Below are 126,177 nucleotides of genomic sequence, written 5' to 3'. Positions count from 1 at the left end.
AGGAAGACAGACTTGGCTGAGACCTTCTGATGCAGATGCCACAAAGGGAGGAGACACAAGTATGGAGCCAGTATAATAGAAATGTCAAACTAAAAAGCTGGAGGCACCCACCAATTATTTCCAATTGTATAACTTGTGAGGCTCAATGCACAAAGCTCATAATTAGCCAATTGATCCATGTTGTCCCAATCTCTGAGGACTTGATAATGTTCTTTTCATTTTTAAAAAAAGATTTTATCTATTTATTTATTTATTTATTTAGAGAATGCAGTGGGAGGGGCTAATGAAGGGAGAGAGAGAATCTCAAGCAGACTCCACACTGAAAGTGGATCCTGACATGGTGCTCCATCCATGACCCTGAGATCACAACCCAAGACGAAACCAGGAGTCAAACACCCAACCAACTGAACTACCCAAATGTTCCAGGACTTGCTAATGTCAATAGAAGAGGAAAGGGAAACAGGTGAATGTTTTTAGAAGGATCTGGCTCCTTCCGCTCCTCAGGAAGCTCAGCTGTACTCCTTACTTTTTCCAAGTTGTAGGATCCTAACATGAAATTCAGACTTTTTTTTCAATTGAATCACTCAATGTGTGATTTTGATATCTGTAAATCCATTGTATGAATCATAAAATTGAGGCAGAATTAGGTCTTCTATACAAAGAATGTGATACTATTTCCATTTTCTCAGTTAATATGTGCTCTAAGGATAACTTCTTATTTTCATTTCCATAGGTCTTGCTTGGATTGGCACTTTATATGTTAGAGATTCACAGGGTTATTGTTATTTATTTTTATTTTTTTCAATATTTTATTTAATTTCAAGTTAGTTAACTTATAGTATAGTATTAGTTCCAGGGTTAGAATTTAGCGATTCATCACCTGCATATAACACCCAGTACTCATTATATCACTTGCCTGCTTAATGCTTATCACCCAATTACCCATCCCTCAACCCACGTCCCCTCCAGTAGTCCTCAGTTTGTTCCCTATAATTAAGAGTCTCTTATAGCTTGCCTCCCTCTTTGTCTTATCTTATTTTATTTTTCTTCTCTTCCCCATGTTCACCTGTTTTGTTTACTTTTGGCTAATTTGAATGACTTTAGTTCTGTTTTTTCTCTAATTGAATTACATTGGCATATTAGAAAACTATTGATTTTTACATATTTTTTGGTAACTGATACTTCACTTAAATGCTTCAGAGAGCCTCTCATAATATTACAATGAAGATGTTTGCCAGAACTGTAATCATCTCAAGGCTTGACTGGCAGAAGTCCACTTAAAAGCTCACCCATAGGGCTGTTGGTAGGATTCATGCATTTGTAGACTATTGGCCCGAGGATTCCCAGATACATGGGCCTCTTTTTTTTTTTTTATACATGGGCCTCGTAATGGGGCAGCTTGTAACATGGAAATTGGGTTCCGTCAACAGGAGCAACCAAGAGAGCAAGGCAGAGGTAGCAGGAAGAAAGCCAGATTTTTTTTCCCACTCTATTCCTGGAAGTGACTTCTCAACATTTCTTTCACATTCTCATTGTTGGAAGCAAGTCACTATGTCTATTTCACACTCAATGGGAGGGACATATGCAAGAGCAAGAAAATCAGCAGTTGGGGATCATAGGGAGCATCTCAGGCACAGTCCACCACATAAGTCTCATCCTCTACAAGAACTTTGTGCTCCAAGCACTTCAAGACTCATGTCATATCTATCTGCCTTCCAGTATAGTCCCAAATTTGTCACACAACAAAAATTCCCAGGAGACAAATTGGCAAATGGGTAGAACTTCCTCTCCATTGGGTATTTCTGCAGACCCCGCTTTACTATTTCTCAAGTAGACTCCCTGATTTCTGCTATCCCAGGAGAGCCCCTCCACCAATAAGCCAGTTTGCAGCCATTCCATGGCCAAATTTAACAAAAATCCCCAGTGGTTCTGATTTATGCTAGTTAGAAAGGAGTCAACTGGCTCCAAAGTATATTTTCTTTAGATTTCTGTGGGTTCTCAGCCCTTGAAAACATAAATAAACTATGGTTTTGGTTAATCTGCTTTTTCTAGTGGATAAACTGAGATGTGTATGGATAGTAGTATATTGTAACCTTCTAAATTCTATCTATGCATCTTTCCTGACTCAGAGATTTCTTTGCTGAGGAACATGGAGATTGGTTTGTCATTAAGTGATATGAAGAAAACTTCAATGAATATCTAATCAAATTGGGTATGGAGGGAAGGATGCTATTTACTTGTGTGTGTGTGTGTAAATGTATGACAGAGGGTGTTTCTAGGGGAGAACACATGGTAGATATGTAGAGATAGATATAAGAGGGAGGGATGGGGTGTTAAGGCACTTAGAATACTTAATCCATAGCAAAAATGTGGTATTAGACTGAAGTTATTTCATAGTACAGTGTATAAAGACATTAATAGGGGCGATAGGATACTAGGGTAATGGTAAAGATGAATTTACAGGACACAGAATAGGAAAACCAAAGATATTTATTTTTGTGCAATAAAATGTGATATATGCTTTATTCTTTTCCAGTTTCCAATTCCTTCTCCCACGATGAGTATCCATGATGAAAGAGCAAATGAGTAGGAGTGTACTGGAGAGGGAGGAGATGAGTATTGGAGCCTTGTAAAATATTTGGACAATAGCAAAAAATGTTATTAAACTGAAATCAACATAGTGAGTGAGGAGATGAGATATTAGAATTACTGTCAAAGATGAGTGTAGAGAACATTTACCCCATATCCAATAAGGGGTAAGTACCCAAAATACGTAAAGAATTTATACAACTGGGGATCCCTGGATGGCTCAGTAGTTTGGCACCTGCCTTCAGCCCAGGGCGTGATCCTGAAGACCCAGGATCAAGTCCCGCATCAGGCTCCCTGCGTGGAGCCTGCTTCTCCCTCTGCCTGTGTCTCTGCCTCTGTGTGTGTGTGTGTGTGTGTGTGTGTCTCATGAATAAATAAATAAAATCTTAAAGAAAAGAACTTATACAACTTAACACCAAAACCCCCAAAAAATTTCAACTAAAAATAGGCATTTTTCCAAATAAAACATACAGATAGCCAACAAATACATGAAAAGATGCACAACATCACTAATCTTCAGAGAAATACCAATTACCTTATGCCTGTCAGATGGCTAAAATCAAAAACATAAGAAATAACAAGTATAGTTGAGGATGTAGAGAAAATGAAATCTGGGCAGCCCAGGTGGCTCAGCCGTTTAGCACCCCCTTCGGCCCAGGGTGTGATCCTGGAGACCTGGAGCGAATCCCGTGTCGGGCTCCCTGCATGGAGCCTGCTTTGCCTTCTGCCTGTGTCTCTGCCTCTCTGCCTCTCTCTCTCTCTCTCTCAATCTCTCTCTCATTAATAAATAAATAAAATATTTTTTAAGAAAAGAAAGAAAAGAAAATGAAACTCTCATGCACCATTGGTGGGAATGCAATTTGATGCAACCACTGTGGAAAACAGTATAGAGGTTCCTCAAAAAATTAAAAATAGTATTATCATATAATCCAGTAACTCCACTGTTAGGTATTTACCCAAAGAAAATGAAAACACTAATTCAAAAAGATATTTACACTCCCGTATTTATTGCAGTATTATTTACAATAGCCAAGATATGGAAGCAACCCACGTGTCCATCGACAGATAAATGGATAAAGAAGAAAAGAAAATGTGCTATGTGTATATATGAAATGTATTATTAGTCAACCATAAAAAAAAAAACAATGAAATCTTGCCATTTGCAACAAAAGAGTTGGACCTATGGGGTATAACAATAAATTAAATAAGTCAGTCAGAGAAAAACAAATACTATATACTTTCACTCATATGTGGAATTTAAGAAACAAAACAAATGAACAAAGAAAACAGAGACAAACAAAAAAAAACAGACCTTTAAATACAGAGAACAAACTAGTGACTCCCAGAGGAGACGTGGGTAGAGGGATAGGTGAAAAAGATAAAGAGGATTAAGATTAAGGATTACTTATTTTAGAGTGCCAGCCTGGCTCAGTTGATGAAGTGTCTGCCTTTGGCTCAGGTAATGATCTTGGGGTCCTAGGATCAAGCCTTGGGTTGGGTTCCCCCTGAGCAGGAAGTCTACTTCTCCCTTTCCCTCTGCCCCTACCACCCCACTCCTCACTTATGCTCTCTCTCTTTCAAATAAATAAATAAATAAAAATTTTTAAAGAAGAGTACAGTTATCTTGATGAGCACTAAGAAATGTATAGAATTGTTGAATCATAGTATTGTACACCTAAAACTAATATAACACTGTATGTTAATTATACTTGAAAATACATACATACATGCATACCAAGTTTGAGAACTAGTAACATGCATCCTCCCACATAACCTGCATAAACCAATTGGATAGATAAGAAATATGTATGGAAAATACACAAGAATTATGGAAAAATATGAATTTAAAATATATAAAAAGAGAACTTCTCATCTTTCTGGGATGCTTGGGTCACCAATGATAAAGCACAGAGTCTCCATAGATCTAATAAGATTCAGTCAGGGGCACCTGGGTGGCTCTGTGGTTGAACATCTGCCTTTGGCTCAGGTCATGATCCCGGGGTCCTAGGGTGGAGTCCCACATTAGGCTCCCCACAGGGAGCCTGCTTCTCCCTCTGCCTATGTCTCGGTCTCTCTCTCTGTGTCTTTCATGAATAGATAAATAAAATATTTTTTAAAGTAAGGTTCAGTCATGCAGTGACTGTCATATACAAAGGACCCCAGAATACTCCCTCAGTCCCATTTAAGACATGAAAAAAGCAATTTCCAAATGTTAAGCAAGGAAAAGGATGAAAGCCACGACAACTATAAAAATGATGTGGTGAGAGCCTTAGAATTTGCAGGTCTACATGTTTAGTTTTTTGTTTGTTTTTAAAATGTTTTGTTTATTTGAGGGGTGGGGGAAAGAGAGAGAATGAGGGGGAAGGGACAGAGGGAGATGGAGAGGAAGAAACAGGCTCCCCACTGAGCAGAGAGCCCAACTCAGGGCTCAGCCTTGGGATCGAGATCATGACTTGAGCCAAAGGCAGACGCTTAATGGATTGAGCCACCCAGGCACTCCTAGGTGTTTAGTTTTGCTGCATTCCAACCTACACCTCAAATGGATGGCAGAGGTACTGCGATTAGATTGTTTTACTGAAGAGCCTCCACATGGCCCTTTTGATGTCCCTGTTCCTCAGGCTGTAGATGAAAGGGTTCAGCATGGGGGTGACCACAGTATACACCACTGAGGCCACTGCATCCTTCCTGGGAGAAAGTGAGACAGCTGAACTAAGGTACACCCCAAGGCCTGTTCCATAAAATAAGCAAACAACTGACAGGTGGGAGCCACAGGTGGAGAAGGCTTTGTATCTCCCACCTGTGGATGGGACTCTCAGAATGGAGGAAACAATTTTATAGTAAGAGAAAAAGATCCCTGAAATAGGAAGAAAGCCAGAGATGGCACCAACAAAATACATGACTATGTTATTGATAAAAGTGTCAGAACAGGCAAGGTTGAGGAGTTGAGAAGGATCACAGAAGAAATGAGAAATTTCCACATCCTTGAAGTAAGTAAGTTGTAACACAATTGAATTGTGCATCTGGGAGACCAACAGGCTGATTAAAAATGACGCCAAAACCAACAAGCCACAGAGGCGGGGGTTCATGATGATCAAGTAGTGCAGGGGGTGACAGATGGCCACAAACCGGTCATACGCCATCACAGCCAGGAGGAGACTATCCAAACATCCAAAAAGCATAAAAAAAGACATTTGAGTCAGGCAACCCACATAGGAGATGACTCTGCTCTGAGTTTGGATGTCCATGATCATCTTGGGGACTGTGGTGGAGGTGAAACCAATGTCAGCCAAGGACAGGTTGGAGAGGAGGAAGTACATGGGGATGTGGAGGTGGGAGTCAGAGCTGACGGCCAAGATGATGAGCAGATTCCCAAGCACAGTGACCAGGTACATGGACAGGAACAGCCCAAAGAGGAGGGGCTGCAGTTCTGGATCATCTGAGAGGCCCATGAGGAAGAACTCTGATACACTTGTTAGATTTTGTGGTTCTATGTAGCTTGGACACCTTTTAAAAAAGAAAAGAGGGTTGGAAAAGTGAAACAAGTAAATGAGCATCCAGCTCTGTGTCCATATTGTGTATTCAAGCAATTAACAAGTAAAATATTCACACTTGGAGCCATACATTCCAGTACATTTAGCAATAGTTCTGTGTCTCAAATCCAATTTTCTTGAACTGTTTCCTCATTGGTTTCTGTGTTATTCACCTCTCTATATACATACTTTAAAGACACAGAACTGAAGAATGTTAGAGGAGCAAGAACAGTTAGAGCTAAATGATAAATCCATGATCACCATAAAATACTCTTTTAAGAAACATGCCAAATAAGAAATATTCTTTTCCCTTTAGGAAAAAAAAAAAAAAAAATCAGTCTAATTGAAGGACACTAAGCAGCCTGATTTTATTCAAATAAATGCAAGAAATTCCCTTTAGAATATTGATAAACTGTGTAATTGCTAGAACTACATCATTGACATTCTAAATTAAAACCGAATGTTTATAATCAGAAAGCTTTTTTTAATAGTTAATTATCTTTATGAGTTTTCATCATTCTCCGGTTTTCTGACATCTCTCCTCTGTAGAAATACATGCTCATTCAAATATGTGGGTTGTCTTTTTAAAGTTTTTTCAAATATAGGGGCAGCCCCGGTGGCTCAGCGGTTTAGCGACGCCTTCAACCTGAGGCTTAATCCTGGAGACCCGGGATCGGATCAGGTCCCACATTGGACTCCCTGCAGGGAGCCTGCTTCTCCCTCTGCCTGTGTCTGCCTCTCTGTGTGTCTCATGAATTAATAAAATCTTTTAAAAAAAAGTTTTTTTCAAATATAATTGTTAACTGTGGCCTGATAGACTTCAAATTTTGTAAATACATTTTGGTTAAATGCACAAAATCATGCAGCATCGGTGACACCATAGATGGCATTTGTACACAATGCAGCTCTGGGTCATTAAACAATAATTAACTTAAAAAAATACCTTTTTCCTATCTCTCATCTTATACAGGATTAAATACCAACCCTACACAGTCTCAGGGAAATTGACACTGGTGTTTGACACTGGTGTTTGACACTGCTCTTTGGGGTTTTGTTTTGTTTTGTTTTGGTCTCTATCTTGAAGTGGTTTGGTATTGCTGAAAGTGCTTACATGTATTTCTAATCCTAAATATTTGGAAGTTCTGGGTCCACATGAAATCCAACTCTCTTGGGACGCCTGGGTGGCTCAGCAGTTCCGCATCTGCCTTCAGCTCAGAGCATGATCCTGGAGCCATGGGATCGAATCCCACATCAGGCTCCCTGCATGGAGCCTGCTTCTCCCTCCTCCTATGTCTCTGCCTCTCTTTCTCTGTGTCTCTCATGAATAAATAAATAAAATCCTAAAAAAAAAAAAGAAAAGAAATCTAACTCTCTTATTTATAATCAAGGAATTTAGGATCATATAAAGCCCCCCAAACCAGGTCTGAAATCTAGCCTTCTTATGCTTCCTTAACTTTAATCTTTACTGAAACAAAAATTCTCCTTAATTAATTCCTTTTAAAATTAATTCCCCTTAATAGTCGGGGTTTTTGTTTGTTTGTCTGTTTGTCTTTTTTTGTTTGTTCATTTCTTTAGTTTCTTAAGTTCCACATATGAGTGAAATCATATGGTGTTTGTCTTTCTTTGACTTCTTTTGCTTAGCATAATACCCTCTAGGTCCATCCATGTTGTTGAAAATAAATAAATAAATACATAAATAATAAAATAAATTCTCCTTATATACAATTTTTTTAAGATTTTATTTTTAAGCAATCTCCACACCCAACTGAATCCACAACCCCAAGATCAAGAGTCCCACGCTCCAACGACTGAACCAGCAAGGCACTCCTAAATACAATTATTTTTAAATCAATTCCCTGAAGACAACTCTGCTATTCATTTCTCCTGATAGGTCACACTATGATTTAATTTAGAGAAAAATGCAAAAGGGAAAAGTACAAAGACTAACATAACAAGTACATGGGGAGTTTCCACATTGGTAAAATGGAGCTAATGATTGAACTTACCTTATTGGGTTGTTTGAAGAAATTAAGCATAAAGAAACATAAAGTGGTCAGCCCCGTAGTTCTCAACCCCGTTGATTATTATACTTACCCATTAATACTGCAAAATGTACTAATGTCCTGTCCACTGCCTAGAGCTAATTAAATAATAATCTCTACATGCATGATTTTTAGTGGTACTAATGTACACCCAGGGTCAAGAACAATGCCTTAAAATATTGCCAGGCACTTAGAATATGTACAAAGAATATTGCCTATTATTGCTATAATGAATACCTAATAGCTGTATATTTTTTAGAGATTTAATTTATTTATTCATGAGAGACACAGAGAAAGAGAGGCAGAGATATAGGTAGAGAGAGAAGCAGGCTCCATGCAGGGAGCCCGATGTGGGACTAGATCCCAGGACTCCAGGATCACGCCCTGGGCTGAAGGCAGGTGTTCAACCACTGAGCCACCCAGGCATCCCACCCAATAGCTAAATTAAAAATATAGCCATTTACTAATGTTTTCTTCCAAACTCATATTTTATAGAGATCTGAAATATCACTGATAAAATTTTAGCTTTCTTTAAATCCCTGCATGATCTTATTGCCCTGCACACTTGTTCCCCAAAGCAACCACAATTATTAATTAGGTGAGTATATTTTCTTTCAGTGTTTCCATAACATTATTATTTATTTATAATCTACAAAACCTTACAAAATATTTTCTTAAAGATTTACCTAAATAGTATATTACTACACATAATGCATCTAAAGTGTTCCTGTTTACTACAACACTGCGTTTAAATCTAGATATAACACTTTTCGTGATATATAGTATTAACTATATACTATGAGTTAATGAGGAATTAACTTTATTTTGTTTATCAATTCCTTATTTCAACAACCCTATGAAAATCCTTTTACCTTTCTGCATATCATGCAAATGAGAATTTCTATATGACATCTGCATGGAGGATGGTTGTTAATATCAACCTTCCATCACAAGGTTGTTTGTGTTGTAAAAATCAGTGCAAGTTCAATTTCACCATTTATTTCCTACATCTGTTTTCCCAGTAGAAAAATTAGTTGCTATCAGCTATATGCTATTATTAAAGTATAGAATCAGAAATATTTCTCAGGTATCTAATAATCATCATTCTGTGATACCTTCACATAAAAATTCATATTTTACATAGGGGATATTTCCATATCTCAGATTTTCAAACTGGGCTGTAAAGTGCATTACTACTCATAGGAGATCCTATAATTCACCATATTACTGCCATAAGTGTTCCTGAAAACCAGTAGTCCAACGCCCTAATTCACGGAATACATGTAAATCCCTCAACTTGTCTGTGTTGGTATCCCTTCTCTGGAAATTGAAAGGTTAACAGCCATCTCCAGAGATGTGTGGCATCTAAAGGAAGTGGAACTTAATAAATATCTAGTCATTGTTTTGTAACCAGAATTTGAATCATTAAAAAAATAAAAATAAAAAAATAAAAAAATAAAAAGAATTTGAATCATTATTGTAATTGTGGGTTTATGGATGAAATGCAATCCTAAGAAAGCTTTAATAACCTTTCATTGGATTGTATGGGAGAGAATCTGAAGGCTCTCTCGTCTCAGGGCTCTAGAAATCCTAAAATATATCTAAGACCACACAGTAAAATTTATCTTCTCCTTCTCATTTTTCATACTTACAAAAATCACTGTGATAGTTTTCAATAACTGAATGTTGTAAATGCTATTAAATAGAAAATAATAGAGTAGAAAGGAGTGCCTGGTGGCTTAGTTGCTTGTGTCAAATTCTTGATCCCAGGCTCAGGTCTTGGTCTTAGAGTTGTGAGTTCAAGCCTTATGTTGGGCAACACATTGGGTGTGGAGCCTACTTGAAAAAATAGATCCTATTGAATGACATAGATACAAACAAGTGCTATTTTATCTTATTTCTTGTTCTATGAGACATCCCTAAAATGGATGAAGGCACGGGCAGGAAAGCACCAGTGTGTGCAAGCCATATTAACTATTCTTTGTTCTTGTGACTCAAAGAAGGGTCTATTCAACATTTCACATATTTGGGAGTTTTATTGTTATTGTTGCCTACTCTGTGCCAAAGATGATATATGCTCTGAGGAATCAGAAATGAATTTGATTCAGTCATTTCCTTCCAAGCACCCAGTATTTAATTTGTACACGGATAAAAATTAAATTTTTGTCAGATATCCATTGAAAACCAAATGATCAGATCACAGGACACTTTGGTTGAAAGGTATAAAGATCGGTATTAAAAAAAATAAAAATAAAGATCGGTATTAACAATATTAATCAATATCATCAATAATAATACTTAAATTTTTGCCTTTCCCATATGCATCCATCACATATTTAACCACATTGGTAGTATTCATATCTATTTAGTCCTTACTCAGTGGAGTGGTATCAACTAGGGGTCAATTCAGATGATAATTCTGAGGCTCAGATATACTAAGAACTTGCTCCAGGTCACTAGATAATAAGTAGAGAAGATAGGACTTAAAATTATATTGTGGATCTGAGGCACATGCAGTTAACTTCTTTACTCTTAAAATTCAGAAATTTTAAAACAGAGATCCATAGATCTTAAGCAATAGCACATGTATTGTACATGTTTTAATATTTTCTAGTTTCCTGAGTGTGGATGGAACCTGAGACATTGACATTGTGTCTCCGTTTGAAATGGAGGAACTTATAAGAATGGAGAAGGAAGTAGACATCTGAGGCAAAATGCAGGAGCAGAGGCATGCAAGAGAAATCTACTATAAACTGTCATGAGCCGGCTCTTTCTATGATCTCTGCCAGCCAATCTTCAGCCGTCCTTCTTATAGTTGAGGCACCAATGGCTCTTTACTCTGGTTTACTAGTAACCTCCAAAGAGAAGAGCACAGTGAGTGGAGAATGTATGGGTGGAATGACCAGAGAAGTTAAATGCTTGGTTGCATTGGCAAGAGGAGAATACTGGCCAGGTGCTCTGTGTCTGGAGTCAGACTGTTTGATTCAAACCTGGTTTCATCCCATTCCATCCCATGACCTGGGACAAGTTACACTAACAGGCTATAATCCTCTCCCCATCCATAAAAGAACAATAATGTGTACATATACATTTTAGGGGTGACTAGGCAGGAGAAAAGAAACAGTCTACATAAAGTACTTATTTCAGAGCCTGACACTTGGGAATCCTTAATAAAGGTTCATGGTATCATGTATATGGTCATCTAGCATCATTCCCCTGCTCCTCTTCATCATCACTTTCATGACCATTTTGGAATGCTTATGGGACTGCTTAGAGGGACTTAATTCCTGCTCTGGTGAGGGAGGTTCCTACAGGAGCTAAAACCAATGAGGGAGGAAAGCAGAACTCTGAATGACAATTCTCAGATTTCCACCAGAACCAAGAATATAAACATCACAGGCCTCAGAGCTGAAACTGCATATTGGTGCCCTTCCATCTGGCTACTCCAACTGTCATGCTTATCCTGATGATGAAGAAATAATGCTCCCCCCATTGTTCCTGTATCCTGTATCTCCAATATCACTCACTGGACTGTGCTGCCTCTGTGCTGGGGTATGACAAGGGAATGACGATCCATCATCCTTCTTATGCCTGTGAATGATGAAGGCTCAGGCTCTGTTCTCAGGATCTGCAGGAAGACAGGTATGCACCCCGTGATGCATACAATGACTCTGAGAAGAGAAGACACAACATACAGATCCGATTGTGCTGGGACTGGCCAACTGAAAGTTTGCAGGGCACAGGCCGATTATTTACAGTTGTGTGGGCTTGAAAGCTCAATGCACAGAGCTCATAATTACCCAAATTGATCCGGGTTCTCCCAATCTCTGAGGGCTTGTTAATATTAATGGGCCAGGATCATAGGAAAAGTAAATGTCCTTTGTTGGGTCTGAGGTCTTCCACTTCTCAGGAGGAACAGCACTTGTACTCCCTCTGACTTTCAAGTTTCATACATCTTAATTAAAAAAAAAACTCAGACTTAATTTTTAAATTAACAGACAAAAGCGTGTGAGTTTATCAGTCATCAAACGCATTCAAATGACTGGACAATTTAGGGAGAATTAGGACTTTCATATCAAGATTCTGGTAGTATCTCCATTCTCTCAGTTAATGTTTTTGGCTCTAAGAACACTTAACACAACCTCTACCCTTTTAACAAATTTGCAAGTGTTGATTTTAGGTACAATACTGTATATCTCTAGAGCTATTGTTGATTTTAGGTACAATACTGTATATCTCTAGAGCTTATTCATCTTGCTTGACTGAAACTCTATGCCCTTTGATTAGGAACTCTCCATTTCCCCCTCCTGCCACCATTCTGTTCTGACTCTATGAATTTGACTATTTTAGATACATAAATGAAATCGTGCAGTATTTATCATTCTGTGCTTGGCTTGTTTCACTTAGCATAATATCCTTAAGGTTCACCTGTGTTGCTTCAAATGACAGAATTTCCTGCTTTCTTCAGGCTGAATAGTATATATAGCATATATACTATTGCATATATATAATATATTATTATATTGAAATATTAAATAACATTATATATTTATTTATTATATTATATAGTATATAATAGTATACTATTGTATATACATGATTTGCATTTCTTTGATGAATAGTGATATTGAACACCTTTTCATATACTTGTTAGCTATTTGTATATCTCCCTTGGAGAAATGTCTAATAAAATCCTTAACCCGGTTTTTAAATCAACTTGTTAGTTGTTTGTTTGTTTACCATTAAGTTGTAGGAGTTCCTTATATATTTTGGAGATGAACCAATGATCAGACATAGGGTTTGCAAATGTTTTCTCCCATTCCATAGGTTGCCTTTTCACTGATAAGGAATCTGAAGAGCACTGATTTGTCACAAGTCTTAAATTGTTCCTGAGATTGGATGGAATTGTGTCTTTAAATCCCATGCCCTTTCTATTATCTGTGATGCCACTCTTCTATCAAGGATATTAGCACCACTCCTAGATAGTTACTGTATAGCAACTGTGGACCTTCCTGGCACACTTCTGTCCAGGCTTTCCCCTCCATGCATAATGTTAATCGATTAGTTGCACTCATTCATATTTTGAAGTTTGATGAGGAAAAAGAAACTGTCACCTGTGGAGAGAATGTTAAATGAGATATCAAAAGCAATATTACTATATTAGTCAGGATTCTCTAGAGAAACAGACCTAACAGGAAATGTGTATATTTATATAGAGATTTAAGAAATTGGTTCACATGATTATGGAGGCTTGCTAAGTCTAAATTTTGCAGGGTAGGCAAGAAACACAGGAAGAATTGCAATTCAAGTTCAAAGACAGTCTGCTGGTGGGATTTCTGCTTCCTCCAGGAGGTCAGTCTTTGTTCTTAACTGATTGGATAAGGCTCACCTACATTATACAGGATAATCTACTTTATTCAAAGTCCACTGATCTAAAAGTTAAACTAAGCCAAAAAATACTTTTGCAGAAACATCCAGAATAAAGTTCAATCAAATATCTGGGCACTATGGCTCAGCTAAGTTGACACATAAAATTAACCATCATAATTACCTTGGCCAATTGCAAGCATTTTTGCCAATCATTTAGGTTTTCAGAAATAGAGACACACCCTATATATTGTTCCAGAGTAGATCAGACCCAAAGTGTTTCATTTCAATTCATAAAAACCAAGAAATCAAAATGATAATTTTGTCATTTTTATTGGGATGTATCTTTTCATTGGCCAATATGGCTTTCTCCTCAGTAAAGGAATACCCTTTTCCATTATTGAAGTTCCTGATCAGTAATGATGGTAGATGATTTAACTTAGTGGCCAAAGGTCAAATATATTAAACTATCTATGAGGCAGGTTTTCAGAGAGCCCCAGATTATTGTCTCACAAACTGTAGGCGACATCTCTAAAGGAAGTATCCTTTACTATGTCGTATATAGTGGACACAGAGCAGAGCCCAAAGACAGATATGCCAAGACAAGACACAGGGAGGGATGGTTTTAAAGTGAAGCCCTAAAGATATTTTTACTAGTGAAAGGAAAGAGTTTTGCTGAGGTAAAGTATAAAAAGGTGAGTTTGGATTTATCCCAAAGATACAGATGCAGTGAAACGCTGGAACACCTGCACCCCGATGTTTCTAGCAGCAATGTCCACAATAGCCAAACTGTGGAAGGAGCCTCAGTGTCCATCAAAAGATGAATGGATAAAGAAGATGTGGTATATGTATACAATGGAATATTCCTCAGCCATTAGAAACGACCAATACCCACCATTTGCTTCGGCATGGATGGACCTGGAGGGTATTATGCTGAGTGATATATGTCAGTTGGAGAAGGACAAACATTATATGGTCTCATTCATTTGGGGAATATAAAAATTAGTGAAAAGGGATAAAGGGAAAGGAGAGAAAATGAGTGAAAATATCAGTGAGGGTGACAAAACATGAGAGACACCTAACTCTGGGAAATGAACAAGGGGTAGTAAAAGGGGAGGTGGGTGGGGGGGTGGGGTGACTGGGTGATGGGCACTGAGGGGGGCACTTGGCAGGATGAGCACTGGGTGTTATGCTATATGTTGGCAAATTGAACTCCAATACAAAAAAATTTTAAAGGTGAGTTTGGAGCAAGGTGACAGTATCTTATTAACCAGGACAAATGACTGGTTGTATGGCATGGAAGAATGTATGTAAACAAATATCAGGAATTTTAGGAAAGTCACATTGCCTATTACTAGTGTTAACTTTTTTATATCATCCTTTGATGAGCTCAGATCATTTTAAGAACTTCAGCATCTGCTCATGAGCAGTTAAAGACCCAAACATACTGTTATCTCTGAACAAAACATGTAATTAGATCAGTAGTTCCCAACCTTGCTTATACATGAGTACCAAGTGGGATAATTTTTAAGCCCCCATGCTAAGGCTATACTTCAGTCCAATTAAATCATAATCTGTGGTGAGAAGCAGTTACCAATATTTTTAGTGTCCTAGGTGACTCCAATTTGAAGCCAAATCTGAAGACCAGTTACATGCATCCTTACCTATAACATGCGTAAACAGATGTAAAGAACACAAAAATTGTGTGAATGATAGACATGAATTTTGGAAAGTTTTGAGAATTTTTTTACAATTTTACAATTGGATTGTAATTATTAAAACCAACAACAACAACAAAAAAGGGTGTGTATTGCTTCAGAATGCCTGGGTCATAGATGAGGAATAAAGAAAGCTCTATAGCTATAATATGATTCAATCATGCAGTGATTGTAATGTAGATAGGATGCCTCCCTCAATCACAACTCCCTCAATCCCATTTAAAATGTATCAAAAAATCAATATTCAGATATGAAGGATTCAATCCCTCAATCCCATTTAAAATGTATCAAAATAATCAATATTCAGATATGAAGGATTGAAAGGCATAAGAATCACAAACATTATGGGACCAATTAGACAGAATTTCCAGTTCCAAGTGTTTGGATTTACTGACTTTTCCAATTCACACAGTGAATAAAAGGGGACAGGTATTGAGATTAGGCTGTTCTTAGGTACCTCTGCATGGCTCTCTTGGTTGCTTTGTTCCTCAGACTATAAAGGAAGGGATTAAGCATGTGGGTGACCACGGTATACACTGCCGAGATCACCTCACCTTTCTTGGCAGAATATGGGATAGCCAACCTGAGGTACACTCCAAGACCTGTTCCAAAAACAAGCAAACAACTGACAGGCAAGAGCCACAAGTAGGAAGAGGTTCGTACTTCCCACCTATGGATGTGACTCTCAGGATGGAGGAAATAATTTGAACGTAAGAGAAAAGGATTCTTGAGAGTAGAACACCACCAAAAATGGCACCAATAAAATAAAACTGGCAGGGATTTCCAAGGAGGCAAGGTCGAGTTGCTGAGAAGGGCCATGAAAGAGATGAGGTATTTCTGCATCTATGAAGAAGGTAAGCTGTGACATCAAACTGTGCAGCTAGGAGTCCAAAATACTGATGGAAAAAAAAGACACCAAAACCAGCCCGACACAGAGGTGGAGATTCATGATCACCAGGTAGTGCAAGGGGTGACAGGTGGCTACAAACTGGTCATAGGCCTTTGCAGTCTCTAGATTGTCCAAACATCCAAAGAGAATAAAAATAGACATCTGAGCCCACACAGGAGATGATTCTGTGAGTTTGGATGTCCGACATCATCTTCGGGACAGTGGTGGATATGAAACAGATGTCAATCAAGGACAGATTGTAGAAGTATATGGGGGTGTACAGATGGCAGTCAGAGCTGACAGCCAGGATGATTAGCAGGTTCCCGAGCATGGTGACCAGGTACATGGATAGGAACAGCCCAAGGTGGAGGGACTGCAGTTCTGAATCATCTAGAAGCCTAGGAGGAGGGATTCTGAGACAAGTGTTAGATTTTTTAATCCCTGAGGCTAAGACACCTCCTAGGAAAGAAGAGTATCTTGGAATAAATAAAACAAGTAAACAGGCAGTGGGCACTGTTCCACTGTCCCCCCCCCCCTTTTTATTTCTTCATTATGACTCATTTTTTTATCAGGTTAAAAATTTCCAATATTTTTTCTGTTTTACCACCTTAACTACAATATTTTACCAAATCTTCGTTTTTAAGTTTTTTCCTTTTTCACTTTCATATTTCTACAATTATATGTCTTAGATATATATTTCACTTCTGGACTCCCTTCAACGTATTCAATTTAATTTTGGTAGATATATGAGATATGGGTATTTGTTATTTGTTTTTTCTGTCTCATTTTGTTTTACAATGGTGGAAGTTAGTACCTTCTAACACACAACCAAAATACACCCAGAACCAAGTGGAACACTGTGTTGGTTCATTCTGTGAGATTATATTCTCTTTTCCTTCCCATTCTGCCCTCCTCTTTTATCTTGCTTATGTTTCTGTGGTCAATGTTGGGTCTTTATATCAGTATTGCTGGTTTATATAAATTTGGGATTGAGCATCTTCTACATACAGAACAAAATACACTCAGAACCAAGAGGATCATCCTCTAGGACCCCTCAGGGAGACTACATTCTCTCTACACTATCACTTCCTCACCACCACCATCCCCCCTTTTTTCTCTTTTCTTTTTTTTCTTCTTTGTTTTTGGTTTTGGTTTTTTATATTTACTACTTTGTTTTAAAATTTTTCACTTTAGTGGTCCTTTGTTTTATTTTATTCTGTTCTTCTTCCTTTATTTTCTGGTCTCTGACCTCTTCGGAATCATCTAGGGTGTATTTTACTTAGGTCGTGGTTGATATTTTTGACTCAGCTCACTCATACAGCCACTCTGCACTGGACAAAATGACTAGAAAGAAGAATTCACCACAAAAGAAAGAACCGGAAGCAATACTCTCTGCCACAGAGTTAAAGAATTTGGATTTATTTATTTTTTTTTTATTTTTTTTAAGAATTTGGATTTAAATACGATGTCAGAAATTCAATTCAGAAGTACAATTATAAAGCTACGCATGGCTCTGGAAAAAAGCGTAAAGGACTCTAGAGACTTTGTCACTGCAGAATTGAGATCTAATGAGGCCGAAATTAAAAATAGTTTAACTAAAATGCAATCCAAATTTGATACTCTAACTACTAGGGTTAATGAGGTGGAAGAGAGAGTGAGTGACTTAGAAGACAAGTTGATGGAAAGGAAGGAAGCTAAGGAAAAAAGAGAAAAACAAGAGCCCACGAAGAAAGGCTTAAAAATTTTTTTAAAGATTTTATTTATTTATTCATGATAGACATAGACATAGAGAGAGAGAGAGAGAGAGAGAGAGAGTGAGGTGCAGAGACACAGGCAGAGGGAGAAGCCGGCTCCATGCCGGTAGCCTGACATGGGACTCGATCCCGGGACCCCAGGATCCCGCCCTGGGTCAAAGGCAGGCGCCAAACCGCTGAGCCACCCAGGGATCCCAAGGCTTAAAAAATTTTTAATGTGAACATTCAGTAATATTTTCTTCAGAATTTTTAATTTATAGAGATTTGAAATATTACCAATAAAATTTCATTTTTCTTGCTTACTCCTTCATGATCTCATTTCCCTGCATACTTATCCCACAAAGGCAACCTCTGTTATGAATTTGACAGAGTATTTTCCTGCCGATGTTTCCATGGTGTTAGGATTGATTTTGTATCCATAAACAGTCTTCCCGAAAACATAGCTGAAAAGTACCATACTAGATATGTCCCTGGAATATTCTCATTAAAACTTTAAGCCTTTCTGTGAAGTACATATATCTAGATCAAATACTTTAGTGATGCATAGTAGTGCCAGAGGAATAGTTCATTTATTTTCCAATTCCTTATTATGACAATTCTAATTATTGAAATGGAGGACTTGAGTTCTTTAGTCACTTGAATCAGATTTACTTTTGTAAGTGACACTTTTCTGTTACCTGGATAGATTTTGTACCCACTATATTCTAGCCTGTAATTTGTATCAACTTACCATCTGCTGTCATTAAAAAAAGTGTTCATAATGCCAAAAAATTTTTTTACTTCTCCATATCACACAACTGAGAATATCTATAAAATATATATATGGGGGATCCCTGGGTGGCTCGAGATTTGGTGCCTGCCTTTGGCCCAGGGCGCGATCCTGGTGTCCCGGGATTGAGTCCCACATCGGGCTCCCGGCATGGAGCCTGCTTCTCCCTCCTCCTGTGTCTCTGCCTCTCTCTCTCTCTCTCTCTCTCTATGTCTATCATAAATAAATAAATAAATCTTTAAAAAATATATATATATGTATTGTATATGTATGAAGTATAATTGCATTGTACAAATCAGTGCACACTTTACTATTAGTTGCTCAGGTTTTTACTGATATATATATATATATATATATATATATATATATATCAACTGTATATATATATACATATCGACCTCAGGACCTCAGGATCATGACCTAAGTGGAAGGCAGATGCTCAAACACTGAGCCACCTAGGTGCCCCCTAAGGGACTATTTAATGTTTAATAGAGATTTTTTTGTTGCCTACTCTGTACCAAAGATTGCATAGGCTCTGAGAAGTCAGAAATGAGTGAGATTCAGTATTCCCCTCCACTCAGTATTTATGTGTGTAAGGACAAAATGTCCCATCAGAGATTCAGGGAAATCCGTACCTTCAGAGCATGGGGTATTTTAATCAAATAGTATGAAACCAGATTATTAATAATATCTGAAATCTATTTTGCCCTTTCTATACATATTCATCACATATATAGTTTCCACTATACTGTTTAATCCTTGCAACCAGAATGAACAAGAGGACAGTTTAAGGACCAAAGCCAAGGGATCCCTGGGTGGCGCAGCGGTTCGGCGCCTGCCTTTGGCCCAGGGCGCGATCCTGGAGACCCGGGATCGAATCCCACGTCGGGCTCCCGGTGCATGGAGCCTGCTTCTCCCTCTGCCTGTGTCTCTGCCTCTCTCTCTCTCTGTGACTATCATAAATAAATAAAAATAAAAAAAAAAAGACTGAAAAAAAAAAAAAGGACCAAAGACAAGAGAGAGATCTGCCCTAAACTATAATCAGCTGATGCTTCTATGATTCCCTACCTTGATATCAGCTGTCCATCTGACAGTCTATTACTATAGTCTAGCCCATGCAAGGGGTGCCCATTACTCCCCGCTGTGGTCTACTGGAAAGCTCCAAAGGGAAAAGTACAGTGAACAGAGGGATTCCTCCTGAAGTGACCTGGCAGGTAAAATGAGAGACTGGGTTGGTAGGAGAGAATAATAGCTAGGTGTCCTGGGTCTGGAGTCTGGATGTGAGGATTCAAATCTGAATTCATACTCACTTTACCCTATAGCTTAATACAAGTTATATTTAAATGCTGTGCTCTCGTTCATCTGTAAAATGACGATAAAGTGCATTCCTCTTCCTTGGGAGGTGGTTATGCAGATGAAATGAAACAAGCTACACAGAACACTTAGCTCAGCCTGCCATGTAGGAAGCCAATGAAGGTTAATGATATCATGCTTAATCGTCTTCATCCTCATCACTCCATAGAGCATTCAGGGGACAGGTCAGAGAGACTAGTTTCCTGCCATTGTGGAACTAGAACCAGTGTGGGAGGAAAGCAGACATCTGAATGAAAGTTCTTGGACTCTCTCTAGAACCAAGAACATAAACTTTGTAGTGCTTGGAGCGAAAACTTTGCATGTTGGTGCCCTACCATCTGCCCAACCCAAATGCCCTGCTTGTCCTGACAATAATGAAACAATGCTCCCCTAGTCCCTCCTCCATCCACTGTCTCCCATGGCTCTCTCTGGCTGCACCGTGACTTTGCTGATGCTGACCAAGGAGGAAGTGTGCTGCCTGTCACCTGCCTGGTGAACCATAATGGCTGAGGCTCTGTCCTCAGGACTGGCAGGCAGACTCAGGCCTCCTGATGGAGAGTACTACTCTGGGAGGAGGCATTGGTATGAAGCCCACTAGACAGAGACTGGCAGTCTGAAAGGCTGGAGACACAGGCTGATTATGGTACTGTGGCCTTGAGAGCCGGATGTAGAAGTCTCCAAGACTGTGAAAATTTCACAGTCTTGGAGAACCATCAGAGGAAATAGTGTCCTTGGTCCAGCTCAACGACTTGAGTTGTTGAGCCCACCTCTTCCCAGAAAGAAGTTCATTTAGACCCCTCTAGGCACATACCCACAAGGAAGGCTCTTTCTGTAAAGATTATTTCCACTTTAAAAACTCTATTGCGAGACTCCTAACTCTGGGAAATGAACAAGGGGTGGTAGAAAGGGAGGTGGGGGAGGTGGGGGTGACTGGGTGACGGGCACTGAGGGGGGCACTTGATGGGATGAGCACTGGGTGTTACACTATATGTTGGCAAATTGAACACCAATAAAAAATTAAAAAATAAAAAAACCCTCTATTGCAATTTTGATTTATTGAAATAGCATTGATGATGAAATAATATCAGGAATATTGGCATCCTAATTAACATTTCCCATGCTAGAACTGGAAAATATCTCCATATTTGTACATTTATATGTCTTGTCTGCAAGGACAGCTTCAAACTTTTCTAGTCCATCTAGGGACGCCTGGGTGGCTCAGTAGTTGAGCATCTCTCTCTGGCCGAGGGCCTGATCCTGGAGTTCCAGGATCAAGTCCCACATCAGGTTCCCTGCATGGAGCCTGCTTTTCCCTCTGCCTATGTCTCTGCCTCTTTATTTTCTGTCTCTCATGAATAATAAATAAATATCTTTAAAAAGTCCTTCTAATTCCTTATGACTTTACTCCTTGATAACTTTGTTAATTTGGATGACACCATTGGTTTTATCTGTTGCTAATTGATTTCTATTGCCATATTAGAAAACAATTAGGTTGTATACTTCCATTATCTACCACTCTTCTTTATTGAGAGCTTCTCATTTTTCTTGAGAATTATTTCATATGAAATTACTCGTCATTGTGAAGAGTAAACACACTGCAGTTGCAAAGTGTTTCAAATAGTGCCTGACATAATCATTCAATAAATCTTTTGGTCAAATCAAGCTATCAATATCTATATAATGCTCACAACGTGCCCTATGTTTTCAAAGACAAAGCAATCTTGGTCTTTCATACTTTATTGATGGAGTTTTCTCCTTCCCTGTAATTCCTTCCATAACATAGGGAACTCATATGATATGCATGGTTGAGAAGATACTTGGTGCTTGCCTAAAAGATGACAAGTGATGGTTACACTAGTATACTGTTCACAGCCCCTATCCAACTCTAGTAGTTCCCCATTCAACCATACCCAATCCTGCCTGTCCTGACTCTTCAGAATTCTTTGGTCCCTGGAGGCAGTAGTGTGTAGTATTAAAAAGCCTGGGTTCTGGACTTAGTTCCACCACATAATATGTAACTTAGGGAAATTACTTGAGTTCATTTGTGACTCTATTTCACCATGTGTATTATGTTGATAAGTATCTGCTTCATAAAATTCTTGTGATCAAATAAGTTAACACATTTAAGTTAAAACAGTGAATGACAGAAAAGCTCATTATGTTAAATATATATATATATATATATATATTTTTTTTTTTTTTTACCTCTTCTCTTTTCATAAAATCAAGCCAGTCCCCTTCTTTTCAAATCATCTCTGAATCAAATCTTCATCTTCTACAGTCTAAAAATTTGGGGCAGTGAAGTGTTTCTGATCCCACAGAAAGGATGTGATCCCTGTCCCCACTCCAGCCACTCTAATAGCACCTCCAATATACATCTGATGGTACTGAATGGCTTTGATTTATGGTCAATGTTGATAATATACCTGCCTTAGACTAAAAACAAAATCGTGTTTCTTGTTTGTCTATTTTTAACACCTTAGAGATTTTTAAAAATGTATTAGCCTTAAAATATATTTTATAATTGATGAAAGTAACAGAAAAGCAACTATTAGTAAACTGAATCCAGAACTGTATAAAAGGAATTACACACCATGACTAGAGATGTATTACAGATGTGCAAAGCAGGTCCATTATCTGAAAATCAGTGTGATCCGCCATCTCAAAATGCTATGATCATAACAATTGATGCAGAAAAGGCATTTGACAAAATCCAAAACCTACACTTATGACTTTTTTTTAACTCTGCAAACTAGGAAAAGGGGAACTTGATGAAAAGCACAAGAAAACCCACTGTTAACATCTTAGCAATAAATAAAAAGGACACAACTTCACGCAACCTGGATGGATCTCAAGGGGATTATGCTGAGTGTAAAAAAAAAAAAAAATGGTATCTCCAGGTTACATAATATATGGCTTCATTTACATAACATTTTTTTAAAAAATTATACAGATGGAGAACATATTGGTAATTGTTGGGGCTAAGTACGGAGAGGTTTGGGTCTGAATACAAAGTAGCTTAAAAGAGTTCTTTTGTGCTGATGAAACAATTCTGTATCTTGATTGTGTGGTAGGTCCATTCACCTACATGTGCTCAAACTGCAAAGAAACACACACACACATATGCATCTCAAACTGGCAAAATCTGAATAAGCTCTTGGATTTCCACTGGGTAAAACTGGGTGATGGGTACATGGAATTTCCTCATACATATTTTTTCACAGGTTACTGTGAATCTATAACTATTTCATAAAAAAGAATTTACAGGGACGCCTGGGTGGCTCAGCGGTTAAGCGGCTGCCTTTGGCTAAGAGCATGATCCTGGGGCCCTGGATGGAGTCCTCCATCGGACTCCTTAGGGGAAGGCTGCTTCTCCCTCTGCCTATGTCTCTGCCTCTCTCTCTCTCTCTCTCTCTGTCTCTCATGAATATATACATAAAATCTTTTTAAAAAAAATTTACACACACACACACACACAACTCAGGACCAGAAAGCTTAAGTGACTTTTCTAAAGTCATAGAGGTAGAGCTGAAAAGTGAATACCATCTAGTGTCTTGACTACCAATCCAGTTTTCTTTCCACTCCATCAAGGAATCCCCATGACCTTAACATAATAGAGAGATAAACAATATTCTTCTGAATTATCTCAAGCACATTGTTACTGACAATGCTAACGGTAGAAAGTTCTGATTGGGTAGGTTTATAAGCAGACTGGCATATCAGAAAAGAGGCACTGATAGAAGTATCTATCTCAAATAGCTAGAATTAAGTGAAACCCAAATATAATAGAAGGGAATAACACGAGAAATTAAAGAATCAGAAAGAATAAAGTTGGTTCTTTAAAAAAATTAATATATCTAAATCCCTAACAGGATGAAGAAAAAGGAAGAGAACATATATATCACCAATATCAGAAATGAAAAGGGGATATATTACAGTTTTCAAACATTGAAAAGGAATCATAGGATATTATGAACAAAATTTATGCCAACACATTTGAAAAGTTCTGGAATAGACAAATACAATTCAGCAAAAGTAACACAAAAACAAATAAAAAACCTGAATAACCTTTGTCTGTTTATATTTGGTGTAATGCACCAGTTAAACTATCTTACAAAAGCTTTCTGTGAAGAAAACACAAAAGACAGATTCATGGGTGAATTGTTCTAAACATATATGGACTAACTGGTTCAAATTTTATATAAAATCTTTCAGAATAGTTTACAACTCCTTTTATGAGCTAATATAAACCTGATACAAAACACAGACAAGTGGGATCCCTGGGTGGCGCAGCGGTTTGGCGCCTGCCTTTGGCCCAGGGCGCGATCCTGGAGACCCGGGATCGAATCCCACATCGGGCTCCCGGTGCATGGAGCCTGCTTCTCCCTCTGCCTATGTCTCTGCCTCTCTCTCTCTCTCTCTGTGACTAATAAATAAATTAAAAAAAAAATTAAAAAAAAAATAAATAAATAAAACAAAACACAGACAAGTATATTAAAAGAAATTATAGGACAAAACTCTATTTAACAGACACAGAAATAATTTTTAAGTAGCATATTGAATCTAGCAAAATGAAAAGGCCAATAAGCCAATATATACCATGTCCAAATGTGGTTTATTCCAGGAATACACGTTGTTTTACTATCTGAAAATCAAGGAATGTAGCAATTTACATTAATAAACTGAAAGGTTTTTTTCTTTTTTTTTTTTTTAAGACCATGATACATGCAGAGAAGGCACTGGATAAAATATTCACTCACAATTAAAAAAAAACTTGGCAAATTGGGAATAAAACAATTCTCTTCATTATTAAAAGTAATCCATGAAAAACTTACAGCTATTATTAGACTTATGAAATAGGGAATATTTTCCCCTAAAATCAGGAACAAGGCAAAGATGTTCATAATCATTTCTATTCAACACTGTAAAGCAATGAGGCAAAAAATATATATATAAGATAAAGTTCAGAAATCAAGTAAGTCTTTCTTTTGTTATTGACAGGATTGTACATAGAAAATCCAAAATAATCCACAAACTATTTGAATAATAATTCAAGTAATAATAAATTAATTTATAAATGTCACTGGAGAAAAAGATCAATGTACAAAAAGAAAATTGCAATTTGTGCTAGCTGAAAATAAAAAAGGAAATAAATAAAAATACTTACAAAGCAAAACATACCACATACCTAGAAATAAATTAAAGATATTCAAGACCTCTACTATTAAACTACAAAACACTGTTAAGACAAATTAAAAACAACGTAGGTAAATGGATGATTATGTTTAATTCAATATTATAAAGATGCCAATTTCATTCAGTTTACCACATCAAGTCAATGCCATTCCAAGCATACTCTCAGCATACTTATGAAAATCAGTAAGGAAATTCTAAAAATAATATAGAAACAAATGAGGAGTAGAGAAGGCAAGACAATTTTAAAGAATAAAAAAGTTCTAAGTCTACCAGATTTCCAAATGTACTGCAAAACAGCATAAAAGTTGAGAAGCCATCTCTAGCAATCTAAAAAAAGATATGTTAACAGACGGCACTTAACCTTTCTGAAGGGATTTCTAGAACTACTTAGCCCCTGCTGTGTTAGCAGACTTCAGTTTCCTCCTATTGCTAAGACCCTAGTAAGCACAACATGCTAGCTGACAATATTTCCTCTATTCCCATTATATCCACTTGCCCACAGCTGCCACCTTCCCTCTCTGTACACATCACAATGGTCAGGACTCTGGTTCAGTTGGTGCAAACTCTACTTTGGTTTCTGGATGAGCACAGGAGCCAGTCCTAAACAATTCAGAGCATTACATTCCTCTGGCCACAGTGATTGGCTAACTATTGTCAAGTAAGACAATCAGATTCTATTATAATGATCATATTGGAGTTGCTCCAAAAGACCACCGCTCTTTTCTCTCTGAGACTTCAATCTAAAAAGAAAGCAGCCTGGATCTTCTGGGACCCACAGTAGAGAGAAACAGCCTGCCAGGAATAATTGCTAATACAAGGCGATGCACAGCCAAGACACAGACACAGAACTCACCCAGATAATAGCTTTTTAGCCTCAGGATCCCAGCCATCTCTGAAGCTAGTTATGCCCAAGGACTTCTCAATAATCAAACCAATAAATTCCCTTTATAGCTTACAAAAAATGAGAAGAGTAAAAAGACAAGCCAGTGAAAGGTTAAAGGTATCTGCAATGTATGTATATATAATATACACAAGCTATATATATATATATATATGATATATAACACATGGTTTTATATATGTATGTGTACATAACTAGACATAGAGATACACATACATACAATTAAGGACAAGTAACTAGAAGGAAACCCTTCAAATAAAAAAGGAACCAAAAATGGGTGCCCTCATAAAAGATATCCAAATAGCCAATAAGCACATAAAAAAAAAATATTTACCATCATTACATATCAGGAAACTGAAAAGTAAAACCAAAGCAGGATAGTACCATGTCCTCTACTGTAGGGCTAAGATTAGAAAGGGCTGGTCAGCTATGTGGAACAATTAGAATTTTCATGCATTGCTTTTAGGATGAGCTTTTAGTCCATCTTTTTGAAAAACTGGAATACTCAAAACTAAAGCTAAAGTCTACCCTATGAGTCAGTGATCTCATTCCTAAATACAAAACATATACCAAGAGAAATAAGTGTAAGTCAGCAGAAAAGAGCAATTAAAAGGCAAGCTAGACATCATGCTGAGAAAAGAAGCCAAGCACATAATTGTACATATTGTACTTGAGCACTTAGATAAAGATCAAGAGGATCAAGAAGCAAACCTAATGAACTGAATAAAAGTCAAGATTGTGGTTTCCTCAGTGGAGCACTATTGAGAAAATATAAATAAACTTCCTGGAATCCTAGAAATGTTGTTTAACAGAGTGTGTATGTATGTAAGTGAAATTTCATCAAGCTATATGCCTAAGATCAGCACACTTCGTGCACATTAGTGTACATTAGTGCACATTAGTGAAAGCGGCATAGGTCTACTTTCAGAAATGATGGGGAAACATAACAGAAGGGAAAAGTGCAGCTAGATCTATCTGAAGAAGCACAAACCAAGTAACTTTCATCTTTCCCAAATAAAAAAAGCAGAAAAATCTGTTTGAAGGTATCAAATATAAATCTTCCTCCACTAAAATAGGACACCCTGTCTGATGTTTACCTCCCTTATACCTAATTTTCTTTACTGTCCACAACCCTTCTTGCTGGAGATCCCAATGGACTTGCATAGATGTCTCCTTGAGCAAAGTGGTGTGATGGGATTGTACTATGCAGATAACAATCCTACTCCAAACTTGGGCCACCTCTATACAGTCAGTTGATGTGCCAGGGACTATAATATCAGCAAAATGACAATGCTGGACCCTGCCAGAAAATCTTTTTTTTTAAAGATTATTTATTAATTTATTCATGAGAGACACCCAGAGAGAGAGGGGGGGGGGCAGAGACATAGGCAGAGAGAGAAGCAGGCTCCATGCAGGGAACCTGATGTGGGACTTGATCCCAGGGCTCCAGGATCATGCCCTGGGCTGAAGGCAGGCGCCAAACCATTGAGCCACCCAGGGATTCCCCAAGAACTTGCCAGAAAACCTAAGAAACTGTGTAGGACCATGATGGAGGAATTGATGGAGAGGTCTAGGGAGCTGCTGGCTCTGAGGTTAGTAGGCAGGACACACAAAAGCTTGTCTTCGAAAGTAGGCAGGACACACAAAAGCTTTCACTCATGTAAAAGCATTTACTGCTCTGTTTCAAGCTAGTATTGATTAGTAGGTCCTAACATCAGGAAAATGAGCAGGAAACTGAAGCCCACCATGCACCCCTATGCCTCTTTCTCCATATTATGGCCCCACTAAACAAAAAGTAATAGCTCTTCCATCTGCCTTCCAATTCTCATGCAAAGGCTCTTCTAGACAATTCTAACCTGGAACTGGATATAAGGAAATGATTCTGAGAAACACAGTCCAAAATATGTCCAAATTAACACATGCATACCAGCTCAACTACCTTTACTTCCAGCTTTCTTTTTTTTTTTTTTTTAAGATTTTATTTATTTATTCATGAGAGAGAGAGAGAGAGAGAGGCAGAGATGCAGGCAGAGGGAGGAGCAGGTTCCATGCAGGGAGCCTGATGTGGGACTTGATCCCGGGTCTCCAGGATCACGCCCTGGACTGAAGGCGGCGCTAAACCACTGAGCCACCAGGGCTGCCCTACTTCCAGCTTTCTTATTGCAAGATCCCCCTTTCCCCCCAACCTTTTTAAATTCAAAACATTGGGTCCAGTTCCCAGCCATGAGCAAGGACCAACAACAAAATACTAAAACAACGTATCAGATGTGACTCTTTTTTTGGAGACTTTTGCACTTATTAATTTCTGTTAAAATTACTTATTAGACAGGAAAAGCTTTTAATAGTAAAAAGTGATAGCCTCAAAAACTTTAGGTTCTCTTAGTAAATAAAAAGGAAAAAAATGGGTAGGCAATTTCCAGTACGTTCCATACTAGATCAAAATGAAACTACCAATCACAAGGAAAAAATTACAAAAGAAATTACAAATACCAAAGTATTGATACCATAATGACTACATACCTGGAGAATGATGAGCATTAATTAGAAACTAACTGAACAAACCAAAAAAAGAAGATCACTCTTGCCTGCTTATGAAAAACACCTTGAATCCCCTATGGGTCCAAAAGGTTTTATAATGTAAAAACATTTACATCTCAGGCAAAATGAAAGTACCTATAATAAATCGTGGTTAGAAAATAAATACATAAATAAATAGATAAATAAAAAGTGGTTAGAGCTGAAAAGGTATTAGAGGGAAATTTATCACCGTAACTATGAATTCATATCAGAAAACAGAAACTGAAAAATCAATGAGCCAGCAGTCCACTTTACAGGTGAGGTGCTGATTTGTGCTTCTTGTATGAATTTTCTTCCACACAGGAAGCAATGTTCACGAAGGCGTTACCACCAGGTATACATAAACAGGTCTCTCTCAGCTGTGAGTTCTCAAGACTTCAAACAGATAAGCAACAATTTCTTGCTTTCTTACATTCACGGAGCATTTCCACAATGTTCCATCTATGATTTGAAAACACCTTGCAGACATCCCCACATTTTTTATATTTATACACTTTCTCTAGTGTGAGTTTTCACATGTCTTCGAAAGTAGGCAGGACACACAAAAGCTTTCCCACATTCCTTACATTCATAGGGTTTCTCTCCAGTGTGGCTTCTTACATGTCTTCGAAAGGATGAGGGACAACTGAAGGCTTTCCCACATTCCAGACATTCAAAGGGTTTCTCTCCAGTGTGCATTCTTGCATGGACAGTAAGGTATGAAGAATGGCGAAAGGCTTTTCCACATTCCTTACATTCATAGGGTTTCTCTCCAGTATGTGTTCTCATGTGGATCCTAAGAGCTGAGGGATAAATAAAGGCTTTTCCACATTTCTTACATTCATAAGGTTTCTCTCCAGTGTGAGTTCTTATATGTACTGTAAGGTGGGAGGAACTAATGAAGGCCTTCCCACATTCTTTACATTCATAAGGCTTCTCTCCGCTGTGAGTTCTTAAGTGTTCAGTGAGGGATGAGGAACGGCTAAAGGCTTTCCCACATTCCTTACATTCATATTGTATCTTTCCAGTGTGATCTCTCACATGTGCTCTGAAGGATGAGGGACAACTAAAGGCTTTTCCACATTCTTTACATTCATAGGGTTTCTCTCTACTTTGATTTTTCACATGCGTGTTAAGGGAAGTGGGAAGATAGAAGGCCTTTCCACATTCCAGACATTCATAGGGTTTCTCTCCAGTGTGTTTTCTCATATGGATACTTAAGGAGGAGGGACAATTGTAGGCTTTCCCACATTCCTTACATTTATAGGGTTTCTGTCCTGTGTGTGTTCTGACATGTACAGTGAGTTTTGAGGACTCACTGAATGCTTTCCCACACTCTTTACATTCGTAAGGCTTCTCTCCAGTATGAATTCTTATATGTATTATAAGGTGAGAAGAAGAACTAAAGGCCTTCCCACATTCCTTACATTCATATGGCTTATCTCCACTGTGAATCCTTTTGTGTTTGGAGAGTGAAGAGGAACAACTAAATGCCTTCCCACATTCCCTACACTCATAAGGCTTATCGCCACTGTGAATCCTTTTATGTTCTGTCAGGGATGAAGAACAGCTAAAGGTTTTCCCACATTCCTTACATTCATAGCTCGTCTTTCCAGTGTGAATCTTCATATGTGCCCTAAAGAAGGAAGAACAACCAAAGGCTTTTGTACATTCTTTACATTCATAGGGTTTCCCTTCAGTGGGATTTTTCACATGCTTCTTAAAACAAGCAAGAAAATGGAAAGCTTTCCCACATTCTTTACACTGATAGGGTTTGCTGCCAGTGTGAGACCTGATGTGATTCTTAAGGGATAAATGATCCGTGAAGGCCTTTTGACACTCATGGCATTCATAGGACTTTACTTCAGTAGTTCCCTTGTCTATGTTAAGACGTGAAATTTGGCCAAAGGCTTGTTCACACTGATTTTCTTCGTTACATTCAAAGATGTGCTCCACTGGACTTCTTTTAAAAATAAAAAACACGTTATTAGCAATAAATAAATTTTTACCACTTTCAGTGACTATGTACACTTTCTGCCCTGTCAAGTTACAAGTGCAAAGTTCTCAACAAGGGGTCTACAAAAGCCAGTATTACCACTGAAGTTTGTTTTGACATACAATTTTTCTGATAACTGCTTACAGCTGAACTGTGTGTCAAACAGTAAAGATCTCAATGTCATTTTTGAAATCTTGAAAAACTCTTTATGAAATCACAATTTTTGACTAAATTCTACGTACATGTTTTTTAAGTTTTGTCACATTTTTAAGATTCTTTCCTGAGGCATTACATTTTCTTTTATGAATGGCACTCACCTCAAATGTCTCTCATGGCTTTTGTTCTGATAATAAGTATCATGGTATTCCCAGTTTTGGTGTAAAATGGATGACCAAGAATCATTCCTTTTGAATCTTACTATTTTCTGTTCACTGGATATTTTTTGTTCATAAATATCTTGTGCTGATTCATTAGTTTTAAGTTGAATCTTAAAACCTGAAACAAAAAAGTAAAGGTACCTATAAGGAAAGGACTTCTGGCAGTGTTGCCGTTTCAGGACTTTGGCAATATACACAAGGGTCAAGATAGCAACTAAGAAATGATTCTATGAAGACTGAGACTGATAGTAACACATATAAGGAATTATTAGGAGAACAAGGGGCACCTGCCTGGCTCAGTTGGAAGACCATGTGACTTGATCTTGGGCTCATGAGTTCGAGCCCCATATGGAATGCAGAGATTACTTAAATATATAAAACTTAAAAAGGAAAACAAAACAAAAAAGAACCAGTTCCTTCCTAAAGTACACATGATACTAACAAGAGGAATTCGGACAATCTTTCCCAAGAACTAGGAAAGTAAGAATACTGATAAAATGTCAAAATAGTAATGCAAGGTATCTGGAAGATCAGACTCCTCAAACAAAACAAAGTTTTGTTTTGCTCTTATTTGATGTTTCCAAATGTCATATCCCCCAACCAGGGCAGTTTCTCCCCAGGACTCTTGCCTTCCTGGTGCTTCCCCTGGATAAGTCCTTGTTCTACTGTCTCCAGGTCCTCCTCTTGTTTCCATTGGGAGATCAGATATGGTGTGTGCAGTGGATATCCTGTTAATGCAGAAAGGCAAAAAAAAAAAAAAAAAAAAAAATGCAAAAAGGCTTATCAGAGGGAAAATGATGAGGAACCATAAGCATTTCCATGAAGACAGGGTCAAAATTTTGCTCTTCTAATACTCTAATTATGGGCAAGAGTAAACTGAATTTCAACAAAATGTTTGTGAAAAACTTTTTTAAAGCAGGGTCAGTATGGGGGAGTAGACAATGACAAAGACAACAACACAGCCTCTGATTTCTAGAATTGATGTGACATTCATTGTCTAAACTTCCAATATTAGAAGCTAAGCCAGGACATTTTGTTCTCCTCTTGCACATAAATAATCTCTCAGAATACCAGTCTTAAACAAGGTTACTCTGAGATCATGATAAAATAAAACAAAACAAGGCCACCACATAATTTAATCTAAGGTTGACAAAAAAAAAAAAAAAAAAGTCATTACGCCACCCACAAAATACTCAGTAACAAAATTTCTACTTCTTTTTGTCAGCATCCAATCTAAAGTGATCATCTATGGACTGGGTTGAACAAAGTTCCTTGAAAATGTATGTCTAAACACATCAATGAGACAAAATCGCTCAGAAATAGAACTACATAAACAGTCAGCTGATCTTTGACAGAGGAGCAAAGGCAATACATGGAGAAGATAGTCTTTTCAAAAGAGACTAAACAACGAGCCATCAACATTCAAGAAAATATAGACACAGACATTTACACCCTTCACAAAAAGCAACTCAAAATGGATCACGGGGATGAAAAACCTAAATGTAAAGTGCAAAACTATGAAACTCTTTGAAGAAAACACCATATGAAAAGATAGTCCAATATGTCCTGAGGAAAATACAAATTAAAACAATGAGAGGGATCCCTGGGTGGCGCAGCGGTTTGGCGCCTGCCTTTGGCCCAGGGTGTGATCCTAGAGACCCGGGATCGAATCCCACATCGGGCTCCCGGTGCATGGAGTCTGCTTCTACCTCTGCCTATGTCTCTGCCTCTCTCTCTCTCTCTCTCTCTCTGACTATCATAAATAATAAAATAAAAAAAAAGAAAAAAAAAAAACAATGAGAAACCACTGCACACCTATGAGAACAGTAAAATCCAAAACACTGACACCAAAAATGCTGGCAAGGATGTAGGACAGGAATTCTTTCACTGCTAGTGGGAATGCAAAATGGTACAGCACTTTGGAAGAGTTTGGCAGCTTCTTACAAAACTAATCTTAACATATGATCAGGCAATCACACTGCTTAGAATTTACCTAAAGGAGCTGAAAACATGTCCACACAAAAACCTACACATGCATGTTAACTGCAACTTTATTCACAACTGCCCAAACTTAGAAACAATTAAGATGTCCTTTTTTTTTTTTTTTAATTTATTTATTTATGATAGTCAGAGAGAGAGAGAGAGAGGCAGAGACACAGGCAGAGGGAGAAGCAGGCTCCATGCACCGGGAGCCCGACGTGGGATTCGATCCCGGGTCTCCAGGATCGCGCCCTGGGCCAAAGACAGGCGCTAAACCACTGCGCCACCCAGGGATCCCTTAAGATGTCCTTTAGTGGGTAAATGGGTGAATCAAACTATGGTACAGCTAGACAATGAAACATTATTCAGAATTAAAAAGATATGAATTATCAAGCCACAAAAAGCCATGAAAGAACCATAAATGCATATGACTATGTGAAAGAAGGCATTGAAAAAATCTATACACCTTACCACATGACTCCAACTACAACATTCTAGAAAAGCCAAAACTATGGAGGCAGTAAAAAGATCAATGGTTGCCACAGCTTAGCAGGAAAGGAGAGAAGAACTGACAAGGCAAAGAGGATTTTTAGGGCAATGAAATTACTCTGTATGATACTATAATGATGAATATATATCATTACATATTTGTCCAAACCATAGGATGTATTCTATGTTGAATGAATTCACCAAGAGTGAATCCTAATGTATAAATTATGGACTCAAGTGATGATGATGTGTCAATTCAGGTTCATCAACTGTAACAAATGTATCATTCTGGTAGAAGATGTTGATACTACCTGTACAGAGGTAGGGCACCCATGAGAAATCTTTGTATCTGCCACTCACTCATTCTGCTATGAATCTACAACTGCTCTAAAAAAAAAAAAGTAAGTGTATTAAAACAAAATGTCATGTACACCTGAAACCTCAGAATGTCACTTTATTGGAAATAGGGTCTTTGTAGATTAATCAAGTAAAGATGAAATTATACTGGATTTGAATGGGTCTTAAATCCACTGACTAGTGTCCTTATAAGGAGGGGCATAAAACAGAGGGAAGAAGACCAGGTGAAGATAAAGGCAAAGATCAGAAAGATCACCCTAGTTGCACGGGGTGCCCAGATGACTCGGTAGAGTGTGCAACTCTTGATCTCGGGGTTCTGGGTTCGAGCCTTATGCTGGGTATAGAAATCACTTCAAAATAAAATTTAAAGAAAACAAAAAACTAACAAACAAACAAAACCCCCAATATCATCGCAAACCAAAAAACACCAGGGATTGGTGGCCAACTACCAGAAGCTAGGAAGAAACAAGGAGAGATTGCTGCCGTAGAGCCTTCAGGAGGAGCATGGTCCTACTGACACCTCGATTTTGTACTTCCAGTCTCCAGAAATGTGAAAGAATAAGTTTCTGCTGTTTTCAGCCAGTTTGTAGTACTTTGTTATGAAAAGCCTAGGAAACCAATACAGCCTGCTTCCACAGACCCACCCTTAAGTCACTCAACCAAAGTACAAACCCTGTAGTATAACTTTTTAACACCTCTTTTCGGAGATATACCACAGCTCCCCATGTCATCTGTTCTCCCTCCCTGCACTAATAATCTCCCCTTGTTTACAGGTGTGTTTCTGAGTAAAGAGCATTAACATCAGTAAAATTCTCACAATGACCCAAACCACAAACTTCCCTAAGGCTCAAAGTGACTCCTGAAGTCTATGCCAACACTTTCAACACTTAATAAACTTCAAGGCTTTTAACCACAAGAAAAAGAAAAAGGCAGTTCACCACACAGATGTTTATTTTCATGGTGAAGCCACTAGATTCTAAGTTCCTTGGGGTCGGTGACCACGTCTGTCTTATTTACCAATTTATTCTAATTCCTCAGTCTAAATTCTAGAACAAGGTCAATTAGTAAACTTGTTTTCTAAACAACTAAATAAAGAAATGTTGCCATTCTTACCTAGTGAGGCCAGGTTCTGAAAGTTTTCCAGCATCACATCTCTGTAGAGGCTTCTCTGAGCAAGATCCAGCAAAGCCCACTCCTCCTGGGTGAAGTCCACAGCCACATCCTCAAAGACCACAGAGTCCTAAAAAATCCCACATACATTCTTTTCAGAAAGGTACCAACTCTCCCCACGTGTGCAGGAAGATGGATGAGGTTGCTAATACCGGGGAACTGAAAATCATAGGAAATTCTGAAGATTTTATGATCTCCCAAAATCTACCTAAGAATTCAGACATCAGATCTTTCTCCTTGTATCCATTACATCCTTCCTAATCTCATCCTGTTTCATGGATCTAACTACACTTCTAAAACACTAAATTGATCTCTTGCACAGTTTGATGGTGACCAATTCCAATCTTATAATGACCCAGAACAGTCCAGAGCCTATAGCAGAAATGACAGAAATGCTCTAGAGATGAAATAATTTCCACAGACACTAGCAATTCCTTGTTCCACAAATAATTTTACCTGCTTCCTTCTTTCCTACCATAGCAATCAGCATAACATGAAAAGACCAAGTCAAAGCCAAATGAGGTTTAAATGCATAAAATCACACTGAGGGATGGGGAACTTTCTTTGTTGGTTTCTTTTTTTTCCCCACAAACCTGAGGCCCAGAAGCCTGCAGAAATATAACTTTCCACTCAGGCCCACAGCTGGCCATATTGTCTTTTACTTTAGCCAGGGGGTCAGCAAACTACAGCACATGGGCTAAATCCAGCCTCCAACTTGTTTGTGTAAAGTTGTATTGGAACACAATAAAGCATTTGTTTATCAACTGTCTGTGGCTGGTTTCATACTAAATTGACAGTTTAACTGTAATAGAAACTCTATAGCCTCAATGCCTAAAATACTATGTGATCCAACAGAGAAACAGATTGCTGACCACTGCTCTAAACAATTAGGAGGTCAATGACCTGGTGGAATGGAAAATTCTTTTGGAGAATTATTAGCTCCTACCTACCTGTGTCATATTTTTCTGTAATTCAGCAGCATTTCTTTCTTCTTCCATGTTCCCTTCATGAAGAAAGTCAGAGCACTGAGAAGTTAGTTAGAGCTGAAGCAGGAGAAAGAAAACACAAGAATCCAGGTCTCCCCACAATTTCCACAACTCATGAGCCTGGATGCTACAGCACATCTGTTATGAGGGACCACTCCCCTCAAAACACACACACACACACACACACACACACACACACACACACACGTATAAAGCATACCCCTAAGACACCCAACCAAACACACACTGAGTAAGAAGGTAATCTTATCTCCTGCAGAGCTAGAAAAAAAACATTGCTGTGGTCCTTGCTGACCATTAAAAAGAGGAGGGAGAAAAACGTTAAAAGTCCCATTTTGTAAATTAAGCAAAATCTAAAACAGTTTAGCTGTCAACTTCCCATAATAATGAAAAACAAAAAATATCAGACAATGCTTTCAACCATAAAAATACACTCTGTGTCAAATCCCAAAAAGGACTTACATATCCAATTTCTGGGGGCTCCACTCCCAGTATTTCTTACTTCTGCACCACTGGCAGGCTAACAAGAATTACTGCTCAGCCCCTGACCATTGAATCCACCCCTGCAGGGCCTCTGAAACTCAGTTTCTGAGAAAGAGTATCAACTGACTGAATACTACATGTAGGAGGCAGAGAAGATTGCCATGCTGTGATTCCCATGTTAAAGTTTGCCTATGCAATACAGCAGCACAGAACAAGAACATCCAAAGTGAAGTCAGCAACATGTCATATCCGATAGCAGCTCTATTACATAAATTTAAAGTAATGAAAACTAACAGCTTTTTTCATGCAGTGGATCAAGCAGCATATTTTAATATCAATAAAAATTGCAACATTCTTTACTGTATTAATAACATGTGCCATTTGAGCAACCATGATGGGAGAATGACCCCACAGAGAGCTTTCTTCTCATAGAAGTTCTGCAAATCAGGTATTATTACAGTTTTTATAGTTGAGAATTCTTAGAATCGATTAACCATATACTCAATGCTACCAAGTCAGAAAGCGGCCGAGGTGTACGTAACACAGGGTGTACTACACATACAAGTGTGTGAATGCAGGCCTGTTTGTCTTCAAAGCCTAAATTCCCAATGAGTGTATTTCTGAACATACACCTTATAATTTAGTTGTTAGTGAGGCATTACAAGCAGTACCAGAGTCTAGCCTAGAATCCTGCTGTGCACTATGGAGAGTAGACAAACGAAGTATTCTATTTACATGTTTTATCTTTGAACACCTCTTGACTAAGACCCATGTTCTGAGCAAGAGCGCTTCCCTTAAGGCCCCTACCTCTTGTTCCTTCATTTCATATTTACTTAGGTAATATTTACCCCAATCCCACTACATACAGTCACAAAGGATATAGCACTGAACAAAACAGAAAAATCCTGAAGGACAGGGATGTCATGATCTTCTGAGGGAGGGGAGTAAATGAACAAACTGTATCAGGTAGTGGTATAGGATACATAATAATACACACACACATTTACCTTTAACCAGTTAGGACTACTTTTGTAGCTGAGAAGAAGCAGAAAATGAAACAAAGTGTTTCAGATAACACTAGGAATCCATAGCTGATGTGGGACATATACTTACATAGTTCTATGAATATCATCAACTCCCAGAGAAAATAAAATCAGAATGAGTGGGGTAACCATTAACTTAAAGGTTGGAAAAAGGACAGCATAAAGGTTTAGAAAAATGAAAATAGAACAAAATTAATGATGTTTTTTTTAAAAAAAGGAATCATAAAAAGGAATAATGTGCTCCTTGAAAACTAATAAAATCAACAAAGCTTGAACAATTTTAACAATAGAGCATAGACAAAGAGTTATGAATGAGTCATAATCACAGATTTTGAAGGGAGAATACAACAAAAAAGCTAAGATAATACACATGAAAATGTACAGATAATGAATGAATTCCTACAGAGAAGTACAACTTTCTGGCAATGATCTAAAATAAATACAAAACCTGATTACATCCAATCCTGAAAGAAAAAACAACAACAAAAAACAGTAGTTTAAAACAGGCCCACAAAATAAATATAAATTACAATTTTTTTCACAGGCAAGTACACCAAATAAAGGATTCATAATTCCATTGTAAGAGTGGAAAAATACTGTTTTCCTAGTGTTTCCAAGCCAAAAAAGTACAACTCAAGACAAAATAGGAAAGATCTCAAACACACAAATGCAAAACACTATAAAAGTATTAGTATAGTCAAGAATTGAATAATGAGGGATGCCTGGGTGGCTCAGCAGTTGGGCGTCTGCCTTCCGCTCAGGACATGATCCCAGGATCCTGGGATCGAGTCCCACATCAGGCTTCCTGCATGGAGCCTGCTTCTCCCTCTGCCTGTGTCTCTGCCTCTCTCTCTCTCTTTGTCTCTCATGAATAAATAAATAAAATCTTAAAAATAAAAAAAAGCGACCAATCTATATCAATATCCATTGATGGCCATTTAACACACTAGGATTAGAGAACAGCTCTAATTTGGAAAAAAATAATTAGTATCTATGACCCTACAGCAAATATATGTTTATATTTATATTTATATATATTTTTAAAGAGGCCAGTATGGAGCCTAGGGGAGCTTGAAATCACGACTCTGAGATCAAGACCTGAACTGAGACCAAGAGTCTGAGGCTGGGGTCACCTGGTCGGCTCAGTCCATTAAGAGCCAGACTCTTGATTTTGGTTCAGGTCTTGATCTCAGGGTTGTGAAATCCAGTTGTAATAGAAGCAGGACTCCCCCTGATGATGAGTGAGGAGTCTGCTTAAGATTCTCTCTCCCTCTCTAAAAAAATAAATAAATAAATCAGACCCTAAACCAACTGAACTATCCAGGTGCCCCACAAACATCCTATTTAAATTCTGAAATGATAGGGGCGCCTGGGTGGCGCAGTGGCTGAGAGTCTACCTTTGGGTCAGGTCATGATCCCGGAGTCCTGGGATCCAATCCTGCATCGGGCTCCCCGCAGGGTGCCTGCTTCTCTCTCTCTGTCTCTCATGAGTAAATAAATAAAAATCATAAAAAATAAGTAAATCCTGAAATGATAGAATAATTCCCCCCTGGGATCAGGAACAAGGCAAGGATGCAAATTATATGCTCTCATTTAGTACTGTCTGTCCACTTAAATGTAGGTCCTAGCAAACACACTCAAGAAATTAAGAACGCAAGGTACGGGAATTTAAGAGAAAACGCTGAAAACGGCCCATGATCTCACTCTCGGTGTGAAATTCAAAACAATCTACAGATAAATGGTTAAAATTTACAGCCGCATTGGAGGGAGAAGGGGGTTACAGAGATATTAAGTAATCAGTTCGCGTTTCTGTACCTGAATATAATGTATCAAACTGTTGCCCACAGGCAGGGTAAAATTCAATGATGAAGTATCTCCTGCACCAGGAGGGGAGCCGGGAACCGAGCTGAGGCCAACGTCACCCGGTGCTCACCCAACACACCGAAATCCCCTGACCAGCGGACGGACGAGGTGGAGGCGCCTGCCCGGCCACGGAATGGCGGGGATGCTTTACTTTCTGAAAAGGCGGCCTGGGATGCTTTGGAAGGCCCAGTACATAGGAGGGTGGGTGTCTAACTCTAGCCGGCAGCCGACTCACCCCGGCTGCTGCACGCAGCCCAGAGCTCCTGATTCGGGGAGTTTGGGCCGAGCCGCGGCCGCGGGAGGCCCCCCGCGCTGGGTTCCGGCGGGGGCGGGAGGCACGGCCCGAGCGGCCGTCCTCCGAATGACGACCTATCCCCCTCCCGCACGCCAGACCCGGGGCTAGAGGGTCTGAGCCGGGAAGGACGCCGACTGAGGCAGAAAATCTGCCCCAGCGGCGAGTGGGGGACCGAGGCGCTATGGCCGTCAGCTCGCGCAGGCGCAGGAGCACACTTCTACTTCCGGTTTCTGAGCCGCGCACAACGTAAAGGGCGGGGCCTAGGGATCAGGGGGTGTGGTGAGACGGCAGGTGGGGGCTTCCAGCCGCCGGTGGAAGAGCAATGCTAGTTCGTGCTGCCGTGAGTCGCGGTTGGGCCCTGGGGCCGGAACCGCGCAGGACTTGGTGTTGGACGGGGCTCAGAGGGGCCTCAGGTGGTTGGCGGGGTTTTGGTTGTCTAGGCCTGTGGGGCGGAGCTGGGGCGAGACACCGCCTGGGGGCGTGGTTTAGGGTGGGACCACTCCGAGGGGCGGGGCTTGGTTGAAAATTGTTGGGGAGGGCACCTGGGTGGCTCTGGGGCTGAGCATCTGCCCTTGGCTCAGGTCGTGATCCTGGAGGCTGAGGATCGAGTCCCACGTCGGGCTCCCTGCGTGGAGCCTGCTTCTCCCTCTGCCTGGGTCTCTGCCTCTCTCCGTGTGTCTGTCATGAATAAATAAATAAATTCTTAACAACAACAAAAAACAATGGCATTCCAGCTCCTCCTCAGAGGAGCATCAAGACCCCCAATTCTTGGGCCCAGTCAGCTAAAACAATACTTACAGTAACTGAAGTCAAAGGAGTTTACAACCCTGCCCTCCCCAGGAGTCCAAAGAAGGTGGCTACTTTAATGAAGGAATGTTCTAAACCATGAGATAGGTGTGGAGTCCTGTTTACCACAGCTTCTCACCAGGATGCCCCCCCTCAAGAGGAGGAAAGAGCCCAAACTCCTGCAGGTGATGAGCCACGACAGAGTGCAGGATTCTGGAAAAAATGGGCTGTGTCATCACTGTAACAACAGAGATGTCTTATCCTCCCCTTGGCCAGTGACCTTCCAAAAAGTGGTAAAAGACAAAAAGACAAAGGGGGAAGGCAAAAAAAGGAAGAGCTGACTCTTTCTTGGAGGAGGAAATATACATTGTCTATACCATAAAGGGCCTAACTCAAGAAAGCAGTCTCTCTCTCCGACCCCAGGAAGTGAATACCTTGGGAGGAGGATTAATGAAAAGGGAAATTACCAGCTTAACCAATAAAATGGGCCCACTTTTGCTATAAGATGATACTGTCCTGGTTGTTCTTTCCAGACAGTCCCTTTTCCCATTATTGGAATGGGACCTTCTGAGCCGACCTTGTGAAATAAGCTGAAATCTTGTGCCATTGGTGGGCGCCAGTTGCTGAGAACAAGTTAACCTTCTGTTACTAGTGGAGGTGGTCAATATGCCACAGTATCTACTGGCTGAGGAAAGGCACTGACTTAGTGAAAAAAGCAACACTGATTCCTGCCATTTCATCTTTAGTTCCTGGTGCACCCTGTGATTAAAGCCACTAAGCATAAATAAGGCTGACCATAGACTATAGTTAAATGTGATTATTCCCTTCACCACAGCACCCATACCACATACCACTGCCTTATTGGATGATGTTTGAGCTGAAATTGTGAATTTGGCTAATATGTTCTATTCAATAAAAGTCTCACAGATGAGAAAGGCATCCTCACCCACTGCCCACGTGATGTACTCTCTCTTAAAAAAAAAGAAAGATTTTATTTATTTATTTGAGAGAAAGAGAGCATGAGCCGGGGCTGGGCGGGTAGGGAGAAGCAGACTCCAAGCTGAGCCCGGAGCCTGATGCAGGGCTCTGGATCCCAAGACCCCGGGATCTAAAGGCAGATGCTTAACCTCTGAAGCCACCCAGATGCCACCATGTTGTGCTCTCTTAAAGGCCTGGAACAAACTTGGGCCTGCTCCCAATACCCAGAAAATAGAATGAATAGAATTAATCCTTTCAGATGAAATAGATACCACCATTTTGGCAATACCCCGGGAGAGGTTTGGGCAGATTCCCCTACTGCCTCCCACAAATGACCATCAACTTTAACCTATGCTCTGTGGCTGTGCCTCTTTGGCTATACTCTGCACTTCTGTTCTGAATGGGGCAGAGCAAAAAGCCCCTTACCTCATCAGAACCTAGGAGTCAATGAGAAACTGTCTTCTGACCATTTCCCAAGAGAGGTGAGTGGGAGATGACACCATAACAGCTCCTTACAGGCCTCCCATCCTATCATGTTCTGGGAGAATCACAGGGCAATCTGCCAAAACTCAGATTTCCCCACAGGTCAAGCTTTTGCCTGCATGGTCTATGTGGATAGATACAAAGTCTCAATGGCACCACAGCTGAGTCATTTCTCTACAACTCTGGCCCCCAATTTTTCATGTATCTAGCTAAAAATTCTTTTTAGATGCTTTTGTGCTGGGCAGAATAATGCCCCTACCAAAGATGTCCATGTTCTAATCCACAGAACCCATGAATGTATTACTTAGTGTGCCAAAGGGGACTATGCAGATGTGGCTAAATTAAGGTTCTTGAGATGGGAGGGATTATGGAGGTGGGCCTAATGGGCCAGGGATCTTTATAAGTGAAAGAGGGAGGCAGTAGGGTCAGAGCCAGAAGAGATTTGAGAATGGAAGTGGTGATAAGAGTAATTTATGGTCATGAGCCAAGGAATGGAGACAGCTTCCAGAAGCTGGAAAGGCAAGGAAATGAATTCTCCTCTACAGTCTCCAGAGGAATGTGGACACCTTGTGGTGCCCTGTGGACACCCTGAATTTCACCCAGTGAGACCCATCAGATGCCTGACCTTCACAACTATTAGATAATAAATTTGCTTAAGCTACTAAGTTTCTGGTAACTTGTTACAGAAGCAATAGGAAGCTAACACAGATACTGTAATTAATTGTACCTATAGGGGCTTATGCCAAAATAGATTGTTTTTTTTAAAGATTGTATTTATTTATTAGAGAGAGAGAGAGCAGAGGGAGAGTGAGGGAGAGGGAGAGAATTTGAAGCTGACTCTATGCTGAGTGCAGAGCCCAATATGGGGCTCGATCCCACAACCTTGAGATTGTGCCCTGAGCTGAAACCAAGAGTCATACACTTAACCAGCTGAGCTATTCACGGACCCATGATTCTGTTCTTTTAGGGAACTTCAGACAAGAATGACCAGGACCATGACTCCCAGTAGAGTAATGAGGGGTACATACTTTAGCCAGGCTCCCCATGCAGAGCCAAGCTAATTAAATCATTAAACTGGGTGCAGCAAGAGGTGTTGGCAGCTGTCTTCTGACCATTTCCCAAGAGAGGTGTAACACAGGGTAACACAATTGTTCATTACCACTCATGCTAAAGTATTTAGAACACTGTCATCATCTGTGGGAAATATACAAAATAGAACAATAATAATAGGATGAGACCAAAAGGAATCATATTAGTATCCAGAAAGTTCATTTTGTTCTGTTAATTCAAGTTCAGTATCAAGGGAGGCTGCTCCTCCCTGAAGGTTCTTTGAAGTGTCTAAATGTGAACATCCATTTTAGAGGTTACCTTGGTGCACAGAGAGAAATTTTATAGACTGAGACCTTCTTAGAGTTTTAATGTGTCATAACAAATTCAGCATCCTCATTTTACTGCAATTAAACTCACATTTTCCCATTTCAAGAGATCCTGGAGACCAAAACATTGACCAGATCTCATAAAAATATTTGTTTCCCTAGAGTTTCTGCTTGGGATGATGAAAAAGTTTTGGTAATTGATAGTGGGGTAGTTGGGAAACTTTGTAAATATACTGAATGCCACTGAGTTAGTTATACACTTAAAAATGACTAAAGTGGTAAGTTTTAATTTTATTGCAGTTTTTAAAATCATTTGTGTCCTTCACTATATTATCTCATTGGGTGCATTTTTCTCTGACCAGTGTGTAAGCTACACACTTTCTGATCTCCCAGGAGGAGCAACAGAAGGATCTAGGGAAAGTGTACAAAGGTTTATTTGGGAATAGCAGAGAACTGCAATTTGGGGCAAGCAACCTACAGCAAAGACCATACACTAGTCCAACAAACAAAGGAGAAGAACATTATTTTATAGAGAAGGAGAAAGTTGGGAGGGGTTGTTTGAACAAGAGTCCTTTGGAGAAAAAGAAGTCAGGGTGATGATAGTTTCTCATTGACTGAGTTGCTGAAGTAGTCTATATCTTGTAGGAGATGCAATGTGCATCTTCTGTTGGGGGCTGTAATTTCCTGTTGAGGATTCTTCCATAGGGAAATTTATAATTGATCATTCTTACAGTGACTAAGGAGTGGTACCCCGTGAGAGTGTCCCTTCTGGCCTCCTGACTGCATTTTAGTAAAGTTTTTCTTCCCACAAGAGAATAAATTACAATTCTATTAGATAAGCAGGTTCACTACCTAGTCCATGACATATCCCTGGGAGGCAAATCCCTCAAGCCAAGGCAAATTACAGCAATTCAAAATTCTCTCCCTTTGCACTAAAAGACAATTTAGAGGATTCCTAAGACTTATTATAGGCTGTCCGTTTCCAATGTAATGTCATATCTGTCTCCTTCTATGACATGACTGATGACATCCCTTAAGCTTTGCCATGGCTAATATTGAGAACTTTTCCACTCTGGGTCTCCCAAATTATAATATGTGTGTGTGTGTGTTGTTGTTGTTTTTCTTGTTACCTGAAAGGGATGGTCAAGCTCTTGGGCTTTTTTTTTTTAAGATTTTATTTATTTATTCATGAAAGACACACAGAGATAGCGCGAAAGACAGGCAGAGGGAGAAGCAGGCTCCTGCAGGGAGGGAGCCTGATGGAGGACTCAGTCCCAGGACCCCGGGGATCATGACCTGAGCTGAAGGCAGGCGCTCAACCACTGAGCCACTCGGGAGTCCCAAACTCTTGACCTTTTAACTCAAAATCATAATAGAAATAAGAGGTCCATTAGGCATAACAGTTGCTTTTCTAACCCAGTAAAGAAGACAGTAGACTCAGCCACACATCTAGACAAGCCATCTTATTTAAAATTAGGGTCACCTCTTTACCTCCAGTGTAGTATCAGAGACTCCAGACTGAGGTGCCTCTTACCTCAAGTGCAGTCGGCAGCTCCCTTCCCAGTTAAGAGGAATCACAGGCAGGAGGCTGAACTATGTTGAAAAAAAAAAAAAAAAAAGAGTCACGAGGGAGCACCTGGGTGGCTCAGTGGTAGAAAACCTGCCTTTGGCTCAGGTCGTGAACCACAGGTCCTGGGATTGAGTCCCCAGTCTGGCGTAGGACTCCCTGCGGGAGCCTGCTTCTCCCTCTGCCTACATCTCTGCCTCTCTCTGTGTTTCTCGTGAATAAATAAAATCTTTTTTTAAAGAAAGAGAGAATCATGAATAGTGGATTTATGTTGCTATAGGAAAAGCTCAATTGCAGCTATGCAGCGACTGTATTCATTGTCTCCGCGGGAAACATTCAGCAACAGTCGTGCAATGAAGAGTATGATGCATTCATGCCTGCACCAAGATTTGTTGTTTTTAAGATTTTATTTATTTATTCATGAGAGACACAGAGAGAGAGGGGGGCAGACACACAGGCAGAAGGAGAAGCAGGCTCCATGCAGGGAGCCCGATATGGGATTCGATCCCGGGATTTGAAAGCAACTGTTATTCAACTAAGATGTCTAAGAGAACCGGGCTGGGGAGGAAAGTAAAGCGGTTCCCACTCAGAGTCCTCCAGCCATTGGCAGAACAGGTGGCCGCGCACCCCGCCTCTCCCCTGAGGCCCCTCCCCTCCCCCCGAGGCCCCGCCCCTTGCGCCGTTCGCGGAGACCAGAAAGGCGCGTGCGCAGGGCGGCGGCCATCTTGGCCGCGCGCCACTCTCGCGTTTGGGGGGGCGGTTCTCGCTTCTCAGCGCCCGGCCTCGGAGAGGCGCCGCGGGAAGGAAGGCGCCCAAGAGGGAGGCGCGGGGTCAAAGGTGCCTTCCTCGAGAGCCCCGGCGGATTGGGCCCTCGGGGCGGCGTCCGTAGCCGGCCAGGCCCTTTCTGGTCGCGGTGACTCGGGCTGTAGCGTCCCCCGCCCCCGGTAGCCTGGCGGTTGTGTCCCTTGTGGGGCGGGCACGCGGTGCTCTTGGGAATGTCGGTTATTGAAGTTGGGTAAGTTCTCCGGTGGAGAGGGGGGCCCTGGCGGGTCTTTAGGGGGCACCTGTGTGTGACATAAATAAATGCAGGAGTGCAGGGATTCGCCTGAGTAGGAAGCCGAGCGCGGCGGAGTCCTGTCAACGCCGGGAGCTTCGAGCGTGGGAGTCCCTGAGGGGAAGGACGCGGCGGGCCGGCTGCCCTTAGCTGGAACGGAATCGACCCAGAGTAGGAGGAGTTTGGACAGGTGGGTGTTTCTTGCGGGTATTCGTCTGGAAATACCTCCTTAAAATCTGTAGCGGCAATCAAATGAACATCCGTGGAACCATATCCCTGTTCCCTAATTGTTAAGATTTTGTCTCCTTATATGTATTGTTACGATGAACCTTTTTAATTTTTTTTTAAGATTTTATTTATTTATTCATGAGAGACACAGAGACAGAGAGGCAGAGACACAGGTAGAGGGAGAAGCAGGCTCCATGCAGGGAGCCCGATGTGGGACTCGATCCCGGGTCTGCAGGATCACACCCTGGGCCAAAGGCAGCGCTAAACTGCTGAGCCCCCCGGGCTGCCCCGATGAACCTTTTTTTTTTTTTTAAATTATTTATTCAGGAGAGACAGAGAGAGGCAGAGACATAGGCAGAGGGAGAAGCAGGCTCCATGCGGGGATCCCATCCCAGGACCCCAGGACCAGGACCTGAGCCAAAAGCAGGTATCTGCTCAACCGCTGAGCCCCCCAGGCGTCCCATTTTTAGTATGTTTTATTTAATCCAACTTACCTAGGTAACAAAATAAAATTACTCGTGAAATTAACAATAGAGAATTATTATTTTTTTATTTTTATTTATTTATGATAGTCACACAGAGAGAGAGAGAGGCAGAGACACAGGCAGAGGGAGAAGCAGGCTCCATGCACCGGGAGCCCGATGTGGGATTCGATCCCGGGTCTCCAGGATCGCGCCCTGGGCCAAAGGCAGGCGCTAAACCGCTGCGCCACCCAGGGATCCCAACAATAGAGAATTATTAATGAGGAATTTTATATTTGTTTCCTTTTGTAATAAGTTGCTGGAACCCAGTGTAGACGCTGGATCTCAGTGCGGATGCTAAGTTTTCATTGGAAATTCTTGATCTGTATTTAGCTCTTACTGATTTGCTGTTGAAAAGGATCTCCGGGGGATCCCTGGGTGGCTCATAGCGGTTTAGCTTCGCCTTCAACCCAGGGTGTGATCCTGGAGACCCGGGATGGAGCCCCCCATCGAGCTCCCTGCATGGAGCCTGCTTCTCCCTCTGCCTGTGTCTCTGCCTTTCTCTCTCTCTGTGTCATGGATAAATAAATAAAATCTTAAAAAAAAAGAAAAGAAAAGAAAGAAAAGGATCTCCAAGCCTAGATTGTTCAAACATACTGAAAAGCTTTTTTTAATAACCGAATCAATTTTATTTCTAAATTCTAATTAGTTAAAAGTAGATAAGGTTAAGAATCTAGTCCCTCAGTCACACTAGACACATTTCTGCCAGAGAACCAGCCAGTGGCTGCCCGGTTAAGACTGCAAGTTTAGCCACTTGAATGTTTCTATGTACTTTGTAACATACCCCATCGGGAATCAGGTGAGTTCAAGTTGTCCCATGGTTTATTAGGGATGAGAAGCATTTAGTCAAGGTGCACTTCTCTCATAGTCTCATACTTTCGTTGCAGTTATCCTTGGGTGATACTTGGCAGCAGGGAAGTCTGTTCCCTATCTTTCATCGGAGGGTTTCATATCACTTGTCAGTCTTTGCCTCAGTCTCTTTTTACATGGTGGGAGGAGAGGTTTCAAAATAATGTTTTTCCTAATTCTGTCATTCTTTTTCCATTCTTTAGCTATGCAGCTTTCTTTTCCCACCTCCCCGTCCTCTACACTTTTTTCTTTTTGGAGGATCACAGTGTATTCTTGGACTTTTTTTTAATTCACTATGTTATAATCAATTGCAGTCATTTATTTTGATGCTCAAACTGTCCCATATTTGCCCAAGGGTAGTCCTTAAATCCCATGTCCCTTTAACATAACTATTAGTCTTTAAGTGTAATATAAATCCCCAGTTCACTTTGTACTTTCTTGTTACAGACTTGTCATCAGTGATTTCTCCAAAAAGCCTATTTTCTTTTAGATACCAAAATCTGTGATAAATGGGCTCGGTGCTACTCGGGTATAATCATGTCTAGGCCTTTTTTTTTTTTTTTTTTAATTTTTATTTATTTATGATAGTCACACAGGGGGAGAGAGAGAGAGAGGCAGAGACACAGGTAGAGGGAGAAGCAGGCTCCATGCACCGGGAGCCCGACGTGGGATTTGATCCCAGGTCTCCAGGATCGCGCCCTGGGCCAAAGGCAGGCGCCAAACCGCTGCGCCACCCAGGGATCCCCCCCCCCCTTTTTTTTTTTAAATTTTTAAAGGCCTTTCAATGGATGTCTAAAATACGTATTTCCTTACATCTTAAGTTCATACTCCTATTCCCAGTAAAAATTTAATATTACATGGGGGTTTTTGCCTTTTATTTTATACTTGTGTCTCTTTTCTGTTAAGAAATCTTGGTTCCTAATAGCATTAATGTATCATTTTATACTATAGTGTGTGTATAGTAGTTTTAAAAATTGTAATACCAAGACACCTGGTTGAGTGTCAGCCTTTGGCTCAGGGCATGATCTCAGGTTCTGGGATCGAGTCCCTCATCAAGGGAGCCTGCTTCTTCCTCTGCCTATGTCTCTCTCTCTCTCTCTCAATGAATGAATGAATGAATGAATAAAAATTATAATACCAATATTACTATCAACTGTAGACTTACTCAGTAAACTGTTTAGTTTCTTTGCATTTCTTTTTGTCCTTATAGATTTATATTAAGGATGTAAAGTTCAGAGTACCATGCCCAAATATGTGCATGAACTTTGAGTCTTTTCTCTGCATGGTTATCAGTTTGATACACTTCAGAAGTAAAGACAAATTGCAGCTGAGAGGCTATTTAAATAGACACTGGGGACGCCTGGGTGGCTCAGTGGTTGAGCATCTGCCTTTGGCTCAGGTCATGATCCCAGGGTTCTGGGATGCAGTCATTATCTGGCTTCCTGCAGGGAGCCTGCTTCTCCCTTTGCCTATGTCTCTGCCTCTCTCTATGTCTCCCATGAATAAATAAGTTAAAAAAAAAAAAAGGACACTGAACAGAATATGTTAGCCCAATCTGTAAGAGCAAAATATTTACTGGTTATTGATTAGATGAATCCAGTAATTTGAATAATATTGAATGTTGAGTACAAGGGCCCTAATAGGTGGACCACAGTGTTACCGTTATATTAATACACCATAAGACACCTTTAGTTTTTTCCAGGTTTAAGAAGAAGCAAAATTGGGCTGTTAAATGGAGAAGCAGTTGGAAATAATCACTCCTTTATTAATTAGATTTTATATAATAAGTTTGCATCCTTGAAGGCCATGTTTTAAATTAATTGGGCCTATTAACTATTTTACCTGGGGAATCTATGGGGTTACATTTTAATAAGCCTACCTGTGTGTGCTAAAGATTGAATTTTAAATTATCATTCTTATGTTAGAGCGTCTATGTCCAATATGGGATGTTTCAGGGCACTGGGTACTGTGGCTAAGGGAGATTTAGGCAAGGTGTTAAAATATTCAGGGACATTTGTTGAAGATGGTAAGGCAAACTTTTCTCAGGACCATGGAAATAGGTATAGGCATCCCTGTGATGGGATTTTATAGTGTAGGAGAGATACTGAGCTCAATTCCAAATGAATACAGCATGGGCAAGTAGAAATCTATAGCCAGGGATCAGAGTAGGGGTTAATGAATAGAAAATTATTAAGAGGAAGGAGGAGGTAAGGAGGATTCTGGCTAAAACAGCCTAACAAGATTCTTACTAAAGACAGATCAGGGCAGCTTGGGTGGCTCAGCGGTTTAGCGCCCCTTCAGCCCAGGATGTGATCCTGGAAACCCAGGATTGAGTCCCGCGTCAGGCTCCTTGCAGGGAGCCTTCTTCTCCCTCTGCCTGTGTCTCTGCCTCTCTCTGTGTGTCTTCCATGAATAAGTAAATAAAATCTTTAAAAAAAAAAAAAAAAAAAAAAAGCTCAGAGTGATCAGACATCACCTGGGAAATGGGTAGAGGATGAGGAATCTGATCAGATATTGAGGGTGATCATGTATTCAGAGTTCTAGGCAAACTGACTTAGCATTTTTGCTAAAACTGATTTTATAAGGAGGGGCACAGATAGGCCTAGATGTTGGATGGAAGATGCTAGACACAAATTAATGCATAACATGACTTGATATGTTCAAAAACAGACAAAATTACAGTGTTAGAAGTCAGAATAGTGCCTCCATTTGAATAAGAGAAAGAAGTAATTTAGATGAGGCATATGAGTGCTTCTGAGCTGGAAAAATTCATGATAATGTACTGTACACTTGATGTTCTACACTTGTTTGAATGTATAATTCAATACAATGTTTGAAAAATGAACTCAAGTCTAATTTCCAAGTGTTTCAAAGGACCAATAAAAGGAACATAAAGCATAAATAATAAAAATGAAAGTATAAGGAAGGAAGGAAGGAATTTTAAAAAGGCAAATTTTAATGAAAAAAAGAACTAAGAGGGACGCCTGAGTGGTTGAGTGGTTTAGCACCACCTTCAGCCCAGGGTGTGATCCTGGAGCCCTGGGATCAGGTCCCATATCAGGCTCCCTGCCTGGAGCCTGCTTCTCCCTCTGCCTGTATCTCCTCTGCCTCTCTCTCTCTCTCTCTCTCTGTCTGTCTCTCTCGAATATATAAGTAAAGTCTTTTTTTTTTTTAGTTTTTTTAAGAAAAAAATAAATTTTGGGCAAAATCTGGTTTAGCACTCCACCTGCTCGCAACATTTTATACTCTTTGGTTAAGACCTAGGGGATTGGTCAGATCTCTTAAATGAATGTTTCTAAGCTGATAGGCCACTGAAGTAGAGCAATATTTGAAATGAATTCTGAGTTTATTTTGTTTATAATGGAATTCTGCTTTGGAACAAAAGTTGAATATTACTTTTTAGGCTAGTCAGATGTCAGTTTTTCAAGAGTCTTCTGAAATTGTTGTTTTTCTATTGTCTTTATCTTTTATAGAGCTAGTCCTGCATTTGCTAAGAAAAATCCTTGGGTATGTGTGTATATATGTTGAAGGCAGAGGATAATGTTCCTTATCTGTTCATATTTTTTCCCTAACACTTATCACCAACTAATAGAAGACATGTATTGTTTATATCTGTTTAGCTCTTTGGGATGTGAAAAATCTAAGTATAGGACATTTTCTGTCAGTTCACTGTGCTGTCCTCAGTAGCTAGTGTATTATGTAGCAAAGGGAAGAACTTTAATAAATATTTGCATAACGAATGAAGGCATAAGCTGATATAAGGACTAGGAGGAAGGCAACTGGGTCTATATGGTTTTGCCAATTGGAGGAGCTCAGAGATGTCTGAATTAAATAAGCCGTTTATGCTTGGGATCCCAAGACCACCTTCATGCTCAGCAATGCGGTGGGACTCCCAAGACTCATGCTGTTAAACCCACCATTATAGTTTATTAAAACCAAAGGATACATATCAGAATCAGCAAAGGGATAAGACACATGGGATTAATTCCAGAACAAACTAGGCACAAGCATCCAGGTGTCTTTTCCCAGTACAGTCAAATGGGCATTGCTTAATATTTCTAGTAATAATGTGTAACATCCCATATGAAATATTGCCAACCAAGGAAAGTCACCTGACATATTAGCTATTCAGCTGGATTGCTGTAACAAAAATACTACAGATTGGGGGGCTTATAAACAACAGAAATTTCTCATAGTTCTGGAGGCTGGCAGAATCAAGATCAAAATGCCTGCAGATCTGGTGTCAGGCGAGGACCTACTTGTTAATGGAAGGCAGTCTTCTCACACGGCAGAAGGGGTCTCTTATAAAAGCACTAATCCCATAATTAAAAGGCCCCATCTCCAGACACCATCACATTGGGGATTAGGTTTCAATATGCAAAGAGGCAGGGAGGTACAGACATTCAGTCTGTAGTCCCTGAGCTTTGGTGTCCAAGTTTTTTTTTTTTTTTTTTTTTTTTTTTAATTTTTATTTATTTATGATAGTCACAGAGAGAGAGAGAGAAAGGCAGAGACATAGGCAGAGGGAGAAGCAGGCTCCATGCACCGGGAGCCCGATGTGGGATTCGATCCCGGGTCTCCAGGATCCTTTGGTCTCCAAAGGCAGGCGCCAAACCGCTGCGCCACCCAGGGATCCCGGTGTCCAAGTTTTTATTGTGGGTCAGTCGCATAGGCATGCACCACCTGCATGGCTGACTTAGACACGATCCAACCTGAGTTCCAACTGTTAGAACATTGCCCAAAGTCTCAGGTGTATAAAAACAGATGTTCACCATAAATCACATTGTTAGCCTAAACTATCCGGTCAAACTGTTACTGTGTGGTCCAAGGCTTCAGGTGTACAAAAACATTATCAGGCCGGGTATTCCATGGTTTTGGGTCATCTTGCAGATGTCCTGGCAAGAGTAGGTCTCAGACAGGCCTTTCTCAGGGAAGTGCAGGACTTGAGCAACCCACACCTGCTGAGTTAATCATTTTTGCACATAACTTTATGATCATTGTCCAGGTGTGTTAGAGAATAACAATAACTTTAGGAATTCAAGCTTTTGAGATAGAGTAACCTGTATCCAGACTCTGGCTCTTCCTAATTGATGATCTTGGGTCAGTGACTATTTTTGTCTAGTGTAAAGTGCCTTAACTGAAGAATGACAGTAATAATAATTATGTTGATAATCATATGAGTTACTATTGCTTCTGGTACCTAGTAGGCATTCAGTAAATGATGATTGTTATTTATATTCATGTGGTATACTACTCTACAATTTTTAATGGCTTTCACTAACATAACTTCATCTTCTACAGAGAGCTAATGAATGATGCTTCATGACAGCTGAGTAATGCCTGTTGCTTAAAGGCTGATAGTACGTGGTAAGATTCCACTGCTACTTAAGAGGAATTGAGATTGACCTATCCACGAAGTTCAGACACTGTCTTGAAGGACTTTGGAAAAAAGAAAAGTTCAGGCAGATTCTGCTGTCATACCCACGGGATGCCAGCCATTGATCTTTTCTCTTGTGGTAAGCCCTTGTTGATGCTCCTGTCAGAGATTGCTTTACCTGGCCTGTGAACAGCCTGTCTTGTGGTCAGGGTCTAAACAGTTTCTATGCTGTCTAGGAGGGGGCCTAAAGAGATAAGAACATTCTGATTTCTACATCCTGGAATTTGGGAAGGAGAATTGAGGATGGGCATTTTTGTGGGAGACGGTCTGCTTGATCACATGATGAGATTCATTATTTTTGGCCAAAGAAAACAACAACTTTACCTCCCTAGACTACCAAGTTTCTTTTTCTGAAAAATGGGATTATTAAACTTTTCCTCCCAAAGCTCTAAACCCTTCTTCTAAAAAAAACAAAAAAAAAAAAAAAAAAAAAAAAAATAAACCCTTCTTCTGATTTCAAATAAGGCAGTTTGCTTGGGTATTTTATGGCAACAGCATGTGTGTCAATTCAGAATTAGTGTGGAGTAGCTTCTAGCCTGAGTGGAAACTGCACGACCTGGGTTCTCAGGTTTTTTTTCTTCTCCCCAAGGTCATCTTTCTCAAGATTTTTTCTGTCTTCATGAGGAAAAGTCAGAAGGGGAAAGGATAGTGACCAAGTGTCTTATAAATTATTCTCAGGTAAGTAGGAACTTTATTCTTTTATAAAAGTACATGCTTCTGGAGTGCCTGGCTAACTCAGCCAGTTAAGTTTCTGCCTTCATCTCAGCTCCTGATTCCAGGGTCCTGGGATTGAGTCCCACATCAAGCTCCCAGTCCAGCAGAGAGTCTGCGTCTCCCTCTACCCCACCCCTAACCAGCCAGCTTATGCTCTCTCACTTGTTCACTCTCAAATAAATAAAATATTTTTTTTTAAAGCACATATTTCTTCCTATTAAGTAGATATGTTTTCTTCTAGTGGAATGGAATTCCTTTAGATATATATAAGGCCTGCTTAAGGACTTGAGTAGCCAGTTAAATCTCCTTATGTTTTAGGATTTTTTAATGAGGTTGACAAATGACATAGGGAAATGATATTATTATCCCAGTATTTACTAATTCAGTCCAGCTCACATCTATGCTGATTGTGTGCTCTCATTGTGCTATAATACACTGTGACAGAGTGGACATATGTTTCTAAGAATTTGTGCTATCACTGGAGTAATCATTCACCACCATTTATTGTGTCTATAATGTGTTCAGACTATGGTAAGCCCTGTCAATAGAGGAGAATAAGACTAGAAAAGGGTATAATATAGTTGTGATGAGATACATTCAATTGGGTGAAAGAGGTACTCTTAAAGCTATATGACTGGATGATGTCACCAGTGAATATGTCCAGATAGGAGAATGGGCATGAGGACTACCAAGCCCTGGGAGAGATGATAGGAGAACATGGAATGCTGTCTAAGCTTTAGGTCTCCCATTTTCTTCATTGAACATGGATTTAGATGGTGACTGCCTGATGCTGGGATGTTTGTGGTGATTTAGGACCCAGTGACCTTTGACGATGTGGCTGTGGAATTCACCCAGGAAGAGTGGACTTTGCCGGATCAAATTCAGAGAAGGCCATACAGAGATGTGGTGCTGGAGAACTACAAGAATCTAGCTTCAATAGGTAAGGCCGGTACCATGTCTTCATTTAGCTTTTTCTGCAACAAATCTTTAAGTGACTGTGTTCTAGACTCTTCTGACTAATGGCAATGCAGCAGTGAAAGATAAGAGAGACATTGTTTTTGTTTTTGTAGATCTTACATTGAAGTGGCTTCCTCTTGAAAATGAAGATGTTTTTATTTTCTCTATGGAATGAAAGACTTAGGACTTCAAAAATGTTTTAAATTACGAATTTGAGCCTGGGTTTCAGGGGGAAAGATGGGAATCCCTTTTGATGAACAATGAGAGAGTATATGTTTGCATTTTAGTTTCATTTGGAAGTTTACTGGTTTGATAAAGTTGTCACAAACATTTTATTGTTTCTCAAGTTATAACTGACAGTATTTGGTATTCCTGAAGGGCAGAATCTTGGTCCTGATTTATGGAATTATTTGTCATCCCTTTAGTGTTCTTGTATCAACCTTCTTTCTCTGCTAGCCAAGCACCAGGTGTGCAGACCAGGTCTGATCTTTCAGGTGGAACAAAAAGGAGAGTGGAGGATGGTAGGAAGAGTTCTGCAAAGTAAGGGAGAGAGGAGAGGTTATTAAAAGACAAACAAACAAAAACACACAGCAGGAATCCATAAGAGTTGCAGTCTATTTGGAAATGTGAAATAAGAAGCTTTTGAAGGTGAATTTTTCCTGAGAATGCTAGTACCTTTGGTTTCTATGGTTCCTTGGGTACTTCAGACTTCTCTTTAACTTCTTACCTACTTTTCTGAAATTTCCTTTTGGCCTGACAGTAAGATCTATTTCTTCTTTAAATTTTGCGTTTAGCTCTTTATCCATTTCCTTTCAGCTTGCTTTCCTGGTTCTGCTGCTTTTTGTTCACGATCAGTCTCAATATTTATAGAGTCATTTCTTAAAACACCTACCAATTTGATCAGGACTTTATCATTGCCAATTTCTTAATATAGTCAGATTTCTCAGTCTCTGTATATTCATTTCTTTTTATTTTGTAATCTGTTTTAAGTCAGACTTTGAAAGTAAGTACACATCAGTCTTTATTTTTAACACTTTCCTTCCATCATTTATTTTTCCAAGACCTTAATGTTTTTTTTAATCTTATTTCAGATTGGGAGATTTGTCTTAATTCCAAATGGTCAGCACCTCAGCAGAATATTTTGCAGGGGAAAACACCCAGTGTGGTAGAAATGGTAAGATTCACAGTGTGTAATACTTTGCCTTCCACATCAATGGAAGATTGGAAATTCCATAAAATAGAAAAACAGCATGATAACCATAACAGACATTTGGGGCTAGTGTTATTGATCCCAAACAAAACTGTTTCTCATAGAGTCTGAGCATTATGAATTTGACAAACACTTTAAATACTCCCTAAGGTATATTCCACAGTATTCACTTAGTATTTCCATATATATAATTCAGATAAAATTTTGGATAATTTCATCTCAGTCAGTTATCAGCTAAGCTCTCTAAGAATCCCGGCGAAAGTAAAGACTACTAGAGAACTTTTGAGCAGAATGGTCATTTTATTCTGTTTGAAAGCACTCAGGTCTGGAACCCTGCACTGCATGCAGTGAAAATGGAAGAAAAAACTTCAGTCATACTGGTGTGTTTCATGTATAGTATAACAATTCAAGATAGAGGGGAGGATCTCTGAATATAATAAAGCTGGAAAACTTTTATAAGTCATCACTAATTTCTTCATCAACAGGAAAGAAGCCATATTGGAGAGGAAATTGTTTAATTTTAACCATTGGGAAAAGGCCTTCAGTGAACATTCCTGCTTTAAGATTTACAGATTACTCACATTAGAAAATTTGTGAGTGCAGGGTGTAAAAGCCTTCACAACTCTGCTCTTAATGTACACAACAAAACCCATAATAGAAGCCTTATAAGTGTAATCAGTGTGAAACCATCTTCAGCCAAAATCCACATCTGGTTCACAAGAAAACTTAGAAGAAACTGACTATGGGAAAAGCATTCCTTCATCCTCACACCGTAATGTAAGAATTCATAGAATTCTATGAATTCATAGAATTCATAGAGGCTGTATGCCTTTGAGGAATGTAGGAAAGCCTTTTCTCATTCTGCAGGCTTTTTTGTACGTATGCAAGTTAACAGAAAAAATCCTACACATTCTTTAGATGTGGGAATACCTTTATTTGATCTTCATGTCTTAATTCAACATTTAAGAACTCAAAGTGGAAAAAAAAAAAAAGAACTCAAAGTGAACTGATGCCTGTGGAATGTAAGAAATTTGAGAAAGCTTTTCCTTATTCCCCAAATCTTGCTAAATGTATACAATTTCATAGAGAAACATTGTTTGCAAGGAGCGTAGTAAAGAGTTTACTTGCTTCCCAAAACTCAATATTCACATGTGAGTTCACACTGGAGAAAAACCCTCTGAGTGCAGTAAATGTCAGAAAATCTTCAATGATTATTCAAGTCTTTTATTTATTTATTTATTTATTTATTTATTTATTTATTTATTTATTTATTTATGATTATTCAAGTCTTAGAAAACACAGAAGAACTCACACTGGAGAGAAGCCTTATAAATGTAAGGAATGTGGAAACGCCTCACTATATAGTTCCTCACACCTTACTATACATATAAGAACTCACACTGGCAAGTAACCTTAACAATATAAGGAATATGGGAAATCCTCTAGTAACTCATCTTGCTTTAAAAGTCACATGCAAACCCACCTTGAGTAAAACCCTATAATTATAATCAGTGTGGGAAAGCCTTTATTTGATCCTCATTTCTTACTCAATATTGAGTAGAACTGAGTGTAGAAAGACCTTTTGAGTGTAAGGAATATAGGAAATCATTTAGATATTCCACACACTTTAGTCAACATAAAAGAACACCTACTGGAAAGAAGTCATATCAATGTAAAAAGTGTGGGAGAGCCTTCACTGTTTCATCAGGCCTTATAGTACACATGAGAACTCACACTGGTAGATGACCTTTTGAATGTAAGGACTGTGGGAACGCCTTTACCGTCCACATACCTTATTCAACATTTAAGAATTCACAGTTCACAGGAAAGAAAAATGTAATAAAAACATAAAAAAAAAAGAAGTGGGGGAGAGGGACCGCCTGGGTGGCTCAGTGGGTTAAACATCTGCCATCCCCCCAAGTCGTGATCCCAGCGTCCTGGGATCAATCCCTGCATCAGGCTCCCTGCTTAGGAGAGAGCCTGCTTTTCTCTCTCCTGTTTCTCCCTGTGCTTGTGTGCACACACACACACACACACTCTCTCTCTCAAATAAATAAAATCTTAAAAACTCAATAGAGAGAAGCCACATAGAGATGAGGGATGTGGGAAAACCTTTTAGTACTTCTTCATTCCTTACTGAATGTATAAGATTGCACACTTGAGAAAAGTTTATGCTTACAAAGAATATGGGAAAGCCTTTAATACTTTATCTTATAAAACATACTAATTCACAGTGAAGGTAACCTTATTAATAAGGAATATAGAAATCCTTTAGCTCTGCCTTATACTTTACTATTCAGCTGTGATTTCATAGATATGAAAAATCTTGCAAATGTAAAAAGTGTAGGATTTAAAAAAAAAATTTATCCTCCACTTTTGGAAAAATAAAGCACACATTAGGAAAGATCCCATAAGAGAAAGGGATATAGGAAGACCTTTAATTGTTCTTTGTTATTAGGAAACATAATTCACACTGGGGAGGAACTGTAAATTATAAATGTAGGGAATGTGGAAGACTTTATATTACACAGAATAAGTCACTTAGTCTGTGAACGTAAAAACTTCTTTCAGTAAATATCTTACGTATATTTTTTACAAAAATTGAAATCCTAAAAGAGTTTTTATTTTATTTTTTTATTAATTTTTTGTTGGAGTTCAATTTGCCAACATAAAGCATATCACCCAGTGCTCATCCTATCAAGTGCCCCCATCAGTGCCCATCACCCAGTCACCCCAACCCCTGACCACCTCCCTTTCCACTACCCCAAAAGGGTTTTTTAAATGAAAAATCTAAAAAGGAAAGAGAGAAAAATCTTTGTTACAAAAGATGTTTTGTTTTGTTACAAAAGGTTTTAAAATAAAACCTAAAAGTGTAAAAATTTGGTAAAGTTTTAGAGTACAAATTTTTACTTACTACATACAAGAAAATTGATACCAGAAAAGAAAACCATTTTTATTTAAATGAGTTGATTCTCTGCATATGTGTCTCTTCTCAAAGTAGACCTGTAGATTTAAAGACCGATAATGTTGAACATCTTTTCACGTATTTGTCATCCATTTATCTCTGGTGAAATGTATGTTCAAATATCTTTTTTCTTGTTAAGAATCTTTGGTTTGTTATTATTATTATAATTATTATGTTATTATAATTATATTGTTATTATAATTATTTTATTCATTTATTCATGAGAGACACACAGAGAGAGGCAGAGACACAGGCAGAGGGAGAAGCAGGCTTCACGCAGGGAGCCCAATGTGGGACTCAATCCTGGGACTCCAGGACCATGCCCCAGGCTGAAGGCAGGCGCTAAACTGCTGAGTCACCCAGGGATTCCCTGGTTTATTATTGAGTTTGGTTTTCTTAATGAACAGGTTTATTGAGGTATAATTGCTATGCAATAAACTATACGTATTTTAAGTGTATGACTTAAGTTTTGATGCATACATACGTCCATGAAACTATCAATTGGGATCCCTGGGTGGCGCAGCGGTTTGGCACCTGCCTTTGGCCCGGGCACAATCCTGGAGACCCAGGATCGAATCCCACGTCGGCCTCCCTGCGTGGAGCCTGCTTCTCCCTCTGCCTGTGTCTCTGCCTCTCTGTCTCTCTCTGTGTGACTATCATGAATAAATAAATCTTTAAAAAAAAAAAAAGAAACTATCAATTGTTTTCCTGTACACTAGCAATGAATAAACAGAATTTGATATTTCAAACACAATATACAAAACTGATAAACAAAACCAAAGAAGAACTAAATAAATAGGTATTTAACGTTCATGGATAGACTTTATATTGTCAAGATGTTAGTTCTTCCCAGCCTGACCAATAGATTCAATCAAATCAAAATTGTAGCTACTTATTTTGTGGGTATTGACAAACTGATTCTGATGTTTATATGGAGATGCAAAAGACCCAAATTGACAACACAGTATTGAAGGAGTAGAACAAAGTTGGAGGACTGAAACTACCTGGCTTCAAGATTTAATATAAAGCTACAGTAAGCCAGCCTGGTATTTGGTAAGAGAATAGACAGATTGATGGAACCGAACACAGCTGAGAAATAGGTCCACATAAGTAGTCAGCTGATCTTTTGACAGAAGAGCAAAAGCAATGGAATGGAATAAAGATAATTCTTTCCAACAGATGATGCTGGAACAACTAGTCATCCACATGCAAAAGAATGACTCTAGATCTTGAACACTCTTCATAAAAATTAACTCAAAATGCATCGTAAACCTAAGTGGAAAATATGCAACTATAAACCCCTAGAAGATAATATAGGAGAAAACCTAAATGTCGTTGGGTATAGCAATACCTTTTTTTTTTTTTTTAAGATTTTATTTATTTATTCATGAGAGACAACAGAGAGAGACATAGGCAGAGGGAGAAGCAGGCTCCATGCAGGGAGCCCGACATGGGACTTGATCCCCTGTCTCCAGGATCACGCCCTGGGCCGAAGGTGGCACTAAACCACTGAGCTATCCGGGCTGCCCATCCTTTTTAAGTATAAGACTGAAAACTCGATCTATAAAAGAAATAATTGGTAAACTGGACTTTATTAAAATTAAAAACTTACGTTCTGTTAAAGACGTCAGGAGTGTGACAAGATAAGCATGGATTTGGAGAAAATACTTGCAAAAGACACATTTGGATAAAGGACTGTTACTCAAAATACATAAGGAACTCTTAAAACTCAACATTAACAATTGCCTTTCAAAAATGGGCCAAAAACCTTAACACACTTTTCCACAGATATACAAATGGCAAGTAAGCATTTGTGAAAAAATATTCCATATCATGTCATCAGAAAAATACAAATTAAAATGGGATATCCCCACACATCTATGGGAATGGTCGAAATCTGGAACACTAATAGCACCAAATGCTTCTTTGCTGGTGGGAATACAAAATTGTACAAGTGCTTTGGAATAGTTTGGTCGTTTCTTTTTTTTTTTTTTTTAAGTTTGGTTGTTTCTTATAAAATTAAACATACTCCTATAAAATTATCCAGTAGACAGGGTCCTTGGTATTTACCCAAAGAAGTTGAAAACTTATGTTCATTAAAAAACCAGCACATGGTATTGCAGGGTTTTGTTTTTTTGGTTTTTTGTTGTTGTTTCCACATGAATGTTTGTAGCAGGTTTTTTGTTTGTTTGTTTGTTTGTTTTCCTAATTGCCAAAACTTCAGTAGGTGAATGAATGTCTTCAGCAGGTAACTGAATAAACTGGTGCATCCAGACAATGGAATATCCAGCACTTAAAAGGAATGAGCTATCAGGCCTTGAAAAGACCTGGAAGCACCTTAAATGCCTATTACTAAATGAAAGAAGCCAACCTGGAAGGGTTACATTATTGTATGATTCTAACTCTATGACATCCTGGAAAGGCAAGACTGTGGAGATCAGTGGTTGTTGCAGGGAGGAGTGGATGGAGATATGAATAGGCAAAGCACAAGCATTTTGAAGGCAGTGAAGTACCTTGTATGACGCTAAAGTGGTGAAAATGCCATGCTGTATTTGTCCAGACTTTAGAGTGCACAACAGAGAAAGTGAACCCTAAGGGCTATGGGTGATGTTAATGTGTCAGTGTTGGTTTATCAGTTGTAACAAATTTACCACCCTGGTGTGAGATGTTAGTAGTGGTGGAAGTCATTCATATGTAGAGGCAGGAGTATATGGGAACTCTACCTTGTTCAGTTTCATTTTGAACCTAAAACTGTTGTTTAAAAAAGTTTTAAAACTAATAGAGACCTTTGCATCCCCAAACTGTGGGCAGGAAACAAGATGAAATTTGCCTTTAAAAGTACTCCATTAAAAATATGGTCCTATGGGAAAGCAGGTGTGATTCAGGTAGCTGAACCTCACAGAGAATCATTCCTATGATACATTACTGATCTTTAAGCAAGAAATAGACAAGATGTTCCAGTCTTTCAGAATTGCTATGGATCATTGGCTACAGTAGGCCTCTCATTCCTCCTACTCCTTCCTTCCTTTATGAATGATAAGCAGCCAGCATTTTATTTTTTTAAAGGTTATTTAATTTTTTTAGTAATCTCTGCACCCAGTGTGGGTTTTGAACTCACAACCCTGAGGTCAATAGTCACATGGTCTTCTGGCTGAGCCAGTCAGACGCTCCCAATCCCTTTCTTAAAACAAATGTCTATTCTGATTATCCTTTCCTCCTCTCACAACTATATACTGAGTGTGTGAGGAGTAAATAACTTGTCTCTTCACAAATCTTCAAGAGTAACACTCAAAGCAAACCCAAGCAGTCTTTTCCAGATTGGACCTGATTTAGTTGTCAAGATTCTGGACATAGAACTTGAGTCCGATACTGTGGGCACAAGGTTCAGGCATGTTTTTATAGGCAGTGACTATTTGTGTATGTGGAAAGTATATAAGTAATTTGTGACAGACTGTGATGATTTTCAAACGTGGCCCCCAAATTCTTTGACCTCCCCTTGAATCTGGGCATACTTTCAACCTTTTCCTAGAGGAGTACAATATAAATAAATGGTGCCATATGATTTCCCAGTCTAGGCCATAAGAGACCGTTTCCCTCCTGGTTATCTTGGCATCTTTTCTGTTGGTATATTTCCTGTTGGTATGCAAACAGTTCTGCTGTGACATGGTGGGGCTACATGGAGGTCAGCCATAACCATGTTCTCAGCCTTCTAACTATTTCAAGGAAGGCAACCAGATGCATGTGTGAGTCTCCAGATGATGACTCCAGTCTCATGTCTTTTGAGTCACCTTGAGCTGTGTGAGTCTTCCCAAATAAGGCCCCTGGTCTTTGTAGGGCAAAGACAAGCCATCCATTCCCTTTGTGTCTTGTCCAAATTCTTGACTCGTGGTCTGTGAAAGTAACAAAATGGTGGTGGGTCCATACCAGCAGTTTTCAAACTTTTTGACCTCTGGACTCCTTTATACTCTTCAAAATCGAGTACCCAAAATGCTTCATTTTATGGGCATGGTATCTATGAATATTTGACATTAGAAGTTAAGACAGATGTTTCACATATTTATGATTCATTTCATAATGTACATATTTGTGAAAAATAACTTTCCTAAAATGAAAACAAAAAATGTGAGAAGTGAGAATCTCCTCTTGACCAAACTTTAGTTAAGTCTGCTAGACCTTTTTCTGGATTCGTCTGTGCATTTCCTTAAAATACTTATTTTAGGAAGAACCCTGCTAAGTCAGTTTAGCAAGAGTTCCGCATCCTCCATTAGTGATCCTTCTGTGTGTCTGACTGGGTTCCTTATCCTCTACCATCTTTGAAGTGATTTCTGATCACCCTGGCCCATCTTCAGCAAAGATTCTGTTAGGTCACTTCATTCAGAAACCCCCTAATCCTTGTTTCCTCTTAGTAATTTTCTATCCACTGATTCCTATCCTGCTCCTTTGCTCTAATTTCCCACTTACATGCTGTATTAGAACTTGTGCCCATTCTCTTTCCCACTGTAAAGTCTTGTTGCAGTGGTCCCTGTACCTATCTTAATGGCTAAAAAAAGTCTGCCTCACTGTCTTTAATGAATGTCATTAAGTATTTTTTCCCCTTAACCAAATGAGTGACAAGCTTTACAAAAAAGATTTTATAAATCATTTTGTCTAGTGTAATTAATGACAGCTAGACTCTTATACCTGCTTCTGCATTCAATTTTTTGCCATAAGTTTTAGATAAAGCATATATAGAAAATTTGGCTTTATTGAGACACATAGTTGGAAAAGAGAAGTATTTTCATAGAATTTTGGCTCTTTGATACTTTGCCAAAACTCAACTAACGGTAGTTTCTTAAGGATTTAGCTGCACCATGGCGTATGAAGTTCTATCAGGAAACCCTTGCTGTTCTTTTACATTGAAGTCTATTGATTTTTCTTACATTTTGTATATTTTTCCCATATGTGATTTTTTTTTAAGATTTTATTTATTTATTCATGAGAGACAGAGAGAGGCAGAGACACAGGCAGAGGGAGAAGCAGACTCCATGCAGGGAGCCCGATGTGGGACTTGATCCTGGGACTCCAGGATCACACCCTGAGCCAAAGGCAAACACTCAACCACTGAGCCACCCAGATGTCCCCTCAGATGTGATTTTGTGTCATCATGTGTTACTTGGATAGGGAATAGTTCACTATGGTATGCATATTTTTCAAATGTTGACCTATTTTATTATCCAGCATCTAACATCATCATGGACTAATGCAACTATTGATCATAGCAGAAAGGTTTGTAAATGTTGAGAAACTTCCAGCATCATGGTTGCAGTTATATACGTTTTCTAGATTTTTCTGTTGCCTCAAGGACATTTTTAAGGAAAACTGGAATTTTTTTTTTTTTTTTTTTTTTTTTTTTTTTTTTTATCATGAGTCTGTGGCAGTGAAGAATACAATGATTGTGGCATGTGGTGCCACTACCTTGATTTCTGCTAAGGTGTCAGCACTTATACCAACCATTGCTTTTATAATTAGTATAAATGTTAGCATGATAAAATGGTAAATAACAGAACTATTCTAACAATAGTTTTGACCTCACAGACTGCTTCAAAGTGTCTTGGGGTCCTTCAGCAGTCTGGCAACCACATTTTGAGAATTGCTATTATGTATCACTATATTTGAGTGGTTTGTTACACAGCAGTAATGACCATAACAGACTTACTCTCTTTTTCTTCTTATGATTAGTCTCTTCAGTGGTCTAGACAGTTAACTGGGAAAATCCCAGGGACCCAGTGTGCTTCAGAATGTGGCTTGCTTTTTGCCCAAGTACATACTGGATGTTAAGGGCTCAGACTGGAGCCAGACCGTTGAAGTCTAGGCTCTGCTGTTTTGCTTTTGAGCTATGTGTTTGGGGTACTTCCCTTAGCCTCTTCTAAGCTTCATTTCCATTTGCTAAATGAGATCTAATAAGGCAAGTTATTTCTTACCAAATGTCAGTGGAAAGTTTCTAACAGTCATGACTCAGAAGGGCTGGTGAGAGCTCCCAGTTACTTTGCACTTTATGCCATGAAATGCCCTGAGCTTTCCATGGATTGAATCACTTGGTTTTCATTACAACTCTCTGAGGGAGCCACTGTTCCTATTCTGCTTATGTGATTTATGTGACATGAAATATTCACAATCATTTCTGGTGGATTCTAGCTCAGCATTTCACTTTAAACTATCCTCCCCCCCCCCCTTTTTTTTTAAATTCATGAGAGACATAGAGAGGCAGAGACACAGGTAGAGGGAGAAGCAGGCTCCATGCAGGGAGCCTGATGCGGGACTCGATCCCGGGACTCCAGGATCATGCCCGGAGCCAAAGGCAGGCGCTAAACTGCTGAGCCATCCAGGGATCCCCAAGTATTTCAGGATATTAACGTGACAGTAATTAAGCACATGATTTTATTAGTAAGCCACTTACTCTGCAGATCCCAAAATGAACCTGAAAAACCCCTATGGCTGGCACCACAGACCTATTAAATCACAGTAAAATCATATCAGAATAAGACTGTACTTTTTGCTTATTTTGCTTTTTAATAATCTTCAAATTTAGACCACAAATAGAAGGGGTGTTTATTTTTCTCCACTGTTTTGGCACCTGTAACAGTACAAATGATTTCATTTCAGGTTATCACAGTTACATGTTTTGGTTTTCAGGAATCTCAAGAAAATGAAAAGTTTGTTACTGTCATCAAAATAAGAGAAACTAAATCTTCATTTGCCTATTGTAAAAAAAAACTTAGCATTTGACAAAGGCAGGTAATTTTTTAAAAGTATACGTGACCATTTAATGAAGCTAGAGTTTTTAATTTTGGAACCCTGGAATCCCCCAGATTTAGCTTCTGGAAATTTGTATTGAAAAGTGTCTCAGCTCTTAACCTGTATGTGGTACAATTTTGCCAGGTTTTGATCTTGGTATAAATGGCCAGAGGGACTTTTGTTTTTTCAAAAGAAAAAAAAAAAAATCTCAAGTAGTCATTTTTAAAATCTAAAAATTTGGTCAATCAATAATACACAAACTAGAAATACAAATGCACACGTTTCTAATGGAAGAAGAGCTAACCATTGAGATTGAAAGTCTGTGTTCTTCTTTTTAAAGAGAAAAAATTTGTTTTAATTGTATTTATTTGACACAGAGCATGCAAACACAAGCAGGGGGAGCTGCTGCAGGAGAGGAAGAAACAGGGTCCCCACTGAGAAAGGAGCTGGGTTCAGGGCTTGATCCCAGGATCCTGGGATCATGACCTGAGCCACCCAGGTGCTCCAAAAGCCTGTTTTCAACTTGAGGTCCTTTTTGCATTAAGAGTAAGGATTTTAGGCAAAAGCATCACAAAGTGTTCTTGGATTGTATGAGCCTATGGTGGGTTGGTATAAATGCAGTTATCCTAACATGGCTTTTTACAAATGCTTTTGAGGAAATCTCCAGCATTTCTACGCTGCCTACCCCAAATCTGACTGGACTGTCCAAGCCCATAGGGGCCCGGTTAAGAGAATCTGTGTCATTAGTTTTCAAATGAGATTCATACAAATGGAAAATTCACATCTGGTGCAGTAGTTTTTATGCCAAACCCATTCATGTCCCCAGGTTCTGCTCGCCACCTTGAAGCCATCTCTGTGGGTTCCCTCCCCCACTCCATACCACTCCTCTGCCCCAAATGTTTGCAACCCTGAGAGGTAGGATTAGGATCTGCCCTCGTTAGTCCTTTGAGTAGAAGTGCTTTGAGGCGAGGGCCCAGGGTTGTTCACTGTAGTAGCAGGGAGCAGAGCTAGTTGTGAAGAGACATTCCACTGTGAATTTCTGGACCATTTGACTTTGGAATTTCTCTTTTCCTCCATTTCCCCAAAAAAACTGTTAAACGATGGAATCAAATTTCATTAGTGAACTCTTCTAGGGTGTGTTCCTAAGAATAAGCAGCCTAACCTGTGCATCTGCATGTGCAGCTGTGTCATTTCCTCTAGGAACAGGAAGCTCTGGGTTTGCACAGTGCAAAAACAAAGATGGCCAGGGCAGTTATTGGCCAAGGCTGTGTGTGTACAGTGGAGCTCAGGACGGGTAGTGGGTGTTTTACTTCTGTCTCAGAGTGTCCTGCTTTGTGCCCCAAGTAAAGCAAAGAGTCCTTGGTCAATAAAAGTGTGTAAACACCCTTACAGTTCACCTAGCAGTACCTTGTAAGGCTGTGCTCATTATGTGGTAAAAACAGATGCGAGCCTCCTTGAAATCTTTTTTTGGGGAAATGTAAATTGAAGAATTTACATTAAAAAATTTTTTTGTTGTGCCCAAGATTGTGAATCCGAGAAACCACCATGGAGCCGACATCGATGCAAGTACATGAGGGTTTATTTACAAGCTCGAGCTGGAGTCCAAGTATACTTCACACAGCAGAGGGGCTTGGACCCCGAAGTGGGTTACAGCTGGGTTTATTATGGACTGGTCTAGGGGATTTTCAGAAGGGGTGGAGGAATTTTTTCCATTCCAATATGGGGGACAGGGTGGAGGAGTTTCTTAAGATCTGATAAGGGATTCTCTGCCCAGGGCATTCTGAGCTCTGTTGTCTTTCTGATATGGGATTCCCTGTCTTACTCACAGGGGCCTACGCTGTACTTGTGCTAATGCTAAACTTGAGGTGGAATGGCCTTAATTTTCTTGGCCTCCACATTTTAAATTTAAGTAATCCCTACACCCAACATGGGCTGGAAATTAAAACTCCGAGATTAAGAGCTGCATGCTCCACCCGAGCCAGCCAGGTGCTGGAAAATTTTCCAGTTTAAACACATGGTTCTAGGGCCTTCTGTTTACTGGCAGGTATTTTATGGAGTCGGTCTGCCTGAGCAGCACAGCCCACCAGGAAGGGATTGAGATTTCTTTTAACCACAGATCTCCACTTCTGAGTAGCTCCATTAAATAATAATATGGTTCTCTTAATTCTTAAATCTGTGTCTAGGCAGATGTTTTATTCATCGAGGTATCAGGAAGAGTCAGAGAGGAGGTTCTGGAGATTTTTTAAATGCTGAATTTGGAGTGTCTAAATGTAGTAACAACACCCCCAGAGTACCTAAAATCTACCCTTTTCTCTACCAGATTGGGATTTTCACTTAAAAGTGCACTCATGGACTCCATTTAGGCAGATCTTAGTCAGTCTTCAGGGTCCTTATAAAGTACCATTTCTTGGTGGGTAGTCTTAAACCTCTGACACCCAACGTTTTGATTTTTCGTTTTTGCTTTTTGTTTTTAAGTACCAGAATATAATTCTTTAAATCAAGTACAACCTCGGTGGGGACTTAGGAAGATAGGAGGGGCAGTGACCTCACAAGTGAATCCATAGTGGCTTAGAGGTGAGGTTTAAGCCCCTTTTTCGAAGTCTTGGAGAACTGCCTTTTCCCCTTGGGGAGATCGTATAGCGTCAAAGAGCTCTGCGGTCAGGAGCAAGTTGCTCCACTCTTCAGGTTTCCCCGGTTTTGTCTACACCTTAAGTCCGGGCTTGAATTCACCACCTGAGGTCAAGTGTCATTCCCTACGGACTGAGCCAGCCAGGAGCCCTCGCTTCCTCTTTGAGGGAATAGAAAGCCTTGACTTTTACCAGCAGCCCCTCCTCGGCCACGCCGCGCAGCACCTACCCGCACCTCAGGGCCCGGGGCAGATCCGCTCGAGGCCTCACGCGGCCGGAGGCCGGAAGCGGAAGTGCGCCGGGCGGGTTCTCCCTTCCGGGTCCTGCGGAAGCTGAGGCCTGTGCCTTCTCCCACTGGCCGGCCGCCTCGCCCCGCGCTGACCCGGGTTGGGCCCGCGGTTGCAGAGGGCTGTGTGGGATTAGGGAGAGATCAAGGTTAGGGTTTCCGGCGCTACCGGGCCCGGCCGTCCCTGCCGTTGCTTCCGGAGCCCCGACCGCCTTCCCTCCGCGGTCACTCGTGACTTCGGCCCCGAGAGGAGGCGGGCGCGGAGGTGCGGTCGGGCGCGGAGGTGAGGCCTTCAGCCCGTCCCTGAAATTCTCCCCCAAATATTCTTACTTAGTTATTTTCCCACAAGGAAATGCCATTTTCTGTGTCTCATTTCCTGCGTTAACGGCATTATTTTGAGATACGAGTTCACAAAGATCTTGCTCCCCCCCCCGCCCCGGCCTGAGTTACGTGGAACCGTCCTCGCGCCCTGTGGACGATGGAGCTGGTCCCCACCGTGGCCCGATTTCTCCCCGTTTCTGCACCAGGGCCGAGTTTCAGAGATAAACTTGTTGGGTGTCACGTATAGTATTTCTGGGTGTTGCCAACCTCCCCAGTCCATGGGGCTTGTTCGGCTGTGGAGCTTGAGAGTGTTTCCGTGACCTTATGATCTAAACTGAGCCACCCAAGCGCCCCTTGAATTGTGTTTTTTATAGAGTTGGTTAGGATTATTTTTAAGTTTTATGAAATACTATTACAAGATACTTTTATTGTGTCATTGTGATGATCACACTATTTCCTCCTTTGATCTATGAATAAAACGAATTAGATTTTCTAGTAAGCACCTCTGGGATAAGCACAACTTGGTTCCGATGTATTATCATCATTTATTAATATGTTTGGTTTGAACTTTAGGTTATTTGTATCTGTGTTTAGTTTTTTTAAGATTTTATGTGAGAGGGAGAGAGAGAGAGCGCGCAAGACCAAGGGGAGAGAGAAGCAGACTACCTGCTAAGTAGTGGGGCTCCATCCCAGGATGCTGGGGTCCTGACAGGGGCCTAAGCACAGGCTTAACTGACTGAGCCGCCCAGGAGCCCCATGCATCTGTGTTTTTGTTTTTGTCTTTTAAAGATTTTATTTATTCATGAGAGACACAGAGAGATAGAGAGGCATAGACACAGGCAGAGGGAGAAGCAGGCTCCATGCAGGGAGCGCGACATGGGACTCGATCCTGGGACTCCAGGGTCACACTCTGGGCTGAAGGTGGTGATAAACCGCTGAGCCACCCCGGCTGCCCTCATCTGTGTTTATTAATGAGATTTGCTTATAAGTTTTTTTTTTTTATCATGGCTGTGTAATGTTTGATGTTAATATTATACCAGACAAAAAGAACATTCTTTTTCCCTTTATACTCTTAGTCAAAGTAATTCCTTTGATAAGTCAAGCTATTATGTAAAATTTATAAAAAGAGGTGTCTGCCTCCTCCTTTCTCCTATGTGGTAATTGTATAAGGTGTTGTAATAGAATAATCAAAATGCAAGCCTGACATTGTGGATCTTGCACAATTGTGGAGTTTCACATAATGGCTAAATTTATAAATAAAACCTTCCAAGTATATAACTCTATATAAAGTATATAACTTTACAGATTCAGAAAGTTATTATCTCTACTAATATAGTGATATACAAACATGTGACATAGCCAGTCTTCATAAGTGTGTCTGATCACTGGAAATTTTTGAGTCAGGTTGGAGTTTTCTCCTCTGAATGGCAGAACCAACAACCCAAGCCTGGTATTTTCTTTGTGAGAAAATTTATTTATTTATTTATTTGTTTGTTTGCTTGCTTATTTATTTATTTATAGATTTTATTTATTCATGAGAGACACAGAGAGAGGGAGGCAGAGACACAGAGGGAGAAGCAGGCTCCGTGCAGGGTGCCCAACGTGGGACTCGATCCTGGGTCTCCAGGATCACGCTAAACTGCTGAGCCACCCAGGGATCCCTAGTGAGGAAATTTAAGTGCCTAGCTCTTTTTTTTTTTTCTTTTGTTTTATATTTTATTTTGTTTAAGATATCTATCCAGGCAGTAAGTTATTGGGGCTGGGGATGCCTGAAATCTCTCTGAGAAGGTCAGCAACAGCCCAGATTATTTCGGGGTTTTTTCAGCTTTTTTTTATTGTGATGAAATATACATAACATAAGGGGCACCTGGTGGCTCAGTTGTTTGGGTGTCTGACTCTCGATGTTGGTTCAGGTCTTGATCTCAGGCTCCATGCTCTGAGGGGAGCCTACTTAGGGGGGAAAATACATATATATTTTATATATGCTGTGTACACACGTATGTGTATATATGTCCTACACGTGTGTATATGTCATACATTTACATAACAACACATATGTGCGTGTGTGTTGTATACACGTAAATGTGTATATGTTATGCATATGTGTGTATAACGTGTAACACATGTACGTGTGTTATATACATATATTTAAAAACATAAAATTTGCCATTATAAGCATTTTAAATATACAATTTTGTGTCATTAATCACATTCACAATGTTGTGCATCCATCACCACCAAGTTCATTTTTTGTAATCTTAGCATTACTCAGTTTATTTCTGTAGAGGCATTTTTTTCTGAGTTTTATTTTTCAAGAAATTGATCTGTTTCCTGTGAGTTTTGAGCTTGGTTGGCATAAAGTTAATCATATCTTTTGTGTTTAATCTCTGTAGCATCTATAATTGTGTGTAGGGGGGGTTCTTAATTTTCTTTGAGCCTTCCTTTCTCCCTTCTTTTTTTCAAATAACATTTTCCTATTTTATTAATTTCAGAGGACCAAAAATTTTTTTTTGCTTGATTAACTTCTACTTTTTGGTTTTTAAGATTTAATTATTTATTTTAGAGACAGTGCACAAGTGGGAGGGGAGAGGGGAGAGAGAGAATCTCAAGCAGACTCTGTGCTCAGTGTGGAGCCTGACCCAGGGCTCAATTCCAGGACCCCAATATCCCAACCTGAGCTGAAACTAAGGGTTATTGTCTGCTTAACCTACTGTGCTACTCAGGCCCTCTACTTTTTGTTTTCTAGTTCATTTTTTTTCTATCTTTTCTTCCTTCAACTTTTTTTCTTTTAGTTTGGGATTTTTTTTCCTCTAAATTCTTTTTTTTTTTAATTTTTATTTATTTATGATAGTCACAGAGAGAGAGAGGCAGAGACATAGGCAGAGGGAGAAGCAGGCTCCATGCACCGAGAGCCTGACGTGGGATTCGATCCCGGGTCTCCAGGATCGCGCCCTGGGCCAAAGGCAGGCGCCAAACCACTGCGCCACCCAGGGATCCCTCCTCTAAATTCTTAAACTGGAAACTTAGATTAATTTTTAACTTCATTTTTTTCTAATGTAAGCATATGAAGGTTACTTTTTTCCCTAAGTTCCACTTTAGCTGCAGCTTACAAGTTTTGCTACTTAGAATTGATTGATAATCATAGTATTGTGTATTTTCTAATTTCCGATTTAATTGGAATAATTATATATTTTATTCATGAGTTATTCATAAAGATGTTCTCTAAACTCCACATGTATGGCTTTTAATATTAGATCGAACCATATGAACCTGCTAACTTTGCACCGCTTTTTTACCTGTTGAAATGGCAGTGTCATATGGCTCAACATAATAGTTTTCTTTTTTTGGCTGAATTTTACTTTGTCAAGGAACATAGCTGTATATAAATCCATTGAAAGCTTTAAAACCATTGCTCGCTTTGGCAGCACATATGCTAAAGTTGAAAGCTTTAAGACTAGCTGCATGTTATAGGAAAAGAGCTAGTTTTTGTAAACACTCCACATGTGGGGATGCCTGGGTGGCTCAGCAGTTGAGCATCTGCTTTTGGCTCAGGGTGTGATCCCGGGGTCCCGGGATTGAGTCCCACATCGGGCTCCCAGCCTGGAGCCTGCTTCTCCCTCTGCCTGTGTCTCTGCCTCTCTGTGTCTCTCATGAATAAAAAAATAAAATCTAAAACAAAAAACACTCCACATGTGTTTGAAAAAATGTGTATTCTCCATTTATTGAGTGTAGTGTTTGTGTTTTAGGTGAAGCTTGTTCATTTTACTATTCAAATCTTTATTTTTTTTAAGATTTTATTTATTCATGAGAGACACACAGAGAGAGGGAGGCAGAGACACAGGCAGAGAGAGAAGCAGGCTCCATGTAGGGAGCCGGACATTGGACTCGGTCGTGGGTCTTCAGGATCACGTCCTGGACTGAAGGTGGCGCTAAACCGCTGAGCCATCCCGGCTGCCCTAATCAAATCTTTATGTCCTCATTTTTTTCCCTCTGATCTCTGCATCACTGACAGTAGTGTGTTAAATTCTTTCACACTGATGGTGATTTGTCTATTTCTCCTTTAATTCTGTTAGCTTTTATGAGACTATACAACTTCAGAATCTTTGTATCTTCCTAGTGAATTGAACCTTGTATCCTAATGTAGTTGCCTTTCATAATGCCTTTTGTTTTTAAAATGTGTGAAATCAGGGGTTCCTGGGTGGCTCAGTTGATTGAGCATCCAGCTCTTGATTTCAGCTCAGGTCTTGATCTCAAAGGTTGTGAGATCAGACCCCCTGCTGGGCTCTGCTCTGGGCATGGAGCCTACATTAAAAAATAATATATATATATATATATAAAGAAAGAAAGAAAGAAAGAAAGAAAGAAAGAAAGAAAGAGAAAGAAAGAAAGAAAGAAAGAAAGAGAAAGAAAGAAAGAAAGAAAGAAAGAAAGAAGAAAGAAAGAAAGAAAAGAAGAAAGAAGAGAGAGAGAGAGAGAGAAAGAAAGAAAGAAAGAAAGAAAGAAAGAAAGAAAGAAAGAAAGAGAAATCAAACCATTTTGGCTAATATTTGCCTAGTATATAGTATATCATTTTTATTTTTGAATTTAGTCCTGTGTTGCCTTTTTTAAAAAAATATTTTATTTTTTAGAGAGAATGAGCCCAAGCAAGGGAAGGGCAGAGAAAGAGGGAGAAGCTGGCTCCCCCCAGAGCAGGGAGCCTGACACGGGGCTCAGAGCTCAATCCCAGGACCCGGAATCATGACCTGAGCTGAAGGCACATGCTTAACTGACTTGAGCCACCCAGTGCCCTACTCTCTTAAGTTTCTGTTTCCATCTCCTACCCCCACCCCGTTTTTTTAGGGACCAGCACACTCTTTTCATGTTTTTAAATATTCTTGAGGTTTAAAAATGTTTAAAGTTTGTAACTCCTAGCAGGAAAACATTATCTAACTGAATACTATAATGGCAAACCACTGTAGAATGTTTCAGTTGCATGTGGGGCAGAGGGATATAGGGATTCTCTTCACATCACCTCAGCTTTCTTCGTGAGAAGGTCAGAGGTACACTGGTTTGTATTAATGCGACCTCCATTAGGTGATCAAAGTTGCTTTTCCTTCAGCAAGGGCTTTTCTTTGTCGGAAGGGCATTATGCTTGACCTCCAAATTTGGCTGACAATTTACTGATAAGATTCATAACCTTTGGGTTGCTCTGATATTTTGACATATTTGCTGGGTTCTGTGCTACATCCTGGAAGGCTACCACAACTTCTGGATCCTGCATGGCTGTAAGAACCTCTGGGTCAGTAAGAATTTCATTGAGCCCAGGGATTCCTGCCATTCCAGGTGTCTTGCCCTACCTTTCCAGGCATTCCTCCAGAAAAATTAATAGGCATTCCCCCAGGAAAGCCACCTGGGAAAGAGCCATACTGAGCTCCTGATTATCTTCTGGCTTCTTCCTCCCTTGGGGCTCTCTCATGTTCTTCCCGGGTCTTCTTAACCCTTTCTATTCTTTCTTTGATGTCTCACTCTTCACGATTTTGCTCATACTTCCATGTTCAGCAATTTCCTGGGCCCTCGTTTGAACTTCTTTCAGCATTGCACTAGCATCTTCATAATCCAATTTACAAGCAAGGGCAATATCGTGTACTGCTTCTTCCCAATGACCCAGAAGTCTCTGTGCTTTCCCTCACCACTTGTAAGGCTGAGTTGAATCAGGGTTTATTTCAATAGCTCTGTCACAGTCTCGAATGGCAGCATTTGGCTTCTGTAATTTGATGAAGGCACTAGCTCTCTTGGCATACAGAATGGTCAAGCCAGGATTCAGTTTGATGGTATCTGTGTGCGAGGCAGTGGCTTTCTGTAGTTCACCATCATTTGGGGCATCAATGGCAGCCACTTTTTTTGTCATTTGCCTGATCCATCATTTCTGTGGTTATCTCTACATTTCATCTCCCATTTCTTGAAGGGCATCAGTATCTGGTTCAATCACACCTTCATTGTCCATTTCTAGATCACTTTCCTCACTTGATGGTTCGTCTGTCTTTATGTTTTCCTCCGCCTTCTTACTGTTTTTTCTTCCTTGATATTGTCTTCTGATTTAGTTTTATGAGTAGCAGGTGGTATTTTAACCCTCATGCTCTCCAACCACTTCCACAGGAAGCACATTTCCTCAGTCTGCTGATGCTCGGATCCTGCTTCTACATTTTGAGAAAAGCCCGAAGCTCGCTCACTTTGCGGGGTTCTGTGGTCCAGAGGCAGTGGAAGGCGGCAGGCGCAGCTGAGGTTGCTGCCCGATTCCAGGCATGGGTGCTAGCTCAGCATGGCCATGTGGAAGGAGTTCATCTCCTCCCTTTCTTTTTTTCCTTTTTTTATTAATTCGTTAACAAAAAATGGACTTATTAGAGAGACTAAGTCATTTGTCTTTACAATGTTCTGTATTGGGCAGCCCCGGTGGCGCAGCGGTTTGGCGCCGCCTGCAGCCCAGGGTGTGATCCTGAGACCCTGGATCGAGTCCCACGTTGGGCTCTCTGCATGGAGCCTGCTTCTCCCTCTGCCTGTGTCTCTGCCTCTCTCTCTCTGTCTCTATGAATAAATAAATAAAAATCTTTTAAAAAAAATAAAATGTTCTGTATTATAGGTTTGGCTGATTGCTGCTTCTTGGTGTTTAACACATTTATCTCTATTTCCTGTTAAAAGTCGCTAGTCTAGAAGCTTGGCTAGATTGAGGCTTGATTTCATAAAGTCACTCTTAAACTAACAAAGATATTTCAACTAGATTTGGGATTTTAGGTTGATAGTTATTTTTTCCTCAGCACACTGAGGGTATTATCCCATTCTTGTCTGACATCCATTGTTGCTGTTGGAACTGAGCCATAGCTTGTTTTTCCTTTTTAGATGATTTTCCCCCCTGGCTGCTTTTAAGATTATGGGGGAAAAGTAAACACTGAAGAAGAAAAAATTACAATGAATCTAGATGTGGGTTTCTTTTCATTCATTCAGCTTGGAATTTATTTTGCTTTCAGAATCCAAAGGTTAGTGTCCTTTACTCATACTAGGAAATCAGTAGCTAGTTCTTCATCAAATGGTACTAACAAAGTTCTAATCTGGTTGGAACTTTGCATTGAGTGTCTGACTTAATGAGTGTATTTTTGATTTCCAAAAGTCATGTTAGTTTTTTTAAACCACTTGACCATCTTATAGTGTCTTATTCCGTATTCATCTGAGTTTCTCTTAAGTCTGTTAAGTAGTTTTTTGTATTCTCTGTCTAAAAAGTCTAATATCTGAAGTTGTGTTTTTTGCTTTTATCCACTGCTGCTTGTTTTGGCTGCTTCTCACTCCTGGCACATTGTATATTTGCATTTTATAATCTTTAAACCGTGACTTCCTCAATTTACTTGGAACATGTAAAAAATTTATTTAAGTAATCTCTACACCCAATATAGGACTCAAACTCACAACCCCGAGGTCAAGAGTCGTACACTCTTCCAACTGAGCCAGCCAGCCCCCCACCCACCATTTACTTGAAACTTTATATGTGGGAATTCTTTGAGACGTGGCTTGAAATTGAGTTTTTTTTTTTTTTCCGAGATAGATCCATTTGTTGATACTAATTGCAGTTAGTGTGGCAATGCCATTTAGGACCCTATTTATTTATTTATTTATTTTTTATTTTCTAATTTATTTTTTATTGGTGTTCAATTCGCCAACATATAGCATAACACCCAATGCTCATCCCATCAGGTGCCCCCCTCAGTGCCCATTACCCAGTCACCCCCACCCCCCGCCCATCTCCCTTTCTACCACCCCTTGTTCACTTCCCAGAGTTAGGAATCTCTCATGTTCTGTCTCCCTCTCTGATATTTCCCACTCACATTTTCTCCTTTCCCCTTTATTCCCTTTCGCTATTTTTTATATTCCCCAAATGAATGAGACCATATAATGTTTGTCCTTCTCCGATTGACTTCTTTCACTCAGCATAATACCCTCCAGTTCCATCCACATCGAAGCAAGTGGTGGTTATTTGTCGTTTCTAATGGCTGAGTAATATTCCATTGTATACATAAACCACATTTTCTTTATCCATTCATCTTTCGATGGACACCAAGGCTCCTTCCACAGTTTAGCTATTGTGGACATTGCTGCTATAAACATCGGGGTGCAGGTGCATTTAGGACCCTCTTTAAGTGAAATTACTCTTGAGGTTTTTTTGCACTACACAAATAATGTGAATTTGGACTGAAACCTAAAGTTTTCTTTTTCTACTGTATCTGTTGCCAAGTTCTGGACAGGTGCACATCCTTGCTGTCCCTTTCTGTATGAAAGGTTGTTTTTTTTTCTTTTCTTTTTAAAACTCCTAATTATGGACTTTGAAACATACTCAGGAATCAAGAGAGCAATGATGAAATCTCCCTGTACCCATCACTCAGCTTCAGTGATTACCCCTGCTTTGCCATTCTTAATTCATCTGTTCTTCTTGTTTACTGTTCCCTGAGTTTTGTTTTCCTAGGGCACATAAAAATAAATATCAGATATCATATCATTTCACCCATAGTTTGAGTTGTATCTCTAAAAGGAAAGGGCATCGTGAGGACACAATGACCTAACCGAGTTTGGGGCTTAAACAAGGAAGGGAGAACTGTTGCAGTTTAAGAGACTAAGAAGGCGGGACAGCCCGGGTGGCTCAGCGGTTTAGTGCCACCTTCAACCCAGGGCCTGATCCTGGAGATCTGGAATGAAGTCCCACGTTGGGCTCCCTGCGTGGAGCCTGCTTCTCCCTCTGCCTGTGTCTCTGCCTCTCTGTCTGTGTGTGTGTGTGTGTGTGTGTGTGTGTGCATGTGCGTGTGTCTCATAAATAAATAAAATCTTAAAAAAAATTAAAAAATCTTAAAAAAAAAAAAAGAAAGAGACTAAGAAGGCAATTAACAGGAAGTTCTTAGCATTATCACAATACCGTTATCATATCCCCTAAATGAATGCTATTTCTGGATATTTTCAGTGATCTTTGGCTAAACAGATTGAGCCACACATGTAGTTCAGTTTGTCACTCCTTGTAGCAAGGTGAGTGCACAGCTTTGGATACTATGGGACAAGTTACAGGGTGTGGGCTCATGCCAGGTGCTTTTGGGGGAGAGTTCTGGGTTAGATGTCAGGAAGTGAGAGTAATTCTGTGATTAGGCTTATCAGTAAAGTTTACCTAGAAGGAGGAAACTACACCACAGGGGGAGCTATAATTGATAAAGCAGCAGCAGTGGCTCATGTTGGCCAGAAAGAGGGGATGTTTGGTTACTTTGGAGTTCTAGATAATGTTTATCTTTTGTTTGTGTTCAGACATGATTGCAGAATGGTCTTATTTTTGTCTTAGCATGTCACAGTCATAGAGTGGCCCTGTCTGCTGTCGCTGTTCTGTGAACTTGCTTATGTTCAAGGGTAGAATTTGCAGATCTGGCTGATAGTACCAGGGCAGCTCCTGGATGTCGGGCTGCTTTTCTCTTTACCAGTATCCTCGAATACCCAGTCTGTGTTCAGTTCCCCTAAAATGCCTCATAATATGTTTTTACCATTGGTGTTGTCTGAATGGAGATTGAAGGCCCACGCCCACACACTGCAGTGGGTTCTTATGTCTCTTAACCAGTCTCTTTGCGGGTAACAGTATTCCCTTCCTCTCTGTCCCCCAGATTGGGTTTGACTGCTTACATCTTCATGATGTCATTTTAACCTCTCAGTCTCTCCTCTTCCTTCTCTTCTATAAACTAATTACATGAAAGGATTTGTCAGAATTTTTGGCAAAAGTACTTCACAGATGGTGCTGTTTCTTCTTACATCATATCAGAACTTTTGTGCGATCCAGATACCTACTTTGTGATAATAAGATTTATCAGTTGGTTCTAGTATCAGCTTGATTCTTCTCTTATAAAGTTACCCAGCTTATTAATACAGTCTTCATTTATCCCTTAGTCAATAAGATTCCTTGTTAATTACAAAAGGATAAAATGATTACTTAATAGAAAAACCTGTGGCATGCCACCTTAACCACATGATCAAAGTTATCACCAGTAATGAAACAGACTGGATCATGTGCCTCCTGATGTGGCACATGAGAAGGACATGCATCACTTGTACAATCCTTCATCCAAAAACGAACTTTCTGAATCTAATCATGAGAAAATATCAGGCAAGCCAAAATTGAGGTGGGTGGAGTCTGTGAAACATCTGATCTGGACTCTTTGTATCTTGAAAGATGAAGAAGGGCTGAGGGACAGGTCCAGATTAAAGGAGAGTAAAGAACTATGGTTAGAGGGCATGGTCCCATGTGAGAGATTTACAAAGGGATTGCTATAAAGGACATTATTGGACCAGTTAGTGAAATTCTGCATATGGAATATATGTTACATAATAATAATAATAATAATAATAATAATAATAAATATTAAATCCATGTTAAACATTCCTGATTTTGATCATTGTGGTTATGTTAGAGAATGTCCAAGTTCCTGTGTTACTTTGAAGTATATAGGAGGAAAGGGTCATGACATCTATTTTCCCTTGAATATATTGTTCTCAACATTGTTGCTGAAACAGATGGAATGCAGGAGAGAGAGAAAGACAATTTTAATGGTGAAGAGTCTGTGGAAATTCATCATATTCACACCATCCTTCTTTTCTTTAAAATAAAACATAACACTTAAACATCTCCATTCATTTTTCACCTAATAATTTATTAACTGTTAATTGTTGCCATGACCCATTAATTTACTAGTGGTTGCAAAATGGTTACTTTCTGACTCTAGCATTTTTCTTTATAATAAATGAAGCTTCTTGTAAAGCTTGTATGATTCTTCTGTAAAGAACTTTAACTCACACAATAGGGATATATGCTTGATTTTTTCCTTATAGAATTTTCAGAATCAGAAGCTGATATCCTGGCCTCCTCCAATTCTGACCATTAGGGTTTTTTTTTTAAATATCATTATGAATTCATGATTTTGTTTCGATTTGATGATTTCAACAGACTGCAGCCATTATTTATCAAATTGTTCCATCCTAAGAGGGGAACTCTTTTAAAAAAATTTTCTCCATGTCTTTTTGACACAACCCCATTAGCCTTTGCTGGGTCTCTTGCTTTCTGTTATAAGATGTTCCAAACTCAGCTTGAACATTTCATGTTCTACACTGGACTGAGCTATTTCTCAAAAGGGTCCTGATTTCTTTTATGGGAAGACTACTGACATTTAGAGGCATATTGGGGGATCCCTGGGTGGCGCAGCGGTTTGGCGCCTGCCTTTGGCCCAGGGCGCGATCCTGGAGATCCGGGATCGAATCCCACGTCGGGCTCCCGGTGCATGGAGCCTGCTTCTCCCTCTGCCTGTGTCTCTGCCTCTCTCTCTCTCTCTGTGTGACTATCATAAATAAATAAAAATTAAAAAAAAAATAGAGGCATATTGGTAGGAGAGTGGCTCATTGCTCTTCACAATGCCTATTGATTGTAGACATTTTTAGTAGTTCCGTCTAGAAAAAAGTTCAAAAACTAAAAATAAGTGCATCTTATATTTCTAATTCCTAGCTGTTCTTGGATAGGGAGATAAAATCCGAACAGTGTACTATACAGTGGGTATGTATGTGTGCATGTGTATGTGTGTGAGTGTGGTCTGTCTGAAGCTAGTATGAGGAAGCTTCTAGGTTGTAAGTGGTGAATATTTGTCAAGCCTGGACTCTCCTGGCTTCTTTCTTCTCTAGGTCTGCTTGCTCAGAACCTTGTCTGGTAAGGCGGGAGACATACAAGAGGAAGAATGGCTGCCAGATTGCTGACAACCTGGTCACAGGTACTGAGGAAATTATTCTGTTTCCAAAAAACATTGCTGTTCCCAAAGGACACATCTCTTGCCCATGACCCACAGCTTCAACTGAGCTGGCCTCAGGCTTCCCCAGTTCTTTGGGGTTCTTAGAATGAGACAAAGAATCCCTAAGACAGGCTTCTATTACTATAATATTTGTTGATTTCTTTTTTTCCAGATCTTCCTCCAGGTTAAGTATTTGTTCCATATTCTGCTGGATGCTATGAAGGAAAAGAGATTTTTTTCACTAGGAAAATCATCCATTCATTTTTCAAGTATTTTTCTCATCCTGTAGTACAGTCAATCTATACTTGGTCTTGACTAAGACTGGAAGAGGCCTCGAAACCTAGTGGTGGAAAGATCAGATAAACCATGTATTAGACAAGCTACTAAAAACATGAGTCTGGATGAGATGGTCCAGGCAGGGAGAGTGAAAGAACTGAGCCTTGGTTCAGATAATGAAATCTATGTGTTGGTCTCCTTCCCCATTGCTGGCAGCCTCCCCTACCATTCCTTTGCTACATTGTTGGAAATGAGCCTTGGCTGAGCCAGAATGTTTGTGATGTTTCAGGATTCCGTGACCTTTGAGGAAGTGGTGGTGGACTTCTCTCAGGAGGAGTGGGCACTGCTGGACCATGCTCAGAAAATCCTGTACAGAGATGTGATGCTGGAGAACTTTAGGAACCTAGCCTCTCTGGGTAAGATTGGCCTCATTAATTTTCTCATTTCTTCATGCAGCAGACAGTCCTTCCTGACATACCATGTTCTAGGATTTGTGAAAAGAATGGTAATACATGACAAACATAAAATGAATGGCGCCTGTCCTTGTAGAGCAGTCTTATGGCTTCCTGTAAAAAATCGACTGATTTCATTTTTCATTATTATTACAAGATTTAGGTAATTTGCCATATGTTTCTGCTCTTGGGCTTGGATTTCAAGGGTCAGTTCTCTATGAACAGGGCATACATAGGTATATCTGTGAACAGATACGTAGATACCTGTTTTGGGGACCTTGTAAAAGATCTGATTCTTGGGTCACTCCTGAAGTTGTATTTGCCTATCTTCCTCAGTATCAAAGTATTGGAATCAGTTTTGTGGACAGATTTCTTATCTCCTTCACAGTTCCTCCACCTCACACATCTTTCTCCATGAGCAGGGTATCCTCTCTGCAAACACAGTCTGATCACGGAGGTGGAGCAGGAAGCACTGGGTCCAGAGGAGGGGGGAATTGTCCAAAGTGCCTGTACAGGTGAGCCCCAGGCAAAAAGGAGTCATTACATGGAGGAGCCATGGTGAGGGATGATCCATTTGGGAGCGTCGGTTTTGGGATAAAGAGGCCATTACTTGAGCTTTCCATCTTGCCATTCATTCACATTTTCCTGTGGTTTCAGAGAAAAGGCTGTTTTAATTCCACTTTCAATTTGATATTTCCTTGAATACTTTTTGTTCCATTCTCCCTACTTTACTTTCCAGGTAATACACTCTAGTATCTCAAACCTTCAGAATCCTTTCCCATTTCCATTGCTTGTTCCTATCATTGTCATCTTCTCCCAGAGCCACATTCCTAGAACAGTTCCTCTCATCACACGTTACATCTTCTCTTTCATCATTTCCCTTCTGTATTTAATGTTACTGAAAACAAATCCATAGGGTGCCTACCTCCTTTTTTCTGTTATCCCTATTTTTTATCCCAATAGTTATAAAAATTTTCAATTTCAGATTGGAATATACAACTGAAATCAAAAGATGGAATTCCTATGCAGAATGTTCCTGGGGAAAAAACTTGCAATGGCATAAAAACGGTAAGATTCAGTAGGAATAATTCCTGTTTTTTTACAGTAGAAGTCTGTGAATGCCATTGAGTTAAAGCACCAGCTTCCAAATGAGGGGAGGCAGTGAAGCGTGGCATTTGCTCACCAGGAAGCTGTTTCAGGAGAGTCTTCCTGAATCTCATAAAATTAGGGAAATCTCTAAACCAAGCCCAACACTTTCTGCCTCACAAAGAATACCAAAAAGTAAACATTATTTAAATGTGATTCCAGGGATGGTTGGGTGGGTCAGTGGTTTAGCGTCTGCCTTCAGCCCAGGGCATGATCCTGGAGTCCCCGGATCGAGTCCTACATCAGGCTCCCTGCGAGGAACCTGCTTCTCCCTCTGCCTTTGTCTCTGCCCCCCTCTCTCTCTAATAGGAAAAAAAAAAAATCACATACATACCACGAAAATAGTAAAAATGTCAGTTGTAATCATGTACTTCCTATGTATGGCAGATTGCACATGAAGAATTCTCATGAGTATAAAGAAAGTGATAAGGTCTTTAGTCACCACTTACTCCTTGCTCTGCAGGCACTAACTCAACCTGGTAAGAAACCCTTGGAATTTGATCATTGTGGAAAATTCTTCAGAAAGAACTATCGCTTTACGTGTACAAGATATTGTGAGAGAGAGAAATGCTACAAATATAAAGAATATGGGAAAGACCTTGGCCATCCCTCAACTCTTAGCAGTCATGTAAGTACTCACAGTGGAGAGAAAGCTCTTGAATTTAATGATCATGGCAAATCTTTCAACCAAGAGGGATCCCTTAGGAAACACTTAAGGACTCTCACAGGAGAGAAATTTCACACGTGTAGTCAGTGTCTTATGTCCTTCAGCTTACATCCTTCCTTTTCAGTACATGTGCAAATACCTACTGGAGAGGAACTCTGTGATTGCAGTGATTATGGAGAAAGAGCTTCCCATAGTGTCCACAAAACAATGTGTACCATGGAGGAAAGCTCAGAATGTAATGAGCATGGGAAGGTGTTCGCCAGCCCCTTGTCCCTTCAGAAATGTGTGAGACCTCATGCCGGAGAGAAGCCTTACGAATGTAGTGACTGTGGGAAAGCCTTCATTTTTCAGTCCTCCCTTAAAAAGCATGTGAGATCTCACACTGGAGAGAAACCTTATGAGTGTAATCACTGTGGAAAATCCTTCAGCCAGAGCTCTCATCTTAATGTGCACAAAAGGACTCACACTGGAGAGAAACCCTATGACTGTAAGGAATGTGGCAAGGCTTTCACTGTTCCTTCATCCCTTCAGAAGCATATGAGAACCCACACTGGAGAGAAGCCCTATGAATGCAGTGACTGTGGGAAAGCCTTCATTGACCAGTCATCCCTTAAGAAACATACACGGTCTCACACTGGAGAGAAACCTTATGAGTGTAGTCAGTGTGGAAAATCCTTCAGCACAGGCTCTTACCTCATTGTGCACAAGAGAACTCACACTGGAGAGAAAACCTATGAGTGTAAAGAATGTGGGAAGGCCTTTAGGAATTCTTCCTGCTTAAGAGTACATGTGAGAACTCACACAGGAGAGAAGCCCTATCAGTGTGTTCAGTGTGGGAAGGCATTCAGCACCAGCACTAATCTTATAATGCACAAACGAATACATACTGGGCAGAAAGTATGAATGAAATGACTAGAAGAAAGCCTTAACTAGGCCTTCACAACTCATTCTTCATTTTAGAACTCACACTGGAGAGCAGCCCTGTTGTGACTAATATAGAAAGCCTGCAGGCACAATTTTTGACTTATGCTACCCTGGGACCAATCTTACAAATGTTACCGTTCTGTGATTGTCTTTTATCAGTGAATGTTTCATCCTGAAAGTCTGTTAACCGATGAGTATTAAAAGTTATATGGCACTTAATCTACATCACAAAAGTTTTGATAAATAATATTTTTACCATGAATTTAGTACTAAATGTTGTCCAATCATCATCAAGATGTCTTGGACCTATAGGCTATTTAGAAATGTATTTTTTAATGTGCAGACTCTACATATTTTAGTTATTTTTTATAGATTCCTAATTTAATTACATTATACACAAATGTATGTTCTTCATGATACAGATTCTGTATGACATTATTCAAACAGAAAATTGTTGGAGACTTGATTGTGGTCTCAGATACAAGTATCTTCGATCCATTCCTCCCTCCCTTTCCTAAAAGTAACAAAACTACAACTGTGTTTAAGTTGGCAGTGTGGACAATTTTTTAAGGTCTCAACTTTCTTTGCCGCTGTGAATGCCCATGAGCCACTGGCTCTGTTCAGTGAGAAACAGGCAAAGGTGACTGCTTGTGGGCTCTAAAGAAGCCCATGGCAATGGGAGTGTCTTGTCTGGCATTTTTGCTTCACCATTTGCCCTGTGGTCTCATCTCATTTTCTCTCCTAGAAAACAGACCAAGAGGATCATAGTCAGAAGCTACTGATTATACAACAGGGACATACAGTATTATTTGGTTGTACCAACTCTGTGTTGCTTATTTCTGGGCTTCATGTAACAAGAGAAAAATAAACTCCTTAACTGATGCAAACCACTCTGGAGGGAAGATTCTGTTACAAGGGATTTCAGTTAACTGATAATCTCTCATATGTGGTCAAGTTTTGTGAATCCTTTAAGTATGGTTGAAAACAATGCCTGTTCTGTAATTATTTGGTATAATCAGTTCTCATTGTGTCTGATGGATGATCTTACTGTTCTTAAAATTTGTATCATTACAAACCTTCTTTCATTTGTCCTTTATTGAAAGCGGTATGTTAAGATGTGTCACTATTACTGTGGATGGTCAGATTGTTTTTTTTTTTTAATTCTCATTTGTTTTACCTTGAGTCACTATAGCTAGAAGCATATAAATGTTGTCATTTTATATTTCTGATAAATTGTCCTTTCATTCTTTATTTAAAGATTTATTTATAAAAAATAACAATTAAAATTAAAAAAATAAAGATTTATTTATTTGAGAGACAGAGAGTGCACAAGCAGGGGGAGAGGGAGAAGCAGACCCCCCACCCCCACTGAGCTGGGAACCTGTTAAAGGGCTTGATCCCAGGACCCTTAGCCCAAGGCAGATGCTTAACTGACTGAGCCACCCAGGTGCCCCTGTCCTTTCATTCTTAAATAGTGCCCATTTTTCTTCCCTAATAATGTTATAATTCACTTGGTATTAATGTGAATTATTGACCTAGCCGATAACATTTTCTCCTTACCAGTATGTAAGGACAACCAGAAACAACTTACCTTTCCTCAGCACTATGTGGTGGTGGTCCCTGAAACACCAAAGGGGGATCTCCTCAGCCAGTACATCTCCTATGGAGGACGAAGAGATCAGGAGGTCCTCAGCACCCTTCCCTGCCAAAGACAACAGCAGCCCTCACATATGTCTCTGTTGTTCCTTGCTTCATTTCTGTCATGATTTGTTCCTCTGCCAATCTGGTGGGATATGAGGGATCTCACCCATGAATGAGATAAATGTTTAATGAAAGAGGGAAAAGAGTAAGAACATTTTTTTCCCTGCTCCCCCTAAGAAAGCTCAGGAGGGGGATCCCTGGGTGGCGCAGCGGTTTGGCGCCTGCCTTTGGCCCAGGGCGCGATCCCGGAGACCCGGGATCGAATCCCACATCGGGCTCCCGGTGCATGGAGCCTGCTTCTCCCTCTGCCTGTGTCTCTGCCTCTCTCTCTTTCTCTCTGTGTGACTATCATAAATAAATAAAAATTAAAATAAAATAAAATAAAATAAAGATCTTATCTATAAAAAAAAAAAAAAAGAAAGCTCAGGAGGTTTCTCAACTCAATAAAGTTTGTCTCCTGGTCAATGAGCATGGGCTCTCTTGAGTGCCACTACCTATCAACTTCTAAGAGCATCTTCTTGAAAACCAAATGTTATAAAATTGGGATTCCCCTATACTGCTCTCTTGAAAAGAGACTGTAGTCCCTCTGCGGTTGAAAGGGACAGTCTAGAAATAGAGGCCATAGCAAAGGGCCACTCAGGATAATCAGGAACTTATAGGTAAATATGTAAAAAAAAAAAAAAAAATGGGGAAAGATAAGAGACCAAAAGAAAAAAAGTATAGCAGCAGGATTACCAAGTAATCCCTCCCTTCCCAAAGAACGAGAACTTTAAATTTTATGTATCAAATATTCGTTGGGTCTAAGAAATATGTTAGTCTTCAGTTGCTTACTGATTTAAAAACAATAATGAGGGGTGCCTGCGTGGATCAGAAGTTGAGCATCTACCTTTGGCTCAGGGCATGATCCCAGTCCTGGGATTGAGTCCCACATCAGGTTCCCTGCAAGGAGCCTGCTTCTCCCTCTGTGTCTCTGCCTCTCTCTTTGTGTCTCTCATGAACAAATAAATAAAATCTCAAAAAAAGACAATAATGAAAAATAAACCCATATATATAGTGAAGAAAATAAAAGGTAAAGTAAGTTATATACATATGTAATATTTAACATAATGTATATATGTAAATTATAAATATACACACAAAACTATATTTTAAAAAGATCCATAATTTGGGCCAGTTGAAAACCTAGTTTATGTATTCAAGTTTAAAACTTACATAAAAATTTTTACATATAATTATCATATATATAAAAATGTAACAACTTATATATGAAAATATTTACTTATCAAAAAGATAAGAGTGGCACCAGTGCTTTTGTGCCTCCACAATGTAAGTTCTAAATTAAACTTAACTTTGCTAAACTATACTAATTGACAAGGCTTCAAAATTGTAATCAATACCAGGGTTCAAATTATGGCTATATCTAAGAACCCCACTAAATTTAAACATTACTTCTCCTATAATCAATAAAAAATAATTAAAATAGAGGAAAACAGGTGTACTTCCCTGCAATTGTAGTCATGTCTAAATTTCCCATAGCTATTGTACCCATTACCCTAAAATATCCCATCTTAAGCACAAATGCCCTGATAATGATGAAAAATAAATTTAAAGGTCTTTGCCTTTATTCCTTGATAAAATGTGATTCTGTGGACACTTAGAATAATTAATATGGCTCAGTATGTGTTAAAACTGGCCTTCAGAGGAAAGACTATCCATTGGAAGAAAGACAGTCTCTTCAATAAATGGTGCTGGGAAAATTGGACATCCACATGCAGAAGAATGAAACTAGACCATTCTCTTACACCATACACAAAGAAAAACTCAAAATGGATGAAAGATCTAAATGTGAGACAAGATTCCATCAAAATCCTAGAGGAGAACACAGGCAACACCCTTTTTGAACTTGGCCACAGTAACTTCTTGCAAGATACATCCACGAAGGCAAAAGAAACAAAAGCAAAAATGAACTATTGGGACTTCATCAAGATAAGAAGCTTTTGCACAGCAAAGGATACAGTCAACAAAACTAAAAGACAACCTACAGAATGGGAGAAGATATTTGCAAATGATGTATCAGATAAAGGGCTAGGTTCCCAGATCTATAAAGAACTTATTAAACTCAACACCAAAGAAACAAACAATCCCATCATGAAATGGGCAAAAGACATGAAGAGAAATCTCACAGAGGAAGACATAGACATGGCCAACAGGCACATGGAAAAATGCTCCACATCACTGGCCATCAGGGAAATACAAATCAAAACCACAATGAGATACCACCTCACACCAGTGAGAATGGGGAAAATTAACAAGGCAGGAAACAACAAATGTTGGAGAGGATGCGGAGAAAGGGGAACCCTCTTGCATTGTTGGTGGGAATGTGAGCTGGTGCAGTCACTCTGGAAAACTGTGTGGAGGTTCCTCAAAGAGTTAAAAATAGACCTGCCCTACGGCCCAGCAATTGCACTGTTGGGGATTTACCCCAAAGATTCAGATGCAATGAAACGCCAGGACACCTGCACCCCGATGTTTATAGCAGCAATGTCCACAATAGCCAAACTGTGGAAGGAGCCTCGGTGTCCATCGAAAGATGAATGGATAAAGAAGATGTGGTTTATGTATACAATGGAATATTACTCAGCCATTAGAAACGACAAATACCCACCATTTGCTTCAACGTGGATGGAACTGGTATTATGCTGAGTGAAGTAAGTCAATCGGAGAAGGACAAACAGTGTATGTTCTCATTCATTTGGGGAATATAAAAAATAGTGAAAGGGAATATAAGGGAAGGGAGAAGAAATGTGTGGGAAATATCAGAAAGGGAGACAGAACATAAAGACTCCTAACTCTGGGAAACGAACTAGGGGTGGTGGAAGGGGAGGAGGGCGGGGGGTGGGGGTGAGTGGGTGACGGGCACTGAGGGGGACACTTGATGGGATGAGCACTGGGTGTTATTCTGTATGTTGGTAAATTGAACACCAATAAAAAATTATTTTATTAAAAAAAAAATAAAACTGGCCTTCATGATTTGAAACTTATATAAACATAACTAATAAAAAAAGGTGCTTATTTCTACTGCTTCTCTTCATAATTTAATTTTGCCTGTTTCAAAAATTGAGAACAAATAACTATATCTATCTTTTGGTATTAACTGAGTAAAGAGCAGTTAAGAGTTCCTGGACTGTGCAAACAGCACTGCTAACCATATGTGATGAAGCACTGGAATGTTAATGCTTTCCCTCTCTTTATACTGTATACAAAAACTAATGGAACAAAGATGAACCATTGAAACAAAATTGCAAAATTCCTAAAAGAAAGCATAAGAGGAATGCTTCATGACATTGAATTTGGCAATGGTTTTCTTAGACGTGATACCGAAAGCACCTTGCAATCAAAAAACAGATTGTACCTTATCAAAATTAAGATCTTTTGTATCTTCAGAGATCAGTTATCAACATTAAAATGCTTTTGTACTCCAAAGGACACATCAAGAAAGTGAAAGACAACTCATGGAATGGGAGAAAATATTTGCAATTCATAATGCAAAAAGGAACTTCAATACAGAATATACAAAGAAATCTTGCTAGTCAATACTAAAAAGACAAATAATGCAATTTTTAAATGGACAAGAGATTTGGAGATACATTTCTCCATGGACAAACAAATAGCAACAAATATAAGAAAAGATACTAGCCCTCAACATCAGTGGTCAGTAGAAAATTGCAAACCCAAATCACAAGGAGATACCCCTTCTCACCACTTAGGATAGCTAATATATAAAAACAAAAATTAACAAGTGATATTGGGAAATAACTCTTACATTGATGGGTAGAATGTAAAATGGTGCAGCCACTTTGGAAAAGTCTGGTAGTCCTTCAAAGTGTCAAATACATAATTACTATATGGTCCAGCAATTCCACTCCTAGGTAGATACCTGTGGTAATTAATTTTATGTGTCAACTAGACTATGTCATGGAATACCTAGATATCTGGTTAAATGTAACATCTGGGTGTCTGTGAGCATGTTTCAGGAGATTATCATTTGAATCAATAGACTGAACATAGCATATCACCTTCCCCAGCATGGGTGGACATCATCCAATTGGATTTAAGAGTGTGAATGGAATAAAAAAGCAGAAGATTGAGTTCTTTTATTGTCTGATTGTTGAATTGGGATAGTGATCTCCTGCTCTTGGTACTCCTGGTTCTCGAGCTCTGAGACAGACGGAAATTTACACCTTTGGCAGCCTTGCTCTCAGGTGTTTGAATGGCACCACCTGCTTTCATAGGTCTCTCAACTGGGGATGGTAGATTGTGAGACATCTCAGCCTCCATGGCCACATAAGTGGTTCCTTATATAAAAGTCGTGTTGTGTGTGTATAAATACAAATAATGTATGTTATGTCCATTATATGTGTGTGTGTATAATAGATGTTTCTGGGTTTACCATAAAGTTCAGGGTTATATGTTCTATTTCTTTGGAGAACTCTGGCTAATACAATACCCAGGAAAGATTAAAATATGCACACACACAAAAATAAATGAATGTTCAGAGCAGCATTATTCGTAATACCCACAAAGTGTTAACAACCCAAATGTGCATCAACTGATAAATACGAAAATAACATGTAGTATATTCATACAATGGAGTATCATTCAGCAATAAAAAAGAATGATATGCACTACAGCACATATGAACCTTGAAAACATGCTAAGTGGGATCCCTGGGTGGCTCAGGGCGTGATCCTGGAGTTCCGGGATCGAGTCCCACGTGGGGCTTCCTGCATGGAGACTGCTTCTCCCTCTGCCTGTGTCTCTGCCTCTGTGTGTGTGGATGTGTGTCTCATGAATAAATAAAATCCTTAAAAAAAAAAAAGAAAACATGCTAAGTGAAAAGTTATTGGCAGAGGATTTTATGATTTCATTTACATGAAATGTTCAGACAAGGCAAATCCATAGAATCAGAAAATAATTCATGGATACACATTAAGAGAGGAGGGAAATGGGATTATGACAGCCAAAGAGTTCTTCTGGAGGGACAAAAATGGTTCTAAAATTGTGCTAGTTGCCCAACTCTGAAATTTTAAAAAGCATACACACACACGTTGAATATTAAAGTTTCAAATGCACAAATTGTAGGTTTTGTGAATTATAGCTCAATAAAGCTGTTCCAAAATAACACAAAAACCCCCCATGGTATAGCTGCATCATTAGAAGCATAAAAAAATGTGTCTCTGAAGCACCTAGAGCAGTAAGGTCCAATATATGTTAGCCGTCATTATATTTTTTAACACTACATACTAGAGCTATTATAATTTTTTAAAAGTTATGATATGGCATTAGTATTACTGACACATAAGAGTCTAGAAATTTATACCGGCACATATAGGAATTTATTTAATATAGATGTAATTTCACATGACCAGGTCAAAAGTTTACTGGTAAGTGGTACAACTGGCCCATCTTTTCTGGAGGAAATAAAATAATTAAAAAATAATAATAAATAAAATAAAATAAAATAAAATAAAATAAAATAAAAAATAAATAAAATAAAATAAAATAAAATAAAATAATAAATAAAATAAAAAATAAAATAATTGATCCACTACTTCACAGCACATGAAGTAAACTCTATGAGGAGTAAAGATTTAAATGTCTTTATGTTTTTAACTTTTTAAAAAATGTCTTTAATGTAAGAAGCAAATTCAGTGTACACAGTTTGAAGACATTTAAAGGCAAGGCAAGAAACATTTTTAAAAAACAATTTTTGGCTACATAAATTTAGTATTTTGTACAGCAACAGATGAAATATTAATGTAGCAAAAGTTATCAATTTAATAGATCCCATAAGATATATTTGATAATGCACATGAACATCTTATCTTAATAAAATTTCTTAAAATCCGGGTTTAGGGGCACCTGGTGGCTCAGTCAGTTGAGCATCTACCTTTGTCTCAGGTCATGATCCTAGGGTCCTGGGATCAAGCCCCACATCTGGCTCTCTGCTCAGTAGGGAGCCTGCTTCTCCCTCTCCCTCCCTCTGTTATTCCCTCCACTTGTGCCCTCTGACTCTGTCACATAAAATATTTTTAAAAAATAATATCAAATCAGGGTTTAAACACCCTTATTAATTTCACAAAAACCGTCCACTGAAAATCGCAGCAAACATGACTACTGGAGACACTTCAGATGTATTCCTGAGAAGTGAAGAATTCCTGGTCTATTAGTGCTATTTCAAAAATAAAAATACAAAGACAATTACACACTAGAAGGGGTGGCAAGGATATGTGCAGAAAACCATTAACTGAACATCCAAAGGAGTCACTTACTGGAGTTTAGCATGGCGCCCAAATAGAGAGAAGCTAGACCACTTTCAGGACTGGCGAGAATGTCAAGCACGGGAGACTCGTCTAAGGGCTCCAGGAACGAGGGGAGGAGGGGCCGCAGCCTTCCCTGCCTGCTGCGGGGTGCTCGCCCACCTGCGCGCTCGCCCTTCCAGCTTAAATACTCCGCATTCCTAACGGGCACTGGGTGTGTTCCCCATTCCAGCCACCTACCTCTCCGGCCCGCTCCATTCCTTGTATTTTTTTTAAAGATTTTATTTATTCATGAGAGACACAGACAATGGCACAGACACAGGCAGAGGGAGAAGCAGGCTCCCCGCAGGGAGCCCCACGCGGGACTCGGTCCAGGGTCTCCACGGTCACGCCCTGGGCCGAAGGCAGACAGACGCTCAACCGCCGAGCCACCCAGGCGGCCCGCTCCCCACCCCGCTCCATTCCAGGCCCCACCCGCGCCAGTCCCAGACCAGCCCACCCACATCCACACCGAAGGAAACCAGAACTTTCCCGCCTGAGGTGGTAGGACTAGAGACTCCACCGGAAAGCGGTGCCCCGCCCCTTCCGGCCTCAGGCAGGAAGCGGAAGTGGCGTCACGCACGCGCCAACGTCTTTTCCGCCTATGGCGCGGTTTCGCTTCGGCTGTGGCTCTGCGCAGGCCGGCTTTGGGAAGCCAAGGGGAGGGAAAGGGAAGAAGTTGCAAGAGTTTGTTCCAGGCCTCCCGGAGCCCTGCTGGGAGACCTAGCGCGTGGGGAGCCTGCAGGCTCGGTAGGTGGCGTGTGCCGCTCTTGATCTCGGGTGGTAAGTTCCAACCCCACCTTGGGTGTGGGGATGACTCAAAACAAAAAACAACTTTAGAAAAACAGGGACGCCCCGGTGGGTCAGCAGTTAAGCATCTGCCTTCGGCTCAGGTCGTGATCCTGGAGACCCGGGATCGAGTCCCGCATGGGGCTTCCCGCAGGGAACCTGCTTCTCCCTCTGCCTGTGTCTCTGGCTCTCTCTGTGTCTCTCATGAATAAATAAAATCTTTAAGAAAAGAAAAGAAAAAAATCCCTGGCTTGCACTGCCCTCGTGGGCTGGACGTGAATGGGGAAATGTAATGGGCGCTTTTGGGGGGTTGTATTGATGTAGTTTTTGAATGTAGGGGTGGGGTGAAGTCTGCCATGGCCAAGAAAGATTTCTTGAGAAGCGTTTGGTGCAAAATGGTGGTTTTATTAAAGCACATGAACTGGGCTGTGGACGGAAAGAGGTGCTGCAGCGGTGCTGTGAGGGGTAGCTGATGAAATACCTGGGAGCTGGGGAGGGAAGGAAAGGGAGGTGTCCAGAAGGACTTTCATAGGCTAAAGAGGACCCACAAGATACTGGAGGCTTTGCTGTTATCAGAGTAACATTTTCCCCTCTAGCAAGACATTGACATTAAGGTAGTTGGAAGTGTTCCTGGAGGAATATCACACATATCCCACCCGGGAGTGGGGGGTACCAGGAGCTTGCGGGGTGTCAGCTTCTGCTTTGTCCTCAGCTTGCCTTCTCCTCCTCCATCAGAACCACCCTTGCCTCCATGGATAAATCCCACTTGATCCATAGTATTAGACCCCTTTGATATGTTTCTAAATTTGGTTTGCTAATATTTCCTCGAGGATCTTTGTATCTGTTTGTTGGGGATAGTGGCCCCTTTTTTGGTGGTATATTTGGTTTTGGAATCAGGGTAATGCTGGCATCATAAAATAAGTGTGCAAGTGTTCTCCCCTATTTTTTGGAAGAGTTTGAGAAGGATTGGTGCTCATCTTTAAATGTTTGTTAGAATTCACCAGTGAAGACTTCTGGTCCTGGACCTTTTTTAGTGAGAGGTTTTTTATTCTTGATTCTCTTTAATGGCTCTGCTCAAATTTTCTGTCTCTTCATGATGAAGTCTTAGGAGGTTGTGTTTTTAGGAATTTATCCATTTTTTTACAGGTTGCCCTGTTTCTGTTTTTGTTTTTGATCTTTATGTACAGCTGTTTCCTTAGTAGTCCCTTAGGATCCTTACGTTTCTATGATATTGTGACACCTTCTCTTTTTTATTTAATCTTATCGTTTTTGTAAATAAAGTTTTATGGGGAAACAGCTATACCATTTTATTTACTAAGATCTTTTTTTAAAAAATGTATTTATTTATTTATTCATGAGAGACAGAGGCAGAAACACAGGCAGAAGGGAGAAGCAGGCTTCCCGTGGGAAGCCCAATGTGGGACTCGATCCCAGGACCCTGGGATCACAATCTGAGCCAAAAGCAGATGCTCAACCACTGAGCCACCTAGGTGTCCCTATTTACTAAGATCTATGGCTACTTCTACACTACTAAGGTAGAACTAATTCGAGACTTTTTGTCCAGCAAAGCAAAACATACTTCCTATTTGGTCCTTTTCAGACAGAGTTCACCAACCACTATTCTGGACCCATTACCAACTGTCAGGAGATAACAAATGGAGTAAGGAAGGAAGAAAAGTCATAAACATCAAAACACAAATAAATAACCTAACTTTACACCTCAAGAAACTTGAACAAATGAAACCCAAAAGTAGTAGAAGGAAGAAAGCAACAATGATCAGAAAGGAAATATTTCAGAGGCAAAAAAGGTAATAAAAATGATCAATAAAACTAAGAGCTGAATTTTTGAAATGATAAACAAAATAGACCTTCAGCAAAAAAGATAAAATTAAATATATAAAAGGAGGTGTCACAGTATCACAGAAATGTAAGGGTTGTGAGTTGAAGCCCCCTGTTAGGCATATGGTTTACTTAAAAAAAATATTCTGTGGAAGCATAAGGAACAAATTTCAATATTAACTGCAAGGCACTTGTTTTCAAAATATCCACCCCACCTTCTTCATGAGTGAGAATACTCAAATATATTTTTAGAAGTACAGTGCTTGGGCTTGGGGTTGTGCATTCGAGCCCCATGTTGGGCATAGTTCAGACACACACACATATAAATAATAAACAAAAATATTTATTCCTAAAAAATGCTCATTGAGACCATCTACACTGAATCACACTGGCCAGGGTAGGGGATGTAAAATAAGTCTTTCAGTTGTGGAGAGAGGATCTTGTGTCCCTCTCTCACCTGATCCTAGCCCATGAAATCTCAGGATGAAGCATGGGATGACGAATGGAGAAAAGGTGAAATTACACCTAGTAATATGAGACACCCTGTGAACACCACCCTACCAACTGGAGAGGCCCTTCTACTCAAGCTGTGCTGCAAGAAAGTGAGAATAATAGGCTCTTCTGCCCCTATATCCAGCACCACAGTCTGGCAAAATGACCCTATCATCTTTGTAGCTCAAGCAATAAGTGTCACGGTGATGAGGTCTGACTTTGTGCTTGTCATTCCATCCATGTGCTGTGAACACAGCCTCGGTGACACAAATTCACTTTTTTTTTTTAATAGAACGGGATGAAGGTAGGTGTTGCAGGTAGGAATGAATGAAAATTGAGAGTGGTCACTCCAACAGCCTCAATTTGGTTAATAAATTGTGTGGGTTGTATAAAAAAAAAAATCCAAATCAAGGTTCACAATCAATCCTGAATAGGAGAAGAATCACCTGTGCACCTTTCTCTCTTGCTCTCATTCCCTTTTTTACCTGGGAAGAATGCAAGTCCCTGATCACTCTTTCTCTGGGCCATTTGTTAGATGTACCTTTGCAGTGAGGAACCTTGAAAAGATGAGATCTCTCTCATTGAGAAAACGGAGTTTTGCTTACTACTTTAAATAAAGTAGGTTCTACAAGCTCAGCATTCCTCACCTTCAGTACCCAGGGTGTATGGGGACACCCATGTGGACCCTTTGGAACTCCTGAGAGACATGGAGACAAAGGGAGCCAATTCACACATGCTGAGGCTCATGCTGCTGGGTATACCACGAGTCAGTTATGGCCTTTGTCTCTGATGTCCGTTCTCAGCTCCTCTGCCAACATCCATGAGATAGTGACAAGCTAACTTAAGACCTTGAAAGGGAATATCAAATCACACATTCAAGAATTCTGGCTATGGGAATGACATGTTAATAGAGTCATGGATTTCTGGGAGAGGGAGAACAATGGTGGCCAGGCTGTGTGTGAAGACATGAGTATCTGCAATACAGTAATGCAATTTCTTGCCCAAGAGGTTTCCTTGTGATAAAAGCAAGAAGGGAATAGGGCCCCTACTCTCCTTATTCATGAAGTTGGTTTTGTTTTTTTTTTGTTTTTTTTTAAGATTTTATTTATTTACTCATGAGAGGCAGAGACACAGGCAGAGGGAGAAGCAGGCTCCCCGCAAGGAGTCTGATGCAGGACTCGATCCTCCACCCCGGGATCAGGACCTGAGCCAAAGGATGACCCTCAACTGCAGAGCCATCCAGGCATCCCAAAGTTGGTCAAATACTATAGAGTAGTTACATCAGCTTGTTTTTCCTTAATTTGTTCATCTTCCTGTACGTTTTGTGATAGTCTCCTTTTTTACATACTATATGTGGAGTTTATCTATTTGAAACCACATTTTAAAATCCTTTTCTTTCATTTGGAACATTAGTCCATAATAAAATGTAACTACTAATAAATGGGGATTTATGGCTAGCATCTTATTTTTTTTCAGTGTTTATCTCTTCCTAACTCATAAACTAGTATATTGATTGCCTCTATTCCATCAACCTTATATCTAGGCTTTATTTCCTTTTTGTTTGTTTATGTTGGACACAATGGTAAACTCTAATCATTGATTCCTTGTTTTCAGTGTAATGATATTTTGTATATTTTTCATATTTTTATTCTTGTTTTGTGAGCACTGACGCTGGGCATTCTTCACTTATTCAGAAATGGTTCTCAGGTTACTTTGTCAATCATGTTTGCTGTGATTTTGAGTGGCTTGTCTTTGTACAGTTAATAAAGATCTTTTAAAACATATATCATCAAGACTACTCATGATCATCATTAAATGTTTGGTATGCATCTATTGATATCTTTTTTGCTACATTAGTGTTTCATGTTTTATTGCACAAATCTTTATGTAGGCAAAAAAGTGTTTTCTTTTCTTTTTTTTTTTTTTTTTTTTAACACTTACACCCTAACAGTGCTTTCTTTACGCTGGGCACTGTCCTAAGCACTTTACTTATTTTTTTTTTAAGATTTTATTTATTTATTCATGAGAATGCACAGAGAGGAGAGAGAGAGAGGCAGAGACACAGGCAGAGGGAGAAGCAGGCTCCATGCACCGGGAGCCCGACGTGGGATTCGATCCCGGGTCCCCAGGATCGCGCCCCGGGCCAAAGGCAGGCGCAAACCACTGCGCCACCCAGGGATCCCCTGTTTTCAAAATTATATCTGAAGGGGTGCCTGGGTGGTGAAGTCAGTTGTCTGCCCACCTCTTGGTTTCAGCTCAAATCCTGATCTCAGGATCATGAGATCAAGCCGCATGTAGGGCTCAGCACTCAACACAGTCTGCTTGGGACTCTTTCTACCTCCTCCACCCTGTGTGCTCTCTCTCAAATAAATTTTAAAAAATAAAAACTGTATCTGGATTTCCCAATATGTTTTAAAAAAATCCCTTCAAACTCTCAATTATATACAAATTTTATAGTTTATTTCTTAAATATAATCCATTTAAAAACACTGAAATCATTAATCCTCATAGGATATATTTTAACATGTGGGGTAAGGTGGTGGATCCAATCACTTCTTTTCCCCAGAAAAGATGGCCAATTGATACAGTACCAATTACAAATTACTCTTTTTTTCTTTCTTTCTTTTTTTTTTTTTTTGGTGTCTGATCTTATTTATTTTGTCACTCTTAGAAAATCTCATTTTTGACTGGACTCAGACTTAGAGGTAGAAGCTCTCAGAGAGGACAGCCTCCGTCTCTTGGCAGTCTGTTCCTGGCGTTTTTCTTTGGCCTCCTTCATTCTCTTGGCCAAAAGTTTAGCATATTCTGCAGCCTCTTCCTTATTTTTCTTAGTACGCTGTTTCTTCAAAGCAATACGCTGACGTTTGTGTTGGAGGACACGTGGAGTAACAAGACGCTGAATCTTGGGTGCTTTGGTTCTAGGTTTCTTACCTTCTTTGTTTAGGGGCTTTCTAACAACATACTGGCGGACATCGTCTTCTTTCGACAGATTAAAAAGCTTTCGGATTCTGCTGGCTCTTTTGGGCCCCAGGCGACGAGGCACAGTAGTATCCGTGAGTCCAGGAATATCCTTCTCCCCTTTTTTCACAATAACCAAATTGAGAACACTGAGATTGGCATCCACAATGCAACCCCGAACAGATTTGCGCTTCCTAGCTCCAGTCCTCCTGGGTCGGTAGCAGGAATGCCCCTTACTCAGCAGCAGGCGGACGCGGCCGTGGGTCAAGACACCCTGCTTCATGGGGAAGCCTTGTTTGTCATTGCCACCACTGATTCGCACCACGTAACCCTTCCATTCCTCGCCCAGAGCATCGGCAGCAACTTCTGTGGCCATACGCTTCTCATAAAAGGTACGCAGTTTGCGCTCATCATCCACTTCAATGAGTTTCTGGCAGCCAGTAGCTGGGAAAGAGATGTTCAGCTTCATCCTGAAGCGGCCTACCTCCTCGGAGGCGCCACGAAAAAGCTACAAATTACTCTTGACCTACAGATTCGAAATTCCACCTTTATTAAACAATAAATCCCTGTATCAGTCTCTAGACGCTTCTGCACTAGTGTTGCATTTGCGTATGTTCATATCAGTTTTTAGTGTCATAAAAATCAGTATTTAGCGGTGAATATATAAAATTTGGTAATGTTTTCTGTGTTTACCACTGTAGGTGCTCAGCTTGGGGGTACTTCCATTGGTAATTATCATGTTTATCTAATTTTGTGATTATTGCCTCTTTGCTTTATATCTGCGCATCTGAGTAATTACTCTTCCAGTTTTTACAGTGTCACATCAGTACAGTAAGTCCTGTATCTGTCAGCTTAGTTTAGGCTGCTTAATGGTATGCTGGCTGTGTCTGCAGGCAATTGGGCTTGTCACTTGTGTCTCTGTAATTGAAGGAACAAACATCTCTTTCAGACTGTATAGACTGTTTTCATGGATAAACATGGTCTCATGTTGGGTTCATGGACTGATAGGTTTTGCCTCTGGAACCATAGTCATGTGGGGTTGAGGCCAGGTCATATGGCTGCTGCTGGGTCTGCTCTGGAGTCCATGGTACACAATCTTGTTACCAGGGCAACTGACCTCGTCTGGACCTTGGTCAGTAGAGCTGACACTAAGAAACGGGATCAGTTAAAGGTCCAAAGACAGCAGTAATATTTCTGATTGTGTGGATAGGTAGGGCTCCTAACATGTCACTTGGCAGGCATAAATGGCCCCAGATCACAACTGAGAGGGACTGGAGCCATCATAAAGCTAACTTAGGGCTTATTACATTCATGACCCAAATTCTGCAGGTGTGTCTCAGAGGGCACCAATGGACAAGTCTTCCCGAGTGCCTAGGTGAAAAGGATTCCTCCTATTTTGTGGATATGTCTGAAGCTGGGTTGTGGGCTGCTTCAAGATCAGCAGGGAGACCAAAGCAAGCCAGCCTGCCTCCAGGGACACAGATGGACACACCTTCTGACTTCCTTTGTGGGGATGACCACAACTGAGAGGCTGGAGCTGGGTCACAGGATGGTTGCTCCTAGTCTGCATCTCAGAGGCCTATTATCTGAGAGGCATGAGTGGATGGGTCTTTCTGGGGCCTGGGTTGGTGCTGGTGCCAAGGCCAAATGGGGCTGTAGCCAAGTCTAGATGGGTAAATGGCTGTTTCCAGGTGTATAGCTGGGACCAGTCAGCGAGCTGGCCATCTGGGTATAGGTCTGCCTTCTCAAAATCAGCCTCGTTTGTGGGCTCTACTGGGGTTTTGAGTTTCCGACCTGGATTTCAAAACTGCTGCAATGGCACTTTTGTTCATGGAAGGCTGCCTAATTATTGTTGCTGTGGAGGTATCCAACCTCATCTTCTCCTGTCTTGCTATTGCAGGAATTTCAGTGTATTCATCTTAAGGAAGTCCTAATTTATCATGTCACTAGATCAAAGCAAAAAGATGGCTAGGCCAGTAGTATCCAAAATGTATTTGATCACTTTTCATTCTTTGCTGCATATGGTGGCATATATATTGGGGAAGGGGAGAGAAGCAAACTAGAGAAGTGTGTCTTTGATTTATACTGGCACCAGAGCAGACCAATGAACACACCAGTACAACTGATATGAGATACTATTACCAATGAGGTGTTCTGTAGGTCCCTCAACTCACCGTTTTCAAGATTAAACTAATGTTTTATCCTCCCCCCAATTTTCTTTTTCCTCTTACTACCATCAGGGTAAAAGCTACCACCATCAACTCTAGCACCTATGGAATTGTTATCCGGTGGCTGCCAGTCAGACTGGTTTGGCCTCCTACACCATAATAGGCAATGTCTAAAATCATTTCTAGTTTTCACAACTATGTGCTAGCACCTAGTGGGTTGACATGAGGAATCTTTTGAAAGCCTACAATACATGGGACAGCCCTTACAACAAATCATTAAACATCAAAACATCAATATCAACATTTTGAGATCCTGGTCTACACTGTCGAGGGCTAATATTAAAATATTTCTCTAGGGGCACCTGGGTTGCTCAGCTGGTTAAGCGTCTACATTTGGCTCAGGTCATGGTGCTGGTGTGCTGGGATCCAGCCCTGCATTGGGCTCCCTTCTCAGCAGGAACCCTGCTTCTCCCTCTGCTGCTCCCCCTGCTTGTGCTCTCTTGCTCTAATAAGTAAAGTCTTAAATTTTTTTTCCTGAAAATTTTCAATTGTCCATTACATTATGGAATTAAAGATATCAGGAAGAAATTTCTTTCCATTTTGTCACTTTTTTATTGTTTAAATGCATAAAAAGGAATCACCATTTTAAACAAGTGAACAATTCTATTCAGCTGACACCAAGTACATTGGTTTTTGTGCAACCGTTAACCACTATCCATCTCCAAATGCTTTCACATTTCCAAATGGATACTCTATCCATTCAACATCCATTTATCATTCATCTTTCCCTCCACCAGCTGCCAATCATGCACTGAGAAAAGTAGGTTCCACCTGGGTCTTGTTAGCAATAATGGAAAATAAAGACGCAATGAAACAAAGATAATAAGGGGGGACGCCTGGGTAGCTCAGCAGTTGAATATAAGCCTTTGGCTCAGGGTGTGATTCCAGGGTCTGGGGATCAAGTCCCATTTTGGGTTCCCTGCGGGCAGCCTACTTCTCCATCTGACTATGTCTTTGCCTCTCTCTCTGTCTCTCATGGAATTAATAAAGTATTTTTTAAAAGGTAAGGGAAAAGGAAGAATGAAAGAGGACAGAAAGCAAAGAAGGAGGCAATATGTCAGACTTATCCTATGCAATATACCACATAAAAACACCTAAGCACAGCACCACTCAAATCTAGAGTCCTACACTGGAAGTTCAAAATCACATCACCGTTTCCAGGGTAGAATCCACTGCAAACACAAACTTTTTGTGGAAAATGAGGTAAATAAGAAAAATCTCTATGAAATGTCCTAATTCCATAAAATTATACATGTAAAACAGCACAATTTTGATAATGGCAAGCACTTCGATTACAACTGTAGTATCCTTTTCATCCCACTTCTTTATGTGAAAAATAACCAAGTAAATGAATGTGAATATTGACATTTGAAAGGATGATTTTTGAGAAATCCATGTCAGCATCTGATTTGAGTGCTTCCCATCTAATGTTGGTCATCTCAGGAATGCCTATGGGAAGTGCAACCAAAGGCAGAAATTTGGTGCTATAATTAGGGAAGAAAGGCAACAAAGGAGTTACTGAAGAGGCTGTTGAGAAACAAACACAAAGACAAATACAAGCAAGTCACAGGTGCTTTGGAAATAAAGGAAAAGATATCTATTACAAGAGGAGAGTAACCATAAACTTAAATGCACAACGTTTGCATTTGGGACTCACAATGTCCTCTTGGTTCTAAGGCCAGTGGCCCATCACAGCTCCTCTCCTAGGTGAAAAAGCCTTTCCAGGAGGCTCATTACATCCTTGTTGCTCAGGCTGTAGATGGAGTTCAGCATGGGTGTGATCACAGTGCACACCCCTGAGGTAATCAAGCTTCTCTGGTTAGAATGTACCAAGAAAACTGAGCTGGACTGCCAGGCTTCTCCCATAGGAAAAGATCACAGAGCAGTAAGACCTACAGGTGGAAAATGGTTTATATTTTCCCATGAAGAAGACATTCTTATTTAGGAGGAGACAATCCAAGTATGAAAAGAGGAGCTCAGTGAGATCAGCTAACGTTATCAGCACAATAACAATGATGAGGGTATCAGATTGCTGGAATTACAACTTATGGGTTTTGAGATATCAATACTTAAGGCCAGTCAGTGTATTATACATTCCAACACACACCAAGCAGTTAAGACTACAGCCATATTCAAAAGAATCCCTTCCATATCCCAGTCTCCAAACACAAGAGTGTATCTGGGTCACTTCTTTTTAAGTAGGCTCCACACCCAGAGCCCAATCCAGGGCTTGAACTCAAGACCCTAAGATCAAGAACTGAGCTGACGTCAACAGCTGGACATTTAACTGACTGAAACACCCAGGTACCCCATATCCAGGTGACATCTGATCAGGATTTATCATTAAATTTGATTTGAAGTGTACTCTACTGATTTAAGCCAGAAGGAAGGTGACATTAAACTGCTGCAGCCTACAAGGCCACCCATGACATAACTAAAGGCTGCTCAAGTGTTACAAGTACATAAATGTGTTAACTCAAAACTGAAACAAGGTTCTGATGGATTCTGTGTCTCTATCAGTTGTGGCATAAAGTATATCAGAATATCAGGATCTGTCCTAGCCACAAGGTTTCCTATCTCATAGCATGTGAAGGGATGTGAAACTAACCACCATGTCACATGCTAGGTGCAGCTGTTTCTGAACACAGGCAAAGAATAGAATTGCTTTCCCAGGATATGGTGATTTAAGAACAAGAGAACATTCTCTGTTCCCAATCTCTCCACACACTGTCTGAGGTTAAAAATATTTTCTAACCTAGTACTGAGTATGTCGCTCTCTTTCCAGAGTTATGAGATCAGGGTATAACCTCACTGTTTCTAAAGTCTTTCCTGACCCAGAAAGATCAGGTGTGAGAGAAACATTTCAGGAAATCTAGACACATATCCTCCACCTTTGCCAGCATGAGGCACTGCAGATGGACTCTGAACAATGAACTAAATTCAACTGCTCACCATCTTCACAATATTAGACAAGGTCAGTATACACTAGAGGATCCCAGTGGCTTGTATAACATTAAGTCTAACGGTGATAGTCCCACATGGGGCAAGGCTGCAAACCAGGTATAGAAACTAGACTGGACTAGCATTGCTATGAGGGGCAGAGAGCCAGACCATTCCCAAAAATGCTCTGGACAGAGTGGCACATGTTCAAAAAACATCTATGAAGCTACCCTGTAAGTTGAGTTCCATACATCTTCAACTGTGCTCCTCCAGCATGGTTTGTAGGAGACTGATTGCTTTCCCACATCATTTAACTTCATAGACATCTAATTAAGGAGCTCTTTCATGTATTCAATGGGACACCTGTAGACCTGTCCATAGTCCTCATATTCAAGTTTTCCCTCCAATGTCGCTTTTTATGTTTTTGAAATACACTGGAATAACACTTTGTCATGCTTATTATGTACATAAATCCTCAATTTATTGTGCTTAGTGTTTAGGTGTTTAGTCATGGCCATGACTGAAGTTTTCCTCACATTCCTTACAATTCAAAGGGTTGCTCTCTGGTATCAATTTTTACATGTTGAGTTTGGCTTGATTAGATAGTGAAGGCTTTCCCCCAGGCTTTATCTCCAGTGTGACTTCAAATGTGTAAATACTGAAGGTTTTCCCATATTCTGTACAAAGGGTTTCTCTTTACTTTGAATTTGTATGTTTTTGAAGGTTGGAAAACCAAGTGAAGCCTTTCTCACATTCCTTACATTAATATGGTTTCTCTCCAGTATTAATTCTTAAATGTCACATCAGGATGAGAGCACTAGTGAAAGCTTTGTCACAGTACTTACTTTCACAGGGTTACTCTCTAGAGTGATTTCTCAAATGGCTATTAAAATATAAGAAAGTCCTAAAGGCTTCCCCACATTCACCACATCGAAAGGGTTTCTCTGCAGTATGGGGTCTCAGATGTTCATTAAGATATGAGGAATTACTGAAGGCTTTCTCACAGTCACCACATTCATAGGGCTTCTCTCCACTGTGTGTTCGGAGATGTTTTTTAAGGACTGAGGGCCAAACAAAAGCTTTGCCACATTCTTTACATTGATAGGGTTTCTCTCCTGTGTGAATTCTCAAATGTACACTAAGTCGTGAAGAATTAGTGAAGGCTTTCCCACACTCCTTACATTTATAGGGTTTCTCTCCAGTGTGAATTCTTAAGTGTTCATTAAGAATTGAGGAACTACTGAGGGCTTTCCCACATTCCTGGCATTTATAGGGCTTCTCACCACTGTGAGTCTGAACATGTTTACGGAGGACTGACAGCCAAGCGAAGTGTTTCCCACACTCCTTACATTTATAGGGCTTCTCTCCAGTATGAATTCTCAAATGTTCATTAAGAACTGAGGAACGACTCACGGCTTTCCCACATTCCTGACATTTATAGGGCTTCTCGCCACTGTGAGTTCGAACATGTTTACGAAGCAGTGAGGGCCACTGGAAGTGTTTCCCACATTCTTTACATCGATAGGGTTTCTCTCCAGTGTGAATTCTCAAATGCACATAAAGGCGTGAGGATGTAATGAAGGCTTTCCCACATTCACTACATTCAAAAGGTTTTCTTCCAGCGTGAAGTCGAATGATATGATTATTGAGGCACTTGGAATCTGCATAAGACTTCCCACATTGTTTACATTCATGGAGTTCTTGAGCAGTATGTGTCTGCACATGCTCAGTACGGCCTGCAGGGAAAACTGAAGCTTTTAGAAACTGCCTCCATTCATTGAGGTCTCTTCCATTGTGAGTTCTCACATGTGTCTGAAAGCGTGAATGACTAATGAACGTTTTCCCACAGTCCCTGCATTCAAAAGTCTTCTTTGCCATACTAGTTCTCTCATACGCTGTATGTGGAGTCAGGCTGAAAACTTTATCACGCTGATTAAACTCAGAAGGCTTCTCTCTAGTAGAGTTTTTCTTTTGTGGGTTAAGGAAGCCATTGCGGTACTGATTATGCTCAAAAGTGTTCCCTCTATTTTGAGTTCTCACATGTGTCTTAAGGTTTAAATGTTTACTCAAGACTTTTCTACCTTGTTCACAGTCAGAGAGTTCTGCTCCATGGTGGGTCTTTTCCTGTTAATAAAAGGATGAAAGTTGAGGATTTTCAGACTGATTATAAAATTCAACCTTATAATGCAAGAAATAGGATGATGATGACTCTTACCAGTTTTATTACATAAATATAGTTCCTGCTGATTTCTTTCAAATTGAATCAGGGAACTCTTCTGCTAAAAACTGATGCCATCTATGCTACTCTTATGATCATTCCATTGAAATTTCATGAAAATGTGTAAAGACTCAATAATGAGTTATATATCTGGGAATATTTACTTGTAGTATCTAGGAAGCAACAATTTTCACGATAGATTTGGATTATAAATCCCAAATCATCATATGCAGAGTATCTCTGAATTACTTTGTCTATGGTGAATGCCACTTGTCTCAAATGTCTCACACTTGCACTGAATTTTATAACAGGACCACCAATCTTTTTTGAATGTGGAATATAAAAAATATCACTAATCAATCTTACTTTTTGTATTTCAATGGCTGTTTTTCCTCCAAAAAAATCCTGGCGAGATGCTGATTCTTTAGTTTGAGGTCGCATTTCCCATTCTGAAATAAAACAAAAACACAAATTCAAACATCTGCAGAAAGAAATCACAGGCTTAACAATTTTAAACCAAGACTTAGCTTTCTTTTATTTTCACATTGAAAAATGGTGAAATGACAATAAAGAAAAAAGATTTCATCAGTTTGTTTATGGGAAAAATATGACAATAAATGTGTAGGGACAGATTTCCATGGCTTACTAAAAAATAATTTTCTAAAAATCAAATATGATGTCAAATGATAAAATATTATCAAGATAACATTATCAAGTAGACATGTGAAAAATATGTGGACAAGGAAGATACACCAAAATGATGAACTTAATGAACTTAAGAACTAGAAGAGATCATTGAGATCATAGAAATTTTAAGTAAAAGAGTAAAAGAAAGTGAAGATATCCAAAAACATCAGAGATAAATGGCTTCAGCCCTCTGAGACAAAAGGTATCTTAAAAATTGTACACAGGGGCAGCCCCGGTGGCGCAGCGGTTTAGCGCCGTCTTCAGCCCAGGGCGTGATCCTGGAGACCCGGGATCGAGTCCCACATCGGGCTCCCTGCATGGAGCCTGCTTCTCCCTCTGCCTGGGTCCCTGCCCCCGCCCCATCTATCTATCTCTATCTCTATCTCTATCATCTCTATCTCTATCTCTCATGAATAAATAAATAAAATTAAAAAAAAAAACATTGTACACATTACAGTTGCAAAGATCCCATACTTCAGACCAACCAATGAAGTTTGTAACAATACTCACCTTGGAAAACTCCGGTCTCCACTGTCCTCAGCTCCTGTTGTTCCAACCAAGCAACCAGCTTAGGTTTTGACAGTTGATATTCTGCCAGAGGAAAATGTACTTTTTTTTTTTAAAAAAGATGTTATTTATTTGAGAGACAGACACAGAGACAGCAACAGAGAACATAAGTGGAGAGGTGAGGGAGAAGCAGGCTCCCCACTAAGCAGGGAGCCCGACACAGGGCTCAATCCTAAGACCCCAGGATCATGACCTTCGCCAAAGGCAAATGCTCAACTGACTGAGCCACCCAGGGGCCCCCCGAAAGGTACATTAGAAGAAGCTCATATAAAGAGATGACAAAGCTTCCAATGAATCCCAAACTGTATTTCTAATGAAAGCAATGAAATTATACCAAAAGGACCAAAAGAGGCACATATTTATCTCTTGTAACAAAAGATTAGTTAACTCTAATCCCTAAAAGCCAAATTTGCATAAACATTTATTCAAATAGGAAATAAAGGGGATGAAGAAAGAAGATCTTTCTTCTGATGGGGAAACCACTAGAGCAATGGTCCTCAAACACTGGAGTGCATCACCATCAGGATGGCTCAATGAAACACAGAAGATGGGGCAACAACCCCAGATTTATAATTCAGAAGGTGGAGTCTAATAAGAATGTAAATTCCAAACAGAGTGATGGTGTTGCTGTTGGCCCTAGGACCACATTTACAGAACACCCATTGCAGATTATAATGCATTAATGTTATGTCCAGAGGGCATCACCAAAGCTGGAAACACATTAAGTATATGATATATATCTGAAATGTTGGCAGCCTTACCTACTGAGACCAGGTTCTGGTAGTTCTCCAGCATCACACTTCTGTATAGGTTTCTCTGATTAAGGTCCAGTAATATCCACTCCTCCTGGGTGAAGTCCACTGCCACATCCTCAAAGGTCACTGCAATCTAAACCATCGCACCTGGGTTGGCTTAAGACAAGACACATCTCCACAATGCTCATGGGGGAATGAGGGAAGACTCAAGGTTCTATGGTCCTAGGTACTCTTCTCTCCATCTAGACTCACTCAATGCTCATCTCCACTCATATGGCTTTAATGGCACCTTTTCAGTTTTTGAGTTTATCTGAGAAAAACCAGGGTAGGGGCTCTTACTTCCCTCTATTGCAGTAGATGACTGAATTCTTTGAGAAAAGGACACTTACACCTTCCTTACCAAGTCACAGCACACAGCAAGGTGGAAACTTGCACCTGGTATCCATGAGGTTCAATTGATTAGCAAAATACTGAAACTATATTCAGGGTAATCCCTCTTCAGTATGAGAGTTTCCACTTCCAGGAAAAATTCAACTGGGGATTCAGTCCTTGAATGGGGTTTATTTGTTTTAGGAAGCTCAGGACACAGATGTGCCTAGAAGGAATGTATCCAACTGGTGGATATAAATATGGCATTCATTCTGTTGACTGATATGCTTCTTTAAAATTACCTGATGATAATTTTTCAGCCAGACAGCTACCATCTTTTCTGTCTCTGTGTTTACCTCAGGAAGAAAAAAAGGATCTCTAGAAAGATCTTGGAAGGAAAAAAAAAAATCACTTAGAATACAGCAGGACCATATTAGTCAGAATCACCCACCTGAAAGTCATTCCATCCTAGTTTGAGATTCCCATATATTGCTGCATACTCAAGAAATTTTACATAAATACACACTACTGCCATAAAATACCAGAGTAGCCCTTGCCTCACTTGGAGCCATAAAAGGGACATGCAAGACATACCACCTACAAGGAAAGGGTTCACAGTCTTATTTTACGGGTATGGAAACCTAATCCCTGGGAAATCTGATTCTTTATTTGCCCAAGATAATAAAACTCATCAATGGGATTATGCAGCACCAAGTCCCAAAATACATACACTAGGAAGCTAACTTAGATAACAGCATTCTCTGGCATAATTCAGCTCTTTCTAAGTGAACCAGCAGCCTGACTACTTAGGTCCAGATCCCTGAGGCCTATATTCTGTAGGGTGAACTTTAAGAATCCTCTGAAAATGAGAATCAACGATGACTTACCATGCGTCAAATCAATGGCTGCCATCCTGGGAGAGCGATGTCTGATGCAAAATTTAGTGCCACGATCACTTCAGTGCAATTTAAGAATCTAAGTAAACATGGCAGTCTTCGTTACTCTTGACACAGTGTTAACCTGAAATACTTTTCATATCAATCATTAATCAGCACAAGCATTACTAATCCATCACCAAATAGAAAACATTAATGCATGTTCTCTGCAGATGACATGGGAAATTCACTAAAAGTGTTATAACCTATGGCATGAAAATCAGTAATATCTATTACCATTTCCTGATGATACATACATGACAGATGTCTCACTAGGAGCTGTACATACATCAGCTCACCTGATGTCCCTGATGTGGGACTCGATCCCGGGTCTCCAGGATCACACCCCAGGGTGCAGGCAGCGCTAAACCTCCGCGCCACAGGGGCTGCCCATAAACATCCCCCTTTAAAATAGGTTCATTGGGACGGCTGGGTGGCTCAGCAGTTGAGCCTCTGCCTTTGGCTCAGGGTATGATCCCAGGGTCCTAGGACTGAGTCCTGCATCCGGCTTCCTGCAAGGAGCCTGCTTCTCCCTCTGCCTAGGTCTCTGCCTCTCTCTGTGTCTCTAATGATTAAATAAAATCTTTAACAAAATAAATAAAATAAAATAGGTTTCATTAGCCCTACTTAATAACTGTAAATCTAGATTCACAGAACACTAATCATTAGTCTAATGCCATCCAATTAAGAAAAAGATATCCACAACTGAATGCAATTAGACTTCTCTCAAATGGTTGATATCCTGAGGTTGACTCCCAAGTATGATCAGCCGTCAGCCTAGACCTGCGCTGTACATTTTGTAAGCCAGCAGCCACATATGCTATTGAGTACTTGACATGCAGTCAGTAAAACAGGATTTTAAATTTTATTTACCTTTGATTAAAATTTAAGTTTAAAACCCATATGCAAAAAAAAAATAAAACCCATATGCAGATTTGCCGATTAGAAAACTTATCTATGTTTGGGTAAACTTAAATACTTACATCTACTTTCTCAAATGTACTTATTACATGATTCAAACACATATCAAATACATCTGATGAAAATTTTGTGTCCAATGAATTCTGAATACTTAGTATGACAAGAATTTAAAATACCTCAGTTTTTCTAAGGGTTACATGCTGAAATATTTTGAATAGATGGGTAAAGTATATTATTATATACATGACTTCCTTCTTTTTTATTACAGCTACAGAAAAACTAATCATATACATGGCCTACATTGGCCAACATTGGCCTATAATACTGCTGGATGTTATGAAGAGGAAAAAAATGAAATGTTTTATTTGGTTAACACTGTCAAGCTTCGCTTGATGGAACTTAAGGACTTGAAGCCCTGCACCTCCTTTTTATTTATCATAATTCCTTCATTATTTTCACAAATATTTATGAAACTGTGGTGCTAGGCGCTATGCAGAAAACAGTGAAATATACAGAAAATGTCCCAGGGCTTAATATCCCAACATTCCTTTTTTTTAAAAACACTTTTTTTAAGATTTTATTTATTTATTCATGAGAGACACAGAGACAGAGAGAGAGAGGCAGAGACACAGGCAGAGGGAGAAGTAGGCCCCATGCAGGGAGCCCGACGTGGGACTCGATCCCGGGTCTCCAGGACCACACCCCAGGCTGCAGGCGGCGCTAAACCGCTGCACCATGGGGCTGCCCTATCCCAACATTCCTAAGAGACAAAATATTCATTTATTAATGACAGCCGTTTATCGGTGCTTATGGAGAAAATAAAGAGTGTCCTATATACAAACACAAGTTTATACACAAGTATTTTGGATTGCTTCTTGAACAACATAATGACAGAAATGGAAAATAACTACTGGCTGTTCTAAATAGGACCCAAAATGTTAAGAAAAATAATGCTGGAAGGATTTTACAAAACTCAGAAGATTCTTCCAAGTATTCAACAACCTCAGCAGAGTCTTGTTTGAGGCTCAAAGCAATCAAGGTTTGTCCACTGCCCTTTGCGCTGGCAAAGGAGCAATGCCAAATTAGGCTGTGCTTCATATTGATCTATTTTTTAATTTTTTAAAAGATTTTATTTATTTATACATGAGAGAAAGAGAGACAGAGACACAGGCAGAGTTGAGAAGCAGGCTCCTTGTGGGTAGCCCAATGTGGGACTCGATTCCAGGTCCCCGGGATCACAACCTGAGCTGAAGGCAGATGCTCAACTGTTAAGCCACCCAGGCATCCCCATATTGATCTATTTTATGAGTCTTTCCACAGAACCTCTTTTTCATATTATCACTTCCAAGTTTTTATTTTTATTTCTTTCTTAATGAGGCTTCCTTCTTATTTTAATCTTTTAACCTGATACAGTTAAAAGATAATTCCTATGTTGAAAATTATTGACTCTTTAATAACAGAGAACAGCAGCCCAAACCCTGATCTACAGAATGGGATTCATATTATGACAAATACTGGAAGTTCCACAGTTTTATTACCATAAACCAAATCAACTCTCATAACCCAAGATACCTCATTCAACCAATGAAAAGACCGAAACTCTGAAATAACATGCTTCCACAAACATTGCATCTCAAATGCTTAGTATACATTGCAGGTACTCCCAGGGGTCTCAAACCGACATCGTTTGGGGTGAACAGGCCCAGAAATGTGTTTATTTTGGTGGCACCTGCACTTTTTACCTTTTGTTGTTAGTTTTGTTTTGTTTTTGAGATATAAGTGCTATACAATGAAATACACAGATCTTAAGTATTCTGATGAGCTTCAACACTTATGTTTACTTGTTTAATGAGCAGTACAAGAAGATATAGTATATATTCATTTCCCCAAAAGTCTTCACCCTTCTAGTTCATTCCCTCACCTCCATTCCAGAGGATCATTATCTCATTTGTTAATTACTAGATACATTAAACAGTGTGCACATCAATCACAAATTTATTATTCTAACAATTTTCTTGTTTAGAGAAACAGTAAGGGAGAAAACATTCTTTAAACTACCACTGGACGTGTGGATGTGTCCATTTCTTCTTATATTTCTGTCAAGCATTGGTTTATAGTTTGTGCAACAATATTATGGGATAGATGAAAATTTTTAAATTGTATCATTTTGGAGATACTGAATTTTCTATTATAAACAACTCTCTCTAGTAATGCTTTAGGACAGTGTTGTCTGACATGAGGATCCATTTTCTTTTGGAGAGCTTTTTGCATATTAAGGGTAGCATTATATCTGCCTGAAGGACATTATGACCCAGTGATCACTGACCAAGACCAGGATTCATATCACTCAAAATATATCAATCTAGACTACTTTTAAGTAAGTCTCTAACAAAGTATACCCCAGGTATTAGGAAATGTAGTTAAGTACTCTAGAAATATAAATGTGTGGGGATCTCTGTCTTCAGAGCATTCACCCATTGCAGCCAGGAGCGTCTGCAAATTGAACACTTACTTCCCAAGGATACCTGATATGTCTGCCCATCAGACATAGCTTGGCTATATCCCAGAGATTTTCTTTTTTTTCCCCCCCCAGAGATTTTCAAATGTTTGTCCAATGCCTGCTGAATACCTCTGCCCCCAGGAAACCCAGTCAACTTTACAATCAAGGGACTGCAATGATACCTTGCAAATAAGATGTGACCCAGTCTTGGGGAGAAGATATCCCTACAAATCTGACCATCCTTTTACTCTGTTCAACTCCAGGATCTAACAGAGTGCTCTTTACATCTTTATGTTACTCTTCCCATGTATATCAAAAAAAATCAAGGAGTGGTTTTTGTCTCTTGATTAGTCCCAGAATTATACAGAAATGAGACAGACAGTGATTGCAGGAGATACACCTGTAAAGATGAGATCTGGGGGTTGATTTCATCAAGTCTTTGGTCTGGAGCCAGTAGCTGAGCTCCTTCAAAGACACTCAGCTGCATTATGAAAATCAAGCTATTACCTATGGCTCATTGTGAAGATGTCCAAACAGAAGCACTTGTGTGAGAGTCCAAGTGAATACCATGCTTAGCTGCTACCTCAGTAATGATGACTACAAAAACTGTGGTGAGGGATAGGTTCTTATGACCGGACTTCCACAGAAAATGACAAGCTCAGATTTACTAAAACAAGCTCAAATCAAACCTCAAGAAAGCTCTTGGAAAAGGACATTTCTTGTGGACACAAGACTGACACTGTTGAAAATCAAACATGAAATTTAATTGTACAAAATTACAAGCAAAATTAGAATGTCTATCTCAACTAGTTGTTCAAGTGAAAATTAGAGCACTGATGAGGGAAGAATGAGAACTTGAAAACTGGAATGAGGACATCCAGTTGGATCAAGCCAAAACTCACAATCTTGAATCCACAAGACACGGACTCTCCCTCATCAGGAAATCTCCTGTCCTTTGGTTTCTGAAATGAGCCTCCCTCTGTTTAAAAATACTGAGGAAATCTCATTTGAGACAGGAGTCTTAGAAGGAAATGCTCCGCCACTTTGGAAAACTGTGTGGAGGTTCCTCAAAGAGTTAAAAATAGATCTGCCCTACGACCCAGCAATTGCACTGCTGGGGATTTACCCCAAAGATACAGATGCAATGAAACACCGGGACACCTGCACCCCGATGTTTATAGCAGCAATGTCCACAATAGCTAAACTGTGGAAGGAGCCTTGGTGTCCATCGAAAGATGAATGGATAAAGAAAATGTGGTTTATGTATACAATGGAATATTACTCAGCCATTAGAAACGACAAATAACCACCACTTGCTTCGATGTGGATGGAACTGGAGGGTATTATGCTAAGTGAAATAAGTCAATCAGAGAAAGACACACATTATATGGTCTCATTCATTTGGGGAATATAAAAAATAGTGAAAGGGAATAAAGGGGAAAGGAGAAAAAATGAGTGGGAAATATCAGAAAGGGAGACAGAACATGAGAGACTCCTAACTCTGGGAAGCGAACTAGGGGTGGGAGAAGGGGAGGTGGGCGGGGGGGTGGGGGTGACTGGGTGACAGGCACTGAGGGGGGCACTTGATGGGATGAGCACTGGGTGTTATTCTATATGTTGGCAAATTGAACACCAATAAAAAATAAATTTACAAAAAAAAAAAAAAAAAAAAGGAAATGTTCCTTCTCTTCAAGATCCACCCAAACCACCTGCTACTGCCCCTAGTGACATAATGAATTCACAGTCCAAGGTAACAGGGATACAATACAGTGTAAGATAAAAAAGCCTGCACAATGAAATAGTTCCAACTCCAATAATATGTAGAAAAAAGTAGGGTACCCTGTCGGGGAATAAACTATAAGCATGCCAGACCCAGAAGAAGGGTGGAATGTAACAATAAACTGGGCCAAATTCATTGACATGGGGTACTTATCAGACAGTCTGGGTTTAATGTGTACTAGCTCATGGACCCGGGGAAAGCTCTAACAGCTTACTTGCTTGGAAGGTACCACAGACTCAATGGTGACCTACAGAAATGAGTTCACATGCCTTAACTTCCAAAATAGAATGTGAAAGAGCAAATCTTAGGGAGATAGGAATGTTGCATTGGATTTATCCTGTATGATACACAGTCCCCATTCCCCATTGTATGTTGAGGGAATAGACTCTCCACAAAGGTACTGAGAAACAGATAACTCGAGAGCCTCCATCCTAGAAGCCTCTGTGATTGGTCTCCATGATAGATGAGGTATGACTGTAGGGGCTATAACATTGCTAAGATGAACTCCTTGATTTCAGTGGGGAAGATGAGAACCCAAAGTAGCAGAAATCAAGTAAGTGGCGCTGCACTGCCAAAGACAAAGACATAATGGGCACATGCATCAAGAGCACTGGGAATGAAACAGGAATCAGAATGCTTTAGCCTGGGACACCTGGGTGGCTCAGCGGTTGAGCATCTGCCTTCAGCTCAGGGTGTGATCCTGGAGTTCTGGGATCGAGTCCCACATCGGGCTCCTTGTATGGAGCCTGCTTCTCCCTCTGCCTGTGTCTCTGCCTCTGTGTGTGTGTCTCTCATGAATAAATAAATAAAATCTTAAAAAAAAAAAAAAAAGAAAAAAGAATGCTTTAGCCTGCAGAGATTGTTAGTGGTGGCTGACTGACCCCAGCCTAACTGATCCCCTGAAATGAAACAGATAGGCAGCCTATTACAACAGAGATCTGGGCTGCCAGACCTAGCCTAACAGTTTATACAGTACATTTTAGCCATAGTGGGCCAAAGAGCCTCTGTGCTATATTCAAGTCTGTCACTGTGGTTTCAAAGAAGCCATAAACAATATGTAAACCAATGAATATAGTTAAATTTGTCTAAAGGTATATTCACAAAAACAGGTGGAGGACCAGATTTGGCCCCAGGGTCCAGTTTGCCAGCCTGTGTACTAGAATTTTAACATCAGTTACAGAGACTACAGATGTAAGTGGTCTCAAGTCCAATAACCAAAACTCTGATTTGACTTACCACAGTGGAAAAATCACAGTCCCTTATCCAACTTCCAGACATAGGCTGTATCACAAGCTTAGAACTCCTCAGCAAAAGATTTTGCACCACCACCACTATTCATACTATAAACCTTCCTACAGACTCTTCATAAAGGGATGTACAGTCATTTACAGGTGACCATGCATGGGGGAAAAGGAAGTACTCAGTCTCCAAGAGGACACTAATTCCTAAGGATCCAAAAATACCATTATGGCACACCACCAAAGTGGAGGCTTATGGTAGTCAGGTGATTTTTTTAAAGTCTTAACTTCAATGAACTCAGACTGGACCCAGGTGCGGCAAGCACCCACCCATTTGGGTTTCTTTCTTTCCCCTAAACCTGTATATATAATTGGAATTTTTGGCAACTAGCAGAATTCCCTTATCTCTGGCCCATACGGTAAGGAGCATTATGGTAGTAAAAGCTAAAAAGAGGATCCCGGAATTCCCCACCATTGGACATAATAATCCAGAAACAATGCCAAAACTGCAGGGGGAAATGCAAGGGCTAATGCCACCATTAAACTTGCCTGAGGACTGGGAAATAGGGGATTGGCCTTAAAGAAAAAACTATGAGGACATCAACAATCACCTCAAAACCAATTCCAGAAACCTAAACATAAACTGCACTGGGCTGGTATGTTTTCTCTATGCTTGTTGTATTTATTTATATGAATGAATTTATATTACCTAGCCATTCACTTCTTCTAATTTTCATTTCATTCATTTCATTTTCATTAATATACAAGTTATTACAACATAAAATTGCAATTTAGTCTTTAGGTAACTGATTTTCATAAGATTGTAACTAAATTTGAAGAATAGTTACTATGGACTGGGAGGGAGAGAAAAATGACTCTTGATGTACACTTATTCCTTTATGCAACATAAGCTGAAATATACATCACCCTCAAAAGAGTTTGCGAAAAACCTTTTGAAGCCTCTGGATTTGAAGCTGGTAAACTATACATCACGGGCCTGTTTTTGTAAATCAAGTTTTACTGGAACAAAGCCATATTCATTTATTTAATAAGGTCTATGGTTGCTTGTGTGCTACAAAGGCAGAGCCGAGTAATTCCAGGCCTTATGGCCAACAAATCATAACGCACTTAAAGAGGACTGCAACTACCCCTCATTTTGACCTCAAATTTTCTAATTGATTAAGGTCTTCTTTCCAGCTCATCTAACTCAAAAGTCCAAAGCATCCCTGATTCAGCATAAACTGAATCCTCCCGCTCAAGCTATAAGGACTGTCCTAAGCCAGCAAGACCCCATGTGATTGACTTCAAGGCAGTGACTGCCCTGATCTTTGCTCACCTGCAGGTACACACTGACATTTGTCTCACATGTTCCTTATAAAAAAAAAGCTAGAAGTATTTTCATAACTTTGGAGACCATCTTTGAGATGCTACTCCCCTCTCTTCCTGGTATTGCCTCAGTAACATATATTTCTATCTTGTTTCACCACCACTTGTTTCTCTGTCTTTGACTTGCCAGTGGCCAATGGCCAGACCTGTTTTAGAACTCCAGAGACAGGGCAGCCCGGGTGGCTCAGCAGTTTAGCTCCACCTTTAGACTAGGGCCTGATCCCAGAGACCTGGGATGGAGTCCCACGTCGGGCTCCTTGCATGGAGCCTGCTTCTCCCTCTGCCTGTGTCTCTGCTTCTCTCTCTCCCTGCATCTCTCATGAATAAATAAATAAAATCTTAAAAAAAAAAAAAAAAAACTCCAAAGACAGGTGCTCTTGCACCTCTGAGCCACCCCCCTCCATTATTCCCTTGGCCTTTTCTGAGAGTCTACTAACCTCTGTACCAGACCCAATTACCATATTACAAAATCATGAAATACAGAAGACATTTAAGCACATCATGAATAAAATCATGAAATAAAATCACAAATATCAAAAAGTATAAGTTTCTCAAAGAACATGACTCTTCCAAGTCAGTGTTATGAAGAAACAATAGCTCTGCTCTAGCTTAAAAGAGACTAAGAAACATAAAAAAAAAAAAAATGTCATATATAAACCTTAATCACAGCGTAGATCCAAAAACATTCAAAAATATTTTGAAACGATGTGTAACCTTTTAGTTTTAGAGAACATTTTTAATTTTCTTGGGTGAAATCAATGTATTATCTTTTTAGCAGCAAAATATCCTTATCTTTAGGAGATACATCACCAAATATTTAAAGGTCAAGTATCACGCCTGCAATTTAATTCCTTTTTAACAGTCCACTAAAAAGCACATTTCTTTATCCAGAGAGAGCAACCAGACAAAATGAGAAAGTGGGTGACTCTACTTCAACACACATTCATAACATTTCCTTTAGGTTTAAGATTTTACGAAACAAAAATGCTGGGAAAATACACACTTAATCCAAACGTCCTGTTAATGTGAAATTCAATTACTCTAAAAGTGGGGTTAATAATGCCTCCATTGTTTTCTCCGGGAGTCCCCTGGTTTGAGGCTTGGTAGGGATGGACGGGCTTAGGAGGGAGGGATGTAAAGGTAGATGAAAACCTGTTTCTCTTTAGTACAAAGACTTGGGGTGTACGTACGTATACCTCGCTACTGAAATAGGCACACTACGCACATCCGAGAAAGCATATTACCTTCCGACTAAGATTGTGTGCCCAAAAGAAAAAAACGAGCGTGGAAAAAACACATTCTCGGATGAAACATTCTCTTCCACGCGAAAAGGAAGCACAGGCCCTTGTGAACCAACTTTCCCACCTGTCAAGTCCCCGAGGAAGCGAGGACGCGGGGCGGAGTCTGGGTCACTCCCAACAGCAGAACTGCGTTCCCTTCAGGAGAAAAGTCACCCACGTTGCTTGCACACTGGACACAAAGACCCCACGGACGCCCTCACCGCGCGGGTCCACAGCGGTCCCGGGGGGGTACCGCCGGCCCCGGCGGCGTCTCGGGCGAGCTAGGCGCATGCGAACCGCACGGCCCGGCGGCACGGCACGCCGACTGGGGAGCCTGCCTAAACCCGTCCCTGGACTCCATCCTCCTTCCCTCACCTTCACGCCACTCTCACCACTGCCGGCCCACGGACGACCACTACCATCCCGACGCGCTGAACGCCGCAGAGAGGAGACAGCGGAAGAGACCCCGGCGCGCGTGTGACGCCACTTCCGCTTCATGCCGGGACTCGAGGGGCGGGGCTTCCACCTCAGACTGCCGAGTGCCGGTCGCCTCCCGCGCGGGCTGAGGGGCTGGCTGGGCTGGGCGCTTGTTCTGAGTCCCGGATGCGGCCGGGAGGACGCGCCAGGGGCTGGAACCAGGTATGTGGACGCGACCCGCGGAGGGCGGGACCGGGCGCGGGGACGGGCCGGGGTGACGAAGGGCGAGGCCCAGCGCTGGTTTGGCCGGTCAAGGACGCTCGTGTGCTCACCCCGTAGCCTGCGCAGTGGAAGGTTTCCTGCCTGCCTCCCCGCACCTCCTCGAGCATTTACGGTCGTGGTCCCGAGAATCCAACAGTCCATCCCGGTCTTAGGCCTTTACTTCCTCTGTCATTGGAGTCGGACACCCTTCTAAAGTCTGGTCGTTGATGCCCTTGTTTCATCGTCATGACATTTCCTGTTAATCTTTCCTTTTTCTGTGTCAGGTATGCATATCTGTTTTTGTTTTTGTGACACAGCACTGATCCCAGGCGCTGTTCTCTTCTTCACGCAAGGTTATAAAGTCTCCCCTTAATCTTGTTGGCGGTGGTGTTCATTGGGTGGCCTTTGTGCAGTGAATAAAGATCTTTTTTTAAACTAGATTGGGTATCCCATCTATTCAAGACTTACGGGTGGGGAGTGGGGGGGAGGAATGGACGAAATAGGTGAAGGGGATTAAGAGGTACAGTCTTCCAGTTAAAAAAAAAATTATTAAGACAGAGGATGTAAAGTCCCCACATATGGAATATAGTCAATGTAACATTTCACGACTCTTTGTATGGCGACAGCTGTTAACTAGACTTACTGTAGTGACCACTTCACTCTTTGTATATATGTTAAATCACTGTGTACTCCCGAAACTAATCGAATATTGTATGTCAGTTGTACAATAAAAAGAGAAACGTCTTGTTCATGCGCATCATCAAATGTGTTTTATGGACCGATTGAATTGATCATGTCTGTATTGAATTGATCATGTCTGTTGCTATGTTAATGTTTCATCTTTCATTGTACAAACATTTAGTGGGTTTTTTTTTTTAACATCTCCAAAATATCAAATTTATTAACATTATGAAAGTTAAAGAAACTAATTGTGTCATGGACTGGAAGGTGACTTAGTAATTCCCTCTCATTTCCAAACCTCATCAAGCAGTCACTGTATTTATGAGGTAAGTCAACTGAATGCTTGAAATCTAGATACATTTTAAGATCTTCAGTTTGTCCTATTGAATGTTAACAATACTGACATAAATAAATCCCTTCAGATAAATGCGAATTTAGAGTTTGCAATATTCTAACATACTTGAAAAGCCTTTCAGAGTCATCACATACATAAGGAAAAATTTTAGTATGTTCAATAGCAACATACCTGGTAACATTTGTATGAAGTCTACTATGAAAACCACATACTTGACATACAAAGAAGTTTTAACATTTGTCAAAGGCAATTTTGCGAGCACCTCGGTGGCTCAGTCAGTTAAGCATCCAACTCTTGATTTGGGGGTCAGGTTGTGATTTCAGGGTCATGAGATCAAGCCCTGAGGCCCATGTCAGGCTCTGCACTCAGTGGGGAGTCTGCTTTAGATTCTCTCCCTCCCTCTTCTGGTGCCCCTCCCCCTGCAGATGCTCTCTCTAAATAAATAAAACCTTTTTTTTTTTTTTTTTTTAACTATATGTACCACTTTTTTTTTGGACAGAGGCTGCACTGTCCATGTTCTCCATTGTTATACTTATGATCACTTAATTTATGTGCATGTTCATTTACCACATGGTTTTACAAGTCTTCTGGATTGTTGGTTTCATGTTTACAAAACTGACACTAGTACTGTCATCACAGCTGTACTCTTGGAAATGTAGGTTGAATTCACTGCTTGAGAATAACTGTACATTGCATTGCTCACACCAATAAAGGTCACTAAATTGGGTGTCTACAGTGTGCCAGCTGAGGTTCTCAAAAATCACTGTTTTATAATTACAGTTACAAATTACAGTTACAAATGTAGGGATCCTCTTCATGCAGTTTGGTGTGTTCGATCAGAAGTATGTTGGTAGAGAAACTTTCCTTGCATATTTGACACGTGTTTCAATCAGTACACTTACGCTTCAGCATCATATGCTGTTTTATAGCAGAAAAATATTTGCTGTTGAATTCACAAAGTTCACATTTATAGGGGACACTCCTATTAGCTCTCAGTAAAAGTCACTTCTGCTGGGCAGTCACATTCAAACTTGGCTCATGTCAAGAATTTTGCAAACTTTAGCTGGTGGCTTCCTTATCAGTTTGGCCTTGGAGACTCTCAGAGGAATTGTTTCCTGTCTCTATATCATAGTCTTCAGAAATTGCATGCACTTCTGCAACAATTGGGACATCTTCAGTAGTGTGAACTTCTGTAGGACTCTACTCTTGAGTTTGTTGGTTGACCAATTCAAATGAGTCACACTCTTGATCACAAATTTCAATTTTCTGTACAAAATCCAGTGTGGTATAGAATTCTCAGTACAGGGATCCCTGGGTGGTGCAGCGGTTTGGCGCCTGCCTTTGGCCCAGGGCGCGATCCTGGAGACCCAGGATCGAATCCCACATTGGGCTCCCGGTGCATGGAGCCTGCTTCTCCCTCTGCCTGTGTCTCTGTCTCTCTCTCTCTCTGTGACTATCATAAATAAATAAAAATTAAAAAAAAAAAAAGAATTCTCAGTACAGGACTGGGAACCAGATAGTTATGATTTCTATTTCTGACCTTGATTCCATCTGTAAATTTTGACAAATCATTTGATGTCTCTGTATCAGAGTCATCATCTTTGTTGCCAAAATATCTCATCTGGTTGTCTCATAGAACAAGTACTATAACTAATCAGAAAAAAAAATTCCATTGAATCTATCTGCAATTCTGCTTATTCCAGAGGAATCTAAGTAAAAGAAGAGTGTAATGTCTTATGTCTTATTTTTTCTTGTTTTAGGGTATTCGTTCATAGCTTTTCAATTTGGTATAATTCTTAATACTACAGTGAGAAAACATGAATTACAGAGAAGCTTGCACAGATGCTAAAATATGCCAGGACCTTGGGGCTGCAGCACTATGGCTCCTGGACACTCCCCCAGCCTGGCCCCTCTCCCTCCTGCATGCCTCAGACCCTGCCTTCCAGGCCCCCTATATAAAGATTTAAGTGTTATATAGGCGAAGAAGTCTGGCTTTTTAAATTTTTTAATTTATTTATGAGAGTGAGAAAGAGCATGGGTAGGGGCAGGGGGAGAGAATCTCAAGCTGACTTCCTGCTCAGCAAGGAGCCCAATGCAGGGCATGATTCCACGACCCCAATATCACAACCGAGCAGACACCAAGAGTTGGACCCTTAACTGAGCCAAAACCAAGAGTTAGACCCTTAACCAACTGAGCCATGTGAGCGCCCCCCCAAAAGTGTTTTTAAAAGACTATCTGCCTTGGGGATCCCTGGGTGGCTCAGCGGTTTGGCGCCTGCCTTTGGCCCAGGGCGCGATCCTGGAGTCCCGGGATCGAGTCCCACATCGGGCTCCCGGCATGTAGCCTGCTTCTCCCTCCTCCTGTGTCTCTGCCTCTCTCTCTCTCTCTCTATGTCTATCATAAATAAATAAATCTTTAAAAAAAAAAAAAGACTATCTGCCTTGATTTTAACCCTTTTTAAACTATATCTTATTCAGATTTTATAATTTTTTCTTAAATATATTTAAAGATCTTTAAATCTCTAATCTGCATGGAATATATTTTGACATGTAGTGTGTGGTAGTGGATCCAGTGACAATTTTTCTCCAGAACACATGGCTAATTGTTTTAGTACCACTTACTGGTAAGCTAATTGGCATACTGAATAGGAATTCCACCCTTATTTAAAAAACAATTCTTGGGCAGCCCCGGTGGCTCAGCAGTTTAGCGCTGCCTTTGGCCCAGGGCATGATCCTGGAGACCCGGGATTGAGTCCCACGTTGGGCTCCCTGCATGGAGCCTGCTTCTCCCTCTGCCTGTGTCTCTGCGTTTCTCTTTCTCTTTCTCTCTCTCTCATAAATAAATAAATAAAATCTTTAAAAAATATATAAAAAATAAAAAACAATTCTTATAAATATCTATCAGTTATAAATTCTTATAAATATCTATCTTATGTACTAGTCATATATATGTACATACCTCATTCTTGATTATGGTAGCTTTATATGTTTTAATATTTCATGGTAGGTAATATTTGTTGCATGTAACTGCAGTAAATGTTCAGCTTGGAATTCTTCACAGGTCAGCTGGTAGAGTATGCAGACAGGTGGTATTGGTATTAGGGTCTATGCATTTGAAGGAGAAAACACTTCTTTCAGTCTTTGGAGGCTGCTTTCACTACATAAAGACCTCCTGCTGGGTTTCAGGGCTGGTGGTTTTGCCTCTGGGACCATAGTTGAGTTGTGTTGGAGCCATGTAATACAGCTGCTTCTGGATCTGTAATATAATCTGTGGAAATCCAATTAGTAGGGAAATGGACTTTTTCTGGGTAGACAGAACTGCCTTCTGGGCCTTGGTCAGTAGGGCTGGCACTGGGGCAAGCATTCTCTTCAGGATCCACAGTGGCTATTTTCCAAGTTGTGTGGAAAAGTATGGCTCTCTCACTAGGCATGCGTGAGTGGCCCAACACAGGTGAGGGGCTGGAGCCATGTCATAGAACTGCCTTAGGGTCTACATGACCAAGTTCTGTAGATTGCCTCAGTGGGCACTGATGGATGAGTCCCCCTGGGTCCTTGGGTGAGCATGATTCCTTCTACATCATGGCTCAGACTGTCTGGAGCTGGGCATGGGGCTGCTTCAAGATCTGCAATCAGACCAGGTCAACAGGCCTGCCTTCAGGGTCACAGATGGACATAGCTGAGAGAGGCTGGAGCTGGATTATAGGCTGGCTGCTCAAGGTCTGCATCTTAGAGGCCTATTATCTGAGAGGCATGGGTGGATGTGTCTCCTTCTGGAGTCTGAGGGATAGTGCTAGTGCCAAGGCCAAATGGGACTATAGTCAAGTCCACATGGGGATGTGGCTATTTCCAGGTATGTGAGTGGGACCATGGTCAACAAGCCGAACATCTGGGCATAGGTCTGCCTTCTCAAAATGTTCCTCCTTGTTCTTGGGCTATAACGGGGCTTTATACCTGAATTCCAAAACTCCCACGAATGGAGGGGGCCTAGAATTTGGAAAAGGCAAGGAAAGAGACTTCCTCAGCACCTCCAGAAAGAAAACAGTCCTGCTGATGCATTTTAGACTTCTGACTTCCAGAAATGTAAAATAATAAATTTGTATAGTTTTAAGCCACTAGACTTATGGCAATGTGTTACAGCATCAATAGGAAATTAGTACACCTTTCTTCCAAAATCTGCCCATCTATTGCCACTGGTCAGGTCAGGTCCCCATCTTCTCTCCCCTTCAGCAGTCTCCAAACTGTTCCCTCTGCCACTAATTTTTCCCATTAAGAGCAATCCTAAGGTCCTCATACTATATCTGTGATTACAGCATGGCCATAGTGCTCCATTGCTTTCAAAGTCCTTAATTTGTCAAATTAGATTCTCTCTCTCTCTCTCTCTTTTTTTTTTTTTTTTTTTTTATTCCTAGAGCACAATGGGGAGGAGAGGGAAAAGACAGAGGGAGAGAGAAAATCTCAAGCAGGCTTCATGCCCAGCATGAAGCCAATGCAGGGCTTGATCTCACAACACTAAGATCTAAGATCTGATCTTAGGTTGATCAGATGCTTAACCAACTGAACCACCCAGGCATCCCTCAAATTAGATTCTCAATAGTCTGTCCTCTATCCACATATCTAGGCTTATTTCTAATAACTCAGTCATCAGTTCCATATATCCTCCTGAAATGCCTTAATCTCAAATTTTCCATGTTTATGTGTATGTGGTTCCTTTCTCCTCTTGTTCCAACTCTCCTCTCTACTTCCTACCCAAACCCATTCTTCAGTTGAATTTCTACTGATTGTTTGTTAACTCAATCCTCAAGTGTACTCTCCTGTTAGAAGTTTTTGCTGAATCCCAAGTGTTGGTGATGTGGGAAATGTGGAACTATTTATTGTTCATTGGTCATGGGAATGTAAAATAGTGGAGCCACTTTGAAAAAAAGTTTAGCAGATTCTTAAAAATGAAACATCAATTTACCATGTAACTCAGTAATTACACCATGAGTTATCTACCCCAGAGGAATGAAAATACACATCAATACAGAGATACATACAAAAGTTCATAACAGATTTATTCATAATAACCCAAACTGCAATATCCAAGTGTCTACCTGCTGATAAATGAATAAACAGAGGTATATTTATATGTTTGAGTATTACTCTGCAGTTATAAGAAACAAAATACTGGTGTATGTTTTCCACATAGATAACCCTCAAAAACCATTATGCTAAGTGAAAGAAGCCAGAATCAAAAACCCATATATTGTATGATTACATTTACATAACATATCTAGAAAAAGCCAATTTCTAGAGATAGGAAGCAGATAAGGTATTGCCTAGGACTGAGGTGGGAGTGGACATTAACTGCAACTGGAGACCAAGGGAAATTTTGGAGTGATAGAAATGTTCTAAAACTGCATTGTGGCAATGGTTGCATAACTATGTTTACTGAAATTACTGAATTTACATTTTGAATGGGTGAAATTCGTGGTATGCAAATTTTACCTCAGTAATTTCATTAAATAAATATATTCTCTGGAATTACTTGAGTTGAAAACTTTTACCTTTTTCTTAAGATTTTATTTATTCATGAGAGACACAGAGCAAGAGAGAGAGAGAGGCAGAGACACAGGCAGAGGGAGATGCAGGCCCCACAAAGGGACCCCGATGTGGGACTCGATCCCGGGACCTCAGGATCACACCCTGGGCTGAAGGCAATGCTAAACTGCTGAGCCACCTGGGCTGCCCTACCTTCTTTTCAACAGGCTCTTTTACACACCAATATTATTATGCTCACAATTTTGTACGGCAATCATATTTACCTCTTTGGTCTCCTCCTCAATTTGCACACAGTCAATAATTAAACATAGCTTGAAATGTAGTGGAATCAAAGTGAGTCAAAGCTACCCCAATATTGCTGAAAGATTGTGTTTTTTTCAATAATTTGAGGATCTAATTATGTATGTATTGAATTCTTGGTTTTTGTTCAGTTTGGTTTTGTCCCAAAAGTCATTAGTTCCATCCATGATGTTGTTTTAATACCCATCACAATCTTTACTACCTCACTTTCTTTGGGTTCCTCAGAAGAAGACACTGAGCCAGTGATTCATTAGCAAGCACATTACTGGAAGAAGCAAGGAACAAGCACATGGGTTAGGGAGAAGAGAAGTAATACAGGGAAGGAAATATATCCAATAAAGTATGCCCTAAGTCAGCTCCCACAAAAACTAAGCACAGTTTTCATCCTGTGAGGAAATATTGGAAAGTGGCACAAAATGGAAATATGAGAATTATTCTAGCTAATTGGTGAAGAAGATGGTGTACTTCACACCTCTTCATCAAATGCAGTCCTTGGTGGATCATAATTCCCTGTTACTTCTTACCCCATGTACCTGTTGCTGAGCATC

The 126,177-nt window shown here is 40.1% G+C and overlaps 7 protein-coding genes, 1 long non-coding RNA gene and 3 pseudogenes across 20 annotated transcripts in view; 2 read left to right on the top strand and 9 right to left on the bottom strand.

Moving 5' to 3' along the window:
- Positions 1-3,594: 3,594 nt before the first annotated feature.
- On the bottom strand, positions 3,595-6,384 carry LOC112666463 (putative gustatory receptor clone PTE01). Its single transcript, XM_025457445.3, has one exon. The coding sequence runs from the start codon at positions 6,141-6,143 to the stop codon at positions 5,151-5,153; it is 993 nt and encodes a 330-aa protein (XP_025313230.1). The 5' UTR covers positions 6,144-6,384; the 3' UTR covers positions 3,595-5,150.
- A 9,300-nt stretch (positions 6,385-15,684) lies between these two features.
- LOC112666993 (olfactory receptor 18-like) lies at positions 15,685-18,648 on the bottom strand (annotated as a pseudogene).
- A 5,959-nt stretch (positions 18,649-24,607) lies between these two features.
- Positions 24,608-39,928, bottom strand: ZNF699 (zinc finger protein 699). 4 transcript variants are annotated; one of them, XM_025457420.3, is made up of 6 exons: positions 39,379-39,928; positions 35,984-36,076; positions 34,977-35,103; positions 31,667-31,765; positions 30,978-31,155; positions 24,608-30,627 (listed from the first exon to the last, which is right to left on the bottom strand). In XM_025457420.3, exons 2-6 carry the CDS (start codon positions 36,029-36,031, stop codon positions 29,172-29,174), a joined length of 1,908 nt encoding a protein of 635 aa, XP_025313205.1. In that variant the 5' UTR covers positions 36,032-36,076; positions 39,379-39,928; the 3' UTR covers positions 24,608-29,171. The 4 variants fall into 4 exon arrangements, with proteins under 4 accessions (XP_025313205.1, XP_025313204.1, XP_025313206.1 ...); XM_025457419.3 differs by having other exon boundaries at positions 35,984-36,036; XM_025457421.3 differs by having other exon boundaries at positions 24,608-30,624; positions 35,984-36,036.
- Positions 39,929-52,941: 13,013 nt separating this feature from the next.
- LOC112666470 (zinc finger protein 559-like) lies at positions 52,942-56,911 on the top strand. Of its 4 annotated transcripts, none has more exons than XM_035702784.2 (5): positions 52,942-53,079; positions 53,590-53,678; positions 54,528-54,654; positions 55,763-55,845; positions 56,367-56,911. In XM_035702784.2, exons 1-5 carry the CDS (start codon positions 53,052-53,054, stop codon positions 56,397-56,399), a joined length of 360 nt encoding a protein of 119 aa, XP_035558677.1. In that variant the 5' UTR covers positions 52,942-53,051; the 3' UTR covers positions 56,400-56,911. The 4 variants fall into 4 exon arrangements, with proteins under 4 accessions (XP_035558677.1, XP_035558675.1, XP_035558676.1 ...); XM_035702782.1 differs by lacking the exon at positions 56,367-56,911 and adding an exon at positions 56,205-56,340; XM_035702783.1 differs by lacking the exon at positions 56,367-56,911 and adding an exon at positions 56,198-56,340.
- ZNF177 (zinc finger protein 177) lies at positions 55,791-85,355 on the top strand. Of its 2 annotated transcripts, XM_035702772.2 has the most exons (6): positions 55,791-55,845; positions 80,567-80,652; positions 81,236-81,362; positions 81,821-81,913; positions 82,384-82,466; positions 83,008-85,355. In XM_035702772.2, the coding sequence occupies exons 2-6, from the start codon at positions 80,620-80,622 to the stop codon at positions 84,112-84,114; spliced, it is 1,443 nt and encodes a 480-aa protein (XP_035558665.1). In that variant the 5' UTR covers positions 55,791-55,845; positions 80,567-80,619; the 3' UTR covers positions 84,115-85,355. The 2 variants fall into 2 exon arrangements, with proteins under 2 accessions (XP_035558665.1, XP_048954120.1); XM_049098163.1 differs by lacking the exon at positions 81,821-81,913.
- Positions 73,956-75,684, bottom strand: LOC112663849 (hsc70-interacting protein-like; annotated as a pseudogene).
- Positions 80,608-92,603, bottom strand: LOC112666475 (uncharacterized). The gene is made up of 3 exons (XR_003140867.3): positions 92,169-92,603; positions 85,727-85,837; positions 80,608-82,043 (listed from the first exon to the last, which is right to left on the bottom strand). It is a non-coding gene; the product is annotated as an uncharacterized LOC112666475 (long non-coding RNA).
- Positions 92,604-97,496: 4,893 nt separating this feature from the next.
- Positions 97,497-101,025, bottom strand: LOC112666468 (40S ribosomal protein S6-like). The gene has a single exon (XM_049098165.1). It carries the CDS (start codon positions 98,740-98,742, stop codon positions 97,993-97,995), a length of 750 nt encoding a protein of 249 aa, XP_048954122.1. The 5' UTR covers positions 98,743-101,025; the 3' UTR covers positions 97,497-97,992.
- A 4-nt stretch (positions 101,026-101,029) lies between these two features.
- On the bottom strand, positions 101,030-118,561 carry LOC112666459 (zinc finger protein 426-like). 6 transcript variants are annotated; one of them, XM_049098160.1, is made up of 7 exons: positions 118,453-118,561; positions 108,925-109,012; positions 108,340-108,425; positions 107,675-107,801; positions 106,857-106,955; positions 106,026-106,108; positions 101,030-105,565 (listed from the first exon to the last, which is right to left on the bottom strand). In XM_049098160.1, exons 2-7 carry the CDS (start codon positions 108,947-108,949, stop codon positions 104,297-104,299), a joined length of 1,689 nt encoding a protein of 562 aa, XP_048954117.1. In that variant the 5' UTR covers positions 108,950-109,012; positions 118,453-118,561; the 3' UTR covers positions 101,030-104,296. The 6 variants fall into 6 exon arrangements, with proteins under 6 accessions (XP_048954117.1, XP_035558664.1, XP_025313208.1 ...); XM_035702771.1 differs by having other exon boundaries at positions 106,857-106,937; XM_025457423.3 differs by having other exon boundaries at positions 108,925-109,065; positions 118,453-118,546.
- A 1,052-nt stretch (positions 118,562-119,613) lies between these two features.
- LOC112666473 (zinc finger protein 639-like) lies at positions 119,614-121,564 on the bottom strand (annotated as a pseudogene).
- Positions 121,565-125,382: 3,818 nt separating this feature from the next.
- The window catches only part of LOC125753160 (olfactory receptor 7D4-like), a 4,619-nt gene continuing 3,824 nt past the window's right edge, over positions 125,383-126,177 (bottom strand). Inside the window, exon 1 of the mRNA XM_049098164.1 lies at positions 125,383-126,177. This exon is cut by the window's right edge and continues 3,824 nt beyond it. The gene's annotated coding sequence lies outside the window, so the exon portion shown is untranslated.

Source organism: Canis lupus, chromosome 20 (assembly GCF_003254725.2).
Source record: "Canis lupus dingo isolate Sandy chromosome 20, ASM325472v2, whole genome shotgun sequence".
NCBI lineage: Eukaryota > Metazoa > Chordata > Mammalia > Carnivora > Canidae > Canis > Canis lupus.
Note: the sequence above shows the minus strand (reverse complement) of the source record. Positions and strands in the feature narration are given on the sequence as shown.

What these genes read in the sequence shown, in the direction of transcription:
- LOC112666468 (XM_049098165.1), bottom strand. Translation starts at nt 98,742, where the DNA reads ATGAAGCTGAACATCTCTTTCCCAGCTACTGGCTGCCAGAAACTCATT.
- LOC112666463 (XM_025457445.3), bottom strand. Translation starts at nt 6,143, where the DNA reads ATGCTCATTTACTTGTTTCACTTTTCCAACCCTCTTTTCTTTTTTAAA.
- ZNF177 (XM_035702772.2), top strand. Translation starts at nt 80,620, where the DNA reads ATGGCTGCCAGATTGCTGACAACCTGGTCACAG. An exon ending in TGCTGACAACCTGGTCACAG is followed by an intron (nt 80,653 to 81,235) that starts GTACTGAGGAAA and finishes GTGATGTTTCAG; the next exon opens with GATTCCGTGACCTTTGAGGA. An exon ending in TAGGAACCTAGCCTCTCTGG is followed by an intron (nt 81,363 to 81,820) that starts GTAAGATTGGCC and finishes CTCCATGAGCAG; the next exon opens with GGTATCCTCTCTGCAAACAC.
- LOC112666470 (XM_035702781.2), top strand. Translation starts at nt 53,052, where the DNA reads ATGCCAGCCATTGATCTTTTCTCTTGTG. An exon ending in CATTGATCTTTTCTCTTGTG is followed by an intron (nt 53,080 to 53,589) that starts GTAAGCCCTTGT and finishes CTTCTCCCCAAG; the next exon opens with GTCATCTTTCTCAAGATTTT. An exon ending in CAAGAATCTAGCTTCAATAG is followed by an intron (nt 54,655 to 55,762) that starts GTAAGGCCGGTA and finishes ATCTTATTTCAG; the next exon opens with ATTGGGAGATTTGTCTTAAT.
- LOC112666459 (XM_049098160.1), bottom strand. Translation starts at nt 108,949, where the DNA reads ATGGCAGCCATTGATTTGACGCATG. An exon ending in AGCCATTGATTTGACGCATG is followed by an intron (nt 108,426 to 108,924) that starts GTAAGTCATCGT and finishes TTTCCTTCCAAG; the next exon opens with ATCTTTCTAGAGATCCTTTT. An exon ending in CCAGAACCTGGTCTCAGTAG is followed by an intron (nt 106,956 to 107,674) that starts GTAAGGCTGCCA and finishes AAAAAAAAAAAG; the next exon opens with TACATTTTCCTCTGGCAGAA.
- ZNF699 (XM_025457420.3), bottom strand. Translation starts at nt 36,031, where the DNA reads ATGGAAGAAGAAAGAAATGCTGCTGAATTACAGAAAAATATGACACAG. An exon ending in CCAGGGGAAGCACCAGGAAG is followed by an intron (nt 31,156 to 31,666) that starts GCAAGAGTCCTG and finishes TTTTTGTTTCAG; the next exon opens with GTTTTAAGATTCAACTTAAA. An exon ending in AGCCATGAGAGACATTTGAG is followed by an intron (nt 30,628 to 30,977) that starts GTGAGTGCCATT and finishes TATTTTTAAAAG; the next exon opens with AAGTCCAGTGGAGCACATCT.